The 144,179-nt window shown below is 38.5% G+C and overlaps 3 protein-coding genes across 5 annotated transcripts; all 3 read left to right on the top strand.

Moving 5' to 3' along the window:
- The first annotated feature begins 31,951 nt into the window (after nt 1–31,951).
- Nucleotides 31,952–32,518, top strand: LOC149842756 (protein RESPONSE TO LOW SULFUR 1-like). Its single transcript, XM_090001561.1, has one exon. It carries the CDS (start codon nt 32,036–32,038, stop codon nt 32,363–32,365), a length of 330 nt encoding a protein of 109 aa, XP_089857687.1. The 5' UTR covers nt 31,952–32,035; the 3' UTR covers nt 32,366–32,518.
- Nucleotides 32,519–54,160: 21,642 nt separating this feature from the next.
- Nucleotides 54,161–57,145, top strand: LOC149842757 (uncharacterized). Of its 2 annotated transcripts, XR_016430808.1 has the most exons (3): nt 54,161–54,367; nt 55,680–55,734; nt 56,877–57,145. XR_016430808.1 is itself a non-coding variant. In XM_089999406.1 (2 exons), exon 2 carries the CDS (start codon nt 55,729–55,731, stop codon nt 56,155–56,157), a length of 429 nt encoding a protein of 142 aa, XP_089855532.1. In that variant the 5' UTR covers nt 54,161–54,367; nt 55,680–55,728; the 3' UTR covers nt 56,158–57,145. The 2 variants fall into 2 exon arrangements, 1 of the variants encoding a protein (XP_089855532.1); XM_089999406.1 differs by having other exon boundaries at nt 55,680–57,145.
- Nucleotides 57,146–58,285: 1,140 nt separating this feature from the next.
- On the top strand, nt 58,286–105,069 carry LOC149842758 (putative plastid-lipid-associated protein 10, chloroplastic). Of its 2 annotated transcripts, none has more exons than XM_089999407.1 (8): nt 58,286–58,603; nt 58,670–58,780; nt 58,919–59,053; nt 60,147–60,242; nt 77,898–77,975; nt 104,277–104,363; nt 104,480–104,522; nt 104,673–105,069. In XM_089999407.1, the coding sequence occupies exons 1-7, from the start codon at nt 58,445–58,447 to the stop codon at nt 104,507–104,509; spliced, it is 696 nt and encodes a 231-aa protein (XP_089855533.1). In that variant the 5' UTR covers nt 58,286–58,444; the 3' UTR covers nt 104,510–104,522; nt 104,673–105,069. The 2 variants fall into 2 exon arrangements, with proteins under 2 accessions (XP_089855533.1, XP_089855534.1); XM_089999408.1 differs by having other exon boundaries at nt 60,165–60,242.
- The last annotated feature ends 39,110 nt before the right edge of the window (nt 105,070–144,179 follow it).

Consider the following 144,179-nt stretch of genomic DNA (forward strand, 5'->3'; position numbering starts at 1 on the left):
GTAATCTCTCCTGATAGTAATAGGACCATGGCCCTTTCACAGTAATGGATCATCTACTACGCCAGATGCTTTTTTTGCTGCAGTCTTCATAGTGTGCAGCATGTCTGCAAATCGATTGGCAGTCACCTTCTGCCACACCTTCCTTGCATCATTTTCTTCCACCGTAGTTGCGAAGCGATTCGAAGCCTACAAATATTTTTAGAAAGTTAGTAGACATTACTTAAATAAATTAAATATGAAACACATTAACTATGAGGAACAACTGTATACCATGAATGAGGACCACAATCTTTCTAACACCTCCTTTGGGTACTCTTTCCATTGAGCAACTGGTCCTGGTAGATGTTGAAGAAGTGAATTTCTAATCTCCCGTACTACTTTTTGTGGCTCAAACCTCGTGCTGCACATGAATTGTTACACAGTAAATATCAATATAAAATAATTAAAAGATATGCAATAATTGAAAACAAAATACTTACGGTCGATTATCGATATACACTATTCGAATGAGTCTTCTTGTGCCAGCTTGAGAAGACCCTGTTTCCTGTGTTGGCTCTTGACTTGTGTGATCAACTGGTGTAGGTGGGTCGTGTACAAGCGCAACATCATCTGTAAAAAAATATATTAGAAATTCTCAGAATGCGCATTTGAACTAATCAAGCATCCAATTAGTTATATGATATACCTATCACAGGAGCCCGTGAAGATGAAGGCTGAGCCTGGCTACTACTGGATGAGCGACCACTATAACCTCCACAAACCATATTCTAACAAATAACATATGTCATACAATACATTCAAATAATTCACATCAAGTATTACAATGCATTCAAGTCATTCACATCAAGCATTGCAATGCATTCAAATCATTCGCATCAAGTATTACAATGCATTCAAATAATTCAAATCATTCACATCAAGTATTACAATAATTCAAATCATTTGTTGCATAAATTATAATACATTCAAATAATTGAAATCATTCACATCAAGTATTGCAATGCATTCGAATCATTCGTATCAAGTATTACAATACATTCAAATAATTCAAATCATTCATATCAAGTATTACAATGCATTTGAATCATTCGTATCAAGTATTACAATACATTCAAATAAAATTTTTAATCATTCACACCAAGTATTGCAATACAACTCACATCAAGTACTGCAATGCAATTAAATAGAGGTTTGTAGTATAAGATTTTGCTCACTAGCTTGCGAATTCTTCCTCGTCACTAGTTTCACTTTCTTCTTCTTCTTCTTCTTCTTCTTCTTCTTCTTCTTCTTCTTCATTGTTTGCCCATCCACTTGGTACATCATTTAGATCACATTCCTCTATGAATGTTTCATCGGCCAATGTGACTCTCACAACCGTTCCAAAGTGGCTCATCAGCATCTCTAAGTAAATCATAAAATCTACTAGCTGCATCGTTTGGTGATTCTTCATCTACGGCAGTTCTTACATCACTAGAACTCATAGCAGGACCCAGTTCTGTTCCTGCGGCATCAAATATCAAATTCGTATATGGATTATCGTGCACCACATTCACCCGTGCATCAAAATCGTTTTTAAATTCTTCTCCATGAAACGTCCAGTTCTGATAATCGCTCACAAAACCCTTCCTGTATAGGTGATGTCTAACGCCATGAGGTTCTACAAATCAATTATTCTTACAAATCTTGCAGGGACACCTAATCCGACCTGTGGGATCTACTGTACTGACACTTGTCGTTGCAAATTCAATAAAATTGTCAACACCATCCATATATTCATGCAATAACTCATTGTCCACTATCCTACGGTACATCCATTCACGGTTTGCAGTCATTTTGTCGTATGATGTTACGAATACTATCCTAACCAGTTAAAAGAGAACCATCAGAATGCTATGATGAAGAAAATATCAAATTTATCATGCAATATATGATGTCATACAATCACAAGAATTATGATGCACGCATTGATAACTTAATATTTTCATGTGCAAACTATTCATGACACGATACATTCATTTGAAGCATGCTTTCAGTATACAATTTCACATGGAAGACATAATCAAATTGAAAGTAACTACATGTAAGCATGGATACAATCACATCAAACATTGCAATACATCGAAATAATTCATATCAAACAAATGTCAAACATGTACATGCAGCAAACACACTTCAATATCCCACTAACTACTACCATGCCTAGCATGGACTTCGTACTCCAAAAATAAGAACACTTCAATATTCATACATTAAAATCATGTTCAGCATGATCTCCGAACTCCAACAAAACAGTCCTAGATATCAACAACTAAGTGAGTGTGTGAACAATAAAGTATTACATTCAATAAATTAAATAACATGTGATGCGCTTGCATCACTTACTCACCACGGGTATTTACCCGATTTGCATTGTTTTGTCACTTACTTACCACGGGTGGCGGGGCACAAGCGAGTTCCGTTGAGAAATCTGCAAAAAATACTGTGTTAAAATGAATATTTTTCAAAGCTCATAATGCTCCCCCTGCGTACACTCCCAGATACCATATTCAATCTATATCTAGTTGTTTGGTACTCAGACCTCAATCAAACTGTACAAATGACAATTATGTTTCCAATATCAAAACTTGAACTTTAAAGGGATGATTATGATCACTGCTACTTTCTTTACACTCTTTTGAAGAAATTAAAACCACCAAGATAACTTGCCTGAAATGCCAAAGATACAAACTAGAGTGCTAGAAAAAAATGGACAAACCCTCAGTTCAAACAATAAATATGCATGCGGTGCTCAAATCTGTTACAATGTGAAGGCTGAAATGATGCCTATCAAGATGAAGAAGACAATGGGAATGGGTGCCCATTGTAAGATTGCTTATAACAGATACAAACAAATTGTTTAAATCATAGTCATGCCACAATTGCATGATATAGCAATGTGATGTTAAAGTGAAAAACACGTGAATTGTAGCAGAAGCAGACTTATCTTAAATATAGCACAAATACAATTAGAAGGCACCTAACAATGAGCAGATACAGTCAACAAATCTCAAAATTTCAATATCCTGCATGATGAATCTTTTTTTCCTGGCCATATTGAAAGGCATTGAAAATACGAAAAGCAACATAAAGTTCATGCAACACTGCCAAATCAGGAATGAATCAGGAGTTTATGATGTCTCAGTTATAAGCATCATAAAGTTCATACAGCACTCCCAAGTCCGCAATGAATCAGGGTTAAAATGTCTCAATTAGACAACAGGCAAGGAAATGTCAATGTGTTGCAAAGGAATTGCAATCTCATCCATTAATTGGAACTGAGGTTAAATCTACACATAACATCAAAGAAATAAGTTGATGTGCTATTGCAAAACATTGCTACAATACAGGAGAATACAAGAATTTCCACAACAGTTAAAATTTCGGTTTGTTTCAATCTTCTGTCCAATAGTTACACGGCAAACAGATAACACACGAGAACAAGCTGGTGCAACACACTGAGAACTCATAGAGGTTTTTTATTATAATGGCTACTATTTTATATGGTACCCAACAAACACTTGGAAAAGTAAAAATTTCCAATACCATCTCAACAATTAATTAACAGGGCATCTGATCATGATGCATGTTATGTTCACAACAAGATGAAGTTTCCAACAAATAGGAAAGGGGCAACCAAGTAGTCATCTTCCAGAAAATGGTTATCAGCAAACAGGTAAATAGAAACCTACCAGAATGCCTGAACTGGAACATGATTCCGTGTGAGGTTTAAATACAAAACTTCTCAGGCTGCCATCATCACATGATAGCTTCTCAGGAATATTCCTTGATGGAGAAAATGCATCAAATATGACACCATAATTGACATCATTAATGTATGGCCGAAATGAAAAGGTTGAGTAGTTGGAGAGGGCTCTGCAAGCTACATCACAAAAAAGGATATGGTGTTCTCAGCATGTTTCTCCCAATTAACATCGTAAAGAATAAGCTTTATCCAAAATAAGTGGAAATTTGCAGCAGAAACAAAACAATGGTGTACTAATCCTACATCAATCCATCAGCATCAACCCACTTAGATGTGACAGATAATGAAATATCTCATGATATGCAATAGTGTAAGAATACTGGATCGTCACTATAAAAATGAGCATGGGAAGTGTCACAGATTCTACAAATAAACAAATAAACATGACAGCTGCTCCTGGCACCAGATGCTAATTTAGGACAAAGGATGGAATCAGCAAAAAAATAATAACAAATATTTATAAGCACCACATAATTTTTTATCAGCAACATGCCCATAGCCATAAAGGTCCATCAAGAGATGGACGGGATGAATGAAACGTATTTCCTTGGCAGGATGCCAAGAGTACGAAGAGAGAGAGAGAGAGAGAGAGGATGATATCCCTTTAAAAGAAACCCTAAAACATCTCCCACCTCCAGTAGTGTTTGAGGGATTGAAAGAGCACAACGACTAGGTTAAAAAAGAGAAGGCGATAGAGATTGGGAAAGAGGAAGCTACAAAAGGAAGGGAGATGACAGAATTCTTTATCTCGCTAAGGCAACACTGGATGCTCATTGTAGTACCCAGACGAAACCTATCGATCAAACCCCATCGCTCAGACCCCTGTCGATCAAGAACTATAGAAACCTGACGATCTAACTCCGTCGCTCAAACCCCTATCGAGCAAAACTTGAACCCCGACGATCTTGCATCATGTACGGGATCGTCCTTTTGGGTATTCGAGGGTTTCAAGGAAGATGGTGGTGAAGGGATCAGGTGGATAGGAGAAGGTGAGAGGGTTTTGAGGAAGATGGTTCGCAGGTAGCAGGGTTTGCGAAGGATGACGGTGGTCTGGCGATGGAGGAGCAACAGTGGGGAGAGGGCGCAGCCAGGAAAGGGGAGCGGCGGCTGGCGAGCGGTGGACGGGGAGCGGCGGCTGGCGAGCGGCGGCGGCCGGGCGGTGGCGAGAGCCGATGGGCGGCGGGAGGGAGAGGGCGGCGGGCGGGAACAAGACAGCGAAACAGGAAAAAGAGAAAGAGGGATGGGATTAGGGATTTACGCGACATTTAGCGACGGAATTATTCCGTCGCTAAGCCGTAGTAAATCAAAATACCAAAACAGCGACGGAATATAGTATGTTGCTACGCCGTCGCTAATTAGCGACGGATTAGCGACGACAGAGTTCCCTCTCTAAATCCATCGCTAAAATGGTGTTCTTGTAATAAGAATTAGCGACAAAAAATTTTAGTCGCTAATCCGTCGTTAAGTAGCGATGAATTAGCGATAAAAGTTGTTTCATCGCTAATCCGTCGCGAATTAGCGACAGATTGTTTCTCTAGCTAATCTGTCGCTAATTCACGACGGAAAAAATCCGTCGCAAATTTCTGTCGCTAATTAACAATTTTCTTGTAGTGAATCTCTGATCCGATCCGAATCAACTTTATGGATCGGATTCGGGTGGGCGGGTCCAGTTCAGAAAATGAACCCGACCCGAAACAAAAAAAATTTGAAAAAGGGCAGAAAACCCGATCTTTTAGAAAAGAGGGGTTTTCCCCTTTTTCTCATTGCCGGTGACCAATGTCGTCGGTCGGCGACCAACGTCACCTGCCGGCGACCCACGCCGCCTGCCGGCGAAGACTCTTGCTGACGACCAACGTCGTCGCTCCAATGGCGCTTCTCCTCCAGCGAAAGCAACCGCCGGCGAAAACTGAAGCCGCAGAAACTTTTCCAGAAATTCGGCGACTCAATAGTCGTCGGCGACGGTCCCAGCAGCGCTTTAATGCCGGATGAAGGAGTGAAACGCCGGTGATGTCCTCGCCGACAGAAAACCCCCAAAATTACAGAGGTAAGTTTTTTTTTTTTGTTGTCTGTCGCCCAACGGTGACAGTCACCGGCGCAGTCGTCGGCTGCTGTCGACATCATGTCGCCCCACGGCGACCATCTGTCGATAGCCTGCAACATCGCCCCACAACGATCTTTTACCGTCGAAATAAGCTCTGTCGCCTCATGGCGACAGTTGCCGGAAAACACTGTCGCCCAATGGCGACAGTTGCCGGAACCCTCGCGCAGCGGAACACGCGATGTGGGCCCATAACCCAATGTTGGGGTTTTTCCGGCTGGAGGTTTTCCGGCTGTGGCAACTGGCATCTCTGTACGTTGATTGCCCTGCATAACAAACAGAAAACAGAGCGTACGCGTACCTGATGCCGCCATCGAAGGAGTTGTGCTTGCCGGAGAGGGGTTTCCTTCAACTTAGTCGGTATGCAGCCACCAAGAGCGCAGGCCTCCGAATGCTACCGGTAAGTCGACATTTTTCCCTTCTGTAATTTTTGTATTGCGCTCATTGAAAGGGTTGCTCATGAGACCCTTTTATAAACACAAAATGGGAACGGTTGAGTAATCGTTCCCTCTGATTGCAGGTTTAACGGAAGGAACACTTCATGTGGGGAAGCGTTACCCACATCGTGTGGGTAACCACCACCAACGTGGTGGTTTAACCCAACACCTTCTGCCTTCAAGGCCAGTTTTCAAGAGCCCAACATCTCACAATCAGACCTTTCCGACGTACTGAACCTGTCTACAGGTCACCTCTCCCCTCCCCTGATCGACCATTTTCTCGATTTCGACGTTATCGATGAGTGGATCCTGGAACCAGACTTCTGTGGCATGTCCGTCGAAAACCTGAATGCAGTGAACCCCATTTCAGGTTTTGGAGCTAACTGCACTGCGGCGGGCGAATACCGTCACAAATTCGTCCGAAACCCGTTTTTGAAGGACCCAATTTCGGGTTTTGGTGTTGCCGACGAGCTGGCAGGCGAAAGCCCTGATCTTGTGGCTGAAAGCCTAGTTTCAGAGAAGCTGGTTTCGGGTTCTGGAGTTGGGGAGGGAGGTGGTGGGGACAACTTTGGGGTGGTGTTGAGAGCTGATGAGGTTGATGGGTTTTTTGAAGAGGATGAAGATCGAAGGCAACGCTGAATCGGGTAGAGATGGTGAGGTTTTGGTTCGCATGATGGGAGAGGTGGTTGAAGAGGGTGGTGGTGGTGGTGATGGTAATGGGGTCGCCGATGGTGAACAAAGAGAGGGTTGAGGGCTGACGAACGTGGTGCTGCTGCTGCACACGATTTAGGGTTAGCATTAGGGTTAATTAGTAAGTTAGTAATTTTATTAACGGGGATGAGGCTGGGCGGGGATGGGGCGGGGGAAAGTGTAAGTCCATCCCCGCCTCCATCCCCGGATGGGGATGGATTTTAACCTTCGTCCCCGCCTATCCATCCCTGTTTCATATCCTTCATCTCCGGTCCAAACGGGGCGGGGCCCACTTTTTCCCGTTCCACTGCCATCCCTAGTGAAGATGTATATTGAACAAGTTTTTATCCCGTGTTCCGCTCTTTATTGTTTTTAATTATTTTTTGTTATTGTCCCAGGTGTTTCGAATACCGCTGCTTCATGGGGAGGGCTTGAATGCCTTAGGACACCTAAAAGGTATCCTGCTAGATGCGCGGAACGTCAAGTTCCAAGCATCACCTGCCAGAAGTGGCCGTACTAATACCGCTCACGTCAGGCAGTACCAGTCCAGCTATTTTTCGGCCCAACACTGGCTGGATGTCAACATTTTTTTTGCTTTTTGATGAATGTCGGCCATTTCCCGGCCGGAAAATGGATGGCCATCATTTTCTTCTTTTTGCTATGTCCTGTCATTTTCTGGCCACCCATTGGCCAGAATATGGCAGTATGTTTTTTTTTCAGGTTTTTTTTTTGTTTCTGGTAATATTCCAACTATTTTTCAGCCAGTGGTTGGCCGGAAATGGCCATGCTCTATTTTTTTTAATTTAGTTTTTGGTGACCAAACAACCTGGAATCAGGTTTTTGGTAATCCAAACAGCCTATCCCAGGTAGGTTTTTGGCAAACCAAGTTTGCCAAGAACCTGATTTTAAGCAAAACTTGGATTGATAGTTGGGATCCATTCATTCTCAATATCACCACAATTGGTGATATTGAATATGAATCACAGACATGTCCACTTTTGATGATCCCCACCTGCGGGTGAGGGCAAGGTGTGCTCCTTCGGTCCTTCCTCGCTATGTGGGGGCTACAATAGAAGAAACCTTCCACCTTTGATTTGAATCCGACCAAATCTCCAAAGCTCCTCACGTGTTGTAGATGGCTCTGTTGCGTAGTCCCCAACTGTGTTAAGTAACATCTGGTGGGGGTAGGTTGGCCCACCGTCAATTAAGTACTCCAATTAGAGGATACTATTCTTTCAGGTTCCAAAGAGTCTTCGATTAAGGTGGGGCATAGCACCTTTTTTTTCTACAGGGGGTTAGGCAGACTCTACCAGTTATACAACTATACCATAGGGATTTGAACTTGTAACGTCACACAAGGTGACGTGCACTAACTGCTCCTTTCACACAAGCGGAGCTCAACAGAGATAATTTTGAAAAAACATAAGTGGCATTAGCTCAACTGAGTCTAAAATAGGAACTTCATCCGACTTTGGTCTCACACTACAGTGGTGCAGGGCTCACTATAAAGCTAACAAGGCACCATAAAACTTTATGCTTATGTCAGTTTTGAGTAGTTAATCTGGTCACACACGCGCCCACACGCACAGAGAGAGAGAGAGAGAGCAGAAAATGATACACTAAAAAGCTCTATAAAGAAGGATAGATAAAAAGCTCTATAAAAAAAGGATAGAGTACATGAAACAAAGATGGTGATACAAAGGAGAGACATTTCACACAGATATCACCCATTTCTACAAAGTGACCCGTCTTCATGGAAAATACTAGCTAGGCTTCCTCGTCGCTACGAACACTATGTGGATCAACAAGGGTGGGGGGCAGCTACACACCATAAACACTAGCAACCAAAGCAGAGACTCAAGAGTACTGCAAAACCCTGCTTGCATGCTTATTAATACAAAAAGTGCTTTGGAAAGGATCACTACTAGCATCATGACAGCACCTCATGATGGGGTGGTGGAGGAACCGTGTGCTTATACTGAGTTGGTGGTGGCACGTAGCCATGGTGGTAAGGTGGTGGGTGGTAGTGAGTTGGTGGTGGCACGTAGCCATGGTGGTAAGGTGGTGTAAGTACAGGATGCGTAGGTGGGGGGTGAGTGTAAACACTTTTTGGTGGTGGGGGGTGAGTGTAGATGGTTTTTGGTGGAGAAGGGTGAGTATAGATGGTTTTAGGGGGTGGTGGGTGGGTGTAGTAGGGTTTGGGAGGGGCAGGGTGTGGTTCCTTGATCACTGGATGTGGGACATGGTGATAAACTGGTTGTGGAGAATGGTGGTGCTTGTGGTGGTGGTGGTGGTGCTGAGGGGATGATTGGACAGGCTCAGGTGCATAGACATGATGGGGAGGTGGGGGTTTGTGATAACCAGGCACCTGATGGGGAGGTGGTTGTTTCTGGTAAGAAGGCAGTGGTGGTGGAGGGTAAGCTCCAAGGGTGCTAGAAACAACAAGGAGAGTTGAAGCAAGGAAGAAGGTCAGCCCTAAAGAGAAAGCCATGCTGGTTCTTTGCGAGAGGGTTGTGTATGTTCGCCCCTGATGATTCACTGAATCCCACGTCTGTGTTCGGGGCTTTGAATGAGCACCACGTATACAAGCACATGGGGCTCGTATTCCCGTGTATGTTGACATAACTTTGCATCGGACTTTGGTGTTGTTGCAAAGACTTAAGTACCCTTTATTGCTATTCTTCTCATAAAGTGATGGTTTGAGAAAATGACAAAAATGCCTTTCATTCAAAAAAGAAAAAACAAATAGTTCAAAAAAAGGACAAACATGTCCTCCATCCAGAAAGTCGAGGATGATGTTGACTCTTCAAAGTCTTCTTCTTTTTCTGTTCAAAAAAAGGACAAACATGTTTTCTTCTTCTTTCTCCGTAAAACACTGTAAAACCCTTTCTCTCTCTAGAGAAGAAATCAAGGGAAACAAAGAGTTCTTCCTGGAGAAGGCCATGAACATCAACCCTCTCACTCTCTCTCCTTTCTCTCTCTACTTCTGTGCACATCCAACAGACGATCCTACATTGCTGCATCATCATCTTCTTCTTCTTCCTTCTTCGTAAAACACTGTAAAACCCTCTCTCTCTGTAGAGAAGAAATCAAGAGAGGTAAAGGGTTCCTCCTGGAGAAGGCCATGAACACCAACCCTCTCACTCTCTCTCCCTTCTCTCTCTACTTGTGTGCCTGATTTAGAGTTTTTGCCCTTACAGGAGGGGGGTCCGGGGGCTCCCCCCGGCGCGGATCCCGCTGCGCGGTCAGCGGGCGGGGGTCCAGGGGGGGCCGCCCCTGGCGGGGGGCTCGAGGGCAGCGCCCTCCGGACCAAATTTTTTTTGGGCCTTCCAACAATGATTTGTAGTATTATCGGGCTTTCCTACAACAATTTATAGCATTTGTAGTGTCTTCCGTAAATCGCGAAACGCTATAGCGATTTGTAGTGTCTTCCGCAAATCGCTATAGCGATTTGTAGTGTCTTCCGCAAATTAGGACCAACTTGTCAGAGTCATATCTCCCTAACCGGAGGTCATATTCCAAATCCGCGATTTGTAGTGTCTTCCGCAAATCGCTATAGCGATTTGTAGTGTCTTCCGCAAATCGCTATAGCGATTTGTAGTGTCTTCCGCAAATTAGGAAAGCCCGATAATACTACAAATGCTACAAATTGTTGTAGGAAAGCCCGATAATACTACAAATCATTGTTGGAAGGCCCAAAAAAATTTTGGTCCGGAGGGCGCTGCCCTCGAGCCCCCCGCCAGGGGCGGCCCCCCCTGGACCCCCGCCCGCTGACCGCGCAGCGGGATCCGCGCCGGGGGGAGCCCCCGGACCCCCCTCCTGTAAGGGCAAAAACTCTAAATCAGGCACACAAGTAGAGAGAGAAGGGAGAGAGAGTGAGAGGGTTGGTGTTCATGGCCTTCTCCAGGAGGAACCCTTTACCTCTCTTGATTTCTTCTCTACAGAGAGAGAGGGTTTTACAGTGTTTTACGAAGAAGGAAGAAGAAGAAGATGATGATGCAGCAATGTAGGATCGTCTGTTGGATGTGCACAGAAGTAGAGAGAGAAAGGAGAGAGAGTGAGAGGGTTGATGTTCATGGCCTTCTCCAGGAAGAACTCTTTGTTTCCCTTGATTTCTTCTCTAGAGAGAGAAAGGGTTTTACAGTGTTTTACGGAGAAAGAAGAAGAAAACATGTTTGTCCTTTTTTTGAACAGAAAAAGAAGAAGACTTTGAAGAGTCAACATCATCCTCGACTTTCTGGATGGAGGACATGTTTGTCCTTTTTTTGAACTATTTGTTTTTTCTTTTTTGAATGAAAGGCATTTTTGTCATTTTCTCAAACCATCACTTTATGAGAAGAATAGCAATAAAGGGTACTTAAGTCTTTGCAACAACACCAAAGTCCGATGCAAAGTTATGTCAACATACACGGGAATACGAGCCCCATGTGCTTGTATACGTGGTGCTCATTCAAAGCCCCGAACACAGACGTGGGATTCAGTGAATCATCGGGGGAACATATAACCTGCTTTGGATCTTTGCTTGGTATGCTCGCTTTACACAAGGGTGCTGTCTATTTATAAAAGAGTATTGGCCCAGTACATACTGTCCCAGGGTAGGGTCTCCCATCAGAAAAGACCCACCCTCGATTTGTGGGGTTTGGCATATGATGGGGGCAAACATTATTTTTAAAAAAATGGGGTCTCCAATAACCCTACAGAAGCTCAATTTATCTTGATTGATACCTGAAAATGTGCATCTGGCTAGTGAAGTGGACGTGATTCAGAGTTCAGACATCAAGAAGGGAGTAGGTGGTCAATGTTGACCACATGGGAGTCTTAATGATCATATCACAAGAAAATTAAAAAGAAAAGCAAATATTTCCAAGCATACCTTTAAACTTTTGGATTTCAACTGGTTTGTTCATGTAAGTGATCTCTTCCCAACTACTTATTGCAGGCAAATCTTCCAAATCATCAATTGGCATGTTAACCTTCCTTAATGTAACTAGGTAAGAATATGATGTGGCTTACAAATGCATAGATACCAATCACTTTCAATTGGAGTTTTAGATACCCCTCATAAGAACCTAACCATGAGAGTGCTCTACAACATACTCACCACTATCAACCTTGGCAATATATTGGCAAGCCATGTTTTTTCTGACAAATCTCAAAAAAATCTCACAGAAAAAGAGCATTTTAGAAAAAATATCATGTAGCCAAATTACAGTGTCAATTTATCAAAATGCATATAAAATCCATCTTGTACATTTTAATATGCACATACCTCCAGATAAAGTTTTGTCATTTCATTAGTACTAAGAAGTCACCTCCTCTCACAGTCAGCCACAAATGAGCATTTGCAGTTCTGTTTGGGGTAATGCTTTTCGAGATTAAGCTCAGGTTCCTAGAATGATCATCATTAGAACTCTTAGAGGGTGGAGGCTTGTTATCATCCGGAACAATTGAAACTCTGTAACAGATGGAAGCTCCCCATCTTTCCTAGCATTCTCAACTTCATCCTTCAGAAGTTCTGGGCCTGCATCTACACCAAGATCCAAGTGTTTTGAAGCTTCAACTTGACTATCAGCAGAAATAGAAGAAACCTGATCAATAATGGCTCCTACAGGTGACCAACTTTCCAAATGGCATACAGGATTATGCAACGCCCATGGGATGTTTTTGTATTTCAATTCTGGCCATCTAAGTTTCTGCAATGAGTCAAGATGCTCTGTGTATGCCATCCAAACTTTCAACTTAAGCTACCAGCAGTAAAAGTTTGACAGATAAGCATGGACGCCAAACAAATATAAAATGGTTGCCCTAGCAAAGGAGAGGAATGATAAAGCACCTTAATGTTGAAAACAGAAACATCATGGAGGACTTGAAATGATCATGCAACAAGAGAGATCCGAAAAAAAAAACAAAAAAAAGGCTTGTGTCTTTGACCAATCAAGAACAGGAAATGGTAAGATGTACATGAACATATTAAGAATCATCCCATGAGATCAAGCAGGCATATCTTCATATAAGAAGTACATAGCTCAACGCACCCTAGAGACCTTAACTTCTAGCAACAATCTCAGAAATCACAAAGCAGTCACTCACGCAAGAGCCAATTGAGAATACATGCGAGAGCGGATCCTCTCTAAAATAGTTTGCACTCGCTGCTGCTGACAATACTGAGAAAGACCGGACATAATGGCTGCATTTTTTGAATGATCACTTGAAGTTATATAATTAATAAGCAAATGTGACACCTCAGGCAAAAAATTCCCATAACACACCTGTGCAGATACACACCAACAACCAAAAATTTTGAGCACTAAAGCCCACCAACAGCCCAAAATTTGGTTCCAATACACAGGAAAACAACGAATCCAACCCCAATTAAAAGAAACAGAAGACAAAACCATGAAAACAACAACTTCAAATGAATCCAAAACTGAAAGAACCCTCACCTTAATATAAACAATGCCACCACCCAATCTGTTGCCGTCGTCGGCACTGGTGAGCTCAAACTGAGTCCACTCTAGGGCATTGTCTTGGCGGAAATAGGGAAAAAGGTAAAGAAGAAGAAAGGAAAAAAAAGCAAATCGGGGCCGGTAGGAGAAAGAGGAGGGGAGGACCTGTGCTCGGTGGTGATGTTGGCGATCAGGGCGGACTTCACAGAGTCCCTGAGCTGCGGGGAGAGCTTGGCCCAATGGCCAGTGATCTTCCTGCAGAGAAGGATGGCGGAGAGCTGGCAGACGTTGGACATTTTGGTGGTGCGGAGGTGCTTGGTGAGGGCAACGACCACCTGCGGGTCGGTGGTGGTTACAGCGAGGCATCACAGCACCAGCCGACTGCGGATGGGGGAGGGGAGGAAGCGTCACAGCGAAAGTCGTGAAGCTGGTTTGGGGGTAGTTAGAGAGACAAAAGAGAGAGGAAGGGAGAATTTTGCGCCCCAGTTGGGTCATTTTTATCAAAAAATAGTGATGGACTTAGCGACAAAAAACTTTCATCGTGAATCTGTCGCTAAGTTGCGACAGAAAAAATTCTATCGTGAATCCATCGCTAAGTTGCGACGGAGTTTGAGACATAATTTTTCTGTCTCAATTCCGTCGCTAATTAACGATGGATTCACGACAGAATTTTTTCTATCGCTAATTCTACAAATATTTCGTATTTTAGTGACGGATAGTCTTCTCTCGCTAATCCGTCACAAATTTGTGACGAAAAAAATCTGTCGCAATATTTTGTCGCTAATTAACGTTTTTCTTGTAGTGTTATAACAAGGGACCAGCTCGGTCCGGGTGTGACCCAGACCGAACCAGGTCGGTCTGGGTCGCGCCTAGACCGAGCTAGTATTTTAAAAAAAAGGTTGGTCAAACCGGTTCAGGTTGGGTTGGTTTAGATCGAACCAGTTTGAACTAAACCGATTTGGATCAAATCGGGTCAGACCGAATCGGTTCGGTCTAACAAGGTCTTAGATTCATTTTGATTTGATCTGGACCAGACCGAATCTGGATCTAGTCTGATCCTGGTAGTTTGTATCAATCCAAATAAAGCTAGATCTAGAGAGATATGGGTCTAGATTCGGATTAACTATTCTGGATGCATAACATAACTGGATCTAGTTCGGATCAGTTCTAGATCTAAATCAGAATTGGATCTGGTTCGGATCAATTATGGATCTGATTGCATCAGTTCTAGATCCAGATCAGAAAAGGGTCTGGATCCAGTTAGACAGTTTTGGATCCATATCAGAAATTGATCTGGATCAGGTTGTGAGTTATTTTTTAATTATGAAAATAATTTTGAAATGACCAAAATGCCCTTATGAGTATCCAAAATCTATTTTTGTAAAATAGGCATAACTTTGCACTCCGAACTAAGAATTGAGTGAGGTTTGATGCATTGAACTCGTATTGCAAAGGAGAATTTGCTTGTCAAATAGTTTTAGTCAAATTAGGGACACAAAAATTGAGGTCTCATGAGTCAATTTAGGAGGGGTGTTTTCGTAATTTTATGAGAATATAAGAGGTTTTGTGCATTAATACGAATATGCTTATGTAATGACCAAATTCTACTGTTAGAGCATCTTGAAATTCGATTATGAATAAAGCACAGTATTCGCACTCGAGCTAAGGGATATTATAAATAATTTTAGATATGAGTAAACATTTTTACGTTGCATGTTATTGTTGTGAATTAACATTATTAGCATAATAGTTTTAAGTATAAAAATGATATTCATAAATTGACCATGCATGATATTATGAGATGATTGCATACACATATTGATTATGGAATACATATTTGTTGTTGTATGTCATGCATGTTAGAAAGATTATTTTGTGATAGCATATTTATGTGATAACTGATTATGACATGCATTGCGATGAGATTGTGTTTAGACTTGAGTCTCATTTTATTCTATTCATGTTGTATGAATAAATATATTGAGATTAGCTTATATAACCTCTCAAATCTCAGAAGTAGCGACCTATGATAAGGGCTACCTGGTTTGCGACCAGAGTGCAGCCACCATAAAGAGTAGGCTAACGGTGATTTAATGATATGGAGACTCTACATCATTGCATGTTTATTATGAGATAAGTGTGAGTCATAATGTCATCCTGAGATTAACGAATGAGATCTATCGTGATTATTTCATGATATCACTCATGAGAGAACGAGTGAAATACGAGTTTTGAGAATGTGAGTTTATGTGTTAAACTTAGCCTATGACTTAGGGTTACACTCACATAGTATTTTAGAACTCTAGACGACCATAGATGATTGAGAACCATCATGGTTAGGATGTAGCATGAACCATACCGAGATTAAGATTGAGCCTGACCTCCTGGCTAGCTACCTGTGAGGTCTCCTTTTGTTTCACTGCAGTGCCTGGTGGTCTGGGAACTATTGGATGTGTATAATTCATTGTCTTTTCAACATTTAGAATTTGAGTGTTCTACGCGGGTTGCTACGCTCATAGATGGTTATGACCAATATAACCGATCTAAGAGTAGTATGGTGTGATAGAGTGTTTAAGAGTGTATTGGGAAGTAATTAAATGATACAAACTTGTGTAGTGTGTCGAAAACTAAAATGAGACTAGAAGCTTGGAGCCCACTACAATTGCAAGTTTAAGTGTTATTTGCTTATAATTATTTCTTACTGAGTTGTAGACTCACCTCTTATTTAATTACAATTGTAGGTTTCAGGCACACTAGCACAAACAGAACTTGATCGAATACTTCTTCGCTAGAGCACTTGATAGTTTTACTTTAATGTCATTAAACATTGATGTATTTGTTATCTTTTTTGTTATGAATGATGAACAAATGTAAGAAAGTGAGTTATTGGAAGATAATAAAAAAAAAAATTAGCCATGTTTTCTCTATATGAACTCTGTACACTTTCCCTCTGAGAAGTAATACCAACCGAACTCAGACTCCCGATGTCTCAAATCGAGGTGTTACAAAACCTCATCAAGGCCCCTCTACTGTGCCAAACTCCTTTGGGTTGGGGAATTCATGCGCTAAGTTTAGACATATTTGGTGTCTGTAAGTAGTAGGATATTTGAAATTTCAGGAAAACATTTTGTGAAGTATGGAATGATGATCAGGGGTGAGAACCATAGTAGATATATACGTCGGCAAGTAAAATTACAGGGTTATGGTATACAATATTGAACATGTCTTGACTAGTTTGATAAATAACACAAGAAATTACCTGAAAGTTTTAAACGGTAATTTCCTGTGATATTTTTAAAATATCACTATTTTGTATAAAAGCATAAATATCACATTTTATACATGATATTTTTGCTTTAACGGCTATTAATCATGAAAAATCATGTCTTTTTTATTTTTTAAATATTTTTATGTGTATTTTTCATAAAAAATATTTAATTTTTTTTCATTTGTTTAATATTGAGGATATTTGGCCAAAAAATGTGTTTTTTTTAGAAAATTTTCTATTTCTCACGAGTTTTTAGCTGCTGATATTTTGCCATTCTAAACTTTTGTCACTATGGTCTTGACTAGTTGTATCATCGCAACTATGTCCCTCTTGTTGCAGAACTAGAACTAGACCAAGTGTGGTAAGATATTGCTTTTTTTAATAGAGGTAGGCATTTGTTTGGCAATTTTCAGGAACTCACAAATACCCATACGAGGAAGATCAGAAATGTGGGTCCAAAATTTCAAATTAATGGCTAAAGATTGACCCTTAAATGAAAATATCTCTTTAGCTTTTGTACATTCACAGGGAAGATTAGAGATGGCAGTGGACGGGGAAAAACGGTGCCCAGCCCAGCCCCGCCTCGCCCCATTTAGACCAGGAATGAAGGACATGAAATGGTGATGGAGGTTAAAATCAAAATCCGTGCGGGGATGGAGGCAGGAAACGACTTCTTTCTCCCGCCCCAACCCCATGCATCAATCCTTCTTTTGGGATGGCAGTGAACCGAGGGAAAACAGAGTCCCGCCCTACAAGTGCTACACACCATATGACGTTTGATGATGAAGGCATGATGAATAAAGCTGCAAGTCCAGACCAAGATGGAGTAATGGTTGATAATGGAGCAAATTTCTCAGTCATGAATACAAGTAATATCTTACTCATTTCAAATGATAAATTGTTTGCTTTTTGCTTTGAAGAATGTTTTGCATATTCCATTAATCAAAAAGAAATTGGTATCCATGTGTTATCGAGCGAGGGATATTGGTTGATGATTATTGTCATTTTTTCTGATTGTTTGCCTTAGTCAAGAAGTCGGGCACTTTGAAGTATTTTGAAAAAATTTGAAAATATTTAAAAAAATGGCTTGGATGCTCTATAAAAAGTTTCATAGCGATGGTAGTGGTGAAAATCATGAGTTATATTTTCAAATTTTTGTTTAAATAAACATGAAGTCAAGCCTTGGAGTGGAAAGAAAGAACAAGCATGTTGTGAAAACGGGCTTGAGTTTTTTATTGTTTGTTTTCTATGAAAACAATGACATGGGTAGACGCTTTTAGGACAACAATATAACTTATAAATAAATTGCGGAATACTAATTTGAAGTTTAAATCCTCATATGAGTGCAGGTTGTTGGGCGAAACCCTGTGAAAACAAATAGATAGGGAGCGTACCTGGATTCGCCATTGATCGTGTAGGTGATTCGGCGTTCTCCTCAGCCGGTCGACGCCCACAATGAGCCCAGGCCTTATGTCGACGGTGAGCAGGACCCTGTTCTGCTTAAGCTTGAATGCAGAAGTGAATTTGGGCAGGATATGGCTATGAACTCTCATCAACTTCGTAGCCCCTAACCCCATATATATAATGGAGAATTGGGCAGTTACGTGAATGTGGTCTCTCCACATTCACGTAACTCCCACCCACTACCTCCATTATTCAGTCACTTACGTGACCCACTAACATGGTGTCAAACCGGGTCAGACTGCGGGTTGGACCCGTAACCCATAATGTCCAACATTCTCCCACTTGACCCATTGACACCAAAAGTGTAATAAATCGAGGTGTATATCGTTATCTCGATTTAATTCTTCATGTGGGTTCACATGCCACCCTTTATCACAAGGATGAATCGTATGAGTCAAGGATATGAACATCCCTTTGTGAAATGTCATATTTTCTTGTACTACACTGAAATTCACCTTCAGTGCTTAGGCATGTAAATAAATTACCTTTATGAATAGGTTGGTCTCTCACCTATTCTATTGGTCCTTTAATATTGTTATTCTGCTATTCTCTCTAACCCATATGAGAGATCATTTATGCAAAATCAACAATAACTCAAAACCTTAGAGAATCAAAACATAAACACAAATGTGATTACATAATGTATTGTCATACATCAGAAGGAATCAAAAAGACCCATCCCCTTTACATGTTGGGAATACAATCCCGGTGCTAGCCCTTTAGTAAGGGGATCCGCAGTCATTTCCTTCGTCCCAATTGTATCAATACATACCAGATGATTCTCAGTCCTTTCTTTAACAACAAAGTATTTTAACTCCATGTGTCGACACGATGTTGAGCTCTTGTTGTTATTTGAAAAGGACACGGCTGCTTCATTATCACAAAAGATCTTTAGTGGTCTCTCAATAGAGTCCACTATACCAAGACCCATAATGAAGTTCCTTATCCAAATGGCCTGTGACGAAGTCTCGTATAGAGCAATAAATTCCGCCTCCATGGTATGAGCAGCAGTGGTAGACTGCTTTCCGCTTCTCCATGAGACAACACCACCCGCTAGAAGGAAAATGTATCCAGTAGTGGATTTTCTACTGTCACTACATCCCCCTAAGTCCGCATCAGAGTATCCAACGACCTCTAGGTGGTCAGCTTTTCTGTAGGTCAACATATAGTCTTTCGTTCCTTGTAAATAGCGCATGACCTTCTTTGCTGCCTTCCAGTGCGCAATGCCTGGATTTGACTGATATCTACCAAGCATTCCCACAACAAATGTTATATCAGGTCGAGTGCAGGTCTGCACGTACTGTAAACTCCCAACTGCTGAAGCATATGGGACAACATCCATCTGAGCCTTCGCAATATCATCCTGAGGACAGTCCTTCAAGCTCAATTTATCCCCTTTCACTATAGGTGTCGAACTAGGAGAACAATTCTCCATCCCATATCTTTTAAGAACCTTAAGGATATAGGATTTCTGAGATAGGCCAAGGACACCCTTAGTTCTGTTACGACGGATCTCAATTCCAAGGACATAAGTGGCATCACCCTTGTCTTTCATATCTAAATGAGAGAAAAGAAAGTCTTTTGTTTCATGTAAAAGACTCAAATCATCAGTTGCAAGAAGAATATCGTCAACATATAAAACCAAAATTATGAACTTACTCCCACTAGTCTTAATGTAAATATACTTATCAACAATGTTTTCAGTGAATCCAAAGTTCATTATTACCTGATTGAACTTCTTATACCATTGGCGAGAGGCCTGTTTAAGTCCATAAATTGACTTATTCAATTTGCAAACTAAGTTATTTGAGTCATCTATACTGAAACCAGGAGGTTGTTGCATGTATACCTCCTCATCCAGATCCCCATTCAAGAAGGCAGTTTTCAGATCCATCTGATGTAGCTCTAAATCAAAATGAGCTACGAGGGCCATGATTATCCTTAATGAATCTTTAGTTGAGACAGGAGAAAAAGTCTCATTATAATCAATGCCCTCTATCTGTGTGAAACCTTTTGCAACAAGCCTAGCCTTGTACCTCTCCACATGACCTTTAGAGTCCGCTTTGGTTTTGTAAACCCATTTACAACCAACAGGTCTAACTCCATCAGGTCGAGGTACAAGATCCCACACTTGGTTCTTTGCCATAGAGTCAAGCTCTTTTTTCATGGCATTAATCCAATGTGTTAATCTTTCACTTTCAATGGCTTCTGCAAATGTGAAGGGATCTTCATCAATGTCTATGAAATCATTTGACTCTTGTAAATACACCACATAGTCCGGATGGATAGCAGATTTCCTAATTCTGGTGGACCTCCATACAGGTGCTACAGGTGGTTCAAAATGAGCCTATGCATCCTGTTGTTGTTGTATATCCTCATCAACAACCGGATCTAGTTGGGATTGATGTTCATTGACTAGACTTTCTCTTACATTACTCGAAGGAACAATGATAGAGAAAATCGGGTCATTATCCTCAGCAGGTGTAGAACCTGAATCCTGTATTTCTTCAAAATCAATATTTTGAGATGCATCTATCCCAACAGAACCATTCTCAAGAAATCTTGCTTTATCTGTTTCCACTATCTGTGGTGTATGAGATGGACAATAAAACCTAAAGCCTTTCGATCTTTCTGGATAACCAATGAAGAAACCACTAGTTGTCCTAGGATCAAAAGCTTTTATATGTGGGTTATACAATTTAGCTTCTGTTGGACATCCTCATATGTGCATATATGATAAAGAAGGTTTTCTACCTGTCCATAACTCGTAAGGAGTCTTTTGGACAGCCTTCGTAGGAACCTTATTCAAAATATGCACTGCAGTCCTAAGAGCTTCACCTCACAAGGTTAAAGGAAGGTTTGAGTGATTCAACATCGCTCGAACCATTTCTTTAAGCGTACGGTTTCTCCTCTCAGCTACACCATTCTGATAAGCACTACCAGACATGGTATACTGAGGTACAATGCCTTCCTCTTTTAGAAACCGCGCTAATGGACCTTCCTTTTATCCCATCTCAGTGAAACGACCATAATATTCGTCACCTCTATCTGACCTGACAACCTTAATAACTTCACCGATTTGTTTCTCTACTTCTTTCTTGAAGTTCTTAAAAACCTGAAAGACTTCTGATTTTTCAGATAATAAGTAGAGATACATATACCGTGAGTAATCGTCTATAAAGGTGACAAAATACTTTTCACCCGTATAACACGGTGAAAAAGGGCCGCAGACATCCGTATGCACTATTTTTAACTTTCCATTGTTGCGTTTGGCGTCTTTCTTGTATGTGTTAGACTGCTTAGCCTTTATGCAATCAACACATGGCCCTATATTCGTAAAATCAAGGGATCCAAGGATTCCCTCTTTCACGAGTCTTTGGACTCTCTCTTTCGAGATATGTCCTAACCTCCGATGCCAAAGCAAATAGGATTGATCATCCTTTAGACCACGTTTATTGCCAATCATTGTGTTCTCAATGGAGTGAGATTCCTGAATTTGGAGTTTGGTTCTTAATCGATACAAACCATCACACATATATGCAGAACCTATATTCATTGAATTTTTCATAATAATAAGTTCAGATTTTTCAAATTTAAATACAAAATCAAACTTATCAAGTTTTGAAATTGAAATTAGGCTCCGACTATAAGATGGAACATAAAATGTATCGACCAAATCCAACATGAATCCCGACTCCAACACAATTCTGCAGGTCCCAACGCTCTTGACATGTGAACACATCTTATTTCCTGAGAAGATGCTTCTTTCATGCTCCGTTGGTTCCCTTTTGTTCAGAAATGCCTGCAAAGAGTTGACAATGTGCACCGTGGCACCAGAATCAATCCACCAACTATGCAATGGAACATGAATTAGATTGCACTCATGAGAAACAAATGACTTATTACCTTTATTTTCGAGTCATTTCTTGAACTTCAAACAGTCCACTTTCTTATGCCCTTTCTTTTTTTTTTTGCAGAAGAAACACTTTATAGAAGGGGCACCAAACTGGGATTTGGCTTTCGCCTGAGAGTTTGAACTCTCCCCACTGGCTCTCTTCTGATTCTTCTTTTTGAAGGAGCTTTTCTTTGGCCTCGTCCTCTATTTATCCTTATGAGAGACCATATGTGCACTTGGCACCCTCTCACACTTCAATCTCTCCTCTTTCTCAACACACTTACTCAAGAGGTCATTAAAAGACCACTCATCATTATGTGTGTTGTAGGAGATTTTAAAGGGTCCATACTCAATAGGTAACGAGGTTAAGATCAGATGGACTAAAAAGGAGTCAGATATGACGAACTTCATGTCATTCAGTTGAGTCGCAATATTTCTCATTTCCAAAATGTGCTGTCGGATGTGACTGTCACCAGCATATTTCATAGACACTAATTTGGACATGAGGGTACTGGCCCTTGCCTTATTAGAAGTGACGAATTGAGCCTTAATGGCTCCCAGAAATTCCTTCACAGTCCTACAGTGAGGAATTGCGCCTCGAATGTTCTTAGCCACCCGAGATTGCAAAAGCAACAAGCTAAGTCTGTTCGAGCGCTCCCACTTCTCAGAGGCAGCCTTCTGATCGGCTGTACTCTGCTTATTAAGAGCGGGAGGTTCGTCAATTCTAAGGGCCAGATCTAAATCCATATAGCCCAAAGTGAATAACACAATTTCTTTCCAATCAGAAAAATTCGATCCGTCTAAGATAGGGATACTACTAAAACCGTCGATATGGAAGGAACCTGATAAATCAAAGGAACGAAAAATGGAAAGATGTTACTATTATTGCTCAAACGAGACTCGTATTGAAAAGGTAAAAGTGAGACACTTTATTTTCACCTTTTCTGAGACAAGCATAGTTGAGCCATTATCGTTTCACTTTGGTGAAAACGACAATACTCATAATTGCTCCGTCTCTTCAATTCCCAAGGAATTGACTTCAGTTGGTGAAACTAGTAGATCATGAATCCAGAGGCAATTCAGCACTGTACCTTTGGGTACGAACATGCTTCATGGGCTGGAATACACATCTACTATTACACCCTGTGTAAATTTGGAACACAACGACCTACCTTTGGGTAGAATCGATGTTTCATAAATTCACACACAATCATAATTACGAATCTTAATACGGTCCAAAGAATCCTCAATTAACACGATTCAGATCACTTTGGTGATTCATGAATCGGTTAATCAAAATCTTTTACCGAAAATCCTATTCGTATTATGGAGCACGCCCATGCACACATTTTAATGCATGTATATTCATGACTTAATATCAGTTCATACTTCAACAAAAATGCATAAACTAATTGTCATAAATTTAGTCATAATTCATGCTTAAAATCAGTATGCATAACTTAACCAACGCTAAATACATGAATTAACATGCAGAAGTCATGCATTATTCAAAATAAATACTTTATAAAGCATGAAAAATAACAAAAGCATGCTCATATGGGTAAAACCCAGAGTCCACATGTAGGAACCGGTCTAAAAACACTCTGAACCAGTCTGAAACCGCCCTGAACCGGTCATCTAAGGGTCCGAACCGGTTTTGAACCTTATAAACCGATACTTAATATGAACAAAAGTTCATAAAACCCTATAACCGTATGCCAAAATCCCTGTATTTCTTTATATATATGAAAACAGGGTCTCATCATCCCGGAACCGGTGAAAAACTGGAAAGAACCGGTCAAAAACGGCTCTGAACCGGTTCCGGAAGGGGTCGGATCAGGTTCCTGATCCGATTCAGTCTCAATAGTGTTTGGATCATGTTTTTATGGATCCAACCCAGTTTCAAATGGGATCCGGGTCTGACCCGACCCATACTTAATATGGGTCAGACCCGGCCCGAACCAAAACCCGGGTTAGACCTGGTCCGAAACAGGCCCGGGTCGGACCCGGTCCAAAACAGATACCGGGTTCGACCCGGTCCAAAATAGATACCGGGTTCGACCCGGTCCAACATGGACCCGGGTACGACCCAGTTCAAACCGAATACCGGGTTCGACCCGGTCCAACATGGACCCGGGTATGACCCGGTCCAAACCGGATACCGGGTTCGACCCGGTCCAACATGGACCCGGGTATGACCCGGTCCTATATGGACCAGGTATGACCCGGTCCTAACCGGACCCAGGTCCGACCCGGTCCTTAATGGTCCCGGATCGGACCCGATCCAAAATGGGTCCGGATCGGACCCGATCCTTTCCGGATCAGACCTAGACTCAGTACCTTTATGGGTCCGGGTCAGATCCAAAAGGTAAAGGAGCAGACCCGATCCACCCAAAAGGGTTTGGATCGGATCTGTCCACGGGTCGCCTCACCGGACCCGATCCGGTCCAATTTTTAAAACCTAAAACAGAAACCCGATGGTTTCTGTTTCGGTTTTAGGGAAAACCGAAAGGGGGGTTTTCCCCTTATTTCGGTTCCTCGGCGACCCACGTCGCCGTCACGACGACCGGAGCCGGTTGCCGGCGACCTGTGTCACCCCACGGTGACGCCGGTCCGGCAACAACCCCCCCTCCTCGTCAGACGACGTCGCCCCACAGCGACTAGGGAGGAGGAGCCGATGGCTGAAGGGCATGGCAGTGCCTGCCAGTCCGACGGCAGCCCCAGCGACATCAGCAAGGATGTCGTCGGCCAGTGGCTGCCCCTCCACGGCGAAAACCCACGGCGACAACCCACCCCCTTCCCGGCGACAGGTAAGGGTTTTAATTTTTTTTTTATTTTCATCGTCGGTTTTGCAGGTTCCTCCGGCGATGGGGTGGGTGATCCGTGGCACCGGCAAGACCGCCGCTGTCACCTGCAGCTTTCCGGCAAAATGTCCAGACGCCGGCCAACCCTACAGCTCCGGCTATGAACCCGGCGACGGCGAAACCTCCCTGCAGCCCAACGGCCACAGGTATAAAACAAATATTTTTTTTTAAGGTTTGCCAGAACAGGGAAAAAAGATGTCGCCTTTTTCCGGTGACATTTGCCGGTGATGACTGTCGCCTCATAGCGACAGTCTTCGGCTAATCGGTGGTTGTCGCCCCACGGCGACTCCACCGACGCCAAAACGCCGTAACTGCCTACACGACCACGCGCAGCGGGAATGCGTGGTGTCCGTGGGCCCATAACCCAATGTTGGGCGAAACCCTGTGAAAACAAATAGACAGGGAGCGTACCTGGATTCGCCATTGATCGTGTAGGTGATTCGGCGTTCTCCTCAGCCGGTCGACGCCCACAATGAGCCTAGGCCTTATGTCGACGGTGAGCAGGACCCTGTTCTGCTTAAGCTTGAATGCAGAAGTGAATTTGGGCAGGATATGGCTATGAACTCTCATCAACTTCGTAGCCCCTAACCCCACATATATAATGGAGAATTGGGCAGTTACGTGAATGTGGTCTCTCCACATTCACGTAACTCCCACCCACTACCTCCATTATTCAGTCACTTACGTGACCCACTAACATGGTGTCAAACCGGGTCAGACTGCAGGTTGGACCCGTAACCCATAATGTCCAACACAGGTTGCTTAGCAAAGTTTCTTGTTATGATCACTTGTGAGTTTTTTGCTGCACTCGTTATCCTTATCTTGTTCCCTACGATTCGACAAAGTTGTTTATAAAATCTACGTAATAGTTTTTCTTATGATAGATTTGAATGGGCCTGGATCTCAAATCAGAACTGGGTCTGGTTTCACTTGAGTCCGAACCAAATCTGACCTGTTGACACCCTTAATTCAAGTTGAAGAATATCACTAGTGTGTGTGTGTGTCACTTGCCTTAAGGCCAAAGCAGCAGGCAGCTTCCTGTTGGGCAGAAGAGAGTCTAAAAGTTTTCAACTGCTTGAAGGTGGGCCGTATATATGGCAGTGTTTAAATCTCTCTTAATCTCTACTCACATTGACAAATATCAAAAGAGAAAAAGGGTGCGTTTGTGAGGAGGCTTTGCATCGCAATCTGTGCGAAGCCTTGAATCAAATAGGATTGCCATGGTGAAACTTGCAGAAACCCATTGTGTCTTGTGCGTTTCTGTGGAAAGCCTTAGCTTTTAGTTGCATGCAAACGCACCCCTTAGGAAACATTTGTTTCATGTCCCTCTTCCTATCTTAGCATATTCCACGGAGATTGGGAGCAGAGCCCCATGTTACATATGAGTTTCCTTCAGGGGTTAAGCAGACCCCTACCTACTAGTTATACACCATACCATTGGGATTTGATGCCTATCGCATATTGCGGTATAAACTTGCCTTAGCCTTGCGTGTCATACCAGCTACCACTTCTAAAAGGGGCACAAACTTGCCTTAGCCTTGCGTGTCATGAAGCATATTGTGGCTCTATGCACACGACATAGCAAAACCTCACCACCAAATGAACAAGACCTTGTGGCCCCCAGTCTGAAAACTAATTGATGATTAAACATCACAACGAAGAGCATCACTCAGACTCATTCGTTGACGCCTAGGCATTCACTCGCTTAGTTCTGAGTCACCATATCCGGTTGAAACTACTTAAGGTCATTCCTGGGAGAATTAACCCTAACCCACATGTGCCCCCGTGCATCTAACCACTACGCGTGGGACACTTGGAAGCCGAGGGGTCCTTAACAAAATCTCAAAAGGCAACATCTTCTGATCTGTTGGCACTGCTTAACCAAACAACGCTCTACGTCTGTGCCGCCATACAGTGATTCACTAACGATGATATTGATGCCTATCGCATACCATGCTACCACTGCACGTCACCGATCAAGCGAACATATACCACGCGTTTTTACACTCGATGCATTTTTCACTTAATAGAGTTTTGCACTGCACATGTTCAATTTCGAAAGATCGGCCCCAGACATTCTCTTCCACTCAAAACCATTGTCGTCCTTGACAATGCTGGTGTAGATGGGAACACAAACTTTACTGATATGTCAGTTTTCTTTTGTACTTATATTTGGTTTACTCTTTTTCTTCAGCCTACTCAACTTATTCTGGTTTACATCCACCATCGTTGTACATTTTACACGCCAAATTTCATACCTTTAATCTATCTTTGATCACTTAGACAACGATCTTTTGCTTTAGCAACATCGAGCATTCTCTGCTCGTGAGACCTCAGTGCATTCTTATACATAAGCAGGTCATCATCGTTCGCATGATAAACTTGCCATCTTTATGCTGATGGCTTGGGTGTCTTCCAATTTCAGCAAGGGTAATTCTAAACCCTTCGTGATCCTCGCAGAGAAAGACAACCACTAATGTGTGCCACAGGGATATCAACTCCCTTAAGCACCAACCTACGATTTTCCAATTATTCAAACTAGTTCTCAAGTGGAGGATGTCATCTTACGTATCACCCCAAAGTGGTCCTTCAAAGCATCTTCCAGGACACTCATTCTCACATGAGCACCTTTGACCCAACACTACAACTCTCCTCCCGAAACCAGCATGTTGTAACTCTCTCTCTCTCTCAAAGTCAGCAAAACGTTCCCGGAGAAACCAACGCGCCACAAACAATAAATTTTTTTGCACACACAATCCATTGAGGATCTGCCAACTCAAGTGACCAAAACAATCAGCATTCTACTCAACATGGGTACTTCGCTAACTTACAATCTTGGGAGATAATCTAGAAGTTTAGTTGAGTATCTCATACCCAAAGGTACAAATTCATTCAACCGAATCCAACGTGCATTCTCTACATGGACAAGGCAAACGTCACTCTCCTCCTACGAGCCTAACACACAACTGGCAGGAATATTTGGCCTATCTATGTTTCCTTAGTCAATTTAACAACAACCTTATATTTCTGCTTACCATGGACAAGATGTCTCATACCATTCTGCCAATATCTTGCTTCTGTGCTCGGTCAACCACACTTCAGTTGCAAAAAACTTTGTAACAAAGATAAACCATCATTGTCCATTTCAATGTCGCACACAATGAACAACAAGGTCTCCTTGAATCTTTCTATTTTGATGTCAATTTGGCAAGAGCTTACTTTTTTCAATAAGCTAGTGTAGCGCGATGGTCCTTCCTTACTGCCGCAAGCCTTTCTAGTGCTTTATCACGGGCATAGAATGCTTTGCAAACCTGCGATGCGCTAAGTTGTCCAATCTGGCCAGCCTAACGGCCAAAGGTGGCATACCAATACCTTTTCATGTGTTGAATCATTTTCATTGGCCTTGCGTATCACCCCGTGTACAACTGATCAAGTGCATTTTCAAATGCGCATTCCATGTAGTACATACCGCTTAGTGCATAGCCATCTCATACTAGCTATCACTTCTGAAAGGGGCACAAACTTGTCTTAGTATTGCGTGTCATGAAGCATATTGTGGCTCCGTACGCACGACATAACAAAATCTTGCCATCGAAGGAACAAGACTTTGCAGCCCCCAGTCCGAAGACTAGTTGATGATTGAACACTATAGTGAAGAGCATCATTCAGACTCATTCGTCAGTGCCTAGGCATTCACTCACCTAGCTCCGAGTCACCATACTCGGTTGGAACTACTTAAGATGATTCTTGAGAGAATTAGCCCTAACTCACATGCACCTTTGTGCGTCCAACTACTACACATGAGACACTTGCAAGTCGAGAGGTCCTTAACCAAATCTTCAAAGACAATATCCTCTGATCCGCTGAAACTGCTTAACCAAATAACGCTTTACGTTTGTGCCGCTATATAACGATGCACTAAGGACGATACCAATGTCTATCGCATGTCATGCTACCACTACACGTTACCGATCAAACGAACGCCTACCATGCATTCCTACACTCGATGCATTTTTCACTCAATAGAACTTGCCACTGTGTCTGTCCTATTCTGAAAGATCAACCCCAAATAGAAGTAATTACATGAGTAATTTCTTAGAAAAAACAAGCATACGTCTAAAACATTTGAATGGATCGATTTTCAGTATATAATGAGTCATATTGTTTTTTTGACTAGAATAGGCTCTAATCTGAGTTGACTTAGACGAGCCCTGAGTCAACTCGGCGAGAAATCCAACCATGCATCAGTCAGAACAGGGTAAACAAATCTGAATGGATCCTAGTCAGAATTGTCATTAATTACTGACGACTTGGTCTCCAGAGGACCACAAATTACTGGTTCTAAAATCAAACGTAGCATACCGGATAATATCACAGAAATGAAGATGATAAGCAAGGCCCACTTTTTTTTTACCTGCAGGCTTCTGTTGATGTGGATCCAAAAGGCATCATATTTGGTAGTATATATGCAAAAAAAAAAATTGTGATATCCCTGTCCTTTAGAGGGCTATATGATTTATGGTATAGTAGAGGATTTACCAGCCCATATGACCACCTCTGCCACAAGCCACAAGGGCTCTCCACATGATTAAGTGGGCCCCCTGAAGTCATTCAAAGTTTCTGATAAATAAGCCGAATGTACCAACGAACCGAACAAAGGGTGTTCTTGGTTCCTTGTTTGTGGAAAGCCGAGCCGAGCTTGAGTTTATGGCAAGCCCAAGTTAAAAAAACTATAATTCAAAGGTCATCTACCAAAAAAATGAGAGTACATTTTTTTTCAAAATTTAAAATAATAAAATTTAGCCTGCTTATGCTCAAACTGACTCATTCGCAAAACCAGGTTTTTCAAATGCCTTAAACTTGGGTTTTCGCAAACTTGGTTTACAAAAACTCAGGTTTTCGTTGTGTTTGGATGGCCTCGAAACCTTAAATACCAAGTTTTAGATTTTTATAATTCAAAAATTAACCAAAAAAAAAAATCAATAGATGGCCATTTTGGGATCCGCCACCAGCTGCAAAATGGTTAGCTATTACTGTCTATATCAGGCAGCACCAGCCCAATCATTTTCTGGTGGCTGGCCGGAAAATGGCCAGCTATTTTTTCGCCAGCCACGTGTGGGTACTAGTCTGGCCATTTTCTTGTCGGTTGCTGACTAAAAATGGTCAAAAAGTAAAAAAAAAAATAGGTTGGCCATTTTTTCGGTCAGTTCCAGCCATACTTGTTGTACCACCCAGCAAGGTGGTTATCAGTCCAGCCATTTTTTGGGCCGGTGGCTTGCCGAAAAACAATAAACCCACAGGTCCACCAATATCGATTTCGGATATCTGATTGGGTGTACCCTACCCAGTTGCACCCCTATTTACTTAATGCCATTGCATTATATCCAGCATCGCTGCATGGTGATCATGAGCATGGGTGCAGCGTCAATCTACAGAATTTAATGTGATGGATGGTTAGTAGTGTGGAGCCTCTACATAAAACAAAGGTCCACTTGTCCTGATGTTTATCTATGGTGGCAGCTTGTGCACCAATAAAGATCTTTATACTGGATATGTATAAAGATCTTCATTTGCATATTGGATCTCCCCTCACAGCAATGAAAGTTTCTGGGTCCGTCCCAGGTAGTAAGAGTATTGCAAATCTGACAAAATCCGATCACCAATGAAGATTTGAATTAAAGGTTTCAATTAAATGGCCGAACACATGAACCAGAAGACCTTACAAAATGACTGCCCAAATACGGAGCACTTACTGCTCCAATTTGATAAACGGGTCAGGTTACATATCCAAATCTTAAAAGAAGCTGGCTATGATTGCCATACCAAAACCAAAGTACGGATTTGGAATTCATTATTAGATTTGTTTGCATCGGATCCGGTAATGACAACATCGGGAACACATCCAACCCGCTTGGTTAGATTAGGAACCAGGTGCAATGTATTTGCAGAGAAAGTGCATGAAAAAGCCCCATCACACTGTCCTCCTATTGGTAAAACCCTTACGGTCCTCCCTACCCAATGGAAAGTACAACCTGCTTCGACCGGGTCTGACACGTCTAAATCAAATTTAAGTACTGTTGGGTCCACGACTGAAATGGACACAGTGTGACGACAAGAGGCAGCAAACGATCGCCATTATTTTCACCATAGCTCATATCATTTAGTTCTGGTCAGTCTGGTCATATCCCACTAGAGATATAAGCTGTTAAGATCCGGATCAGATGTGGCAAATACCAGATCCGACTAATCTGATGTTGGCTAAACAAATAGTCGGATTCAGATGTGAATGGTAAAAAGCTCATACCAAATTCACTTCTGTTTATGTAATCAGATTCAGATATCCATCAAATTTGGACATCATTCAAAATCATATCTGCAGCCGATTATGATCCAACATGGTCATGACTTACAAAATTGAATTAAACTGAATCATATATCAGACAAAATCCGATCCATTGACATCCCTATATCCCACCGTTGATCAATACCAGTACCACAGTAGATTGGGTATAATCGCATTGCACACTTTAGTATGCCGCTGTACCCCAAGGATGGAAGGCAGTCAGGTGCAGCGGCACCCCCGCAAAGTGTGCAATGTGATTGCACCTTATCCTTCCTCTACCTGTGCTCCCAATTTCAATTAACCTTCTTCTCAAGTTATCCATTTCTTCTATGTGCTGCTGTATACAGCTAAGCCTCCGATCAACCGTCCATCTGGAGATGACACGGCCCCCCACCACTTCCGTCGATCTCACGAGATGAACGGTTCACCGCATCCTCAATCGCAGCCAGACGATGACAGGTAAACGAATACGTCGACGGCCCCACAGCATGCCACGTGGAACCACAAAATTGTAGACTTCACGTTACCCAATAGCCTCGCCCTCAAGCAAACGACATATCTCCTTCGATACATTGAACCTAGACGCATTTTTCAGCCCGGAACCCCGTCTATAAAACCGACCCAAACCGCTCTCCTAAAACTCGCACAAACCAGTTCACAGAGCTCTTAAAAGCTCCCGATCTCACCCCCGTAAAAAAAGAAGGGCGAGGTTTTCCGTTGCCGGAAAAATGGCGCCGGGCATCGCCTTCGCTGCCACGAAGGGGCGGTGCACGGTGGCGGTGGAGGAGAAGGAGCTGAAGAGGCGGAACGAGGAGCTGGAGGCGGAGCTGAGGCGGAGCCTGGAGAGGGAGGAGCGGATGAAGGCCGAGCTGGAGAGGACGAGGGAGAGGCTGAGGTGCGCGGAGGAGGCGGAGGAACGGATTTGCTCGCAGCTGGGCGACCTCGAGGCGGAGGCCGTCGACCAGGCCAGGTCCTACCACTACAAGATCCAGTCCCTCACCGAGCAGCTCTCCCGCGCCCACCTCCTCCTCCAGACCGCCCTCAAGTCCCAGGGTTGACCACGCCCACATGAGAAAACACAATCCCCTTTTTGTAACTTTTTTTCTCTCCTTGGTCTTTCTCTTCTGGGGTTGGTTTTCATTTGAGTGTGTGTGTGTAAATTGATCCGTGTAATAGATGTTATACAGAATTTAATTAGTTTTGTTAATGGACATGATGATTCTCAAAACTTGTGCCTTTGTTTTTTAATCGAAAGGATGGAGAGATCTAGTCACGCTTTCGCTAAGCCTGCCCTACTTGCACTGTCTAAACCTTTTGCGTACCTATTCTCTTCAGAAAGTTGTAAAAGACGAGCAAAACACGGCCCCTTCCACTGCACTACATCCCTTGAAGTATGCCTTTGCTTGTTAGCAAATATGGTTTTTAAATTGATTCGATCTTCCGTTTGGTTTTCCGGCGATGGAATCCGGCGGGTTTTGTGTTTGATTGTGGTGATGGGGATCAATAATTCAAATGTTGATCCCCACTTTTTGGTGATAAGAAGGGAAGACCGTGGGAGGGTGGTTTGGAAGTATTTCCTTTATTTTTACCCCGTTTGAAAGAGATGCATGACTTTTCAATTAAGCTAGCTCGTCGTCGTGTGACTTTTCAATTAAGCTAGCTCGTCGTCGTGGTTGATGACGTTTGCTGTTTTTTGAGATTTGCTGACGGTTAAAACAAGGGAAAACGATGGCATTAATTGAGAAAGAGCCAAATGGAGTTGACGCAACGGAAGGTGTAAAAGGATCCTTACCTAATAGCATTAGCGACGTTAAAATCGGTTCGGCAGAAGATTTAACATTCTTTTTTTAGAATAGTTTGGTTTTGGTTTTTAGCTTATGACTGAATGTAATAAATTAATGAATAGTTTGTTTAGAATTCTAATTTCAATCATGTTATGTTTGTGTGTTGTAATTTGATTGTAATACGCTCAAATTTATTAGGGTTTTCATATGGCTTGTATAGCCTTTTTGTTGGTTTAAAAAAAATAATTGTCTTAAATTTCTCGATATAAATTTGAAGCATTACATAAACGTTGATCTGGGATCTTAGATCTATGTTAAGGTGGTTGGGTACCACCATAGCATGTCGTTTATAATAATAATAGCAAATTTTTTGCATTACTAATTGGTTTAAGATTGGCTATTCTTGATGGTGTTGTACTGTCTAGCCAAAATTAGGTTTATTTGATTAGTCTGACCAACATATGTACTCAACATAGTTTGTTTATTTGTACTCACACATGTGGGATTGAGTTGCTTTAATATAAAATCATAATTTTTATAAAATAAAAAATTTTGATGCAATGGAGACCAGTGATTAAAATATGTGCTTACGCATCACAATCGGACAATTCAAAGTATTTTTTATAAATCATATTTACAAAGCTTGATCCATTAAATTAAACAAATCAAGAATTGGATCAAAACTGGGGATGCAAATTGGTAGGATTCAGGATGGGGGTTTTTCAAATTTTAGCTGTTCATGATCCAATTCAGATCCGAATCCCTATGTATTTAACTGTTCCGGATCTGAACAGGTTGGGTGGAACAGATAGATTTTTTTTTCGGATAATTATCTAAATCCCTATGTGATTTTTACTTGGAGAGTACTGCAGCAAATATTGCCCCTGCATCTTCTTCTCAAATAGCTGGAGATAATTAATGGAATCTTGTAGGCTGTTCCCAAACGTGGTAAAATGCACGTTTACAAACGAACACTTGGGAAAGGCGTTTCCTGTGAAACACACTCAGCTGTGGAAAAATGCTTCCCCATATTGAGGGAGTGGGTTGCGACCATAGTGACAAACGTTAAAGACCGCAAAATATTGTTTTCCAAAAACTTGCGAGAATTTGAAACATTTTCATAAATCTCTCATTTTTTTTGGCAAAATCTCGGTAATAAAAAACTAAATTTAAAAATATAAAAATTATTTCTATAAGAAAATATTAATAAAATTTATTTAAAAATTAAAATGCATGGATTTTTTACCATAAATAGCCGTTTAAAATGTAAGTATTGCATTCAAACCATGGTATTTATGTTTTTTCATAAATCTTGCGATATTTTGAAAATCTCACAAAAAATTGTAGTTTTAAACTTTCAAGCAATTTCTCGCAATATTTGTCACTATGGTTACAACTTGTGACCCTGTTTTCGTATGACAAACATTCCCCATCACCTCTCCACCGCTGGCACGTTTGTTTCTTTGGCTGTGAGAAAAAAGTCCCATTTCACAAGAAAATAAACCATTTTACAAGAAAAAAAATTTAAAAAATATAAAAAAATACTTTTATAAGAAAATATTAATAAAAAATATTTAAAAATAAAAATACATGTTTTTTTATTATAAATAGCTGTTTAAAACGTAAATATCATCATTAAATTAAGGCATTTATGTTTTTTCATAAATCTCACGAAATTTTTGAAAATCTCGTGAGAAATTGTCGTTTTAAACTTTCAGGCAAACAACAATTTCTTGCAATATCATCACGAGATTTTTATAAATCTCGCAATATTTGTCACTATGGTTGCAACTTGCAACCCCGTTTTCGTATGACAAACATCCCCCATACCTATCCACCGTTTGTTTCTTAGGCTGTGAGAAAAAAAAGTCCTGTTTCACAAGAAAATAAGCCATTTCTCATGATTTAGTGTGAAACATTTATAGGCAATTTCCGATTATTTGTAGCGAAACAAACATACCGTTATAACCTAGTTTTCGTGAGTCAAATTACAGCCCTAACCACAACCACCACCGCCAAATCCAAGAAATCGTATTGGCATCCAAAACAACTCATATGCTGCCAAGAAACCAGTTTTTTTTTGGATTTTCCCTTGCCATTCAATTAAGACTTTGTTGCTGCATGCACTTTGGATCCTTTCACTAGTGGGGCCAACTGTTTGTCTCAAGAGTCCATAATGAGATTCTACTTGCAGTCGCATACTCTTTAAGTAATCTAAGAATATACCAAGCACGACTCAAGTTTACTAGGATGCCCATTTACTCTGATCAGCTAGGGAGGATCAGGTACAATATGATTTCACACTTAGTGTGCTGCTGCACCTTATCGTGCACCAACAGCTATTGGGCCCCACATCTTACTGGTTGTATTTCAAAGACGGTGGGTGTAAAATTTCTATCTTGAAAATCATGATTTTTTTTAAATGGTTTTATAAATTACAGCAAAAATTAGAATGAGAAAAGATTTACATATTACAGGTCGATCATATCTTTTTTAAACTCAAATTTAAAATTGAACATTCATAAATAAATGTTCATTACAAACTTTGAATTAAATAATATCAAAGTTCTTTAAAAAGAGATTTATGATTTTTGAAATAAAAAATTTGGAGTGTTAAAAGGTGCAGCAGCAAAATAAAAGTGTGCAATCGCATTGCACGCGATCTCAATTCAAGAATAGATCATGTTTAGCAAAAAAAAAAAATTTGCTAGTCATTTATACATGCAATCCAAGCAGAAAACACTGTTTTTTTATTCACTTCTTTTAAATCTAACCTTATATAGATGTGATCTTTATAAATTTTTAGTAGAAAACAGAATTTTGAGTTATGTTTTTGCAACATATAAGTTGGTTTTATATGGGCTTTAAGAATCAACAGCCCATAATACCAAACATAATGGTTTTAGGACCAAACATAAATTGTAAAAACAGGCAGCTAAGTGTAATACCAAAACGTAGGCCCCGCGGGCAGTTGTCGACAACCGTACGTATGGCAAGCTGAGCCAACACGACCAAGTCTTAGTGTTGGATGCGGTTTCTTCGGGTTAATTATAAATCCAAAAAAAAAAGTGTAATACCAAAAAAGTTACTCTTTGCCAGGGTAAAACAGCCAAAACTTGCAAATCTGATTTGTTTTTTCTTTAAGATATTAAATGCTTTCTCGGTGAATTTGGTTCCTTGGATTTTGCAGGTACCATGGATTTAACCTATTGGTGTTTGGTTACTGTTGTTTAAATTAATTGGTATTTGTTGTTGCAATTCATTATTGGATAAGGGTTTGGTTTTGTTTTGTTGCATTAGAAATGTGCAGGCTCTTTCCCTGTAGCTCTGATCTCCATGCGCGTGTTTATGCTCACCATCAATAGGTTCATCATAATATTTGTCTCTACGTTTTTTTTGAAAGAAAGCAATAATCATCGGTATTAAAAAGATCATAAAACATTACATGAGCCCTGATGCCAAAAAAGAAAGAGAAAAGGAAAAATAGTGTTATAGGTCATTTATGACACCGAAGAGGTATATACATCATAAACAACAAACATAGCAGTCTGAAACAAATAGTGTCCAAACAAGAAAATTATTGATCTCCTAACTGTGCAAGGTCGATCTAAGATATGTCTGAATCTGACCATTTGAATCTGCATCTATGAGGAAGCTCCCATAAAATCAGGGAGGGTGCTGTGTGTTCTCCCCGGAACACAAATTCACGTGTTCCGGTGTGTACGAAGGAATATCTTGGGACCCGTGATAATTCATATGCCAATGTTGCCCATGATGACTTTATAATAAAATAACATATAAAAAAAGTAGATATGCTTTTGACTAAAATATCCTCCCGTAAGATAGATATGCGTTGGACGAAAATGTCCTCCCGCTCCCCGTATATAGATTTGCACGTTCTGTCTTTGTTTTTAGCTTATGTTACAACACATGGCCGCCTTCTCGTTCATGCCTTGTGTTAGATAGAAAACTTTTTCGAGTTCGTTCTTACCTCATGGAGATAACTATAAATCGAACAACTGGTTCAATCATTAGTGGGTGTCATAGGGGGATTTGTCGGCCATCTTTTTTTATAGTCTTCTCTTTTTTTGCTTTTTCGTTAGGTAGTATGAAAAAAAGTAATGACGCACAAACATTCCAACAAGTGCCATTAAAGCATGGTGAGTACATTTCCATGTCATCATGCTATTGTTGAAGAACGTGTGTTGTTGTGAGTGTCATTAAGGCATTGTTTAATTTGTTATTGCAGGTAAATTTTATCGTTTTGATGGTTGAAAACTTGAAGATATTTGTAAGGCGGTAGGATCTGTTGACAAGAATGCTTGGTTACAGATGCAAGCAAAGACCTCTACCCCATCCGGTATCATCCATTTACTCAGTATATGCAATGTAACACAAATCGTTGTTGTAGTAACATGTATATTGATTTATGAGATATTGTTTTGTTTGTTAATATCGATTTATAATATATTATGTTGAATTGTTGTATATCGATTTGTAAGATATTATGTATTTTCTAGTATCGATTTGTGAGATATTATTTTGTTTGCTAATATCGATTTATAATATATTATGCTGAAATATCGTATATCAATTTATAAGATATTATGTGTTTTCTAGTGTCGATTTGTGAGATATTGTTTTGTTTGTTAATATCAATTTGTAATATATTATGTTAAATTGTCGCATATCGATTTGTAAGATATTATGTATTTTCTAGTGTCGATTTGTGAGATATTATTTTGTTTGTTAATATCGATTTGTAATATATTATGTTGAATTATCGTATATCGATAATGTAAGATATTATGTGTTTTCTAGTGTCAGTTTGTGAGATATTGTTTTGGTTGTTAATATCGATTTGTAATATATTATGTTGAATTGTCGTATATTGATTTCTAAGATATTATGTGTTTTCTAGTGTCGATTTGTGAGATATTGTTTTGATTGTTAATATCGATTTGTAATATATTATGTTGAATTGTCGTATATCAATTTCTAAGATATTATGTGTTTTCTAGTGTCGATTTGTAAGATATTGTTTTGATTGTTAATATCGATTTGTAATATATTATGTTGAATTGTCGTATATCAATTTGTAGGATATTATACTGAATTACCTTATACCGATTTGTAATATATTATGTTGATTTATCATATATCAATTTGTAAGATATTATGTATTTTCTAGTGTCGACTTGTGAGATATGGTTTTGTTTGTTATTATCGATTTGTAAGCTATTATGTTGTTGCTTTGATATTGTGATTCATTCAATCGTTTCTTTGACTTGCTTAACTAATCGGTAGTTGTTGTTATATGCATTCTGCATAATGCAAATTGATATTTTGCTCATGACAGTGTTGAGCATATCAACTAGTTGCAGTGAAGATGGTGTATCTCAATCATTGAAAAGTCATGGAGCAATGGACATATGTACTATCGACGCACCTAAAGAAGTAAATATTGCACTAATGATGCACATGATAAGAAGAGTGCAAGCATTGGATTCACTCTTGACTTGAATATTCCAGCAGACGAAATGCAATTCGATAATAAGGTAGACGATCATGTCAGTGCACTTGACAAAGGTGCAGGCACCTCAAGTCTACATGATAGTACACTTGACTTTGTTCCTATAGAGAGAATGCAGTTTAATAATGAGGAAGCTGCATACAAATTTTATAATGATTATGCCTTAAAACTTAGCTTCAGTGTTAGAAGGTATTCTTGGGCAAAAAATGCACAAGCTGTCGTGGTGAGAAAGGCATATGTTTGTTCTAAGCAAAGTTGGAAGAAGTCAAGTGAAAATCCAACAAGAAGCAAGCCAGATTCAAGATGTGGTTGTCCAACGAGAATGGTGTTAAGAAGACTTTTAAATGAGAAATATGTAGTTCATACTTTAATCAATGATCATAACCATGAATTAGCCGTTTCATTTGTGACTCCTATGTTAAGGTCACATCATAAAGTAACTGAAGTGTATGCTGTAATTGCTGAAATAGCTGATAGCGCCGGCATTGCACCAAAGAAGACATATAATTTGTGCGCGCACATAGATGGTAGTCGCGAGAATGTACCATTCACACCTATGGATCTAAGAAACCACTTGAGAAGGAAAAGGTTAGACAACATGAAGAATGAAGAAATATGTTCTTTGGTTGATTATCTTTAGAAGAATTCAAGTAATGACCTTGGTTTTTTTAGTGCAATGCAACTGGATGAAGATGGGTATGCTGTGAATATGTTTTGGGCAGATTCAAAGTCAAGAGTAGATTATGAATACTTCAATGATGTGGTTATTTTTTATACGACAGTGAAGATTAATACGGGACAGTGGCTATTTGCGTAGTTTGTCAGAGTGAACCATCACTCATGAAGTTGCATATTAGGTGACACTTTTTTATATCACCAGACCAAGGAAACCTTTGAGTGGTTGTTCAGAGAATTTACACAGACAATGAATGATAAGCACCCTAGAGCTGTACTTACAGATGGTGATCATGCAATTGCGGTTGTAGTGTCTCATGTATGGCCATATGCACATCATCGTCTATGTTTGTGGCATATCTTTCAAAATGCAGCAAACAACATAGGATAAATTTTTTAATCAAAAGACAGAATTTGATAAAAAGTTTAAAAAGTGTGTACTTGAGAGCATAGACGAGGTCACCTTTATGTCTGATTGGTAGCAAATGATTCAGATGTACGACCTTGAAGATTGTGTGTGGTTACAACATTTATATGTAGACAAAGAGAAGTGGGCATTGGCATATGAAACACAATAATTTTGTGCATGTATGATAAGCACACAAAGTGTTGAATCTATGCATGTCACACTAAAAAAAACCTTGTATTCATGTTTAACAATGTTTCGCTTCATAGAATAATATGAATTATTTATAGACAATCTTAGATAGAATAAGCTTGAACAAGATGTAAAATGCTTCAACAACCGCCCTGTAACTTTGGGCATAAAAATATTGACGTGACCTGCAGATATGTATACACTAATCGTATTTGAATGGACTAAGAAGGAGGTTATGCAGGTCATGAATTACAACATAGAAGGATGTATGCAATATGAAAATATGCAAAAATACCATGTTGTATAGGAGGGCGAAGAACATCCAAAAAGAAAAGAAGCACATGTTACGTACAATGTTGACAACGAAATAGTTGAATGTACGTGCAAAATATTTGAATTCAAAGGTATTTTATGTTGTCATGCATTAAAAGCACTTAATCAAGAGAAAATACAAGAAATATCTGAGTCATATATAATGCAAAGATGGATGAGACAAGCAAAGACTGAACAACTAGATACAAATAATGTCAGTCCATCTGGTGTTGATGAGAAGTGCCACATAGCCTCCTGTTACCAACAACTATGTAGGTCACTTATCCATGTTGCAGATTTGGCATCGGAAAACGAATAAGCCTATGCATGTATGAGAAAAGTGTCAAGGGAATTACTTGAAAAAGTGTGGTTAATTCACCATGAGACTGTTGCAACTCATGAAGACCAATCTAAGAAAATGAAATCGAACAGTGTAGGTGAAAATCACGCTTTCCATGACCCTTATGAGAAGTTGTGTCGAAGAGTAAACATCATCTTCGACAAGTTAAGTGTAAACGTTGTAGATTATGATAGAAATATTCACCTAGCGAAGAGTATCAAAAGGAAACCTTCCATTAATCGCAGTCGTCGGAGGACAAAGGGTGCACTAGAATTGGTTGGCAAGAAAATGTCTAAGAAACAACCAACCCCTAAGCAATCAAACCCTTCGCATGAACAGGTATATAATACAGTATATTGTTTCTCATGTAAATTATATTACGTGCAACTTATCAATATCTAACTTATGTAATTTCTAACATGCGGCAATACCCTACAGACGTGCACTACAACATTAAAACCTGCAATCCTCCTGACCTATTTAAGTGAAACGATGACATGAGTTTGACAAGTCTTTTGGTATGCAACAATTTTGGGAGGATGTTTGCATTTCTTGTTGAACTTAATGTAGTGTCTGATATTGTTTTGTTTCACGACAGACTCATTTCAATTCAAAAGTGAGCAACGCAACACAAAAATCGCATGTGGATTCTTCAACTACAAAATAGTTATAGCATTTAACTTTCATTAGTATAAATCATTGTAATGTTTAACATTCTATAATTCTTTGTTGTAATTCTATAATTCTTGGTTGTAAATCGATAATTCTTTATTGTAATTCTATAATTCTTTGTTATAAATTGATAATTCTTTGTTGTAATTCTATAATTCTTTGTTGTAATTCTATAATAGAAATCATACTACAAATATCATAAAAATCGACACTAGAAAACACATAATATCTTAAAAATCGATATACAACAATTGAGCATAATATATTACAAATCGATACGATAATTCAACATAATAGCTTACAAATCGATATTAACAAACAAAATAATATTTCACAAAAATCAATAGAAACAATTTCTTTTATCGCGATTTACACAATGACTAATAAAAGGTGAAAAAGAGAAAGAAACAACAAATCAACACAATGTTTATTGATAGCAATATCTTAAATCGATTTGTAAGCTATTATGCTGAATTTCCATATCGATTTATAATATTTTATGTGATATGTATATCGATTTGTAAGATATAATGTGTTTGCTAGTATCAATTTGTAAGATATTTATATTATGATATTGAAATGTGTGCATGCAACATTTACATTATTGCATAATTGCGGTAGCGATTTGAGCATTCAAATCGATGTTCATTAAATCATTGTCATGTGAATCGCTATCGTCAACACACATATACAATAAGTCATTTCTTTTATTGACACGGTAAATAACAACTCGATGCATAGTATAGTGCGATGCAACTAACGATCATGACAGATAACATGAAGAATGATTTTCATGTAGATTTAATTTTGCATGGTCGGCAAGAAGACATCATTTTGCCTCATAAGTGCATGTATTTTCATTCTCCTCCTCATTCTTCCTTTGCTTTTCCTTCTCTTCGTCATCCTTCTCGCCTGCGATATAGCCGTTACAGACAAAAAATAAAATATTGTGGCTTTTTCTCCCTTGCCAGTTCAAAATTTTAAATCGATGTCCTATTTTCAACGGGCAATTGAAAAAAGATGTCATTTGTCGTCTTAGTGGAAAATTTTTAAATCGATAACTTATCTTACAAATTGATATGGAAATTCCTATTGATTGCTTAGAAATCGATATTAAGAATCAGCATACAAATCAATATTAAGAATCAAAGCAATTTCTTAAATCGATATAATATCCTATAAATTTATAGCAGGCATCGTGTTAGGAAGCAATATCTGCAAATCGATGATAAAATATCATAAAAATTGAGAGAGAAATTCTTATTAATAGCTTAAAAATTGATATTAAGAATAAGCATACAAATCGATATTAAGAATCGATTTGTAATATATTATGCAATATTATATCAATTTGTAAGATGTTATGTGTTTACTAGTGTCAATTTGTATGATATTTGTACTATTATTTTGAAATGTGTGCCTACAGAATTTATATTATTGCGATTTGCGTGCTTGAGGTGGCGATTTGCATATTCAACACACATGTGCCAGGTGCGTACTTTTGGTTTTTAGATCAATGTGAATTTTGTACACAGTCTTACAAAATTTGTATACACAGTCTACAGAATCTATTACAAATGTCTATACACAAAAAATTTATCATGTTCGGGAAATTGAATGTTGAACCAAAAATTACTATCTCTCTCTCTTAACAGTAGAACATAATCCTCTTCATGTTCTCCTTGAGAACATGTAGACGTTTAAAACGACTTCCTCTTACTACTGGGAGCCTTGCATCCTTCATTACTTTCTAGGTAGTCTTGCAGTCTGGGGTTTTGTATCTTTCGTAATTAGAAAATCCATCAATTTTTTGTATAGTTCTGTGCAGAATCCAGGTATATCATCATGAAAAAAAACCTGAAAGTTAGACCAATATAGAAACCCTTACACCAATAATATAGGATAATAAAACATGTTTAAGTGTACAACATACAACGATGATATCGGGTTCACGTCCATAATATATTGCTTCAATATATTTCATTACAATGACGCCACAATCGACGCCATTATTTTGTAAAGAAGCATCCTCTGCGACGTGAAGCCTCCATGGGCCAATGTCGACACCCAACATGTCTCTGAATAATCCAACATGTGGTTTATGCAAAAGCAAGTAAATTCTAGGCCATGGTACAAGATACGATAATCTTATAGATAGAAACTTACCAAATGCACAATGTCACGGTCTACACAAATGTTATAGTCCAAGGAGTTGTATAACCATATTTTTTGTTTTCATACATCCAACACGTATAAGACCCAATGCTTTTCCGATTGCCATAATGTAGGAATCAATATCTGCAAATTGATTATAAAATATCTTACAAAATCGATATGGAAATGTGTATTGATAGCATAAAAATTGATGTTAAAAATCAACATATAAATCGATATTAAGAATCAAAACAATATCTCAAATCGATATTAGGAATCAACATAGAAATCAATATTAAGAATCAAAACAATATCTTAAATCGATATTAAAAATTAGCATAGAAATCGATATTAAGATTCAAAATAATATCTTAAATCGATTTGGAAATTCATATTGATATCTTAAAAATCGATATTTAGAATCAAAACAATATCTTAAATCGATATTAAGAATCAACATAGAAATTGATATTAAGATTCAGAACAATATCTTAAATTGATTTGAAAATTTGTATTAATATCTTTAAAATCAATATTTAGAATCAAAACAATATCTTAAATCAATATTAATAATCAAAACAATATCTTAAATCGATATGGCAATTCCTATTGATATCTTAAAAATCGTTGTAATGTTTAGTCGATTTGTCTTTGTTATGAAAATATTGTCATAGTATAACGCAAATTGATGATCAAATATCATACAAATCGATATAAAAATTCTTGTTGATAGCTTATAAATCGATATACAGAACCAACATATAAATCCAGGGTTTTGGTTTAGGGTTTATAGTTGAGGTTTAGGGTTTAGGGTTTATGGTTTAGGGTTAGGGTTTTAGGGTTTGGGGTTTGGGGTTTAGGGTTAGGGTTAGGGTTTAGGTTTAGGTTTAGGTTAGGGTTTAGATTTAGGGTTAAAGGTTTATGGTTAGGGTTTAGGTTTAGAGTTCAGGGTTTAGGGTTTAGGTTTTAGGGTTAGGGTTTAGGGTTTAAGGTTTAGGGTTTAGTAATATATTAAGGGTTTAGGGTTTAGCGTTACGGTTTAGTAAGATATTAAGGGTTTAGGGTTAAGAGTTTAGGTTTAGGGATAGGGTTAGGATTTAGGGTTAGCGTTTAGGATTTAGGATTTAGGTTTAGGGTTTAGGTTTTAGGGTTAGGGTTTAGGGTTTAATAATATATTAAGGGTTTAAAGTTTAGGGTTTAGTAAGATATTAAGGGTTTAAGGTTTAGTAATATATTATGGGTTTAGGGTTTGGGTTTAGTAAGATATTAAGGGTTTAGGGTATAAAGTTAGGTATAATAATATATTATGGGATATATGTACCGATTTATAAAATATTAAGTGCTTTCTAGTGTCGATTTATTAGATATTGTAGTATGTAATTGAAAACTGTGTGTGAGGAATTTATATTGTAGTGACATGAGGTGGTCATTTGCGTGTTTAAATTGTTGTTCATTTAGCGATTTCTATGAAAATCACTTCAAATCTTTGTACCTATAATTAAATAGCTGCCACGTGAATCACTATCGTCAACAAGTATAAATCGTTATTTCATCAAACGTATAAATTGTTCCTACTTTAAATGTATAAAGCGCTGCTTCAAACATATAAATCGATGTAGAAATCACACTCTTCATAAGTACATATCATTGTAATGTTTGGGCTTCAACAGTAAACGACATTCCATATCCCGCTCATTGTCAAAAATCGATATGCCTTATGAGACCTAGATTTTGGTTGACGATTTATGTGATTTATGCGATTTACGCAATTACGTATATGTCAGCCACAACAATTTGCCTTTGTATAAAAAATATTGGAATAGTATAATGCAAATCACGATTGTAGTAACATAGTATCGATTTGCGAGATATTGTTTTGTTTATTAATATCGATTTGTAAGCTATTATGCTAAATTTTTTTATCAATTTATAATATATTATGCGATATGTATATCGATTTATAACATATTATGTGTTTGCTAGTGTCAATTTATAAGATATTTGCATTATGATATTGAAATGTGTGTTTTCGGCATTTACATTGTTGCGCGATTGTGCTGGCAATTTGCGTATTCAAATCGTTGTTCATTTAACGATTAAAATTGAAATCACTTCACAGCATCGTAGCTGTCATTAAATCGCTATCACGTGAATCGCTATCATCAACACACATATACAATAAGTCATTTCTTTTATTGGCATGGTAAATAACAACTCAATGCATAGTATAGTGTGATGCAATTGATGATCATGACAGATAACATGAATAATGATGTGCAAGTAGATTTAATTTTGCATGGTCGGCAGGAAGAAATCATTTTGCTTCTTAAGTGCACGTAGTTTTCATTCTCCTCCTTCTTTCTTTGCTTTTCCTTCTTTTCGTCATCCTTCTTTTTCTTCATCCTTAGTTCTTCCTCATCTTTCTTCGTTTGCTTTTCATCTTCAATATCTGATGGATCAAGCTCCGCATAATAAATATCCAATAATTTATTCATATCTTTTTCATTTCAATGTTCATTATATTTTGGTACTTTACATAACCCTCGTATATATCGGATTGGCGGATGATTTCTCCAAGAGTCATCCCCTCCAACGACAAAGACTTTCTTGTCTTACGAATTATAGTCATTGCTAACCTGCACAACACATAAATTTAATCACATTATTATATGTTACAACCGCCTCCCCAAGTATATATTATTACAAATTATCACATTCGTTACACAATCACCATCATTAAAAGTCATCACAATATTTGGCTTAATAAGTAAACATCATAGTATGATTTAGCAAAATTAAGTACAAATTGAGGTAACTTCATAATTACACATCGCTACTGCATGAAACGTATAAATTGTTGCTGCTTCAAACATATAAATTGTTGTTGAAATCGCACCCTTCATAAGTACATATCGTTGTAACATTTTTGCTTCGTAAGTAAACATCATAGTACGATTTAACAAACTTAAGTACAAATCATGGTAACTTCATAAATCATAAATACACATGTCTACTGCTTCAAACATATGAATTGTTGCTGCATCAAATGTACAAATCGCTGCTTCAAACATACAAATCGTTGTAGAAATCGAACCCTTCATAAGTACATATCGTTGTAAATCATAAATCGCTACTGTATTAAATATATAAATCATGGTTGCTTTAAATGTATAAATCATGAATCGTAAATCGTAAATCGCTACTACTACTGCTTGAAACATATAAATCGTTGCTGCATCGGACAAATCATTACTACATTAAATGTATAAATTATTGTTAAATTCAAACTTACAAAATCCTTGTAGAAATTTAGCCCTCATATCGTTGTAATGTTTGGCCTTCATAAGAATAAATTGTGCTAACTGTTTTTCGACGCCCAAAAGGTGGATATGTACAAATCGATTTGTTTCATTATGGAAATAGGTGTTATTTAACATGAATAGTATAACCAGTTGTAAGATTTAACATTCATATTTACAAATCGATTTGTTTACATAACGAAATCTTACACAAAACACACTGAAAGAATACAAGTTTTGCTAATCCGATAGTGGAGAAGAAATACTTAGAAGGTAGATACAACCGATGGTGGCAACGGTGCTTCGACTATGCTCCGACGACAGTAGACGATGAAAAAAGGTGCTCCGGCGGCAGCAGACGATGACAAAGGGTAATCTCGCGGCAGCATACGACGTCAAAGACTGCATCGTCAATGGGAGCTCATGTTATAACAAATAGTGCATCGTCAAAAGGTGAGTCAGAACATTTAAGGCGACGGATTGTGAGGAGCTCCTCTTAAAGCAGAATCATTTACTCCTTAATTAGGGCAAAAATGATGATGATTTTTAACTCTTTCTTTCTTTTGGTGGGAATTACTCGAAACGTCGTTTCATGGCGCTAATGATAGGAAAGGGTACTTAAGTCTTTGCAAATAAACCGGCCTCCGATGCTGAATGATGCTAATACACACAGAGAAACGAACCCCACGTGCTTACATACATGACACTCATCCCGAGATTAAGCACCTGCGTGTTCTTGGGGGAACATATAACCTGCTTCCAGAGAATCAGGTAGAGAATGATGCCCATGCTTTTGCATTTATTACTAAAAGTTCTGGCATTCCACTCCATTCAAATAGATTTCCGGGCTAAAAGTAGCCAACAGAGCCTTTACGTTCAGGGATATACTTTTGGCATCTGAGATGCAAAGGAAGAATGAAGAATCGTGTCATGATGAGAAAAAAAGACTGACCTTAACAACTGTTAGGCTGAACCATGATATGAGACTATATTTGTTGAGATATCCAGCCATTTCAATAAGTGCAGAAAACCATGTGAATGTGTCCCAACTACAGTCTCAAGCACTCCTTCCATGTCACCACTCCGGTTGTGAGAAGCATAGAGAGTCTAAGAATGGCTGCTATAACACATCCACATTCAACATTCCTCCAAGTACCTGCAAACCTACCTGTACAAGGAAAATTTTGAAAATTTTTCCATACTTGTTGGCAATAATATAAAAGGCTATTAAATTGTTTTTCTCTTTTTTTCCTTCAAATTAACATCGATAACCATGCATGCAATCTTGTTTAACAAGTGGAAAATTGTTAACACTCTTTTCCATCCTATTCTGCTTGCATCAACAAAATAAATTACTTTTGGATAGTCCATTGACTTGTCCTATTTTGTTCATCTTCCTTTTGTTCTTTCTTTGCTTGCGTTAAGGTGTTACAGGATTACTTTGTAGCTGATTTTGTCGTGAAAATATATTGACTGACCCCAATGATGAAGTTCTTAAGGCAATGATTATATATCAAAATTTTTAGAAAGTCAAGGCCAAAGGGATATCGCCTTTGTGGCTAATGTTGCTGTATTTTAAAGGAGGACTTATAGCTCCTTAAAAGTTGAATGTTTGAGCGAGAGACTTGGTGGGACAAAAATTTATGTATGATGATGTAATTTAGTTCTTTTTTATTTTTTTGATAGAGAAAGCTGGGGTTAGGCAGACCCCTACCAGTTTTACAACTGTACCATTGGGATTGGAACTTACAACATCCCAACACATGGTGACGTGCATTAACTGCTCATACCAGACAAGCGGAGCCCCCTTTGGTAATTTAGTTCTTTGAAGAACTGAATTTGTTTGTATAAATCTATTTATATTATAAAAGTTTGATTTTGAATCATTGAAATTATTCAGGTTTAGATGGAATGTCATAATCAATATAAAATGCATATTTTATTACTTGTTCAGGGATTATAATCCTATCCAAAATGTACAGAAAAATAATTTAATAAAAAAACTTTGTAAAGCTATAGTGGCGTTTTATATTGCCACTAATAAACTATAGTGTAATTATTAACTGCCACTGATAGTCTTAACAATTGTTTTTTATTGTGAAACGGTATTTCATATTTAGCGGAATTTAGATATGTCACTAAATATGTAGTGGCAATTTCCTAGTGCCACTCTTGATCTGGACGGACCACCCATACTTATTGGTTTAGTGGCATTATTAAATTGCCACTAAATGTGGCCATGAAAAGCGCATTTTTGAATTGCCGTTATATCCCGCTGAATTGCCGCTACATGCCAAACCCCACCCCCCACCAATTTTTTTTTTTTTGAAACTCACAGGGAGATTGTTTTGGCCAAATCTGACTTAAAATAGTAGGAATTGTCCCTTGGATCATAGTTTTTAGACATAAAATTTGTTTCTTTGATGCTTGAAAATTGGATACACGGTAGGCCATTGGTTTTTCAACTTTGTTTAAATCTAATATATACCACAGAAAAACAGGATCTAAAAGTCAGTTTATGCTAAACTTAATATGTAGATCACATTTGTTTCTCCCTCTAAAAAAATGCAGATCACATGTGAAGGATCAGATGCCAAGGTGGCAAACATTACCCCTTTTATTGCTATTACAAACTTACTAATTGGTTTTGACTTTTGAAAAAGGCCAAGTAGGGGTGTCTATGGTTAGGGTTTGACCTGGACCTGACCTATACCAAACCCTATAGGGTTAGGGTTTGGTTATAAATAAAAGGGCCCGATTACAATCTGGGTCAGACCCTTCAGGTCCAATTATTATATAGAGTCGGGATTGGTTTGTGAAATTTCATACCAGACCCAGGCCTCACCCGAGTTCTGATTAAGATTCATAATTTTTCAATGTAAAAATGATAAACAAAATATTATTTTACTGGGTAAGGTGTAGGTCTGGTTCATGCAATTCTTATAAGATCCAAGTATAGTTTCTCTAATGTTGATCCGGATTAGAAATGGATCCAAACCTGGTACCATCATCTTAAATAAGGCTTGGGTTTGTTTTCACCTGGGTCCGAACCAAACCTGACACGTTGATACCCTGAGCCTAAACACCACTCAACTTAGAGAACGCTAAGCCTTAAATAACTATGTTCTCAAATGTTTGGTATTGTTCCCATACTAAATTAAATGGTGATGGAGGTGCCCCTTTATCTTTTTACATGTAATGTAAGTGGGGCCCAAAAGTACTCATTTTTGTGTGGTTTAAGTATAGCTACGTAGCCCTTGGTTTTGACCACAATTAGGTTGTATGACATAAAATAATGTTAGTGATTTAACAATAAAAATGAACAAATTCAACTAAAATTGACTTCATGATAAATTATTGTATTACTCTTTGCATAAGAAAATACAACCAATATTGGTATATATTCGGGCTGTTAACATAGTCACATATTATGGGAAAATGATCATGGAGGAAAAATCTCGTGAAAATTTTACAATTTTAGTTTCCCTCAAGAAAATCTTGGATATAGTGTGATATGACATATAAATAAAGAAATTAAAAATAAAGGATATAAAGCTCTGCAAAAAGCATCTTTCTTGTGATAATATCCTTATGATATTTTCAAAATATCTTAAAGATAAATATTTTTTTTGAAAATATAAGTGTAGCACTCAATGTCGCCTTCGGGCGTTCAAATTGGCCTGACATTCACTTGACTTGATCGGATGCAATTATGGAGAAAATTGATGAGGGGACTACCAAATGTACGATAGGATAAGGTCATCCATGTGAACGATAATCCAAAGACCATGGTTGGATAGTTTACCTCTCAGATGGGTTTCACAAAAAAAATTTAGAGCCGTTCATCTTCTAGATGAATAACATCTAAATTTTACAAAAAGATTAACTAATTAATTGGCTATTTATTTGTACAATATTTGTGTTTCTTTTTCACATCTGAATGCATTTTAAGATCAAAACTCGAGAAATATCTAGTTTTTATACAAAATAAAACTAAAATTTTGAAATATACAAGTTTCTTATTATGGTACTATGAAGTTTTTCACTAATTTTCTTTATTATTAAAATTGAAAATATATTGTTAGTTTAAACCAAGGTTTCTAATTGTGAATATCTCACCGGTAATTCTTTAAATTTTTTTTTTTTTATGAATATCTCACCTGTAATTTTTTATTTTTTTTTGCAGGTGTCAGTACAGTTTATTCTGTTTAAATTTCGTTCCTAGCTCCTTCGCTGGTACAGTCTTCTGTTCATTTTTTTAAATTTAAAATTTTAAATGGAGAATTTTGCTTGAGCCTCGACAGACTCCGGCAATGTCACAGAGACGCTCCAAGTTACTCCAGTGTCTTGTCCATTTGCGTACCATTTTTCAATTCTAATTACACAAGAATATCATGACTTGTCCTGTTTGTCGTATCTACGTGTGACAGGGACACCGGGGACTCATTTATATACAAATAAAAAAATGTAAAATATATTGCATCACAATAAATTTTTATACAGATAGAAAAATGTAAAAAGACCACATCAAAACATTTTTTAGTATTTTACTGAATAGCGATACATTGAAAATATCACAATAATTTGGCTTAATATTTTAAATTTTTTAGTATTTTACTGAATAGCGATACATTGAAAATATCACAATGATTTGACTTAATATTTTAAATTTAAATATGTCTACAATATCATGATTCTGTTTTTTAAAGCCACGCTTTCCAGATGGGGACACAAGCGGGTCCGAGACTCTCTGAGTCAGGGCCAGGGTCAAAACTGGATTCATCTCATGGTATTGGATCTTTATATCTGAATCCAGGATGGGTTTGGAGCAGGTTGGTCAGGCCCGGTTGGATATGGGTTGGGATTGTTAAAAACATTCAGTTGGCTCCATGTCAGACTCAGCTCGTTTTACCTTTTCTCAAAATAAATTGGTTTACCATTTTCAGCATATCTAGTACCGGAGAGACTAAGATTAGATCCGATCCAATATTACATTATGAGATCCGATTTGGATCTCGTTTGACATGAGTCAGAGAGAGAAAGTATCGGGTTAATCAAGACCCAATCTATACCCGGCTCCTTAAGCAGATCCCGGTCCAGATCTGGATTTAAAAATATGGACCAGATTAGCAGAATCTTTGACTTTTCGCAAGGGGGAACTAAAGATATTGGATCTGGCATACCTCTTCACATATACTTGACCCACATATGTTCGGATTCACCAAGGCCGATCCAATCCGCAAATTCAAATGGACGGCACTACGGTTCCAATTCCAATAAAATGGACCCCATGTCTGGACCCGAGTTCGCTTTCAGTGCTGGTGAGCATTGAGGAACACTTGTGCCCTTTTCATTGGACCTCATCTTTTCACTGCAAGTGGCTTTTCCGTGGGTCCCACACGGACCTTTTTATATTTCGAACAACAGGGCAAAGTCCAACCGATACGAAAACGAATCGTATAGTTTCAAACCGATCCTCAAAAGAAACCACGTTTCCTCTCCTTGAGAGTTGAGATCGTCAGTGACAAAAGTTAAAAACGGCAAAATCTCTGCTGGCAAAAAACTCGGGAGAATTTGAATTTTTGTATAAATCTCACATTTTTTGGGTAAAATATTGGGAATAAAAAAATAATAAGTTTTTATAAGAAAACATAAACAAAATACATTTAAAAATCAAAATCTCAGGTTTTTTCATGATAAATATCTTTTAAAAATATAAATATCATGATATTTGTCACGGTTTGAAAATCTTGTGATAAATTGTCGTTTTAAACTTTCAGGCAATTTCTCATTATCTATCGGTGATATTTTTATAAATATCGCAATATAACATATTTAAAAGTACAATCAAGATGGATGAAGAGGCAGATTGACAGCAACTCGAACTTGTGAAGTGCAAACTAGGCTTGATCGGGCTTGAGTTTGAATGTGTTGAGCCGAAACGAGCCAAACTTGATCGAAGCAAACTAGATTGGTTTAACCGGTTTCCACGGTTTTAGTCATTAGTGAAGGATTATAACATCGTAACTCATCAATTTGGTTTTGTATTAGAGCTTACCATGGTCGTTAGAATACATGCTCTTAGCCTTGATCCAGTCTTTCTCTTGGGTTCGTATCGTGTTGCAGTGCTGTCCCATGTGCAAGAGATGACGAGTTCTAAACTAATGCGTTCACGGATTTGAAAACTATATTTTTTTTAAAGGCAAGCTGGGGTTGGGCAGACCTCAATCAGTTACACAACTATACCATTCTGTTTTGAACCTGCAACGTCCCAACACAAAGGTAACATGCATTAGCTGTTCCTACCAAACAAGCGGAGTCCCGGTTGGTGGATTTGAAAACTAATCCTGGACGCTCAATATCCAATTGGAAGAAACTCAATGTTCATTGAGGACTTGAAGACTATGCTTAGAATTTAATAAGAGTGAGTAAAGGGTCCATTTCTCAACCTAACACATACACATTGAGGTACGGTTTGGATGACACCCAAAACCCAGTTTTGGGTGTAAACCAGGTTTGAGAAAAAGAAAACTAAATTTTAGTGTGTTTGAGAAAACCTGGTTGACTTAATTAGTTTTTTTGCCAAAACCCAGCTAAGTCAAAGAAATCCTCTCCCAACCAATTGGGGGGGGGGGGGGGGGTCTCCCTTTGTTTTGGTAGTAATTGTTAGTGCATGTCACCTTGTGTTGGGACATTGCAAGTTCAAATCTCAATGGTATGATGTATAACTGGTCAGGGTCTGCCTAACTCGAGCTTGACTATAAAAAAAAAACTTCCTTCACAAGTTGCAAACTAGGTTTTATGGGAGAGGGCTTTTCGGCCCTTAAAGCCCTGTCACCACCACACCTCCCTCGTGGGTGGTTGGAAAATGACCTACCATTTTTCTTTTTTCTTTTTTCTTTGTTTTTGTTAGATAAATGGCTACTCGGCCATTTTCAGACCTGTTACCAGCCAAGAGAAGGCCGGGCTGGGGTCGCCCATGTCAGAGACCCTTTTGAGGTCGGTGGCTGGCTGGCCATCCAATTTAAATATATTTTCATAAAAATGAGGGCTAGCCATTTTTCGGCCACTCACCGGTCAGGCTGGAAAATGGCCAGTCATGTCTATTTTCAATTTTTGGGAGACCAAAAACCTGAAAATCAAGTTTTTGTTACCCAAACAGTTTTTTTAGCAAATCAGGTTTGCCAAAAACCTGATTTTAAGCAAAACCTGGGTTTTTCAAACCCAGGTTTTGCACCCCCCCTGCACTTCACAATCCGATCCGAGACTTTATCGTCTAGGACGAACTCTGGGATTTGACCAACAGTCACTTTTTTTTTTCTTTTTAAAGAAACGCTGGCGGATAAACCCCGTGGGCGCTACGACACGGAAATTTGGTTGTCATTTGGAGTGAATTTGGAACGAGTTTCATTTCAACCGCTCCTCCGCCTCCGGGGTGTTCTTAGGCCTATAAATGTTCGATCGCCTCCCGCTTCGCCCCTTAGTCCGGATCGTCGAAGAGGAACGAGACCGCAAAGGAGGCGTAGGCTTGGTGTCGTGGCAGATTCTCCTTCCTTCCTCCTTTCTTCTTCTTCTCCTCTTGTATCCCCCTTTTTATAGGGTTTCCTTTATTCCGTTTCGGAAGACAGGAGTTCTTTGTTCTCACTCCTCAGCCGTTCACAGAGACGGATCCGATCGATCACCGGGACAACGTGTAAGTTTCTTCTCCTTTTCTCGCTGATCTCTTGTTGGAGATCAATCTTCGGTCTTTTTTGCTAGGGTTTTTCTTTTTTTCCCTTTTTTGAGTATTTTTTTCTTTCTCTGCTGTTGTTTCTTTGATCTGTGCTCGGATTGTGTGCTCTTAGCCGTTCAGCGGTTCAGGTGGTGATTTTTAGGTTTCTTTTTTGTTCTCGTCTATGATTTGGATTTTCTAGGTGTAGGGATTTTTAGTTTTTTAGGTGTGGATTTCACACGTACCCGTTTCTTCCGGCTGTTTAAGGCGATCTTCGTTCCTTTTATAGGGGCTTCGCTCTTTTTTTTTCCCTCTTGGATTGGGGTTTTATAATGTGATTGTTTAGTTTGGTTTATGTTCGTAGGGGTGGGGTTTTCTTCTTGCTTAGGGTTTGCATTTTCTGGATCTGGTGAATTTTCTTTTCCTTGTGCTGATTTTATTTGTTTATTTATTTGGGGAAATTGGATTTCATTGCTCGCTTTCTTCCTTGATTCTTTCTTAGTGTCCTCGTGGTTGTGGCCGTCTCTCTCTCTCTCTCTCTCTCCTGGGGGTAGGAGGTACATTTCCTTGTTTCCTTTGAAGCTTCTTATGAAAGCTATTGTTATTTGAGTGTTGGGTATCTCATGGTCGTCCTTGTTGTTACCTAGAGAGTCCTACTATCGTTGTTGCTGTTGGTATCTGGGGAGGATAATCGTTTAGTATGGATAGGTCAGCTCGGTGGTGAAACTGGTTTGGGCCTTAAATTATCTAATTTCGCAACGTGAATATTTGGAACGTGGTGGCGGCGTTCGAGCTTGTCACCGAATGCTTCTATTCCCCAACTTATTTCACCTTTCTTATTTCTGTTGATCTGCTGGCTGCAAACGATGACCTTGTTAAAATAAGATTTTTGGTGTATGTTCTTTTTGAAACTGCTGCTCCTCTATTATTGTAATATGATGCTGACATCTGACCGCTCACCGATTTGCGTGTTTGAATGCACATAATGGAAGTAAGGTGGACAATAAAGGGGATGAGAGACTTGGCACATACGCTGGATTAATGTGAATGCTAGTATTCACCTTCCATTATGAGAAGGATTATATTGTACCATGGGAAATCGTTGATGCCTAGACAGATTGTTCCTGCCATTTATAACTTTTGATCTTCCTTTTCTTTTGTCCTATCTTTATAACTTGAATGCTTGTGTAGCGTTCTCAAGCAGAATCGGTATCCACTAGAGTGAGTTCCGTCTCTTTCAGTATCAGAGAACCTTGCTTGCGTTTGACTTTGTTCTCTCTATTTTGACATGCAGAACAGAGGTCTGTGAACTTAAGGTGTATACGAGAACGAAGGCTGCTGAGATGGAGGTATTTGGCAAAATGGTTGCCGAGCCAACCAATGTTATTTTTCTGTCGAGTATTCTCAACCGTGAAGATGGTCAACAGAGTCACAAGTGTGATTGGCACTGTCAAAACGAACATGTTTGTGCAAACATTTATCGGTGCAAACTAACAGGGATTACCCATATCTGTGATAAAAATTGTAACCAGAGAATTGTGTATGACAACCACAGTTCTCTTTGCAGAGTGAGTGGACAGCTTTTCCCTCTTACACCGTCTGAACAGCAGGCTGTGAGAGGAGTCCGAAGGAAGCTTGAAGCAGAGAACTCTGATGGCTGTGCTTTTAAGCGCAGGCGTGATGTGCGTCTGCATCCGTCACCATTTGAGAGGTCATTCTCTGCGGTTGCTCCAATTTGCAGCCAAACTGGAGATGTCATGGATATGAGTTAGTAGTGTCATAACATCTTCCCTGTTTTGGGGTTTCAAGTTTTTTGGATATTATGAACAAGAACTTAAGGCGCCTCTTGGACTTGATAAGGTGGCGAAGTTGGTGTTATTATATATTCCTAGGAGAGACGATCTTTTTCTATCTTTAGCCTTTTAACTTGTTCTGAACCACTAGCTATGTAACTATTGACAATCGTATAATCTTGGGAATAAGCTGATTTTATTCTATGCTTGTGCTTATTGGGGGAGGTTTATGTTATGCTATGTGGATGTTTAGAATTCTTCCTTTCGACATATGGCTCATCATTAGACCTGGAGTTTGATGTCAGTTTTATATCTCTTTGCTTAGTTGATTAATTGATGTATGGATTAAAACAAGTAATTGTGCTGTCTGTTTGATCTGTGTTATGTATTTGTTATCATACATGTTGCCTTCCATTGAACTGAAGGGTTGCAGGTTTTATAACAACACAGGTGAAGCCTGATAAATGTGATAAGACGGTAGTGTTTTTGCTTCCCTTTCTCTGAGAAATAGAGAATTTTGGGTTGATATCTTGTTTTCTGCACCATTTGTTTTCTGAAATTGCATATTATTTTGCAGGAGTTTCAGACATGTGCAAGACAGGAGAGTTGAAAATGATATTATGTGTTTCATTTGATTATTATTTCTTCCAGCATTGTTTTACTGTGAGCCTGAAGGGTTTTGTTTTGTTGTCTTGCAGGAGGAGAGTGCTGATACTTTATGCCCTTTAATTGGTCAAGCTTGGTCGTACCGTTGGGAGGCACACGCATTCACCGACCTCGCCCACCTTCCCTCCGCATAATTGACTTTGTGGTAGATGTTGTTTCAAGTCTTTGTTTTAATAACAAATTTTATTGTACGTTCTACAAGTGGGGGTTAACTCGTTCTCTTTCTTCTCCCTCTTTCACCAAACCACCTTTGCCTATCAAGGGGTGTAAAAAATTTGATGTAATTGGAAACTGTTGTATGTTGAAAATTTTAAGACTTTTGTTAGTTGGGGGGGGGGGGGGGGGGTTGTACTAGTCCATGATGTAACATGTAACCTTGTTGGTACATGAGCAAGCTTATCAACTGTATGAATGCCATACTTTTCTTTTGCCCATCTTCTTTGTTGTATATTGTGTAAGCCTAAGCTCGGCGACTCCATGGGGTCAAGGGGTAATCTCTGGGAGTTTTACGCCGACATGGACAGAGATGGTAGTATAGCAGGCTGAGCCTCGGAGTTATATGCCGACATGGACAGAGACCTTAGTATAGCAGGCTGAGCAAGCACGGCTAGGTCTTTGAGCCTCGGCGGTTTTTCTGAGTAAATCTCAAAAAGAAAACTGATTGTATATATTCCTAGATGTTTACATGGCCAACGCTGTGCTGTCCTCAAAAAAATAAAACTGAATGTATTTTATCACAATTCTCCAAATCTTAATGTTTGTTGTGATTGGGAAAGTGGTTCCCTTAATAATGTCCGACTCTCACCAATTAAAGAAGGGTAAATAAGGCTGATAGAAAAGGACGTAACGTGAATGGCTGTCTAGGTTCTACCATTGTCTATGATAAGCTGAGTTTTTTTTAAGGTGTGTTCCCCCGTCCTGTTCTCACCGTAACAGAGGGAGAGGGGGAGAGGGTGGGTGGGTCCGCTTTGTCCCGCACGATGCACAGAAGGTGCGATCAAAGATACCCTTAAGAAGTGCACTCTTGAGGTCCTCATTGCCCCACCTGGGTGTACACCCCAAAGTCGACCTTTCTGCAAGGACGTTTTCTGTGGCTTTCGAATTCATGACGGTCTGTCTTCTTGGTGACATTTATATCGAGCTTGGGCTAAAATAAAGAGTGAAATCTAGAAGAGGGTCGTTGTTGCTGTCGCTCTGGATACCTTGATCATGTTTAATGTGTTTTTGTAGTTAATTGATCAGGCCAGAGAGCTATGAAATCCGGCTGAGTTGTTGACCCATACTCGTCCAACACGGAGCTGCATCAGGCGTTAAATTTGCCACGCAGAGAGAGAGAGAGAGAGAGAGAGAGGCATATTCATCGCCGTCCATCTAAAAGATGGATGGTGCTCAATGTGGGTATGGTCGTATACTTTGTATGGCTGTCTGTCGTAGTTGTGAGAGAGAACTGCCGTCCATCTGAAAGCTACTGCAATGAGCCAAGGGTGGCGTCTTTGTCCTCCTTGAAAAGGAGAGACCAAGAAGAGCACCCACTAATGTTTGATCTCATTGCAAAAGCCCCAGCTGCTCCGTTCTGCAGCCTAGCTTGGGAGAGAGAGGCATGGAGTTGGCGTTTGGTAAGTGCTTGTCCTGTCGTCTCTTTGATTCCCACAAGGGTGGTGCAATCTCGGTTGCACCAAGGAAGAACACCAAAATCCAAGTACCAAGCAGTAAGCGCTTTCAATGCCTCGCCTCTGTTGGTACCAATATCAATTTTGAGGTAATTTCCTCTCTCTCTCTCTCATTCTCTCTCTCTTATGGTGCATATGTTTCATTTGTTTTTAAGGTGAATCAAGATTTGGAGAGGACCAAAATGGACTTGTTGAGAGCTGTACATGACACCCAACGAGGATTTGTAGCTACTCCTGAGCAACGTGCATCCATTGAAGAGATTCTGGTTCGTGTGGTCGTTTTTTGTTCCCAATGATTGGTTTTTATTTAATTTTTCTATTTATGGTTCTAATAATGGTTTGGAGACAAGCCACACTGGAGTTGTTAGATCTAATGAAGTCATGGGATAAGATAAAAATGACAGGTGAAGTTGGAGTGCTGTGACGGTGGCTCCACCATTGATCTCCAGAAGCTAGACGGAACGTGGCGTTTGCAATACACCTCGGCCTCTGATGTCCTTATTCTTCTTGACTCTTCGAACAGGTTTTCATTCTTTCAGGTCTCCAATACCACCTTCCTTTCTCTTCTGTTTTTGTACAGTAACTCTAACTCTGTTACTATCAAAGCTTGTGATTTTTTTTATGTCAACAGAAAAGAAAAACAAAGAGAAAAAGGAAAAGAAAAAATAATCTCCTCAATTTTAATTGTTTTACAAGGATTCTGTTTTGGAATATGGTGCATGGTTTTATGCGCCGAGTCTTGCTATCGGTTTAGCCAGCTGGTAGACGTCAGTTGCAGTCTAAAATCTTTCATTGTTGCAACAAGCTGTACTTTAGGCTAATATAGAGGTTAAGGATTATGTGGTTCAGGAAATTCTTTGGTTGAAGTTGTGCTTGTTTCTTCCTCCTGACATTGTGAAAAGAATAGTGACAGCTTGAATGCATATACAATATGAAAATCAAGCCGACATTGTTTTGCTGCTGAATGGACAAAGATGCGGGAATTAACAAAAGACATTCTGTTGAAAGAGCCGTCTCATATTGACATTGCAGTAAACTATTGTTGGGGATGTTTTTCCAAAAGCAATTTTGTAGGCAGATGATCAGTTTTCTGGTTGGTAAAAACCCTTGCACTAGCTTTTCATGCTCTTCTTCTTAATTTGCTGTTTGAAGCTATTCTTTGCATATATTGTATATGGATCACCAAGACTGATGACTGTTCATGAAATGGCCCTTTGTTGGTTTATCAAGTTTCACCCTCCTTTCCATGGACGTACAAAATTTTATAATTCTCAAACACAAACTTAGTGTGCATTCACAAGATTAGTTCAAACTTTTTAAATTGATACCTACAGTGATAAACTATTCTTGATACGTTAGTATTCTTCCTTTCTTTCCCTTCATCTAAGCTGATACCTAGCAACGGTTATATGTCACTGTTGCATACAAAAGGATTATACTGCTATTTACAAAAATATTTAGTTCAATTCAATGTATGGTGATCCTGGAAATCTTTTACAGTTGAGTCAGACATGATTTCTCATGGTATTATTATCTTAAAGCAACTAAATAGTGATTAAATTAGAAATTTCTTAAAAGTGAAATCTTCCTTATTACTGCCACTGTCCAACTTGTTGCACTGAGTGTTGCCAGGTGGGACAAATTTTTCAGAAATTTGAATGCTGGGATCGGATTGATGGAGGCATTGTTCGAAATGTTGTTCGTTGGAGTATCCCATCTATACTGGAGGTAATCACACTTTCTTCCTGCTTGTATTCTTCTAAGGGGGTGTTTGTTACTGTAATAAAATGAAGGTGCTCTCACAACTTGCACAAACACAAACCAGTAGGGTTCATGCATAAGAGCCACTAAGGTAAAAAAGAGTCACTCACACAACCCAAATATGGGTTCAAGCACAAAAGCCACCAAGGGCCAAATGAACACACTTAAAAAATAATCAATTTATTGATGAGAGAATGCACAAAAAATACACTGCTCATAAGCCGACTAGAGGTACCTATTTATACAACACAAGGGGGGAATATGGTCCCAAAAGAGCCGTTGGGAATACCCCTAACGACTCTATGCCATATTGCCCACACTAAAAAAGAAAAGAAAATATTACAAAAAGAAAAAGAAAAAATTGTACTGCCCCTAATGGACAGTCCTGATTATAAGAGCATAATTACCAAAAATACCCCTAGAGGGTATTTCTTATTATAATCTTAGAAAAAATACATATAATATATACACAAATATATATACCTATTACATATATATATACGCAAATACACAATCAACCTATGTCACATGGGTGCGGGGGTGCAGCACTTTCAAAAACCTTGGGTGTGGGGGTGCGGCAGGGGCAAAAATGTATATATATATAAAAGGGGGGTCCAAGGGGGGCAGCCCCCCCCCCCCCCCAAGTTTTTTTTTAAAAATTCCGCAGCCCATTTCATAGGGCGATTTAAAAAAAATTCAAAAAATGGACCGAAATGACCATGGGTGCGGTCAACACAACCAAGGTCGGGTTGACCGCACCCGATGCCGCATCCACACCTGCGTCGACGCGGGTGCGACACCCTGCTATCCGAATCCCTGTTACATAGCAATCAACATATATTTTAACACCCCCTTCAAACTCACAGTGTCACAACAACGAGTTTGCTAAGAAGGAAGTGAAATATGGGAGATAACAATGCCTTGGTGAATAAGTCTGCTAGTTGATACTTGAATGATACATATGACAATGTAATGACCTTCTTCCAGAATTCTTTTCTAACATAGTGACAATCCATTTCTATGTGATTAGTTCTCTCATAAAACGTGTGATTGCTTGTGATGTAGACTGCACTTTTGTTGTCACAACATAATCTTGAAGGTTCTGCTGTGTGAAATCTAAAGTCTTCAAGCAATTGTCTCAACTACACCAACTCAGAAGTAGTGGTGGCCATGCTTTTGTAGAGGATAAAAATACCTTTTGTTTCTTACACTTTCACGATATCAAGGAGTCACCTACAAAAACACAAAATCTTGTGGTTAAGTGCCGATCATTCACATCTCCTCCCCAATCAGAGCCTGAATATGCAATAACTTCCAATAGGGAAGAAGTTCAAAAAAATAAACTATGTTTAATAGTTTTTTCAATATATCTAATAATACTCATTACAATACTCATATGTACTGTAGTGACATAATCAATAACATGTGCAATGTCAGGATGAGTAATAGAAAATATGTTAGAACTCCAATTGTTTGTTTGTATGGAGTTAGATTTTTCAGAGGTTCTCCATCATTAAGTCTTAATATTTTTATTATCTCACTTGCATATTTAGTATGTTATAAAAAATAACCACAAGGTGAATAAGCAACTCTAATTTCAAGAAAATAATGAAGGAAACCAAGATGTGTCATATCAAAGTTAGCCTTGAGGACATCTTTGATATAACTAACTCCCTACTTATCACCTCCTTTAATAATCATGTCATCCACGTAGAAAAGTAGAATTACTATACCTGTATTAGAAGACTTAACAAACAATGCAATATCAGTATAACAAGATTTAAAACCTAATTGAATCATCATACTACTCAAATAGTCATACCAAGTCTTTGAAAAATATGCCACTTTCTAATAAATGCTATAGCAATAAGTATTCTAACTGTAGTCATTCTAGCAACCAAAGCAAATATTTTCTCATAGTCTATTCCACATCCTTAACTGTACCTCTTGGCCACTAGTCTAGCTTTATATATTTTTAAAGTCCTATCACTTTTAGTTTTAATTTTGTAGACCCATCTACACCCTGTTTTTTTTTTTTTATAAGGAATGATTGGATTTCTCAAGTTTTTGCCTTTTCTAGAGTTTCTAATTCATTGTTCATAGCTTTAATCCATTTTTAGTGATTCTTAGCCTTATTATAGGAAGATGATTTTACATATGAATGGATGGCCATAAGACATGCTCTATACCTAGGTTTAAAGGATTCATAGGACACAAATCTACTAGGTGCTTTAGGTGCTTTAGAGATCCTTATGGATCTTCTAATACTAGATTGATCTATGTCTTGGTTTTGAGAATATTTTTCTAAGGTACATTGAGGATGATCTTCGGTACGATGAGTATACACTTGAATTTCATTGTGTGGTTCAACTATATCATCATGACTTTCATTATCATTCTTATGTGCATCACGAGTATCCTCATTGTCACTATCATGCACATCATGAATGTCAACATCATGACTTTCATTATCATTCTTATGTGTATCACGAGTATCCTCATTGTCACTATCATGCACATCATGAATGTCAATATCACTATTCTCATGCATATTATTATCAAAATCATCATCAACTTTATCATGCATATTAGCAAGATAAAAAAGGAAAGAGTATTAATAATATTTCTTAGATTCAATCTTATCAAATTTATTTTTGTTTCAAGAAAAGTAACATTTCATGAAATTTTAGTTTGTCATTTTCAATCTCATGACACCTATATCATTTTTGATTTTCAGTATATCCCCAAAATATACAAGGAATAGCTTTTGCAAAAAGTTTATCATTTTTGTTAGTAAGGACAAAACATTTACAACAAAAACTCTCAATCTTTTATAATCTAGAGGGGTTTTAAACTATTTTTCTATAGGAGAAATGTTTCCAAGAGTGTTTGAAGACATTCTATTAATCAAATAAATCGCCGTAAGAGCGACTTCGGCCCAAAAATCTTTAGGAACATTTTTTGATATAAGAAGAGTCCTTGATTTCAATAATATGTCGATGTTTTCTTTCAGCTAAGCCATTTTGTTATAGAGTATATAACTATGATCTCTGATGAACAATTCATTAATGATCAAGGTAATTATTTAAAACATTTGATAAGAATTCTCTTTCAGAATCAGATCTAAAAATCTTAATGTTTGCTTTAAATTGATTTTTAACATAGTCGTAAAATTTTTGAAAGTAATCAAGCACTTCAAATTTGAGTCTAAGAAAATATATTAAAGTATGTCTATTATAATTATCAACAAATATAACATAGTATGATACTCCTCCCTTAGACATAACCGGTGCTGATCCCCATACATCAGAATGTATTAACTCGCACCGTTCTTTAGAGACAAAATGACTAGACCCAAAAGGCAAGGATTTCATTTTTCCAATAATGCAATATTTACCAACTAAATCATTTTAATTACAAATTTTGAGAAATGAAAACAAGTGCAATTTTGACATACTAGGATGATCTAATCTCCTATGCCAATTTTCCGTCTTTCTTTTCAACAAAATTTACAAAAAACTTGCTTTGATAACTCTAGATCGATCTCCACTTCTAGGGTCTTGCCTAATTGGCCTCTCGGACTGGAGATCCTGCACCAATCCCACCACTAGATGAAAAAAAGATTCTACTGTTAAATTATGTATCGATATTTGTAATCTCATATATATTTATATTCATATATATATATATATATTCTTATCCACCCAAAAGGGTATTTCTGTAAATTTCTGTTTTATGCATATTCCATTTTGGAATATGCTTGTAACTTTGCTTTTTCTTTTTCCTTTTCTTTTTTTACTTTTTCCTTTTTTCTTTTTTGCTCTTTTGTTTTTTGTGCCACATAGGGAGGCTCCCCAAAGAGTTGTTGGGGAGCCTCCAACGGTCACATATGTGACCGTTGGGGGCTCCCAACGACTCTCTTGGGAGCCCCCTATGTTGCTCCTTTGCTTCCTTATAAATAGGGGCTTCCCTCTCTTGTATTCTTTATGGCTTTAAGTCAAAGCTCAAGTGCTCAATAAAGTGATTCCAATATTTTTTATGCCTTTGTGCATTTGTGAGTTTTTGTGAGTTGTGCTTTTGTGCACAAGTGTTCTAAAGTGTTCTTATTGTGCATGTGTGCCGGGTTTATTATCAAGAATATTAAGGTCTTGATCTTAGTATCTTGTTTGGAGATACTTTTACATGGTATCAGAGCCTCGTTGAAGAAGGAGGATCGTGCATCTCTTCATTTTTGAAGTGCTTCGAAAAACGTGCCTTCAAGTTATTGAAGTTTTGAAGTGGATCATCTCCTTCGGGCAATATTTTAGAAGCATCTTTTGTCAAGAAAGATTTGAAAATCATTTGAGGTACGTGTTATTTTCTATCTTCTTCCCTCTCTAATGGGTGAAAAAGACTCCCACTTCTCCCTTGGTTTTAAACTTAGTGGTTCGAACTATCATGTTTGGGCCGGCAATATGGAAGCCCATATCAAAGGGAAAGATCTTTGGGGGTACGTTCAAGGTTCAATATCGGAACCCGAACCCAAACTTATAATCATAGAAAAAGGGGATATTAAGATTCTTGAAGGTGAAGATAGACAAAAAGCCCTAGAAGATTATTCAAAAAGGCATGATGAGTGGGAGATGAAGAACTTCAAAATCTTGTCTTGGATTTTTTCATCCGTAGAAAAGATCAACGCCAACATCATTAAGTTCAAAAAGGCCTCTGAAGCTTGGTTGTACCTTGAAAAAATGTATACTTCAAGGGGCTTATCTCACAAATATTACCTCCAAAAGAAGGCATTGATCCTTCAACAAAACGATTTGTCTATTCGGGAATATTTTGTCGAACTATCATCTATTTGGGACGAGCTTGTTATGCTCGAACCAAAATAGAGCGGAGAAGCAATCGAGTTATGACACAAACAACTAGAGGAAGATCGATTCTTTAATTTTCTAAATGGTCTTAGACCCGAATTTGAGCAAATTCGGTCCTCTCTTCTATCCGTCTTCACATCTCTTTCTATTGAAGATGTTATCACTAAGCTAAGTGGTGAGGAAACCCGTACGGGAATTAGTAAAAATAATCCTAGCATCTTTGCTGCACCTTCTCAAAATGATTATGAAGCAGTTAATGCTGTGTCAAGACCCGAGAATAATATGAAGGCCTACAAACCTCCTCATTTCAAAAATCAAGGACAAGGAGGAAATGATCGATATGGCAAAAGAGACTATAGCAAATTAACTTGCCATTTTTGTAAAGAACCCGGGCATATCAAACCCATTTGCCCCAAATGGAAGAAAATTCTTGCCGCGGCTATGGCATCCCAACCAGAGGAACGACCTTCTTCATCAAATGAGCCTCTTTCCCTTCAACAAATTGTGGATGCTCTTCAACCTCTTCTCAAAGGAGGCATTTCCGGAGCCGCTATGTCATCCTCCTCTTCTCTCGGTAAGACATCTTGGCTCTTAGATTCCGGTGCATCATTTCACATGACTCCAAGTTCTTGTTTTCTTTCTGATTTTTCTAAAAATTCTCTTCCATCTTTTGTCTCAACGGTGGATGGAACACCTCTTGAAATTAAAGGAATGGGCAGTTTTGAAAAGCAAGACTTCTTTATTCCAAAAATTCGTCTTATACCAAAACTAAACTTAAATTTACTCTCGGTTTCTCAACTCTCGGACTATGGTTGCGATATAAAATTCTCTTCGAATAAATGTTAGATACAGGATCGCCAGTCTGGGAAGTTGATTGGGGAAGGCTCTAGGAGAGAAGACCTCTACTATGTTGATTTTCTCAAAATTCCAAAAAACCAATTTTGTAATGTTGCTCAAAACAAAGATATTCATGTATGGCATAAGAGATTGGGTCATCCCAACATTGTTAAAATCTCTTATTTGCCTTTTATTAAGCATCTTTGTAATGAAAATTTTGTATGTAATGAATGTATTCTTGGGAAAATGAAAAGTCTTCATTTTTCTCAAAGATCCATGTTTACAACAAAATCTTTTGAAATTATTCACTCCGATGTATGGGGTCCGGCTCCGGTGATATCTAAATGAGGTTTCTCATACTATGTTATCTTTGTCGACGATTACACTAGATTTAGTTGGATATATTTTCTTAAACATAAACATGAAGTTTTCTCAATTTTTAAAACATTTCATATGATGATTTTAAATCAATTTAATGGAAGTTTAAAATTTCTTAGAACCGATTCGGGTGGCGAATATCTTTCCAATGAATTCAAAAGTTATCTTGAAAATCATGGTATTCTCTATAAAAAATCTTGTCCTAAAACCCCACAACAAAATGGGTTGGCTGAACGAAAAGATAGGCATATTATTGAAACAACACGAACTTTGCTCATTTCACAAAATATTCCGAAAAGACTCTGGGCTGAGGCAACCCTTACATCAGTCTATCTCATAAATAGACTCCCATAAAAAATCTTGAACAAGGTTTCCCCATTTGAAAAATTATACGAAAAAGAACCTGATTATACTGATAAAAATGACAAACTCTCCCCCAAAGTCATTCCTTGTGCCTTTCTTGGTTATTCCGAAACTCAAAAAGGTTTTCGTTGTTATGATATTAAAAATGATAAACTATATGTTTCTAAAAATGTAAGTTTTTTGGAAAATATCAGTGGTTTCGAAAAATTTGAATCTAATGACGAGAATATAGACTATTCTTTTCTTTTTGATCTGTTGACTGAAGATGATGATACTAGTGATGATGAGTCGAATCAAAATGACTCAAGTAATAATGAAACCAATTCTGTGCTCCCAACGTTTCATCAACATGTCAATGAGGAACCACATAGAGATCCCATAACCTACACTCATAGAGATAAGAATACTTTCAGAAGTGCCCTCGAAAGATATGATGATGCTAGTGGGACTACTCCTAAAAGTGAGGAAATCCTTCGTAGGACCGAAAGACAGAGAAAACCCCCTTTTAGGTTCATCTCATATGAGTCTTTTTCACCTAAATATAGAGCTTGTCTAAGCGCCATTCACTCTTACATAGAACCTAGAAACTTCGAGGAAGCACAAAAATGTCCGAAATGGATAGTCGCTATGGATAATGAACTTGAAACTCTAAGGAGAGCAAAGACATGGGAATTTCAAGACCTTCCTAAAGATAAGAAAGCAATAGGGTGTAGATGGGTGTTTAAGGTTAAGACTAAGAGTGATGGGACTCTCTAGAGATACAAGGCTTGTTTAGTTGTAAAAGGATATAGTCAAGAATATGGGATTGATTATGAAGAGACCTTTGCCCCGGTAGCTCGAATGGTCACCGTCCGATGTCTTATAACCGTTGCCTCAATCAACAAATGGAACATCTATCAAATGGATGTTAAGAATGCTTTTTTAAACGGAGATCTAAACGAAGAACTGTATATGGATGCTCCTCCTGGAATGGAGTCTCCTAAAGGAAAAGTGCTTCGCCTTCGAAAAGCACTTTATGGTTTGAAACAAGCCCCCAAGGCTTGGTATGATAGGTTTAACTCCGTAATGTTAGAAAATGGTTTTTCATCCTGTTTTACTGATACTGCTTTGTTTGTTAGAAAATCTAATGCAGGGATTGTTATTTTACTTCTATATGTGGATGACATGCTTATAACCGGAAGCGATTCTAAAGGGATTAAAAGCATATAATCAATTTTAAAGGATAAGTTTGAAATGTCTGACTTGGGATTTTTAACTTATTTTTTGGGTATTGAGGTAGTATACTCTCATAGAGGGTATTTTTTGTCTCAAACTAAGCTTGCATCTGAGATTATTGACAGGTCAGGTATTACAGATGATAAAGTTTATGAAACTCCTGTTATAGTAGGAGCTAAAATGAAGATTGATGATGGTGTTCTTCTCTCCGATCCTACTCCCTACAGACAACTTGTAGGATCGTTGATGTACCTGAGTATTACCAGACCAGATATCTCACATGCAGTACATACGGCAAGTCAGTTTCAGCATGCACCAACTTCTATTCACATGAGTGCCGTCTTACGTGTCGTAAGATACCTAAAGCGTACTCTTAATAAGGGAGTTTTTCTGTCATCCTCTTCTGAGTTAAAATTAATTGCCTATACTGAGTCTGATTGGGGAGGTGTCCCAAATAACCGTCACTCCACCACTGGTTTTTGTGTATTCTTAGGTGATTTTTTAATCTCATGGAGATGTAAGAAGCAACAAAAAGTTTTTCTATCTTCGACTGAAGCTGAATATCGTGCCATGACAACTACTACCATGAAAATTGTATGGATTCATCAGCTGCTTAAAGACATGGGGATCACTATTGAAGGGCCCACTAAGCTATGTTGTGATAACAAGAGTGCAATATACATTGCCAAAAATCATACTTTCCATGAGCGGACTAAACACATTGAAATAGACTGTCACTATGTTCGTGAAGCCTACTTAAAAGGAGTCATTGATCTACCTTATGTTACTTCATAATATCAGTTGGCAAATTTTTTCACCAAAGCCTTATGTGCCCCAAGATTCAACTTTCTCCTTGGCAAACTCTCGGTCATCTTGCCCTAAGTTTGAGGGGGGGTGTTAAATTATGTATCGATATTTGTAATCTCATATATATATATATATATATTCTTATCCACCCAAAAGGGTATTTATGTAAATTCCTGTTTTACGTATATTCCATTTTGGAATATGCTTGTAACTTTGCTTTTTCTTTTTTTACTTTTTCCTTTTTTCTTTTTTGCTCTTTTTTTTTTTGTGCCACATAGGGAGGCTCCCCAAAGAGTTGTTGGGGAGCCTCCAACGGTCACATATGTGACCGTTGGCGGCTCCCAACGACTCTCTTGGGAGCCCCCTATGTTGCTCCTTTGCTTCCTTATAAATAGGGGCTTCCCCCTCTTGTATTCTTTATGGCTTTGAGTCAAAGCCCAAGTGCTCAATAAAGTGATTCCAATATTTTTTATGCCTTTGTGCATTTGTGAGTTTTTGTGAGTTGTGCTTTTGTGCACAAGTGTTCTAAAGTGTTCTTATTGTGCATGTGTGCCGGGTTTATTATCAAGAATATTAAGGTCTTGATCTTAGTATCTTGTTTGGAGATACTTTTACATCTACATCCATGGTCGGCAATTTGCAAAATAGATAGAAGATTCAAATTTAATTTTGGTACTACTCTAATGTTTGATACATAAATTTTTTGACTATTTTTGGAAAAATCTTTTAATGTTCCAAAATTTTTAATTTTCAAGGAAGTCCCATCGGTGGTTGAAACATAAAAATCATTTGGGTTAATATGATATTTGGATAGTATGAACTCATTAGGATTCATATGGAAAGATGCACTAAAATCAAGAATCCAAGAAGTCTTACTAGGATCAACGCATATAGATGCGGCTGCATTGGAGAGGGGAGAAGCTTGGTTCTTGAATAGTAGTTGTAGTGCCTCCACTAGTTGAGCTAGTGACATCGATCCAATATTTTTGGAGCATTATCTACACCATTTTTTTTTAATGATGGCCCCATGGAGGTCACTTTGTTTTCCTATCTTCTATCTTCTTTTCTCCTCTTTGGGCAAAAAGTTTTGATGTGACTTGGCTCGTTGCAAAAATAACATATGATATTATTTTTGGATTTATAGTCATTGGAGCTTCTTCCAAAGTGGGGAGGCTTGTAGGTCCTTGTATGATTTTCGGGTCTTGACATAGCAAGAACGGAGTCTTCAGCTTTGGAGGGGGTAGATTTTTTTAACCTATTTTCTTCCATAGTTAATTCTTCTAGTGTTTTTACTATGGAAGAAATACCTCCTCTATGACTGAGAGCGGACATAGTTCCCTCAAATTCAAGTATAAATCCATTTACTAATTGATAGAAGTACTTTGTATTAACTTGTTTTTCATGGAGTTCAGTGTCCATGGGACAATGCCATTTGGGCTCCAAGGGAGCTAACTCATCCCATAGTAAAGATAAAGCATTATGGTATTCTCTTATGCCCATGTTTTCTTGGGTCATGATTCTTAATTTATTTTAGACGTTATATACATGCGCAATATCCTTTAAGTACATATTTTGAAGATATTTCCAAGCATCGCTATCATAATCAAACTTTGCTAAGCTAGCACATTTCTTTATATCCACACTATTGATGTGCCACAACATAATATTAGAGTGCCCCATCTTCCATTCATTCCATTTTTTCTTATAATTGGCAATAACTTTGTTCGTGTCATCTCCTTAGAGTGCCACTTTTTTTTCGTTGTCATTCTTTGTGAGCATAATTTTTGGCTCTTTTTCGGTCCCATCCACCTAACCCTATAGACCCTTGTTCCAAATTCGATGTTTTACGATTGACACCCACATCACATAGTTGAAATCATTTAGTCTCACGGGAATGATGGTGACCAAGATGAAGAGGATATAGAGAAAGAGAGAAAGAGAGAAAGAGAGAAAAAGGGAGACAAGAAGGACAACACTCTTTCGAACACCACGAGCTCCACGATCACACAATCCATGAACTCACATCCACACATGCAACTCGTCTTCAAGAGTCGATACTCCAAAGTTCTGATACCATGTAATGAAATGAAGGTGCTCTCACAACTTACACAAACACAATAGGGTTCATGCACAAGAGCCACTAAGGGCAAAAAAAGGCACTCACACAACCCAAATATGGGTTCAAGCACAAAAACCACTAAGGGCCAAGTGAACACACTTAAAAAATAATCAATTTATTGATGAACGAATGCACAAAAAATGCATATAAGGGGACTAGAGGTCCCTAATCCCTATTTATAAAACACAAGGGGGGAATTGTTAAATTATGTAATTGAATCTTGTAATCCAATATATATTATATATATATATATATAAGGTAATACATATACATATATATATAATATGTATACATATATATATATATAATATGTATATGTATCTACCTAATATATATATAATATATATATATTTATTATTAGCCGTAGGGGTAGTTTCGTCTTTTCACACATTTTATGCATATTCAATTCTTGAATATGCTTTTTGTAATTTCCTTTTTTTCTTTTCTTTTTCTATTTTTCTTTTTTCTTTTTCAATGTACTCAAGTACCTTGGGGGGCTCCAACGACTATGTGGGAGCCCTTCCAAGGGTCTTTCCTTGCCCTGTATAAAGGGTCTCCCTCTATTGTATTTGGTAGAGCTTTGGGTCAAAGCCCAAGTGACTAATAAAGTGTTTTTATTCTCTTATGCCTTTGAGCATTTGTGAGATTTAGTGGGTTGTGCTTTTGTGCACAACTGTTTTAAGAGTTCTTATTGTGCATGTGTGCACGTGTTTATCATAAAGAATATTAAGGTTTTGATTATAATATCTCGTTGAAGATACTTTTACATGGTATCAGAGCGAGGTTGGAGAAAGAAAGATCGTGTGGATTCTCACATTTTTTCTGTGCCTCAAAAAACGTGCCCTCAAATATTTGATGATTGGGGTGGATCCTTTTGTTCATCCAATACTTTAGAAGATTCTTTCACCAAAAAAGATCTAAAAATCTCTTAGGGTACATATCTTTTTTTCTCATTTCTCCTTTCCAATGTGTGAAAAAGACTTCCATTTCTCTTTCGACTTTAAACTTAATGGCTCCAACTATCACGTTTGGGCTAGAAATATGGAGGCGCATATTAAAGGAAAAGGGCTTTGGGGTTATGTCCAAGGCTCGATTCCTGAATCGGAGCCTAAGATCACCTTGATGGAGAGAGGAGAAATAAAATTTAAGCATTTAACTAGTATGAGAAGCTAGTTATTACTCAACAAAGAACTGCGTAAGCAGTTTAACCAACTAGAGTAACGCTTTGATAGGCGTGCATAGCTCAACGAGTAGCATACTGAACTACCGAGCAAGCAAGCAATCAACCAGTGTGAACAAACTTTATGTTTCGATATTACTATCTGTGGGTACGCGTAGCCAAAACGTAGAAACAACTAAGACTAGTTCGGGCGTCTGTTATTCTATGTATTTTCAATAACCCGAATAGCTAGTTGAGTCCGCTCCTAAGGGGACGACTTTAGCCGAGAGAGGATTCCCCAAAGGCAGGTAAGCAGTGCCACGGATGCATCCAACTTCTGCAGAAGTGTTGAGCTAACTTTTGTAGCCCCTTTCCCCTAACCTCCGATGACTGGGGAAGTCGGGTCTTTCGCCCGTGACTGTCATTAATGGCCTGTCCATCGGAGTTTTGTACTGCTCTGTCATCTCCCTTGACAGACAACAAGAAGCGAATGAGTGCGTTAGGGGTTGCTTAACTAACGACCCATTCTATGCTGTGGTCTTTAAACCACTCGAGCATCTTGCCTGTGAAGGCGAAACAGTCACCACTTTAGTGATTACAACATTGTGCATTTATCACTATTCGAATGCGCACGACCGTCTCATCCGATCATCGCAGTACTAGCGTGTAGTGCACGACTACAAATACTCTAGGATGAAAGGGGTATAGCTCCTCAATAGAAGCCTCAACAGAAGTGTTTCACAAAGATGTAATGTTTCTCAAACTTTACTTTTGACATTCTTTATCTTTTGAAACAGCCAGCAGCTTGTGCCAACATTTGGCATGCAACTTTCTAGAATCTCATCCGCTATCGGGGTATCTACATGCCTCGCATGGCCCGATACCGTCCTCGATAGACAGGATACATGTTTCTCAACAAAACCCCCGCTAAGAAGTTCGCTCGAACTCTGAATCGTCTGCATGACTACGTACTCGAAGAACCAGGATCCTTGCGAGATATCCCTCTCCTTAGATGAGGATGAATCGCTAAGCTCCCGACTCAACTTTTGTCGCAAGAGGGAGAGCGATAAGTGCCTCTTGCATCCTCCACGAGGATGCCTCTAAAGCGCATGCAATGAGCGAGAACTTGAGCATCATCTGCAGTGGCAAGGCAATAACAACATATATGCAAAAGCAAGAGCCTGGGCGCAAAGCATGACAGTAAAGTAAAGATTGTAAGCAGGAGTGCAACGCAAAGCCTGGGCGCAATGCGCGACGACAAAGTAAAGACTGATAGAAAGTAAAAGACAAGATCTTAAAACCGCATCCTTGAGTTAAATGTGCTCGTATAAATATATATTTGTATATATATTTACTTAATTGTCCTTTTTAGTTAATTGAACTTAATTCAATTGTCAAGTCCTTCGTGCAATCTTCCCCTACCTTGGGGAGTTGCGAGCTTGCTGACGTCTGCGGGTGTAAGCGATGGACGGCTCTGGTCGCGGAGCACGAGCGGGATCTGTCGTACGAGCTGCAAAAGCGACAATCTTAGCAAGCTAACACCAAAAAAAGGTCGGGGGCACTGCCATCGTCCTGACGTGAAGGAAGCAGAAGCAGGGGTAGCGTGCCCCCGACGAACCTGCTTTACGAGCAAGAAACAGGGGCAGGGGCTGCGAGCCCCTACTGACTTGCTGTTAGCGAACTACGAGGAGGCAGGGGCCTCACTCTTGCTGACAAAAAGCCACAGAGGCAGGGAGCTCATGCTCTCTGCCTGCCAGGACAGAAAAGGCAGGGAGGGAGTAGAGGCTCCCTGCCGGACCTGCCTTAACAGGAAACAGGACAGGGGGCGCAACCCCCTGCTGAAAATGAGAAAGGTAGGGGCTCTGCCCTTGCCGGCAACAAGATCGAGGCAGGAGGGCGAAGCCCCCTGCCAGAAAACAAATAAGATGCAGGGGGGCTTCGCCCCCTGCCCGGAATTAGGAAGAAGGCAGGGGAGGCTTCGCCCCCTGCGAAGAAACCAATGGAGGCAGGGGGAGCCTCGCCCCCTGCCGGCAAAACACAGGAGAGCAGGGGGAGCCTCACCCCCTGCCGGGAAACACAAGGAGGCAAGGGCCTCGCCCCCTGCCGAAAAACACAAGGCAGAGGGGCGAAGCCCCTTGCCAGGAAACACAAGAAGGCAGGGGCCTCGCCCCCTGCCGGAAAACACAAGGTAGAGGGGCGAAACCCCCCGCCGAAAAACACAAGGTAGAGTGGGGGCAGGGGGGTAGAGGCCCCTGCCAGAAAACCACAGGAGGCAGGGGGCAAAACCCCCTGCCGAAAAAACAGCAAAAGGCAGGGGCTTTGTCCCCTGTCGGGAAAACAAGAAAGAGGCAGGGGCTTTGTCCCCTGTCGGGAAAACAAGAAAGAGGCAGGGGCTCCGCCCTTGCCAGGAAAATCCACAGGAGGTAGGGGGCGGAGCCCCCTTCCGGAAAAGCGAGCCGACACAAGGAGCGGCTCCCTGCCAGCAAAATGAAAGAAAGGGGGGGGGGGGGGGGAGAAGAAAAGAAAAAAGGGGGAGAAGAAGCGGCAGAGGGGTACGCACCTAGGCTGCCAGCGGTAGGTGGCCCGACGCAGGGTGAGAACGGGGGGTGCCGGAGCGAAAGGCGGTGCGTCGCCGATGCCTTCGCTGCAGAGAGAAGGAAGAAGGTGGTGGCTGGCAGCTTTGGTCGCCGATGCCTTCGCAGCAGAGAGAAGGAAGAAGGTGATGGCTGGCGGCTTCGGTCGCCGGTGACTGTGGCCGTTGGTGGCTGCGGGGGGATGAGAGGAGGCAGCCGGGGGAGAGAGCAGTGATCGCCAGGTGGAGGGAAGGCCGCCGACGTGTGGGGGAGGGGATCGATGGTTGTCCCTCCCATGCGTGCTTTATTGTTTTAAAGCATGCAGTCAGTGGCAGCAAGGTGGTGCCCGACCCGACTGCATGTTTGGATCCGGGTCGGTCCGAATTCGGATCCGACCTGGATCCAACAATTTTTTTTACGAGTTTTACAAACAGTCCCTATTACAAGAACATAATTATGAAAATACCCGTAGAGGGTGTTTCCTATTACAATCTTAGAAAAATAAATATATATAATATGTAAACACATATATATATATATAATATTTACACAAATATATATATATATATATACCTATATATGTATATACACAAATACATATTCAATATATATTTTAACCTATGTCACATGGGTGCATGTACGGGTACGGGTGCGACACGTGTGCGGAGCAATTTCAAAAATTTTGGACACGGGGACACGACTATATATATATATTTAAAAAAATATAAATATATAACAATAATAAGATTGTAAATTTTAAAGCAATAAGTTGACCGGTCAAAGTTGACAATATATATATATATATATATATATAATCATAAATAGACAAAAATAGACTCGGTCAAAGTTGACTGAGTCCAAAATTAATTTTAATAAATAGACAAAAATAGACTCAGTCAAAGTTGACCGAGTCCAAAATGTGGATGGACTCGGCTCCGGTGCATTGACCGAGTTTGACACTTCGTTGACCGTGTCCACCCCGTGTCCAAAGCCGCACCCGTGTCGGGTACGGGCGACGTGGGTGCATCGGCCTTTTAGCTGAGTCCATGTGACTTAGATTTTAACAGTTACTCTCGCACTCAAGGGAAGCCTCTTTTCTTTGAAAGAGCCATTTTGGAAGGAAAGTGCTTCCCCAGGGAGGGAGGGAGGTATGAAACCATTTTGATAGGAAAAATGATTTTTAGCATTTATTACGTGGGTTCCACCATATATTTCTCATAGACATGTTTGTTTCACTCTTTGTAGAAAAGAGACCCTACTTCCTCTGAGAGATCTTCTTTCATAGGAAAGGGCATGAAACAACACCCCAATCCCCCACCCACCCAGCCACCCCCGAAGTGTATTTATTTGGGAAAATAAAATCATGATGACTTTCTCCTTTCTTATCTGTTGGTGGTTTGTTTGGGGAAGAGGAAGTGGGAGGGTTGGTGAAGAAAGATACTGTGGTTACGTGAAATACTCAGAATCCATTGAATCATTTACACATAGAATGGGAGGAATAGGGAGGGGTAGTGAAGCAAGACACTATAGGTTCTATGAAATCCTTAAGATCCTCTTGAATCATTTATGTAGGGAAACTCCTTTATCATGTTGTTCATTTCCCTACTGTAATGCCCGTCCAATGCAATTCCACTTGTGGAGTAAAATATTAAAAGTCTAGACTGGCAGTGTGTTGGTTACTTGGTTGTTTCGTAAAGGAGAGATTGACATGCTGGGAAATCACTTGATGTCTCTCAATTAGATGGTTGTTTCATTTTCTCCATTTTTGTTGCATATATTCATATGCTTATTTTGAATAGTGGTGGATTATCATGCTCTGATGTTGGAAATTTTTGTTGAAGGAAAAGGGGGTCAAAAGTGGCCTCATTGTAAAATTCTATCCACTTCTATTGTTAATGTGGCTTGGTTGCAAAGGTTTACTATCATTTCATGCATGTAGCATGCTTCTGTGGCCTAGTAACTTAACCTGGTCAGTCTGCATCAAAAGTTGGCTGTTGTTAGGTTCACAATTCAAATGAATGGTCTGCTTAGTTCATCAAATTAAGTAAACAAGATACTAAGATACGTTCTCTGGGTGGGAGGACTTAAAAGGTTTTCCATTCTCATCCTACTACAGCACAAGATTAAAAGTTTCATGGATCACAGTTTTGATTTTATGGATTGAAGGTGCACATATTGGGTTCAGTATGCTTTTTATGGTGACATCAATCCCAAATGGCCATGATTTCTGCTCTATGCTCTTGAAGCTAGTGGAGGTCAATAGCAAAAAGAAATGATAATACTGAGGTAAATATATCGGGTATATCCTAAATATTATAAAAGCATAAGCAGGGGTTGTACCGTTGTAGGTACCAAAAATTAGATGCTTCATTACATTTTTTAAAATGATGTTCTTGTCGAACATATTTGCTACAGTCGACTGCATGTGTGGACAACCTGGAAACTCATGTGCATGTTCTTTTGACTCAATATGACACTGTATATGTGTTCAGCATGGTCAGTTGGCTAATGATCAAACCTTGGATCTGTGAAATCATGGTGTTGTCGACCGTTGATTTATGAAGCCCCCAAAACACCTGCTTATACATCGGAATCAGATGATCTACTAAGAGGACCATGCAGATCACATCTGTAGGGTTCAGTTTTCCTAAGAAAAAAAATAAAAAAAAGAAAGCCAGACTCCAGAGACCACAGGCAGCAAATATACACCCAAATTTCTCTTTGAACAAGTGAACTTTTTTGTGGATGTTTTTCTATTTTGACTTTTAATTACTTAATCCTGATACAAAGGAGGCTTTCTCAATGCTTTATGAACCTCATGTTTGTTAGGTTGATCTGTAAATGATCCATCGGTATCTAGAACACTATATATATATATATATATATATATATATATATATATATATATATATATATATATATATATATAGTGAGAGAGAGAGTGGTGACTGCACAACCCTTAGGTGCTCAACTACCAGCAGGATGACGCTGAGCATCCATCGCGTGGCACGATGGACACTCGATATCAATTTGCACCAAAGACCTCTACTGGCACACTAAAAGTGTGTGCCAGGAAAGGTCCCAGCCCAGATCTTTACTGGCGCACATTTAGTGCACCAGTAAAGCTATTTTTGCGAAAATTGATGCTGAGCATCCATTGCGCCATTTGATGGATTTTCAACGTCATCCCGCTGACATTACTCTCCTAGTGATTGCACAGCTACACATCACTCATATATATATATATATATATATATATATATAAGTGCTTAGCTTTTAGTTTTCTCTTAACATTTGATTCATTTTATACTGCAGGAAAATGGAGCAACTTTACTAGTTTCTGCTAAGTTCAATGTTGTTTCTAAGCGTAATATATACTTGCAATTTGAAGAGGTTTGCCTTCTAAAACCATAGTGATCTTCATATTCATGATTATGCAAGATAGTTTCATCATGGGCACTTATGGGTTTGGATGTGATGCAGCAGTTGGCAAAAATGGGATACATTTGCTTGGCTTCTTCTTAGAGGTCTTTTCCTTTGATTCATATACACATACCTGTGAACAACGGGTTCTTACCTTTCTCAAGGTGCATCTTGCCGAAATATGTGCAACTTTGGCAGTCTAATTATTTAAACGGAAGGACTGGGTATTTACTAATGGAATTTATATGTTGTTATAGTCATTGCACGAAATATGTACCAACTTCCAAGTCATGACCAGATTGTGTTGTTATGCACAGAGACTAGATTAGTGTGCCCTATTTTGTTGCTTAATTTGTGTATTTCTAGTAGTGGCACAAACTCTTAAGTTGTACATGTATATATATATATATATATATCAACCACAAACAACAACAACTACGCCTTCATCCCAAAACAATTGGGGTCGGCGATATGAACCAAAAAAAGAAAATCATTCTGGGTCTTCCACATGAATCCTTCTCCTCCAATCATTTCTATCCAATGCCATGTCCTCGGTGAGGTTCAAAGCATTCATATCCTTTCCTATCACCTCCATCCATGTCTTCATAGGCCTACCCCGACCTCTTTTAACTAATATATTTTTCCATTTCTCCATCCTTCTAACTGGAGCATCATTAGGCCTTCGCCGAATATGTCCAAACCACCGTAAACGATTCTCCCTCATCTTATTTTCAATGGGTGCAACGCCTACCTCCTTACGTATCTCCTCGTTCCGAATCTTATCTTTTATTGTATTTCCACACATCCATCTCAGCATACGCATCTCAGCTACACTCATTTTTTGAATATGATGTCTCTTGGCAACCCAACATTCTGTACCATATAGTAAAGCGGGCCTAATCGTCGTCCTATAAAACTTTCCCTTCAACCGCAATGGCATTCTACGATCGCACAACACTCCAGTTGCACTCTTCCATTTCATCCACCCAACCTTTATCCTATGATTTACATCTCCATCAATTTCTCCATACTTTTGAATGATAGATCCCAAATATTTGAAACAATCATCCACCTGTATTTCTTGCTCACCAAGCTTCACTACACTCCCATCATTACTTCGTTGCTTACTAAATCGACATTCCATGTATTCTGTCTTACTCTTACTCAACTTAAAATCTCTTGCTTCCAATGTCTGTCTCCATAATTCTAACTTAGCATTAACCTCAGCTCTAGACTCATCAATCAAAACAATATCATCAACAAACCAAATACACCACGACACATTTTCTTGAATTGATCTCATAAGCTCATCCATCACTATAGCAAATAGGAAAGGGCTTAAAGCAGATCCTTGATATAACCCAACCGTTATAAGGAAAATTGGTTGTCACCCCTCCACAAGTGCGGACATTGGTTACTACTACTTCATACATATCTTTAATTATACTAATGTACTTGAGATAAACACCTTTCTTCATCATTGTCCACCAGAGAACGTCCCTAGGTACTCTATCGTATGCCTTCTCCAAATCAATAAAAACCATATGCAAATCTTTGTTCCTCTCTCTATTTCGCTCAATAAGTTGTCTAAGAAGATGTATAGCTTCCATAGTTGATCTTTCAGGCATAAAACCAAATTGATTCTCCGATATCATGACAACCTTCCTCAACCTAGACTCAATCACCCTCTCCCAAAGTTTCATAGTATGACTCATGAGTTTTATACCACGATAGTTTGTGCAATCTTGTATATCACCCTTATTCTTATATAGAGGCACTAAAGTACTCTTCCTCCACTCATTAGGCATCTTATTTGTCCGCCAAATCTTGTTAAAAAGATTTGTCAACAATTCTAAACCTTTCTCTCCCAAGCATTTCCAAGCCTCGATAGGTATACCATCTGGGCCAACTGCCCTTCTTGATTTCATTTTCTTCAAAGCCTCTGCAATTTCTTTCTTTTGAATCTTGCGCATGAAGTCACGATTCATCTCATGAAAAGGAATGGAGAAGTCTCAAAGATCCTGAGCATGACTTTCTTTAAATAGCTTATCAAAATATTTTTTTCATCTCTCCTTAATCTTCTCATCTTTGACTAAAACCCTTTGCGTTTCATCTTTGATACATCTAACCATACCCAGATCCCTCGATTTCCTATCTCTCATCTTTGCAAGCCTATAAATATCCTTCTCGCCCTCTTTGGTATCCAACTTGTCATAAACCTCCTTATATACCTTATCCCTCGCGTCCAAACTACTTTTTTAGCTTCCTTCTTTGCTATCATATACTTCTCCAAATTCTCATTATCACGACTCTTACTTAGATTTCTATAACACTCTCTTTTAACCTTAATAGCTAATTTGACATTCTCGTTCCACCACAATGTATCCTTACCTAGTGGTGCATCGCCTTTAGACTCACCCAATACCTCCTTAGCCACCTTTCTCATTCCACCCGCTATCTTATTCCACATTGATTCTTGTAGAGAGATGCACCAAACCCTAGGTAGAGAGAGAGAGACGGCTGCACAGGAAGAAAAACTCGTTCATTCATATTAGGGTTGCTCTCTATGTTAAATAGAGAGAGGCCAAAACAATAAATTACATCTAAGTCCATTATTAAGTAAAAATATCAAATAACCTCCAAACTAAGAAGATTTAAACTTAAACCACCTATTCTCAACACTCCCCCTCAAGCTGGAGCATAGATATCAATCATGCTCAGCTTGTCACAACATTTTGAGAAATTTGGTCTAGCAAGGGGTTTTATAAACATATCTGCAACTTGATCTTCCGACTTTAGATATTTGGTAGTGATATGTCCAGCTTGAATCATATCCCTTACGTAGTGGCAATCAACTTCAATGTGCTTTGTTCTCTCATGAAAGACAGGATTGTTCGCTATATATGTTGCAACCTTGTTATCGCACATCATGGTCATAAGAGATGAAACCTTCACCTAAAGATCATGAAGAACAGTACGAACCCACATAAATTCAGCAGTTGTTTGGGTCATAGCCCGATATTCTGATTCTGCACTCGACATGGAAACCACATTTTGTTTCTTACTTCTCCAAGAAATCAAGTTGTCTCCCAAAAACACACAGAATCCTGTGGTAGATTTTCTATCTACTACAGATCCAGCATAGTCAGCATCAGAATAGGCCACTATCTCTAGAGTTCCACCTTTCTTGAACAATAACCCCTTTCCAAGAGAAGATTTTAGTTATCTGAGAATCATTATGTCTGCATTCCAGTGTACCTCAGTTGGTTTGTCCATAAACTGGCTAACTTTGCTTACTGCTAAAGCAATATCCGGCTTGATCACAGATACATATAATAGCTTCCCTACTAGGGAGCGATAGCTTTTGCTATCAACTGGTTTTGACCCTTCTTCAAACAACTGAACTTTATGGTCCATGGGAATATTTGCTGGTTTTGCTCCCAACATTCTCGTTTCCTTTAATAAGTCAAGAACATACTTCCGTTGAGACAAAACCATCCCTTCACGGCTCCTAGCAACTTCTATACCCAGGAAATATCTAAGTGAACCAAGGTCTTTTGTAACAAAGTGCTTTTGAAGATGAGCCTTTGTGTTTTCAATATCTTTCACATTGTCTCTTGTAAGAATGATGTCATCCACATATACCACCATAACAACTATGCCTGAGTTAGTTTTCTTGATAAATAGAGTATGATCTGCCGCTGACCTATTAAAGCTAAAGCATGACATCACTTCAAACAACTTTTGAAACCATGCGTGAGGACTCTGTTTCAAGCCATAAATCGTCTTTCTCAATCTACACACCTTCTGACACTCCCTCTCAACCTCGAAACCTGGAGGTTGTTGCATGTAAACGGTCTCAGATAGATCCCCATATAGAAATGCATTTTTCACATCTAATTGGCACAAGCTTCAACCATGCTGAACAACTACTGAGAGAAGAAGACGAATGATACCCATCCGTGTAACAGGAGAAAAGGTTTCAAAGAAATCAATACCATATGTCTGAGTATACCCTTTCGCTACTAATCTGGCCTTGTACCTTTCAATAGAACCATCAGATTTGTACTTTATTGTATATACCCATTTACATCTAACAATGTCAGCATCTGCTGGGGAATCAACTAGATCCCATGTATGCTGAGAGACTAAAGCATCCATTTCTTCTTGCATAGCCAGCTTCCAGCGATTATCAAGCTCTGCCTGTTGATAGTTCAGAGGAATAGTTTCAGCAGATAAGGCTGAAATAAAAGACTTCATCTGATTTCCAATTCTGGCATCGGAGACAAAATGAGATATGGGATATAAGGTACATTGTCATGTCCCTTTTCGTAGAGCAATAGGCCTGTTATCATCATCATGAAGATCACTATTGTCAGTAGAACTTACCTCAGGAGAAGAAGAAGATGAAGGCACTTGCAAAGGTGGAGCTCTACGCACATATACCAATGGAGGATTATGAAATCTGGAAGAGGATGAAGTTTGGTTCGGTAATGAGGGCACGAATTCTAAAGGAAAAGGAGGTATAGGTAATGAAAAAGACTCAGCTGGATCAACCTGCATCGGGGAACCGGTACTAGAGTAATATGGAGTGGATTCCAAGAAAGATACATCCGCACTGACATACTCTCGGCGAGAAATAGGATCATAGCATCGATATCCCTTTTGATTTTTGGGATAACCTATAAATATGCATTTTGTAGCTTGAGCAGCTAATTTATCACGGTCAGGACCAAGTTTGTGGACAAAACAAACACATCCAAATATTTTGGGCGAGAAAGAGAAGAGTGGGGCATTAGGTTTTAGGATATGTAATGGAATTTGATCACCCACGAAAGATGAAGGCGTGCGGTTGATCAGATAACAAGCAGTGGTAATCGCATCACCCCAGTATAACGCAGGAACATTAGATTGAATCATAATGGTCCAGGCAACATCAAGCAGGTGCCTATGTTTTCGCTCAGCCACCCCATTTTGTTGAGATGAATAGGCACAGGAAGTTTGAGGTTGGATGCTATGATCTTGGTAAAATTGTAACAGAACTTTTGATTTAAACTCAAGAGCATTATCAGTGCGAACAATCTTGACAATAGATTCAAACTAAGTTTTTATTTCAAGAATTAAGGATTTGATAATACTTGGAACTTCAGATCGTTCTTTTATTAAAAACACCCATGACAACTTAGAGAAGTCATCAACAATAACTAGATAGTATTGACACTGAGTCCTAGTAGGAATCTTACTAGGACCCCATACATCTGCACGAAGAAGTTCAAAAACTTTATTACTAGACTGACTCTGACTCGAAGGGAACGAACTTTGATGATGCTTGCCCGGCTGACATGCTTCACACTGAAATGATGTGGTGAAAGGAATTTGAGGAAAGACTGAGCGAAGCTTTGACAATGAAGGATGACCAAGACGACGATGCCACTGAACAAGACTGAATGAGTGTTCCACTGCAGCATGAACATTACCCATTGGATGATGTAGGTAGTAAACTCCATTTTCTTCATAGCCTTCACCAATCTTCTTCCCCATCAGCAAATCCTGAAAATGACAACCCATCGGATCAAATATTACTCTACAGTTTTGTTCTCTTATAAGGCAACTAACAGAGAGTAAACTTTGAGGAAAATTTGGAGCATGAAGAACATTTTTCAACTGTAATGAGGAGGATATAAAAATATTTCCCTGACCAACAACCGGGGAGGAACTCCCATCGGCTAATGAGACTCCTCGATGAGCATTAATATCCTTTAGATCTGAAAAAACAAGTGAATTTCCACACAAATGTCTGGATGCACCAGAGTCAATAATCCACTTACTGTCAGTCGGATGAAGATGATTTCCGGTTGAATAGGCAACACCAGCTACAGGAAGGGTGGAACTCAAAAGACAAAAAGCTATCAACTCATCATATTTAGCACGACTGAGTAGTGATACTACTGTCACTTGTAGAGATATTTTCCTGTACCTTTGTTGCCTCGAGAGTAGTAACATTTGCTTTAGGAGCATATGACTTTGATGAAGCAGAGGTTGGTCGGCCATGCTTATCCCAACAACGATCTTCTAAATGTCCATATTTTCCACAGAATGTACATTGAAGCTTTCCTTTGCCTCCCATGCCTCGTCCATGACCTCGTCCTCTGATATTCTGAAGATTTTCACGCCCATAACCAGATGAGACAACTAGAGCAGATGACTGAGTTGCAGGCTGAGATTGTGGAAGAGCGATCGCAAGTCTACTCAGACGATTATATGCCTCAGCAAGAGTAGGTACATCTGAACCAATCAACATTTGGACTTTTGCAACAGAGAATTCTGAAGATAAACCTGTAAGAAACCGAGCAACCATAGTTTGTTATTGATGATCCTTTTGTTTCGAACAACAGAGGGGTTTGTGAGCATTAAGTCTTTCAAAGGCAGCTTTGACGGAGGCATAGTACTGGGCCAAGGTCTGATCTCCCTGCTGTAAATTATATATCTCCTGTTCAACTTGCAGGATACGACTCACATTAGTCTCTTGTGAGTACGTATCTCGAAGATTGTCCCACATCTGTTTGGCTGTATTATAGCAAATTAAACCATCTGCAATAGGGGGTTCAATACTATTCATAATCCACGACATAACTATGTTATTATCTTCATCCTAGGTAACATATTTTCCCACTTTTTCAGTGGGTTCGTCTTCCAACAAGATATGTTTTCTACGATGTTCAGATACCGACATCATAAACATTCTGGACCACCTGGCATAGTTAGTTTCATTCAACCTTACAGAAGAGCCGTACGAAAAGGGATTGGCAAATGCCTTATACTCTCCAATATGTTCCAATTTGGAATCACATTTCGAAGTTTCAGCCATACTGAAGATATACTTCTGTTTCAGTAGAGATAAAAATCTGGACAGACTTCAATCAACACAAGGAATAGCGTGTGTTACACTCACACATCAACCGATACGACAACCAGCAGCTGTTCACACACACAAAAAGACCACGACAATAAGGAACAACAGCCCACAACAAGAATATTTTCCGAGCACAGCAGAGAATCAAGCCTGCAATTTCCACGACAATAGTGAACAACAACCCACAAACATGAATAATAGTTTTAATTTTTTTTCAGCACAGCAGGGAATCACAACCAACATAACTATGCATACGCAGAAACTGAATCATAACAGAGGCTGCTCCCAGACATATATAACTCAACAGTTAGTCATATCTCAATCATGAGCAACAACACAACAAGTGCGATTGCTGTTTTTCCCAAATAACAGGAAGTCACGACAAGAAATCACAAAAACAGAAAAAACCACGACAAGGAGATTGCTGTTGTGCCCAAACATCAGGATATCACGACAATAAAACTCGGCAACAAAACATCACGACAGGAAATCCAGGAAATCACGGCAGAGATAAAACTCGGCAACAGGGAATCACGGCAAAAAAAAAAACCAAAAACGAGGAGCTACCAGACCAACAGCACGCATCCTGCTCCCTTAGATCTGATGACAGATCTGGGCCATGACCTTGGTCAAATCCCAGATCTGTTATCAGATCTTACACAGAAAAATAAACAGCTGACCTGATTGAAAAAAAAAAAATCGTTGGTGTAGATTAATCGTAGTTTGATCACGCTCGATCACGCTCCCACGATCGATGACTCTGATACCATGTAGAGAGATGCACCGAACCCTAGGTAGAGAGAGAGAGAGAGAGAGAGACGGTTGCATAGGAAGAAAAACTCGTTCATTCATATTAGGGCTGCTCTCTATGTTAAATAGAGAGAGGCCAAAAGAATAAATTACATCTAAGTCCATTATTAAGTAAAAATATCAAATAACCTTCAAACTAAGAAGATTTAAACTTAAACCACCTATTCTCAACAATTCTGAATCCTCCTCGAGACACCAATCAACTTTCTTAACTACCCGCTCTACAAACATTCCTTGTTTAGCTCCTTTCAGTGCCCACCACTTAATTCTAGGATCTATCCTATGTCTATCCCTTTTGCGGCATTGTCTAATTCTAAGATCTAAAATTAAGACTCTATGTTGTGTAGTTACACTTTCTCCCGGTATAACCTTACAATCGATGCAACAACCCTATCTCTCTTTCTAAGTAGGAAAAAATCTATCTGACTCGTATTAACCCCACTTTTAAATGTTACTAGGTGAGACTCCCTCTTCCTAAACCAAGTGTTTGCTAAGATCATATCATAGGACAAACCAAAATCTAAAATCCTTTCTCCACTTTTGTTTCTTTCTCCTATACCATAGCCTCCATGGATACTCTCAAATCCATCCCTACTAATGCCTACATGCCCATTAAGGTCACCGCCGATGAAAAGCCTTTCTCCATAAGATATCCCTTGTACTACTCCATCTAAATCTTCCCAAAATTGATGCTTAATGGAATCATCTAAGCCTACTTGAGGTGCATAAACACTAATAATATTAATAATATCCGTACCTAATACTAATTTAATAAGTAAAATCCTATCACCCTTCTTACGGACCTCAACTATATTATCTATAAACTCACGAGTCATAACAATCCCTACTCCATTCTTATTCCTATTTATTCATGTATACCAAATCTTATATCCCCAAGGTTCTATCACTTTTGCTTTCTCACCTACCCATTTGGTCTCTTGTAGACATAAAATATCAATCTTTCTCCTACACATAACATCTACTAACTCTACCAACTTACCAGTTAAAGACCCTATGTTTCAAGTGGCTAACCTAATTTTATGGTCTTGGACTAACTTCTTTACCCCCACCCGTCCAACAAAGTGAAGGAACCCTTGCCTATTTGACACCACACCCGGGTGCCGGTGCGACGCGTCGCTTCCGGGCGACGACCTAGCAACCCTTGCCCATTTATCACTGCCTCCGGGCCTATAGAGTACAACACGTCGCTCAGTAGGAAACGCCCCAACGAAATTCTCATATTGGTTCATATTCATAGGGTATGACTAAGTTTTTATGCTGGCTGTCACAGGCCTACCTAAACCCTCCTCCTTTATCCGGGCTTGGGACTGGCAGTGTATAACTAAACAGGTATACACATAAGGAGTTATATATATATATATTTTATTTATAATAATATAATAAGTAAATACCCATTAGGAGTATTTTGGTCATTTCAGTCCTTGTAATAGGTTGTGCCCATTAGGGGAACATTAGTACTTTTACTTTATTCTTTTTTTGTCCTTTTCTGTTTTTATAGGGACTATTTGATCAAATACCAAATAGAGCTGTTGGAACAGTCCAACAACTCTATTGAGGTCTCCCTCTCTCTTGTATGTATATAAATAAGGGATTTTATTCCCTTTCATTTACTAATGCTTCTCTTAAGCATTCATGCTCAATAAAATATATATTTTTTATATTTTTGTGTTTTTTTTTAAAATTCTTTTATGTCTTGTATGCACTTAATGCTTGTGTAGTGCCTTAGTGCTATTGGATTGTCCCTTAGTTGGACTTGTGTATGTGCATGTGTACTTTGTGTTTATGATCAAGTAAGCCCTTAGATGCCTTTGTATTGTGTTTTTGCATATTTCATTACATGGTATCAGAGCCAAAAAATCTTTCTTGGTATTTTGCTTTATTTTTAGGTTTGGTTCTTTGGTTCGAGTTCATGCTTTGTGATCATTTTGTGGCTTGGATTCAAGGGAAATCTTGGCCCGGTATGTATATTAAACCTTTAGTGTTATTTGAGTTATCTTTCGCATTCATTATGCATGAGAAAACCTCAGTTTTTCTTTTCTTTGAAAAGTTGTTTGTTATTTTTGTTAAAATCTAAAATCTCTAAATGCTTTTCAAATTATTGTTGGTTTTATTTTTATTAATTTTTTTATAAGGTTTATAATATTTGTTTGATCTTGTGAAATAATACGTGTATGCTTCCATGAGATCTAGTTGAATCTTAGATTTTTTTGAACTCACCTTATTTAAAATGTATGTATATGATCTAGTAATTTTTGAGCATGTGTTGTTGGCATTTAGATGCTTTATTCGAATATTTCATGGGAACAAATGTCAAATCATGTTCGTATTTATTGTTGTATTGAACTTTGGTTTGGTTTGTTTTGAAAAATTGTCAAATATTTTTAAAAAAATTTGAAATATTTATTTTAAAATGGTTTTGTGTGTCATTCACAAGTAGGGATGCACACCAAACTGAGCTGGCTCGGGCTCGAGCTCATCCGCTTTCGTAAATGAGCTGAGCTTGAATCGGTGTATGAAGCTCGAACGAGCTATCGCGCAGAGCTTGAATGGCCTGTCGAGCTCGATAAGGCTCGACATGATTGATAAGGCTATGTTCATTGCAAACCCCATATATATAATATCTTTGCAAAAAAAAATCAGAATTGCACCATTACTGTAATGGCTAGGGCGTTAGTCTTTATTAATAACGTATTGGGTTCGAATCCCACCTTTTGTGCCTTTTTTCGTTGAGAATTTTTAGTATGTATATATTTTTTTCAGTAATAATAATAAAAAACCATGTTTTGGCTTAATGGTAGGTCCCTTGGTTAACGTTAATGAAGTCAGGGGGATCAAATCCCTCCTCCACAAATTTTTTTTAATAAATCTTGTTTAAGCTCGGAACCGAGCCGAGTTCAGACATTGCCTTACAAGCTCGACTCCGAGCTCGAGCCGAGCTTGGACAAAGGGATTTTGAACCTAGCCAAGTTTGATCAGCCCAGGCTCAAACTCGGCTCGTGTCCATCCCTATTCACAAGTATGATTTTATGAGATTTTGCTTAACTTGTGTTTGAAATTTTCTTTTTTCTTTTCTCTTTGATATATTTTTATATGAAACATAAAATATTTTATGAAGTATTAAAAATTGTATGTGGTTAGGATCTTAGTGAACATGGATACCTTGCTATTTTTGAATTTTGAATAAATAATTTTTATATTGATATATGGTCCTTGTGCACTTGTGATTGTCTTACATGATAAATGAGATTATCTCTTCGTGCACAAGGTATTGAGCATGATTTCTTATGGAAACCATTCACTTTTATAAATGCCTTTTAAATATGTTTTTTTTTTAATTATTAAAAATATTTATGTTATTAGGTGTTTCTCTTGTTGGCCCTTTTGTGGTCCTTGTGATTGTGTTATTTTCGTAGTCTCATGGCTCTTTAATGAACATTATCTTACATGTTTTGCATGAGATTTAAATATTATGCTTTTTTGTATACTTAGTTTTTATAAAATATTAATTTGAGAATTATGAGAACCTTCTTTGTGTTTTCCCTTTGTGGGTATTAGAAGTGTTTCTATTGTGGTTCACTTTAGTAATTGTCCATTATTCATTGACATGATTGTTCGTAATTGAAGACTCTCATTGGTGGACATATTATCTTGTCGTATCATTGCATGTTTTTACTAAAAATTATTTGCATCATGATACCTCACATGAATTTTAAGTGTTATGTTTCTATTGCATACTTATGATATTCAATAAAATATCATTTTTTATATTGTGAGACTTCTTGTGTAGCTCTTTGTGGGTTTTGTGGAAATGTTCCTTAGAAAACAAATTTTTTTTATCCACTTAATATTGGTGGACATTTCGGTTGGTGATTGAAGGCTCTGTAAATGCATTACTTGAGGATTTTCTTGTCTTGAAAATTTTTGTCTTATCAATTCTTGTTCCTTGGGATTGACCTCTGAACTCATTGTTGTTGGAAATCCGAGTTAGTCATTAGAGTGAGTTGTGTGCACACCTTATGTCATCTTGTCAGTTTAGGTATATATTTAACTGGTAGGTGATTGACCTCAGTTTTTATGAGTGTTTTACTACTAATTTGTTTGTGTAACTTGTTACAATATTGGACGCTTGATATCTTGATTTTTCTGTGATGATAGTTATGTTTTTAGAACCATAGAGTTTCAAAAGATTTTTAAAATCGTTATTCTTATTCTTCTTGTTGACATTAGTTTGTTTTCATTACAAGCTCTCTTACCTCTTGTGTTTCCTCATCTTATGCCTTTTATTTAAGTGTCATTTTATTTAGACAAGTGATGTTTTTCAAATGTGGTGAGTTATGTGCACCGGTTGGTTATTTACACTTTTTTTGTGTTTGTTTTGTCCATACGTGGCATTGTGATTATGCCCTTGTTCTAATAGCTGCTACACTTGTTTAAGTGTAATTTTATGTAGACAAGAGATGTTGGTTATCCATACTTTTTGTGTTTTTAGCCCATTAGTGGCATTGTGATTTTACTTTTGTTCTAGTAATTGATACACTTGTTTAAGTGTCATTTTATGTAGACAAGAGATGTTGGTTATTCACATATTTTGTGTTTTTTAGCCCATTAGTGGCATTGCGATTATGCTCTTGTTCTAGTATCTCATATGCATAATTGTTTATCTTTTCTTTATGATTTATATGTCCTTTAGTGATAAAATTCTCTTATGATATATATTTATTTTTTTCTTAAAAAAATGTTGATTTTGGGTTTATGATTTGATTTCATAAAAATTTATCCTTGAAGTATGCTCCTCTTATCTTTCTTTATGATTATCTGATGTTTCTCTTGTTCAAAAATATATTTATTTTAAAAACTTTATAACTATTGGGTTATGATATTTTTCTTTGTATAGTTGGAACATTTGTTTTGTTCTATCTACAGCTTCTTAAAGATGTGATGGATTAAGAAAGTAATATCTTTGATGGATCATATCATGAAAATCAAGATAACCGATAAAAGCGTTTGGGGACGATCACCAATGAAGACATTCAGAGACTTGTATTTGCAAAATTCTTTGATGTGACATAAAAATGAAGACTTCTAATGAAAACACTTGAAGACTTTAATTCTTCTCATTAATTCTTTTTGTATTTTCAAACTTTTGGTATATCACACCTCAAGTTTGAGGGGAGTGTTAAGTTGTATATATATATGTATATATATTTTATTTATAATGATGTAATACGTAAATACTCATTACAGGTATTTTGGTCATTTCAGTCTTTATAATAAGTTGTGCCCATTACGAGCGCATTAGTACTTTTACTTTATTTTTCTTTGTCCTTTTTTTAGGGATTATTTGGTCAAATATCAAATAAAGTTGTTGAGTTCTTTTTTGACTAGTCAACATAGAGTTGACTAGTCAATAAAATTAATACCTCAAAGAGCTCTATTGAGCTCTCCCTCTCTCTTCTATGTGTATGAATAGGGTTTTTTATCCCTTTTCATTTACTAATGCTGATTTTAAGCATTCGTTCTTGATAAAATATATATATTTTTATATTTTTTAGTTTTTTCTTTTAATTTTTTTGTCTTGTATGTACTTAGTACTTGTATATGTCACGAAATATGCAGAAAAACAAAACCAAAAACCACAAAGGGCATATGATAACACAAACACAACGTGCACGTGCACAAGTCCACCATGGGATAATACAAGGTGCCAACATGGGCAATACAAACAACCACTAAAGGCAATACCATGTATTAAAACACATAAGCAAGAATAAAATAAATAACATTTTATTCATAATATACTCACAAAGTGAGTTAGAATGCATTAGAAGAGCATTGGAGAATAAACAGGGTTCACCAAACTCTATGTTGACTAGTCCAAAAAGAACCTAATAGCTCTATTTGGTCTTTGACCAAATAGTCCTTATAAAAACAAAAAAGGATAAAAAGAACAAAATAAAGTAAAAGAACTAAAGTACCCCTAATGAGAACAACCTATTACAATGTTGTGAAATGATGAAAATACCCCTAGAGAGTATTACTTATTACATCATTATAAATAATATATATATATATATATATATATATACAACTTAATACTCCCCCTCAAACTTACGATGTAATATATCGAAAGTTTAAAAATACAAAAAAGAATCAATGGAGAGGATCCAAGTCTTTATGTGTCTCATTGAGAGTCTCCATCTATGTCACATGGGTGCGGGTGCGACACTAGTGTGGCGCAATTTCAAAATTTTTGGATACGGGGACTCGAATATATATATATATATATATATATATATATATATATATATATATAAAGACTCTGTCAAAGTTGTGCCAATTAGGAGACATGTGATGAGTTGTGAAACCTGATTAAGGGTTTTTTTTCCTTACAGGAGGGGGGGGGGGTGGACCGCACCTAGGGTCGGGTTGACCGAGTCCGAGCCACACCCGTGTCGATGCGGGTGCGTCGACCTTGGAGCCGAGTCCGTGTGACATAGGTTTCCATCTTTATGACACGTTAGAGAATTTTGCAAATATAAGTATTTGAATGTCTTAATTGGTGATCATCTCCAAACGCCTTCATCGACTATCTCTATCTTCATAATATGATGTATCAAAGATATTCTTTTCTCAATCCATTACATCTTTAAGAACCTGTAGAGAACAAAACACAGGCTCCAACTACATAAAAAGAAGATATCCTAATCAAATAGTTCCATAGTTAAAAAAAAAACTAGTATATATATTTTAAATAAGAATAACACTCAAGTACAACAAAGTAATAAATTTAAGAGAAGCATACCTCGATTATAAAATTTATAAAAACAATTTCAGACAAGCATAAGCCCATAATCAACATATTTTTCAAGAAAACATAAATATTGACTATAAGAGAATTTAATCACTTAAAGAACATTTAAATTATCAAGAAGAGATAAATAATCATGTATTAATAATATCCCAAATTTTCAGAAAAACCCTTCAAATAGAACAAATAATCAATTTATACTAAAAACAATATGCACATAGAGTATAACACTTAAAAAAAACCCTCAAGAAAAGCGGAGTTACTTAAATTTATGCATACAACAATGTGAACAAGATTATAAATTAGAAACATTTATATATATATATATATATGCAATGTATTTAATGCATATAATAATGAATGAGAGCAATCCCATAAATCACAACTTATTAAAATTCACTCACACATCCTAGAATGCATTTAAGTACAGAGGACCAAATAACAATTTTAAAACATATATATATATATATATATATATATATATATATATATATATATATATATATATGTTATCAATTAAATGCATACTATTTTATTGATAAGCATTTTTTCATACAAGGAAAACAAGTAATCACCTCACTAGACTTCCAAACCTCAAAAATCAAGTGTATCAGCTACTAGAACAAGTGCATATACATAATGCCACTAAAGGGCCAAAGAGACACACAAAGGTGTGTATAAATATCTCTTGTCTACATATAATGACACTCAAAACAAGTGTATCAGCGACTAGAACAAGAGCCTAATCATAATGCCAACGATGAACTAAAATCACATATAAAGGTGTAAATAAATATCTCTTGTCTACATATAATGACACTAAAAAATCATGTGTATCAGTGACTAGATCAAGTGTATAATCACAATGCCAATAATGGGCTAAAAACATATGACAGTGTGAACAAACATCTCTTGTCTACATATAATAACACTGAGATGAGAGATACAATAGGAAGAACACACGAGGTAAGAGAGCTTATTAATGAAAACAAACTAATATCATCAAGAAGTATAAGATTATCAATTTTAACAATCTTTCGAAACACCATGGTTTCAAAACAGATAACCATCACAAATAAATATAATTATAAGCATCCATAATAATAATGGCCAAATAAACAAATGAGTGATACAACACACACACAAAACCAGAGATAAAACTATTGAGATGTGAGTTTCTGGGTCTAGATACAGATTGATTAATGTGTTTTGAGTATCATGTTTTTGCTTGTAACTGTATTTTAATATTTCTTTTGTTGCCCCTATTATGTATCTTTTCTATGTATTATAGCTAGGGACATTATTGGAATGTAACCTAATGGTTAATATAAAAAACCCACGACCCATGAGGAACGATGTGGAGAATCAGTTGTTGCATCCTTTTCTTCTTTCTCTCTTATTTCCTATAAACTGTGTTTGTGGTGCAGATCTGCACATCTTATAAGGTATTAGAGCTCCTTCGTGGTGAGTTTCGAAAGATCTTGGTGTTTCCCTTCCTTTTTTTCTCCAATCTGAAACCTTAGACCACGATTTTGGTTTTGGGTTTTCTTTTTCTCAAGTCTTTTTCTGATCTGAATCTGGACCAAGATTCAGATCAGATTCCCTTTCTTAAGGACGTGAATCTGTTTTTCATGTTAGTTTCGATACCCTAGACCGCGACTTGGTTTTGGGTTCTCCTCCTTTTCTAAAGTCTTTTCCTGATCTGAATTTGGACCAAGTTTCAGATCTAATCCCTTTTCTTAAGGATATGAATTTGTCTTTCATGTTAATTTTAAAACCCTCTGTCCTATTTTGTTTCAGATCTAAATTTGAGTTCATATCTGATTTCAAACCCTAATCTCCCAATCTGAGAATCTGAGAATCTGTTGTGTTTTATTTTATTTCAGATCTGAATCTTAATCCAGATCTAAACCTATTTCTCCCTTCAAAAGTAAATCATGTTTTCTCCTCAGATCTGGAACTCGTGAACCCATACCTATTCATTTTTTTAAAAAAAGGGGGCAATATATATTATTCCTGCTTAGAAATTAATATAGCATTTTTTACTGCTGATCAGATATTTATTTTTTGTGACTGTCTGTGCTGCAAAAAAAAAATGCAACAAGCTTCCTCAATCAGTTAGTTTTCGAAAAATTATGTGATGCCCCAAAATTTAAAACCCAAAATTTTTAACAAAAATGTTGAAATTTGTACAAAAAATGTGGATTTTTTTTCCTTTTTTAATATTGACATCATAAACAATTTTAACATTGAGTCTGATTTTGATAATTTCAAGCGAGCCATAAGGGTGAAGTAACACAAGGCTTTTATCAGAATACAACCAAAATATTATTTACATCATTCTTGACAAAATGTACAGAAGGTTCAAAACGTAGGAGCACAAAATATTATGAACAAAAAGTCCCAAGCTTGGCTCTGGATCCTTTGGAGAGTGCTAGTCCTCGACGTCGCTCCTGCACCGCTGCATTCACTGTCTTGTACCTGAACAAAACCCATTAAAGAGGCAGACTTCTGACAGTATGGTAAGTTTATACCAATTCTGGTAATTCAGAAAATTAGACATATTCAGACATTTCAGATAGAACATTTTCACTGAAAAAGTAAGACATAATATAGAACAAAACTGTTTGCATAATTAAGGCATTTTTTCATTTCAAACTGTGATTCAAAAGGTCTTTGTTTCGATAATCAACCATCCACCCTAGTACGTGGGGGAAGACCATTGCTGTCAGCAGAAGCATTTCGGGGGTATATTATTCTCAGATGTTTTAAACCCGGGTACTTGACGATAACAGACTCAAAGCGGGCGGTCCGTGATTGGAAAAGTCACCATTAAGGCAGAACAAAAAGTAGGATGCATCCTGGACTACTGCAATAGTTGGGGTTAGCCTCGGCCTCCATAGACCTACGAGTGAGTGGAGACCATTAAGACACGTCGCTCCCAAAACTCAGAACAGAATCACTCGAGGTTGTATCATCTACCTTCTCCAAGGTAGAGATCAAAATAGAATAAGTTAGAAGGGTTATCTTTATTATAAAGATTATTTTAAGTGCCTTACACTTTGTAGGCCAGAATGAGGTTCAGTAACCCAAGTACCCATTTTTTAGGGTAATAACTAGAGTCCTGTATGTGTACCCCACCCAATCAGTACTTGATATGTATATACGAGTACTTTGCCAATGTGGCAGATCAATATCTTAAGTTTTGTGTGTAGGCATATTTTATTTATCAGATAGTGATTTGTTTCGTATTTTAAGAGTTAATTTAGTTTGAGCTCGCACACAAGCCAAATTCAGAACGGAAGTATGCCCTACACACTACTGTGTACTTGTGACACCAGAAAGGTCTCTCAGAACCTTAGACTCTTTTGGTCTACAATCGTGTTTTTTTTATTCGATGCTAAATATTCTATTGTCAATAGGGTTCTCTGAACTCAGAGCTCTATTCTTGAGCTAAGCAAAGATGCACATTGTTCTATTTATGCTTCAAATATTTTATCTTTGAAGAGGCGAGTATGCGAAAAGTATTATTTAATATGTGCATCTTCAAAATATTTTATTCGGAGTATGATGTGTACCAAACTTTATTTTATTCGAAATCTGATCCACATATTTTATTTGGAAATGATGTATGCAAAACTATTTTATTCGGAAAGGGTGTATGAAAAAATGATTATTTTATTCAGAAAGGGTGTATGCAAAAACTATTATTTTATTATTATCTTATTTCAAATACGAGATGTACCAAATTCAAAATCCAATATATATATATATTTTATTTGGAGTACCATATATATATATATTGTAATCATTCAAACATAAGAGAGCATATACGTCTCAAAGATATATTTAATTATTCAGAATTTACACGCATTTGGCGATAGAACTTACTTTGGAAGTGCGTTGGTAAGAGACAAAAAAATTCCCAAAAGTCCTGGAGGAATTTTCTCTTTGACACGTGAAGATGAATCGGACTGCGTTGCGGGTTGCAATTGTTTCGAACAGAGTTGAGGTGGCGAAGAAAGCAACCAGGCCGAGTTGCTCGAAGAGAACAGTTGGAGAGAGCCGGGTCAACGAGTGAGAGAGAGAGAACCTGGTTGGTCAATAGGTGAACCGGGTCAGGTTTAGGGAGGTGCTGGGGCTGAACTGGGTTTGGTGAAACTGAGTTCAATTCAGTTTAGCTGAGCAAGTATTGGTCAGATGGAAGGTCTTACCAGGCGGGTTTGGTAAGGGTCACCACCACCTGTGGTGAGCAAGAGAGGAAGCTGAGTGTTGGTTGATGGTGAAGCCCACCACCAAAGGATGTAAAAGGAGAGAGTGAGGAGAAGAGGGAGAGAGTAAAGGAGGGAAGGGAGTAGAGAGAGGTGAGGAATAAGTACTACAAGGGTGGGGGCTTGAGCCCTTTAAATAGACGGAGGTAGCAACACAAGGTCAAACAAGTGTTAACACTTGTGAAAACACATGCAAACCATGGGGCTGAACAGTGGGCACCCCTAGGCTTTAAATGGGCCTTGGGTTGGATCTATTATGATCCAACCCAAAGTCCAAGGCCCAGCCAATTCAGTTGGCTTAACTGGACTGGTGCCAGCTAGTTACATTAACTAAGCCCAATTACATTATATATATATATATATATATATATATATGTATGTATTTGTTTTTCTTTGTATATTAAATCAGGGTTGATTGGACTCGGTCAACAGGTGGCTGGACAGGTATGACACTAATGGTCAAAATGTCTTGCGATATTTACAAAAATGATTATTTTACCCTCGAACTTATCGGGTGAGTTTCGAGAGCATACAAACTTCATTTTCGAAGAAACCAAAATCGACTTTCTTAGAATTTCGATATGAATGCAACAATGTGTTCGAAACTTATAAAATAGATCTTAAAAATTATGATTTTGCCCTTGGGGTTATTGGGCATGTTTTGCGAGTGTACGAGCTTCGTTTTTTGACGAAATCACTTATGCTCTTTTCAAAATTTTGATGCGGTCACAACCGTGTAATCTAAAATTACAAAATAAGTCATCAAAAACATCTATTTTATTCGATATCTATGTTTTGAGCAAAATGCCCAAAAAAATTCCGAGTATTACAAATTAAATACCTCAAATTTTCTTACTTGGAAAAGACAGATCTTTCCTTTTATTTGAAGCTAAGATCTTTCTGGTCATTTAGATTGATCGATTTAGACTCCACCAGAATTCATACTAAGGGAAGAAAAGGATGAAAAAGGGGCTGCTATTAAATTCTCACAGGTTCAGAACCCAAAATACATTTCTTGGATAAAATGCGATTTGGCGTATATCACCTCTACACTGTCAGAGGAGGTTTTGGTAAGCATTCTAGATGATTGCACAAGTATGGAATTGTAGACCCAACTTGTGTAAACATTTTCACAGGTTTCTGAGGCCAGTTATGTTTCTCAAAAGGGAGTTCCTAAATCTTAAAAAGAGATCCATGTCTATCATGGAGTACCTTAATAAGATGAAGGAAATTACAGATCAACTTGCTCTGATTGGTCACATCATTTCAGATAAAGATAAGGTACAACAGGTTCTTAATGGATTAGGACCCAAATACAACGTTATCTATACTACCTTATCTTATTTTGATGAGCTGCCTACTTTTGAAGCTTTACATTCTAAGTTGTTGCAATTTGAGATGAATTTAAGAGGAGGATCTGTTGAGAATCCTATAGGGGCATCAAACAATCATTAGGTATTTATTTCAAGCGCACAATTTGGGAAAGAAAGAGGCATGAGAGGACGAGGCAGAGGGTGAGGTAATCAAGGAGGACGTGGGCTGTTTCCACTTCCTAATACACCTCATATTTTTTATCAGGACAAGAAAATACCCACATGCTACATTTGCAAGAAAACTGGATATGTTAAAGCAAACTGCTAGTATAAAGATGATCACAAGTATGTTAGAGAGTAGAGCTCACAGATAACAACAACAAATGATGCAAACAATGATAAATTAGAAGGTGCACATGTGGGGTCAGACCAACCAAATGTTCAGGTACAACAAGTTGATCATTCTGATAGCATAGAAGAAAGGTTCAAAGGAATTACATACAACCGCAGAATTCAAAATTCAATATGAAATTACATACGAGAGCAGTTCAGAACATGAAAATGTTGAATATGAAAATAATCCCAATGAACAAGGACAAATAATCAGAAGATTTGGAAGAGTGCAACACCTCGTTGATAGATGGGTAAGTTATGAAAATTTAATCATGGACCATCAAATATTTTCAGCTGCAGTATCTCACCGTGAAGAACCTCAATCATACAATCAGGCCTCAAAATCTAACAAATGGATTGAGGCTATGAATGAAGAAATGCAAGCTTTATATGAATGTAAAACATGAGATGTTATAAAAAGACCTTCAGGAAAGAATGTAGTTGGATCAAAATGGGTCTTTAAAATAAAATATAAACCAGATGGCAGTATAGAGAGATACAAAGCAAGGCTGGTTGCAAAGGGTTTTACTCCAGAACATGGGTTGGACTATGATGAAACATTCAGTCCAGTTGTGAAGATGAGAACTATCAGAGTTGTTCTTTCTCTAGTGGTGGATCATGGTTGGCACTTAAGTCAATTAGATGTTAAAAATGCATTCTTGCACAGAGACCTCAAGGAGGAGGTGTATAGGGAGCATCCACAAGGGTATAATGAGAAAGATCCAGCTAACTATGTGTGTAGATTGAATAAAGCTCTATATGGGCTAAAACAATCTTCTCGATCATGGTTTGAGAGTTTTTCACTTGAAATCTAGTAGCATGGTTTTTGCGGATTTCATTTGGATCATTCTTTATTCATCTACAAAGGTGACAAATGTTTTACAATATTACTTATTTATGTTGATGATATCATAGTTGCAAGAAATTCCAAAGACCATATTGATGATGTCAAGAGTGTGCTAAATAGTAGATTCAAAATGAAAGACTTGTGAGACCTTAAATATTTTTTGGGCGTTGAGGTTGATCGAGGAAAAGACTCATTAGTATTGACACAACATAAGTACACTTTACTCAACTGGGCTGAAATGAAAGATTGCAAGCCGATATTCACTCTAAGTGTTTTGCAACAAAAACTTTGACGTGATGGAGACATTTTTGATGATCCTACAAGGTATAAGAGTATTGTGGGTATGCTTCAATATCTTACTTTTACTCGTCTTGATATTGTTTATGCAGTCAATCAAGTTTCTCAGTTTATGCACTGTCCTCGTATTACTCATGTTGAGGTTGTCAAAAGAATCCTTAGATATCTAAAAGTGACTCTTGGTGATGGGCTTTGTTATCGGAGAAACAATACTGATAAAGTTGCTTCATCAGTTATAGCCTTTTCAGATGCTAATTGAGCAGGGGATTCAGATGAAAGAAGGTTTGTCTTCGAGTATTGTGTTTTTATTGGGAAGAACCTGGTCTCATGGAACAGTAAAAAGCAGAAGGCAGTAGCTCGATCGAGTACTGAAGTTGAATACAAGTCGATGGCGACAACATCATCTGAAATCATTTGGATTAGATATCTATTATTTGACTTATATCAACAGATGTCAAGTTCTATCTTATTTTGTGATAATCAAAGTGTGATTAAGATATCTCTCATTCCTATTCGACATGGAAAAATGAAGCATATAGAGATAGATTTAACACTTTATCAGAAGCAAAGTTGAAAGTGGGGAGATTTTTAGTCAATTCATTGTGACTCATGATCAAGTTGCAGATTTGTTTATAAAATGATTAAGGAAAGATTTTGGTACCTGAAGAGCAAGTTGTTTATGGTTCTTACCATGCACAACTTGAGGGAGGGTATTGAGACGTGAGCTTTTGGGTCTGGATCCAGATCAAGATTGATCGACATGTTTTGTGTATCACGATTCTGCTTGTAACTGTATTTTAATGTTTCTTTTGTTGCCCATATTATGTTTCTTTTCTATGTATTATAACTAGGAGCATTATTAGAATGTAACTTAATGGTTAATATAAAGAAACCCACGACTCATGAGGAAGGGTGTGGGGAATCAGTTGTTGCAGCCTTTTCTTTTTCCTCTCTCTCCTTTCCTACAAACTGTGTTTCTGGTGCAGATCTACAGATCTTATAAAAACAACAGTTAGTTAGAGCCAAACTATAAGCTGACAATCTAAACTGACAAAAAATTGAGGTGCACACAATTCACCCCAACAAACAACTCTGGTTCAACAACACTAACAAACCCAAAAATAAATAAGTCATTGTATAAAAATCTGTGATGGACAAAACAAATGCCATAAGAAAGCAATACATACTTACGGAAATCAGTTTCCAAATAAATGAGTTCATATATAAGAACTAATTTGAAAAAACAAAGTTTCAAATCAAATCCAATAAATGTAGATGAAAACTTTAGAATGAGTATAGTGCAATCATATGCACAACAAGATATCAAATGATGCAATCATATGCAATTATATACATGGTCAATATAAGCAAGTCTACTATGAGACAACAATGACATACAACATTAAAGATGACCAAAAACATATATAGAGATTTTTAAAGAACCATATGAAAAACCAAGAGTATACACAAGTACAACTAATCATGGATACTCACAAAGAGATCAAAATTCATGTATATGCAATAATCTAATAAGTGCAAAGCTACAAAAAATTATGAAGGAACACATAAGATATGCATATGAACTCCATGATTTCACATAAGATACCAATATACCCAAAATATATTTTGAATTATCTTGCTTACGCAAGAGCCAATAAAATAATATCTCACTTAAAAAAGAGATTTTTAAGATAAAACTCTATTTTCAATTTAATTTGAGATCATAAAACAATACCCAAAATGTCTAAATTTTCAACCCCAAATACCAAAACCAATTTTGAAATGACACATAATCATTAATGGCGCATAAAACATGCATAGCCATATGTCCACAACACATAAATATGAAGATGATATGCCGATAGAGCAATCCCATGAGAGCATACAAAATATCCATGGCATGACTAATGAACTTAAAATCATGATGACTCAAGATATAAAATATATAAGAATCTAAAAATTCTTAATGAGCACATCTCAATGAATGCAACAAATAGAATTCAAAGAACATGCTTTGATACTTGCATAAAGTCACCAATAATAATAATGGTGTCCAAGAAACCCAAAATAAATATATATATATAAGTACATGAGATCATAAAATTATATATTTTTTGTATTCAAAATAATAATAACATGAAGAACTTACAATAATTGGCTCAAGAGTAGACTACTTATGGGTTAATGTCAAAAGAAACAAACACAAGTCATTAAAATAATATTTCATTAAAACCATTTCACAAAACTCTAATTCTAATTGATTCAAAAAACACATTTTACATACCCAAGAAATAACCATAATATTTAGACAAATTTTGAAAAAAAAGAAAGAAAATATATATATTATAAATATATTTTTTTAATTAAACAAGCGATAAATACCAAAATACGAGAGCCTCGAGTCCAATCCATATATATCAATCCAAAATTTTCTTTCGAAGCATGAACTCGAACAAGATACCAAGATCAAGAATCCCTTGCTTTGATACCATTTCACCAAATATGCGAAAAAACAAATGCAAGAACCATAAAGGGCTTACGTTAACACAAACACAACGTGCACATGCACAAGTCCGCCATTGGACAATACAAGGTGCTAACATAGGCAATACAAACAACCACTAAAGGCAATACCGCCATGCATTAAAACACAAAAGCAAAAATAAAATAAATAACATTTTATTCATAATATAGTCACAAAGTGAGTTAGAATGAATTAGAAGAGTATTGGAGAACAAGAGGGGGGTTCACCCCTATTTATACACAAGAGGGGGGTTCACCCCTATTTATACACAAGAGGTAGTCTCAAATAGAGCTGTTGGACTGTTTCAACAGCTCTATTGACTAGTCAACTCTATGTTGACTAGTCTAAAAAGAACCCAACAACTCCCTATAAAAACAGAAAAGGACAAAAAGAGCAAAATAAAGTAAAAGAACTAAAGTACCCCTAATGGGCACAACCTATTACAATGATGTAAAATGACAAAAATACCCCTAGAGGGTATTACCTATTACATAATTATAAATAAAATATATATACATATATATATATGTATACAACTTAACAGTGCAGTGCCTTAGTGCTCTTAGATTGTCCCTTAGTTGGGCTTGTGTATGTGCATGTGCACCTATGTCACATGGGTGCGGGTGCGACACGGGTGCGGCACAATTTTAAATTTTTTGGACACGGGGACTCGGCAAAATATATATATATATATATTTATAATTTTATTGAGCTTGTTGAAAACATTTATACGGCATTGACTTTTCCTGTTATGTGAGATTTTTGTGATTCATCTTCTCAAAATTTACTAAGTGTGTTAAATAATTTCTAGTTTAAAATATCATGGAGATGGAAGCCTTTTTATTAACTGAAACATTCTTTTCTTTAGGTATTGGATTTCTTCAATAGTCGCATGGATGCACAAAATGTATTTATTTTATTTTATTTTTAAAATGCCACAGTGTGACTGTGCACAGGCACAATCCACAGCACTGTGACTGTGCACAGTCACAGTCACAGACTGTGCGACTGTGCACAGTCACACAGTCACAGACTGTGCACAGTCTGTGACTGTGCACACTGCACCGCCTGTGATTGTGCACAGTCACAGTCTGTGACTGCAGCACAGTCACAGTCTGTGCCTCTTTTTATATATATTTTTTTAAATAAAAAATATAAAAATTTGATTTTTTAGGGACATTTTTGGACTCGGTCAAAGTTGACCGAGTCCAAAATGTAGACGGACTCGGCCTGGACTCGTTGACCGAGTCCGACTCGGCGTTGACCGAGTCTGGGCCGAGTCCGAAGCCGCACCCGAGTCCGCACCCGTGTCGGGGCGTGTCGACTCGGGTGCGGCACCTCCTTAGCCGAGTCCGTGTGACATAGATGTGCACTTTGTGTTTATGTTCATGTAAGCCCTTAGAGGTCTTTGTTTTGTATTTTCGCATATTTTATTACATAAACATCGTAGAAAACCTAGTAGATGTTGTTCAGGGCCATTGTTGCCTTGATTAGCAGTGGAGTTGATATGAGTGTAGAATCTGATACAAAGATCACCACATAAATCTAAAGAAAACACTTTCATTTAAGCATCACTGACTAGTGAGAACTCTTTATTCTTCGGTTGGTGGACATGAAGGCTGGATGGGAATAGGATCCGGCAAACCTGAGTAACCTTTAAGTTAGCTAAGAAAAAAATTTTGATCTTGGCAAACAAGGACAAGGTTTTGTTTTTTGTTTTCTACCATGTGCTTTGTTTTTACGTTGATTCAGGCAACCTCAAGTCCCTGGCTGGCTACTGGCTTTCTGTTCTTTTTCTGGAATGTAATTTTCACCATTTAGGTGTTATTCTGTATAAACATGTGGATTGTATTCAGAGTTATAGATAATGACCAGAACTTTTTTGCTTTTTAATTTTTTATGATGCAAGGGTACTTAAGGCTTATTATAATAAAATCAAAGCACAATTTCAATGGCCAAAATATACGAGATTTGGAAAGAGAAACTCTTCAAAATAGGGGACAATAAACACATGTGTGCATGTGAGTATGGTTGTGCTCTGTTGGCTATCTTCTCAAGGATGATGGTTTGACAGGTTGGTGTTGGGAATCTGAAGATCAGTGAAGAGCTTCAGGCCTTGATAGCTCCAGCAATACTTCCTCGTACATTTTTGAGCTTACAAGTATGGAAATTGAGCTGATATCCTACTTTGTTACCTATTCCTACTGGGCAACCAGTTGTGTTGTGGATGCATTTTCTTTCTTTCCCTATTGCACTGATTGATTTTGTATATTGTAGATCTTGCAATTCATTCGTACTTTCCTTTGAGAAGTCCAGTAAGGTGATCTTCATTATTTTTGGAATTATTAAATTCTGCTGCCTGCTAATATGGATGGTTTTTATGTTAGCATGTTAGTGGGACTTTGTTTGTTTATTTTTGCTATCAGATATTTTTGAAACCTTCACAAAGTATTTCATTAAAACGTTGTAGGCGGTCGGTTGGTGGTTTATACTATCTGTCATATTTAGACCGTGATATGCTGTTGGGTCGTGCGCTTGGAGGTGGAGGTGTATTTGTTTTCACAAGAGCCCAACCTCTAGCTTTATGAAGTAAATGGTTTGATCATGTTTCTGCTGCATTTCTCGGTTCAGTATACTTGCATGCTCATGTATGAAACTGAAACAGCAAGAATCACACTGCCAAGCAGTGAGTTCCTTCAAGGATACATGGGAAACAGTGTGTGCATTTATTCAACTTCTTGAGATTAGATGTCACCATATGAAGAGATTCATGTTTAATTTCTTTCATGAATAGTATTTTCTCTTTTTAATTTTTTACAATGAACAATTTGATTAATAGAAAGATAAGGATTGATTTAGTCAGTGCAGGGCGAGGTGTAACTATGTGCTGGAAAGAGTAATGCTCGTGTTGTTCTTGGGAACTCTTTTAATTTGCAAGCTTATTAATTCATTGGCTGTGTGAAAAGCTAGCTAGTTGATTCAGAGAGTGGCAACTCCAGTCTCTTATGTTCAAGGCTTTTGAAAGTTTTTGGCAACATTGCCATTATTTCATTCATGCAACTGGCAAGTCTAGGACGAGAACCTAAGTTGCATAGCTATAAGTTTAAAAGGTTATGGTTAACGGTTGTTTAAATCCTTCTGCCCTTAAACCTGCAAACCATGTTACAACCACTTGAATATAAACAATTGAATTATGTTTTGTTTTCACCAATAAACTCTACAGCAAGGACATAGGGACAGTTGCAAAATACTCTAATATTTGAATGGTACATAATTCAAGTTCACTAAACTTAAAATCCATGCTCATTCACGTCTTTACTGTGGACTGCTTTATGAAAGTTGTTCAATTAAGAGTATCAGCTTTTTTTCTTTCAAAATTTTATCATATGATTGTTGAAACAGTATGGTGAAAAAAATCCTGTTTCAGTCTCTTGCTGCCCACCTAGACAATGCACATGGTGCATTCTTCAAACTGTCTCCTGAACAAGAAGAAAAGGATAAGTTTTCTGAGCTACAAAGGTTTACACTAACTACAAATCCATACCAAGAAAATTCATCTTTCTTTTCATTGGGTTCGAGAGACAATCAAGATTGCCCATCAGGTCTAATTCCTACAATAAGCAAAAGGGGTGCTCTGGTTCCCCCTGACGTCTTGATGCTAAAGCTAGCAGTCGATCAGAAATTACAGCAGAAATCAGAATGTATTTTGCTGACAGACAAATTCTAGGCTACAAGTCAAGAGGCCATTCATAGATTTATAGGTGATTGTGTGATATATTGCAGAAGGCAATTTCCGTGTCTTCTCTCAATCTTGGTGTTGTATTTGCATCTGGATTTTTTGCTTGATGATTCACAGATTTTTTTATTTGATATTTTAATCAGGGGACCTGCTATGTGCCCCCACCCATTCCTAGCCCACTAGGGAGCCTAATGCTTCAGCCTTGCAGCAACAGAAGTGCACCCCAAGTATCAAACTCTCGTTATCCATCAGCTTCAACACCTCAAACAGACCCAGCTAGCTGGGTGTGCGGAGTTCTTGGGGCCTTGCTTAATGATTCATATGTTCCAGAGATAATAAGGTGAAGCTGGGGGTAGGCAGTGGAGAAGTCGCGATGAGTTCTGAGTCGGATCCTCGGTGTGTGGTGGAAGGTTCTCTTAAAATGTATCTCCTAAAATCGTTGATGTAAATATAAATATATATACTTATATACTTAGAGATACATATACATATAATATTTATATGTATAAGTATCTCTCTATATATAACTATATATATTTATATATTATTTTCCTTTTTGTTCACCCGATAAGGGTATTATTGTAAATTTCCTTCTTGCGCATATTCCAATAGGAATATGTTGTATCTTTTCTTTTTTATTTTTTGTATCCTTTTTATTTTTTTATTTTTATTCTTTTCACCTTTTCACAAAAGGTGCATTGGGGATCCCCCAATAGAGTCGTTGGGGGGTCCCCAACGGTCACAAAAGTGACCGTTGGGGGCTCCCCAACGACTCCTTTGGGAGCCCCTTTGCACCCTCTTCTTCTTGTATAAATAGGGGTGTTCCCCTCTTGTTTTCTTCAAGCTTGAGAGTCTCAAGCATTTGGTTCCTTCTATAAAATACATGTCATTGTGCATGTTTATTATTTTTACGCTTTTTGCGTATTTATTCAAGTGTTGTGAGAGTGCCTTCGTGCACATCTTTTTTATACTTTTTGTGCTCGTATGCGTATTGTCTTTTCATAGACAATTTTACATGGTATCAGAGCAAGGTTGACTATTGAAGATCGTGGGATTCTCCTTTTTTCGAGTGCCTCAAAAAACGTGCCTTCCGATCTTTGAAGTTTGAAGTGGTGGATCTTTCTTCTCAAATATTTTAGAAGAATCTTGTGCAAAGTTGGTGTTGGAAATATTGTGTTGGTACGCTTTTTTCTCTATCTCTTTTCTCTCTAATGGGCGAAAAAGAGTCCCATTTTGCTCTTGGTTTCAAATTAAATGGGTCCAAGTATCATGTTTGGGCCGGAAATATGGAGGCTCATATAAAAGGGAAAGGCCTATGGGGATATGTTCTTGGCCCAATTCCGGAACCGGAACCCAAGATTACCATAGTAAATGAAGGCGAAATCAAGATTCTTGAGGGAGAAGAAAGAACCAAAGCTCTTGAAGAATACTCCAAGAAACACGATGAATGGGAAATGAAGAATTTCAAGATTCTCTCATGGTTCTTCTCATCCGTAGAAACCAAGATTAATGCCAACATTATTAAATTCAAAAAGGCATCGGAAGCTTGGCATTATCTTGAAAAAATGTACACCTCAAGGGATCTCTCTTATAAGTATTACCTTCAAAAGAAGGCTATCTCTCTCTCCCAAGGTGAAATGACGATTAGGGAATACTTTGCCGATCTTTCCTCTATTTGGGACGAGCTTGCAATGCTTGAACCAAAATGGAGTGGAGAGGCAATTGAGCGCCATCACAAGCAACTTGAAGAAGATCGGTTCTTCAATTTTTTGAATGGGCTAAGGCCCGAATTTGAGCAAATAAGGTCATCTCTTCTCTCCTCTTTCTCTCCCCCTTCTCTTGAAGATGTTCTCACCAAGTTAAGTGGTGAAGAGACTCGTATGAATTTATGTAAACAAGGACCAAATGTCCTTGCAGTCCCTTGTAATATTGAAGAACATAGTAAGGTCAATGCCGTATCAAGACCCAGAAACAATGTAAGAACCTATCGTCCCCCTCATTTTAAATTTCAAAATAAAGGTGAAAATGGTGGTCAAAGAGGAAGAAGGGACTATAGCAAAATTATTTGTCATTTTTGTAAAGAATCGGGACACATCAAACCCGTATGTCCTAAATGGAAGAAACTTCTAGCTATGGCTACCACTGGTTTACCGCAGAAGGATGAGGCATCTTCGAGTGGGACCCTTTCTATAAATCAAATAGTGGAAGCTCTTCAACCTCTCCTCAAGGGATCTACCTCCGGTGCGGTCGTATCCACTTCTTCTTCTCCAGGTAAAATCTCTTGGCTTTTGGACTCTGGTGCATCTTTTCATATGTCCCCAAACTTTTTGTCACTTTCCGATTATTTGAAAAATGGTTCCCCATCTTATGTCTCCACTGTTGATGGAACCTCTCTTGAAATTAAAGGAATAGGTAATTTTGAAACTCAAGAATTTTCTATTCCAAAAATCAGATTTATACCTAAACTTAACCTAAACCTCCTCTCTGTTTCTCAACTCACGGACCATGGCTGTGATATTAAATTCTCTTGTGATAAATGCTTAATACAGGATCGCCAGTCCGGGAAATTGATTGGGGAAGGCTTTAGAAGAGGAGATCTATACTATATGGAATCTCTTCAAGTTTCAAAAGTTTTGTGTAATGTTGCCCGACATAAAGATATAAATGTATGGCACAAAAGACTTGGTCATCCTAATATCACCAAGTTATCATATTTACATTTTGCAAAAGACCTATGTAAAAGCTCTTTTTCTTGTAATGACTGCATTCTCAGAAAAATGCGAAGTTTACCTTTTGAGCAAAGAACTATGTTCTCTTCTAAAACTTTCAAAATTGTTCATTCAGATGTTTGGGGACCCGCACCTGTTGTTTCAAAAGGAGGATTTTCTTATTATGTAATATTTGTGGATGACTTTTCCCGATACTCATGGATATATTTTCTTAAGTTTAAACATGAGGTATTTTCATGTTTTAAAAATTTTCACTCAATGATTAAGAATCAATTCAATAGCAACATAAAGATTTTTAGAAGTGACTCTGGGGGAGAATATCTCTCCAATCAATTTAAGGTATATCTTGAGGATCACGGTATTATTCACCAAAGGTCTTGTCCTAAAACACCTCAACAGAATGGGTTGGCTGAAAGAAAACATAGGCACATTATTGAGACCATTAGGACTCTTCTTATATCTCAAAATATTCCTAAAAACTTTTGGGCTGAAGCAGCCCTTGCTTCTGTTTATTTGATAAATCGTCTACCATCTAGGTTATTAGGTAAAATATCTCCTTTTGAGATATTACATAAGCTTGAACCTGATTATAATAGGTTAAGAGTCTTCGGATGTAAGTGTTTCATTCTTACGGATAAGAATGACAAGCTTTCACCCAAGGCTATTCCTTGTGCTTTTCTTGGTTATTCCGAAACTCAAAAAGGGTTTCGTTGTTACGACCTTCGAGAGGATAAGCTATATGTCTCTAGAAATGTAACCTTTTTAGAAAATGAGAGTGGTTTTGAAAAAAATGTTTCTCAACAAGAAAATTTTGATTACTCCTTATTTGACTTATTATCTAGTAATGATGACATATCCAGTGATGATGATGTATCTTTAAACCATGATGAGGAAAATGATGGAGATATTGGTGAACATAATTCACTCAATGATCCAGAAAGTAGAGTTCCAAGTGAGCCTATAACCTACTCTCATAGAAACCAAGACACCTTTAGAAGTGCTATTGATCAATATAGTGAGCTTTCCACCCCTCTTGACCATAGAAGATCTGAAAGGAATAGAAGACCTCCAACTCGCTTTGTATCGTTTGATTCTTTTTCACCCCGATATAGGGCTTGTTTTAGTGCCATTCACTCTTATTTCGAACCAAGAAATTTTGAAGAAGCTAAAAAATGTATGGAATGGCAAAAAGCCATGCAAAGTGAACTTAATGCTCTTAAAAGGGCAGGGACTTGGGATTTTCAAACTCTACCTATAGGAAAGAAAACTATAGGCTGTCGATGGGTCTTTAAAGTTAAAACTAAGAGTGATGGTTCTCTAGAAAGGTATAAAGCTCGCTTAGTTGCAAAAGGGTATGAGCAAGAGTATGAAATTGATTACGAAGAAACCTTTGCCCCTGTAGCTCGGATGGTTACCGTTAGGTGTCTTATTACTATTGCATCTATTAAAAATTGGAACATTTTTCAAATGGATGTTAAAAATGCATTTTTAAATGGTGATCTTAACGAAGAAGTATATATGGATGCCCCACCAGGCATGATAATTCCTAAGGATAAAGTTCTTTGTCTTCGTAAGGCTCTCTATGGTTTAAAGCAGGCCCCCAAAGCCTGGTATGATAGATTTACCAGTGTAATGTTGGAAAATGGATTTTCATCATGTTATACTGACATTGCTTTGTTTACTAGAAAATCTAATGCAGGGATTGTAATTTTATTACTTTACATTGATGACATGTTAATAACAGGTGATGATATTCAAGGAGTCAAGGGTATTAAGTCTGTCTTGACTTCAAAATTTGAGATGTCAGACTTAGGTTTTCTGACATATTTTCTTGGAATTGAGGTTTCCTATTCGCAACGTGGTTATTTTCTATCTCAGTCTAAACTTGCCTGCGAGATTATTGACAGGTCAGGTATTTCTGATGACAAAGTATGCGAAACTCCTGAAGTTGTGGGAGCCAAAATGAAGATTGACGACGGTGTTCCTCTAACCGATCCTACTCCTTACAGGCAGTTGGTAGGGTCTTTAATGTATCTTAGCATTACTCGACCCGATTTGTCACATGCTATACACATCGCCTGTCAGTTTCAGCATGCTTCTACAACCACTCATATGAGTGTTGTGCTCCGCATCGTCAGATATTTGAAGGGAACGGTAAATAAGGGAGTATTTCTATCCTCATCCGCTGAATTGAAATTGCTTGCTTATACTGACTCAGATTGGGGAGGTGACCCTAGTAACCGTCACTCCACCACTGGTTTCTGTATTTTCTTAGGTGAGTCCTTGATCTCATGGCGATGCAAAAAGCAACAAAAAGTCTCCCTGTCATCCACCGAAGCCGAATATAGAGCCATGGCATCTACCACCATGGAAATTGTATGGATTCGAAGTCTTTTGGAAGATATGGGAGTGTTTATCAGAGAACCAACAAAGTTGTGTTGTGATAATAAAAGTGCAATTTATATTGCCAAGAATCACACCTTTTACGAGCGAACAAAGCATATAGAGATGGACTGTCATTATGTCAGAGAAGAATACTTGAAGAAGGTCATTGATCTACCATACGTAACGTCTGAGTATCAGCTTGCTGACTTCTTCACCAAAGCTCTATGTTCGCCCAGATTTCATTTCCTCCTTGGCAAACTTGTGGTTATCACACCGTAAGTTTGAGGGGGGGTGTTAAAATGTATCTCCTAAAATCGTTGATGTAAATATAAATATATATACTTATATACTTAGAGATACATATACATATAATATTTATATGTATAAGTATCTCTATATATATAACTATATATATTTATATATTATTTTCCTTTTTGTTCACCCGATAAGGGTATTATTGTAAATTTCCTTCTTGCGCATATTCCAATAGGAATATGTTGTATCTTTTCTTTTTTATTTTTTGTATCATTTTTATTTTTTTATTTTTATTCTTTTCACCTTTTCACAAAAGGTGCATTGGGGATCCCCCAATAGAGTCGTTGGGGGGTCCCCAACGGTCACAAAAGTGACCGTTGGGGGCTCCCCAACGACTCCTTTGGGAGCCCCTTTGCACCCTCTTCTTGTATAAATAGGGGTGTTCCCCTCTTGTTTTCTTCAAGCTTGAGAGTCTCAAGCATTCGGTTCCTTCTATAAAATACATGCCATTGTGCATGTTTATTATTTTTACGCTTTTTGCGTATTTATTCAAGTGTTGTGAGAGTGCCTTCGTGCACATCTTTTCTATACTTTTTGTGCTCGTATGCGTATTGTCTTTTCATAGACAATTTTACAGGTTCCTCTTCCCTTCCTGCGTTTCATAGCCCTGGTCTGTCGATCGGTGATGATGTTGAGAGGAAGTCTTGGGTGGGCGTGGTTTAAGGTAACCCCCAGCCTTCGATGGAGTCCCTTCCTGATTGCAGCATCTCTTTTCTGGGTGAGAAAATTAGGTTGAATATCCCTGGGTTTCACTATAGGAGTAGGGTCTCCCCCTTCCTTTTTGCGGCGGTGGTTGGATTTTCTGGTGGGTATAATAACAAGAGTATGGAGCAGAGTTACCGGAAGCTTCTTAGATAGGTGGGAAGCTCGCTTCCTGGAAACTCGCTTCAGAAGCGCGATACTCCTCACTTCCGAAACTTGATGAGAATCTCGATTCCCCCACGCTTCTCCTATGCTTTCCACACGCTTCATTTATTCTTATTATATGTTCTCTTAACTTTTCATGCTTTTTATGTGTTTCTCTTACGCTTCTCACTTACTTCCATGTGCTTTCGCTAAATTGGTAGTTATCATTTTTAGATTTTGTTAGAAATTTAATTCTTACACTAAAAAATCATGAAATTTAGTATTAGTCACTTTTATTTTAGTTTTTATTTGTGTTTTATTTTGATTCTCATTCAATTCTTATATATATTATTCCTCGCTTCCCACTTTCTATATATTTTAAAAAGCATCGCTTCTCGCTTTCGCTTCCCATATCGTTTCTCGCTTCCACTTCCTAGTCTGGCAACCTTGGTATGGAGTACACCTTCATATTTGATAATCTCTCCAAGATGTGGCCCTTTTCCCCCAAGTTTTTGGTAATTTCTAAGGGTTTGTTCTTAACCAGGTGATTATGCCTAGAGGAGCTTGGAAATTAGGAGGGAGGACTCTTGTTACTTGCATATGGAAACCAGGAATGGAATTCAAGTTGGATTCTTCTAGGTTAATTCCTGTTTGGATTCATTTGTTGGGGCTTCTGGCGGAGCTTTGAAACCTGACTGGTTTTTCTTGGGTTGCTCATTGTTTGGGAGGTTCTTGGGTAGGGGCTGCTGCTGCTACTAATGGGCTTGGTAGGTTATCGTTTGCTCGAATTAAAATTGATGTTCCATTGGGGTTTAACAGAGTGGCTTCTTTGGAAGTGGTGATTAAGAATGGGATGGTCTTTGATCAAGAATTTGTTTATGAAAGTCAAGTTTTGCCCTCGGTGCGGTGTGACTTTTCACTCTGGTGTTGCTTGCAGAGCAGCGGGATTGAGTGCTAATCCCTCTTCGGTTGAAGAGGATGGTTGGAAGAAGGTGAAGATTTCTTGGAGGCAGCACAATTGGCCTCAACAAGGACAAAGTCTTGGTAATTCTAATTGGTTTCATGCTTTGAGCCAAGATGTCGATTAAGATAGGGGTGGAGGGGATTCCTGTTTTCAGCCTGAAGGGGGTTCTTTGATGCAAAATTGTTTGAATCAAGGGGATCTTGACAGTGTATCTAAAGTGTTTGTAAAATCTCCTAAAGGAGATCTGAAAGGAAAAAGGGTTCTTAAAGATCCTAGATCCTCTGAGGATATGTTAGAGGATGAGCAGGGTCTTAGCTTACCTGTGAGTTCCCCCATGAAAAGTGATAAATTCTATGGAAGTATGCACTCCTGTGCACATGAGTAAACTACAACTATTTCTGCAAATCATAATTCTTTGCGTCATTCTGTTGATGAAAATGTAATTCATGGAGGGCAGACTGTTGCTGGTCTCAATGAGCAAAATTCTGTAGAAAAGGGGGTTATTACTTATTAATAATATTTTGGTGATTTGGAAGGGAGTGAAAGGATATTCTCCTTTAGGTTCTGATAAGATGGGCATTCATTTGCAGAAGCATGAGATAGTTTTAGAGGTTGATCCTGCGTTTTCTTCTCAACTGTGTACCAAACCCATATTATCTAACCCCTTTGGGTCTGAGAGAATTAACAAGCTGCCTATCGAGATAGTGGCTGAATTGGAAGCCACCCATGGGTTTTCTTTTGGTGCTGAGGATATGGCTAGCTATAAAGGGTGCAAGGATTTGGTACTTGTTGACAACCCTGTTAAGGAAGGTATTCTAAAAAATGCTAGTAGCAACAGAGGAAGGACGAGAGGTAATCTGGGGACGCTCCGTAGTGGGTCCAATCGTGTGGTTTTGGGAGTTAAATGTGAATCCCACTTCTGCATTATTGACTCCAGTGGGACAAAAAGAACAAGGTCTTCTGACCAGGTTAGTTTTGGAGTCGGAGACTCTGGGCATACTGCTTTGCAGGAGTGTTGTAGAGAGGATCAGTACCAGCATGATGAGAACCAGGTGATGGTTCTTGAATCTTTACCCTCTGATCATTCCCAATGAAAATCGTCTGCAGGAATATCAGAGGGCTAGTGAGAGGTGCTGCTAAGCAGGACCTTGCTTATATGTTGTAGGTGCATAGACCTGCTATTGTCTATGTGTTAGATTTGACGCTCTCCTTGGAAAGAATTAGACTGTTACCTCATAGATTTTTTGCTTATTTTGTCATGGCTAACATGGAAGTTGGGGATGAAGCTGGACGAATTATTTGCTTATGGGATGAGAGGAGAGTTGAGCTTTTGCAGCTAGATGGGCATCCTTTTTGGTTTTCAGGTCTTTTTTCAGGAGGAAGATAGGGGGCATATATTCCATGCAATCCATGTTTATCTTTCGCCTCATTTTCTAGTGTACTCTCAGTCTCTGGTGGAGCTCCATTATTATGTGAATTTTCTAGATTCTCCTGCTGTGATAATGGGAGATCCTCCTGTTCTTCGTTCATGTTTATCTTTTAATAGCTTTATTAATCATAATAATCTTCATGAGATTAGTGATTCTGGTTGTAAGTTTTCGTGAACGAATTTTAGAGAAGGAATGGAAAATGTTCGAAGAAAGCTTGATTCAGTGTTAATAGAGTGTGGTTGGAGTCCTTTGGATCGGACTGTGCTCTTAAAGTCCTTCCAAGGTCGACTTCAGACCATAGTTGCCTTCTTTTTTCTGCTTCTCTTTCTCAGTTTATTCCCACCAGTTTCAAGTCTTAGATATTTTTCTATGTGGGCTAATCATATCGACTGCAAGAAAATTGTTGCTGATAGTTGGAAGTTGAAGGTGCATGACTGTCCTATGGTGTTGTGGTGCAGAGGCTGAAAGAAACGAGTTTTAATTTGAAACTTTGGAATAAGTGCACATTTGAAAATGTTTTGATCGTGTCTTTGGCTTTCAAAAAATTCTCGAGTAAGTTCAGCATCAAGATGATATAGGTATTTTTGAAGCATTTGAAGAGGAAAAACAGTTGAAACAGTTGCTTAATCAGGACTTAGAGAATGAAGAGCTATTTTGGTTGCAAAAATCATATTCAATGGTTGAAGCAAGGATATGATAGCGCTCAGTTTTTTCATGCTATGGTTAAGGGGCGTCGCAGTCGGAATAACATCAGAGGCATTCATTTTCAAGGGTCTTGACAGATTTGAGGATATCTAAGAAGCATGCTGTCAGTCTTTTAAGAGGCTATTATCGAAAGAAGGTGGAGCTGGGAATATGTTCCAACATATGGGAGAAGGGCTGTTGGTGTCTGATGAGGATGGTGAGTGGATTCCAAGGCCTGTATTGGAGGAAGAGGTTAAGATTATTGTCTTTTAGGCTGCAGGTAATAAGGCTCTTTGGTGAGTGGATTCCAAGTCCTCTTTATTGAATGAACACCAAAAGGCTTACTAAAAGCATTAAGAAACTAAAGGGGGATAACCCCTATTTATACAATGTGGGAGTCCTCCCACGGTTATAAATATAATTGTTGCAGGTAGCCCCAACGTATATGGTGTGGGGCTCTCATGGCTAAACAAAGAAATTAAAAGAAAAAAAAAATAAAAATGTACAAAAAAATAAAAAGAACAAAATTACAAACATATTCTCAAAAATGAATGTGTAAAAAGACAGTTTTACCTTTATCGGGTATATATATATATATATAAAAGGGACAAATCCTTATTACAATTTAATACCCCTCCTCAAACTTAGAGTGAAATAACCAAAAGTTTGCCAAGAAGGAAGTTGAATCTTAGAGAACAGAGCGCCTTGGTGAAGAAGTCTGCTACTTGATATTCGTATGTTACATAAGGAAGATCTATAACTTTTCTTAGATATTCTTCACGAACATAGTAGAAATTCATCTCAATATGCTTTGTGCGCTCATGAAATGTGTGATTTTCGGCAACGTAGATTGCACTTTTATTATCACAACATGGTTTTGTGGGCCCTTGAACTTGTATATTCATATCTTTTAACAATCGTCGAATCCAAACAATTTTCATGGTAGTGGTTGACATGACTCTATACTCAGCCTTGGTGGATGAGAGAGACACTTTCTGTTGTTTCTTGCATCTCCAAGAAACTAAGGATTCTCCTAAAAAGATGCAAAAACCAATGGTAGAGTGACAGTTATTTGGGTTACCTCTCCAATCAAAGTCAGTATAAGCAATTAAGTTTAATTCAGAGAAAGAAGATAGAAATACCCCATTGTTTATAGTTTTCTTGATGTATCTGATAATTCGGAGAATGTCGCTCATATCAACTATAGTAGGGGCATGTTGAAACTAACTAGCAACATGCACTGCATGATAGATATCAGGTCTGGTAATGTTGAGATATGATAATGATCCAACCAGTTGCATGTAAGGGGTGAGATCTTTTAGAAGAATCTCATCGTTAATCTTCATCTTTGAACACACTATTTCAGTAGTTTCGCAGACCTTGTCATCTGTGATTCGCAGACCTTGTCATCTGTGATTCCTGATCTGTCAATAACCTCACAAGAAAGTTTAGTTTGAGATAAAAAATAGCTTCTATGAGAATAAACAACCTCAATTCTCAAAAAATATATCAAAAATCCTAAATTTGACATTTCAAATTTTGTTGTCAATGTGGCTTTAATGCTCTTGAGTCTTTTGGTATCATCATCTGTTATTAATATGTCATCAACATATAATAGTAATATTATGATTCTGCATTAGATTTCTTGACAAACAATGTTGTGTCAGTATAACATAAAGAAAAAACATTTTCTATCATTACATTATTAAATCTATTATACCAAGCCTTTGGAGCTTGCTTTAAACCATAAAGTGTTTTTCGTAGAGATATTTACCTTTAAGAATCTTCATACCTGGTGGAGCATCCATATCGACTTCTTCATTAAGATCTTCATTTTAAAAAGCATTTTTGATATCCATTTGAAAAATATTTTATTTTTCAATTGAGGAGATGGTGATAAGACATCTGACAATGACCATACGTGCTACCAGAGCAAATGTCTCATAATAGTCAATTCCATATTTTTGACTATATTATTTTGCTGCTAAGCGAACTTTATATCTTTCAAGAGATCTATCACTTTTGGTTTTGACTTTAAATACCCATATGCATCCTATAGTTTTCTTTTCATCGAGAAGGTTTTGAAATTCTCATCTGTTAGTTTTTCTAAGAGTTTTGAAGTTCATTCTCTATAGTTTCTTTCCATTCAACACATTTTTTGGCTTCCTCAAAATTTTTAGGTTCAAAATATGAGTGAATGACACTTAGACAAGCTTTATATTTAGTTGAGAATGAATCAAAGGATACGAATCTAGATGCAGTTTTTTTAATTCTTTCAGTTCTTCTAGGATTTATATCATATTCAGAGGTAGACTCACTAGGTTCACTATATTGTTCAATCACACTTCTAAATGTACATCTATCTCTACATGTGTGAGTGATAGGATCACTAGATGTCCTTCCTTCTTGATGATGATTGGCAGATGAGTTGGAATCATTGTTGCTTTCATCTAGTTCATTATCACTGATATCATCATCACTAGAAATATCATTTCTAGATAATAAGTCAAACATGAAGGAATAATCGTCAATTTCTATATGAGGTTCGTTTTTTTCAAAACCACTATCATTTTCTAAAAAAGTCACATTCCTTGAGATATATAGTTTATCATTTTTAGTATCATAACATTGAAACCTTTTTTTGTGTTTCAAAATAACTAAGAAAAGCACAAGGAATGACTTTCGGTAAAAGTTTATCATTTTTATCCGTACAAAACATTTATATTAAATTTTTTTTAACCTGTTATAGCCAGGTTCTTTTTGATATACTATTTCAAAATGAGAAATTTTGTTTAAAGTTTTGGATGGAAGACGATTAATAAGATAAACAGATGCAAGAGTCGCTTCGGCCCAAAAACTCTTTAGAATATTTTGAGATATGAGTAAGGTTCTAGTGGTTTCAATGATATGCCTATGCTTTCTTTCAGCCAATCCATTTTGTTAAGGGGTTTTAAGAGATGGTTTTTTGGTGAACAATATTGTAGTCTTCAAGATACCTCTTAAATTCATTAGAGAGATACTCACCTCTGGAGTCGGTCCTAAAAATCTTTAGGTTGTCATTAAATTGATTCTTAATCATCATATGATATGATATGATTTAAAACACGAAAAAACTTCATGTTTGTGACATCTAGAGTAATCATCAACAAAAATTACATAATATGAAAAGCCACCTTTTGATATAACGGGTGTCGGACCCCAAACATCCAAATGAATAAGATCTATTTCATATGGACAGGGGTGTAGCAAAAAAAAAAAAAACTTGGCGAGATAATCGGGGGTACGGGGCAGCGCCCCCGATTTTTTTTTTTTTTTGAGATAAAATAAAAAATGGCTACAATTATTAATAAAAATCTATTTCATATGGACAAATCAAACTATTTGCTGTAGTCAGGGCTGGGCTAGGATCTTGGACTGGGCTAAAAAAATGGATAAAAATCTATTTCATATGGAATCAGGGCTGGGCTAGGACTAGGCTTTTAAAAAAAAATTATTTTAACTGTTTCGGGAGGCAAGACTGGGCTACAGCCCAGTCCTGCCACCCCCCAGCTCCGCCTCTGGAGGTAGGTGACTTGTGTTAGCCTTGGTAACCTATCACAAGTGAGACTCGTGTATACAACATGACAGAGACTGCAGTACTTAGGCTGAGCCAGCACAACTAGGTTTTCCTAGTACAAAAAAAAGAAAGAAAGTAAGACTTATGTTTAGGGATGCACACCAGCAAAGCCTCGGCCGCCTTTGTTCAAGATCACTTTGTTCAAGCTAGGCTCAAGTTCGGAGCTGAGCATGTAAGGTGTTGTCCGAACTCGGCTCGGTTCTGAGCCAAACTGAGCTTAAACAAGATTCATTTTAAAAAACTTCTATAAAGGAGGGATTTAATCCCCCAACCTTCTTAAGGTTAACCGAGGACCTACCATTAAGCCAAAACATGTATTTTGATTATTTTTACTAAAAAAAATCTATATTTATTAAAAATTCTCAGCAAAAAAGGCACAAAAGGAGTTTTAAATAAAGACTAACGCCCTACCCATTACAGTAACAATGCAGTTTTAAATTTTTTTGCAAAGATATTATATATATGGGGTTTGCAATGAATTGAACCTTATCGGGTTCCACAGGTCGTTCAAGCTCGGCTCGATAGCTCGTTAGAGCTTCATATACTGGTTCAAGCTTGGCTCATTTACGAAGCGGACGAGCCTGAGCCAAGCTTTAACTGAGCCGAGCTCAAGCTGTGCATGAGTTAGCTCGGTTCGGTATGCATCCTTATGTTACAATTATGAAACTTGCTCTCAACATCCATAATGCTATTGGACACCTCCAACATGTCCTTGATATCTTTCATATTAGAGACCTTGTCAACCTTGGACTCTTGCTTGATCTCAATCCCATCTAACGTCTCATTTGGTCTGGATGAATCCTCCAAATCTGATCCTCTAACACTCACCAACTTAGGTCAATGGCAAACCCTGACCATAACCTATAACTTGTTTGCACCTTCATGGGTAAGGAACTCCTGATTAGAACTTATTGGGAGAGGTTCTTTGATCAAATCTGCTCTCATGGATGCGTTCAACATGGTCAAAATAGCAGGAATTGATCTTTGAAACATACTTTTCTTTATGTAAAAATATATTTTTTTGAGGTTTGAAAATTTGGTACATTATAAAACATTGACTTTTTAACCCTTACTAAATATGACATATATGTCAGAAAAACATGATCCAAAGATCATATATCATGTGCAAAAAAACTGAAAAAATAAGAACATTATATTTTTCACTAAAAGATTTTTTACCCACCTGATAGCAAACATTACGCTATATGTTATATTAATCGTGCATAGTCGTTGCAGTTAAAGATCGTGTCCTAGGTATTATGTAGATTTTGAATCATATGATTTCATTTGGATAGTTTAACAAATGATAAAGTCATGCCACCACGGATTGAGGTCAGCTCATAGCCAGCAGGGTGGGTGTGAAGGTGTTGAAATGAAAGCACCTTGGTGTCACACAGTGTTCGTTACTTTTCGAAGGTGGGTCATGTAAAGCAAGGTGGTCATGGGGCACCACCTAGGGTTTTTTCTTGTTTCGATGAGGGTTGATCATCATAAAAAATGCAAATGATAAAATAATGGTAGGTTCAAAATTTCACCCATTTTTACACATCGTAATTTTGCAATTAGTGTAATGATTTTATATTTGATATTTTATGATAAATTTAGAAAAGAAACATTTATAAATGTAACGCCTCAAAATTTTTAACTTGAAAAACTTTAGAAAAATTTAAAACTTTTGTAATTGATTATTTTTTAGACTTAAAATGAAAATACAATGAAAAAATTGTTCGAAAGGATCTAAGTTAGTGAACCATGAGCGGGTTACAGAGAAGTACATGATAACGAAGATTGGATCCCAGTCTTATTAGACTTGAGTCTGTTTTCACACTCATAAATTAAAAAATAGAGAAAACAAAATTTTCAAGATATTTCATTCTAAAAAAGACTGAATTAAATATTTTTTAACAAGTACTATTTCAAAATGTCAAACACATCTAGGAAACAAAACTAAGCAGAATTATGATTCCTTGATTGGTCAGAGTCATCTCGCCATTGCTTGTAACTACAATCTACTCATCGCTTGAAAAGATAAGGGGTCAGGCTACATCAAGTCTCATAAGTATAACAATATCATATATTTGTAAAGAACTAATACATATATGACAAGCAATTATACATTCAATAAAATCATGGTATATATCAATAATTGTCATAAAACTTATCAATCCCAAACATGTTGTGTATGCTTCACCAGAAATAAATATCATTATTAAAAAATAGTTCACATTAACAAGGCACATGTTTCATTTATGTAACTGTATGCATTTAAGATATTTGTTTCAATAATTACTCTCTACGGGTACTCACAGGAGAAAAATTAATGAATCAAACTGAGACTACATGAGGGGTTTATTATTCTATGTATTTTAATACCCCGTATGACTATCTAAAATGATACACAAAGAGAACTATTTAATAACTGAAAGAGAATTTTTCAAAAGTGTACATAATAGTAAAGATGCATCCTATGCCTTATGTAGAAGTTGTGAAAAACTATCAACCTAGGACAAACTTGTGGTAGTTCGGCTATCTAACTCTGACAATAGAGAATGTTGAGTCATTGCCACATGAGAAACATGATAATTAATAATAGTGTCCATCAGAGTTTGTATCACTTACCCCATTCAAGGTAAGTATAAAGATATAAATGAGTTATTGGGTTATCTTTAATTATTAAGAGGATTTAACATAGTTGCATATACCTCATACCATTGGACATCATCTACTCATTCTAGGTAGATCCCATGTTTATATATTATCGTAACTCATTTAATATGCTATGGTCTTTTAAATTGATTGATCATTTTGCTTGTGAAGGTGATTCCTGAATTAGGTGTGAATATATTTTTTCATAGTACAGTGCATTGTTGCACTTTGGGGTTTACCATAAACCTCAACTCATTAATAAGTATACGGGCATGTTTCACATGTCTTATAGTACAACAATAATATTAATTAATCAAGCTTTTAAAATAATTAACTCTTTCATATTTGAAAAACCGACAAGGATATTTTGAGAAATTACTATAGCCAAATCTGATGTACAACGTAAATAGTACCCGAATCTCAAGTCAAGATAATCTAGATTTTCTCAAATGCATATTAGAGAACTTGATATACGTGCGACCAAAGTCCACATAATCAAAATCCCGCATTTGCACAGTCAAAACATTTCTGAATCGCATATGCATTAAAACTCATTTTTGAACAACTTAAATTTATAAGAATGTGAATGTTGTCTCATGCAAAATATCCAAATGCATTGCAAGAGGAATCAATATATTGCCGAATACATTACCTCATTCAAAAGCATCTATGATGAATTGGCTGCCATGTGTAAGCCAATTTCAGATAGCAACAAGGTATTTTACTTTCTCAATGGGCTCAGTCAAGAATATGAATCATTTGTTACTTCTATGCTTAAGCCACCAATTCTGACATTCAAGAAGATTGTCCCACTACTCCAAAGTCAGGAGACGATGAGAACCATTAGAAGTTCGGAAGGTAATGTTTCAATAAGCCAAAATGTGGCTTTTGTGAGTCAACGACAAGAAAAAAAAATTTAATTGACAGGAGGAACTTAAAAACAAGTTCACATCAAAAGGACGTGGGTTCTCCCAAATCAGTCAACAATCGTCCAAGCAGATGCAATCTGCTCAAAATAAAAACCAAACAAGATCCAACAATTTTCAAGGTAAACAACCTCAATCCCCACAAAACAAACAAAACTCAAATCAAAAGGACAAGGGTTCAATTTACCAAATTTGTTTTAAGCCAAACCATACAATGTTATAATGTTATCATCAATTTAATCAAATGTATGGCTATGTCCGTTTCCGACAACCAAGATCATGAATGGTTTCCAAACACTAGTGCTAGCTCTCATGTCACTACGGACCCAAGTAAGCTTTAAAATATTTTTTAATATCATGGTCCAGAGAAAATCATGGTCGGCGATGGCAACAAGTTATCCATAACCCATTTTGGATCTACTTCCATCGATGTTGAAAAAGGAAAAATAAATCTTTAAAATGTCTTAGTTATTCTGAAAATAAAATGAAATCTTATTTCCGTTAGTCAACTAACTGCTGATCTATCTCTTATTTTTTAATTTTCTGTTGATAAATTTTTTATTGAGGACAAGAGGACCAAGGAAGTGATGGCTTATTTGCTTGAACCAAAGATTAGCAAAAAGAATAAAGAGGTGTTCTTTTTGGTGCATCAAAAAGTGATTCTTCTTGATATCTGACATCAACGATTGGGACACCCAAGTATAGACATATCATTGATTATTTGAGAAGAAAGAACTTTATTATTAGTTAAAAAACAATAAATAAAAATATTTGCTCTAGTTGTATGGCAAAAAAAGGCACATCAGCTACCTTTTTCTTTATCTGAATCTAGTTGTAATGAACCTTTCGAAAAGATTCCCTATGATTTATGGGGCCTTGCACCTGTTGAATCGGTTCAGGGGTTTAAATATTATGCAATATTAGTTGATGATTGCACTCATTTTATTTATTTATTTTTTTAAACGTAAGTCTGATTTTCATGCATGTTTTGTTTCATTTCATAAGAAGGTTTCAAACCGTTTCCAAAAGAATATCAAAATCTTTCAATCTGATGGAGGAAGTGAATTTATTGGAAAAGAGTTTCAAAGCTATCTTCAAGATAATGGGATTCATCACAATATGTCATGCCCTTACACTCCCGAACAAAATGGTGAGGCTGAGAGGCAACATAAAAGCATCGATGAATTCGGTCTCTACATGATTTTTCAAGCTAACATGCCTAAAAAATATTGGGTTGAAGCTTTTTATGTTGCTTATTGGCTTCTTAATCGGCTGCCAAGTATTGTTTTAAACATGATTTAACCTTATTTCCTTTTAATAAAAGACCTGACTATTCATATCTGCATGTTACCTGTATCTCAAAAATTATGCAAAAAATAAGTTTGAACCACGCTCTTTGTCTTGTATTTTTATGGGATACAACGATGCTTATAAGGGATATCGTTGCTTCATGTTCCCACAGGTAGAGTTTGAATGAGTAGGCATGTCATTTTTGATGAGGGCATCTATCCTTTTAATGACCTGCAAAACAAATCTAACGATACCCGTGAGACTGCTACTTTTTTGTGAATGGTTTACAGATAAGTTTACTAGTGTCACAAGTGATCTACAATCTGAAAACAGACCTGCAGTTGTGACAGTTGATCAGCGACATCAAATGTCTATTAATGTTGACAATCCAGACGTTGATCCAGCTTCCAAGATCCTCTTCACGATCAGGATCAATGCCATGTCTCTCATGTTGGACCAGACGCCGACCAGCATAGCTCAGGACATCCAGCTCCTTCCTGCCATGATCCGTCTCCTGTTAAGCATGATGGATCAGACGACGAACAACATAGATCTCGGATATATTCATAATTTCCTTGGAGTTCAAGTCCAAAAGTTTGATGGAGGGCGCTTTCTAAATCAAAACTCATTATGCCAATAGTATTCTAGACAAAGCTCAAATGAAGGATTGTCTTCCTATATCAATGCCTATGATCGGAAAGCCTCACCCCCCCCCCCCACGATAAATTCACCAGTCTTGTAGGCAGCCTTCAATACCTTACCTTCACCCGACCTGAGTTGTCCTACAACTTGAACTACGTGTGTCAATTCATGCATGCCCCCAAAAAATCCTACTTTCAGCTTGTGAAACACATTCTACGGTACATTAAAGGAACTGTTTGATATGGATTCGTCTTATTGCTCGAAATCCTATGGTCTTATACAAGTTTTCAGATGTTGATTGGGATGGATGCCCTCTTATTCGGAGGTTTACAAACGGTTATTACATCTACCTTGGTGACAATAATATCTCTTAGAGCATCAAGAAGCAACCCACGTCGCTCGCTCATGCTCAGAATCACCTACCATCTTCGAGATCTGACATATTTATTGCTCAAGCACCTATGATCTTCTGCGATAATCTTTCGGCTCTACACATGACAGTTAATCCCATTCTTCACAATCGATCTGAGCATATCGAGATTGATTATCATTTTGTCCATGAGAAAGTCACTCAACGATAGCTTGTTACTAGATTTGTTCCATCATAATCACAAGTTGCTGACATTTTTGCTAAACCACTTACTTAAGCCACATTTCATAAGTTAATTACCAAACTCGACCTTTGTCTTCCTTCGCCACAGCCGAGTTTGAGGGAGTACTTTGAGCAAGCCTTCAAACTCAAACGGACTAGGCTCAACTGATTCTAGCTCAATCGAATCTAGCAACATCATTTTGAGAAAGTTTTCTCTGTAATCAATCTAGCAAGATCAGCTCTTGTGAGACGTTGAAAACTAAAATGAGAAAGGCCAGCAATTACATAGTGAAAAATCAAATGAAGGAGGCAAGACTGTCAATTACTGTGAGAAGCCAAGGAAAACGTTGGAAAGATTTTCAAACCAATTCAATCTTAATTAAAAATCAGAAAATGAAGAAGGCAAGTCAGCTAGTCATTACGTGAAGTCAATGAAGGTTTCCAATGAAGAAAGAAGATTTTTAAACTCGTAAGAAGCTGTCCAGATTTTGTGAAGAACTAGGAAAGAATTCAGTAAAGGAAATCTGGCCTAATGTAAAGGGAAGGATTTCAAACGCTGTGTAGAAGATCCAACCTATGCATGGAAATAAACACTAGTAAAAGCAACGTGAAGGACTTGACAAATTTACAGTCTCTCTCAAAAGAAAAAGGCGTAATTGAAAGAGAACTATTTATGCTGTATTGTTGAAAAAAGTGAAATAATAAAAAAAAGATAAGACCTTTCCCATCGTGGACATAGGCTCAATTGGCCGAACCACGTTAATCCCTTGCCTCTGCTATTTCTCTCATTTTCACGTTTTTGTTCGCGTGTTACAATGGATCCAACTTCAGTTAAAATTCCAACAATCTCATGCCTAAAATATAGAACAAAGCCAGGTCCTTGTTTTAACACTTCTGAAAAGAAAAAACAAAAGCTTAGAAATTTGAAACTAATAAACAAGTTCTAACCCAGGAACTAAAGGGTAGATTGACTCCCCCAAATTGGTTTCTTGTCCAGGCAACATCAGCAAAACAAACACCACAATGGGTTATTCTGAGGGAATCATCATAACTTATCTGCACATGTTTCCTCAAATAAGTCGATAGTCGCTAAGAGCTATTGAAGACAACTTCTCACCAAGGCGAAGCAATCTATGTCACATAGGTGCTAGTAGCAATTTCAGAAAACTTGGGTGTGGGATGCGGAATATGTCTGTGTACGTGTGCTACAAAATGTATTTACAATTGTATAATTTTAAGTTTTTTTTTTTACTAAAGCAATTTTGGACCTGATCAACTCCAAGTCTAAAATTAGACCAAAATGGTTGGGGTGCAGGTTGATTGCACCACACTTGTTGACCCACACCCAGCTCTGCCGAGTGCTGCACCAGTATGTTCCCCCCGGATGATTCACTGAATCCCATGTCTGTGTTCGGGGCTTTGAATGAGAACCACGTATACAAGCACATGGGGCTCGTATTCTCGTGTATGTTGACATAACTTTGCATCGGACTCTGGTGTTGTTGCAAAGACTTAAGTACCCTTTCTTGCTATTCTTCTCATAAAGTGATGGTTTGAGAAAATGACAAAAATGCCCTTCATTCAAAAAAGAAAAAACAAACAGTTCAAAAAAAGGACAAACATGTCCTCCATCCAGAAAGTCGAGGATGATTTTGACTCTTCAAAGTCTTCTTCTTTTTTCTTCGTTCAAAAAAAGGACAAACATGTCCTCCATCCAGAAAGTCGAGGATGATGTTGACTCTTCAAAGTCTTCTTCTTCTTTCTCCGTTCAAAAAAAGGATGTCCTCCATCCAGAAAGTCGAGGATGATGTTGACTCTTCAAAGTCTTCTTCTTCTTTCTCTGTTCAAAAAAAGGACAAACATGTCCATCCAGAAAGTCGAGGATGACGTTGACTCTTCAAAGTCTTCTTATTCTTTCTCCGTAAAACATTGTAAAACCCTCTCTCTCTCTCTCTCTAGAGAAGAAATCAAGGGAGGCAAAGAGTTCTCCCTGGAGAAGGCCATGAACATCAACCCTCTCACTCTCTCTCCCTTCTCTCTCTACTTCTGTGCACATCCAACAGACGATCATACATTGCTCCATCAAACATCGACTGACCTGCACACTGACTGTAGCATCGTTCAACTTGAAGAGTTGTGGAGTCTGATTCAGAGTTTTTGCCCTTACAGGAGAAGGGTTTGGGGGCTCCTCCCAGCGTGGGTAGCATCGTTCAACTTAATTCGTTGTGGAGCCTGATTTAGAGTTTTTGCCCTTACAGGAGGGGGGTCCAGGGGCTCTCCCCCGGCGCGGATCCCGCTGCGCGGTCAGCGAGCCGGGGTCCAGGGGGGCCGCCCCTGGCGGGGGGCTCGGAGGGCAGCGTCTTCGGGACCAAAATTTTTTTGGGGGCTTCCAACAGCGATTTATAGTGTTATCGGGCTTTTCTACAATGATTTGTAGTATTTTCGGGTCTCCAACGAGCCCCACAATGATTTATAGTGTTATCCGGCTTTCCTACAACGATTTGTAGTATTTTCGGGTCTCCAACGAGCCCCACAACGATTTATAGTGTTATCCAGCTTTTCAACAGTGATTTGTAGTGTCTTTCGCAAATCGCTATAGCGATTTATAGTGTTTTTGGATCTCACTATAGCGATTTGTAGTGTCTTCCGCAAATCGCTATAACGATTTATAGTGTTTTTGAATCTCACTATAGTGATTTGTACTGTCTTCCGCAAATTGCTATAGCGATTTATAGTGTTTTTGAATCTCACTATAGCGATTTGTAGTGTCTTCCGCAAATCGTTATAGCGATTTATAGTGTTATTCAGTATGCAAATCGTTGTAAATCGCTACCCGAATTAGGACCAACTTGTGAGGGCCATATCTCCTTAACCGAAGGTCATATTCTAAATCCGTAAAAAATGGTGTCTTCGTTATTAAGTCTATTTTATTCTTGTAAATTTTAAGCAATTTCTATTGTCATTTCATTCCCCATTTTAACTAAAAACTAGACCCTTATTATTTTGTGTTATTTGCGTTGCACAACACCATTCTCGCTTGACATCCATATCTTGATTCTGGCATGCTCCCTGTTGGATTTTCCATTGATTTCTTCCAACCTTCCTTGAAACAAACATATGTCTTTCTCACCACGACACCCTGTGCATTTTTTGACCACGACACCCGGGACCCGTGCCAGGGGGGAGCCCCCGGACCCCCCTCTTGTAAGGGCAAAAACTCTAAATCAGGCTCCACAACGAATCAAGTTGAACAATGCTACCCACGCTGGGAGGAGCCCCCAAACCCTTCTCCTGTAAGGGCAAAAACTCTGAATCAGGCTCCACATCGAATCAAGTTGAACGATGTTATCCACGTTGGGAGGAGCCCCCAAACCCTCCTCCTATAAGGGTAAAAACTCTGAAGCAGACTCCACAACTCATTAAGTTGAATGATGCTACACACGCTGGGAGGAGCTCTCAGACCCCCCTTCTGTAAGGGTAAAAACTCTGAATCAGACTCCACAACTCTTCAAGTTGAATGATGCTACCCACGCTGGGAGGAGACCTCAGACCCCCCTTTTCTGTAAGGATAAAAACTTTGAATCAGACTCCACAACTCTTCAAGTTGAATGATGCTACCCACGTTGGGAGGAGCCCCCAGACTCCTCTCCTGTAAGGGTAAAAACTCTGAATCAGGATCTACATCTCATTTAGTTGTATGATGCTACCCACGCTGGGATGAGCCTCCAAACCCTTCTCCTGTAAGGGTAAAAACTCTGAATCAGGCTCCACAATAGTCAATGTGCAGGTCAGCCGGTGCTTGATGGAGCAATGTAAGATCTTCTGTTGGATGTGCATAAAAGCAGAAATAGAAGGGAGAGAGAGTGTGAGAGAGTTGATGTTCATGGCCTCCTCCAGGGGAGATTTCTTTATCAGATAATCCTGCAGTGCAGAGACTGGGTCTTAAATAATCATCTTCGGGGCACTTAAGTCTTTACAACCACTCATTTTCAAGAATCGCCATTTTTTTTTGCACCAATGGAGGAGAGGGTACTTAAGTCTTTGCAATCGCATCAAACTCCAACGCTAATTAATGCTGACAAACATGGGGATACGAGACGCACATGCTTACATACGTGGTGCTCTTTGGGACCCCGAACATGAGATGTAGCTAACTGCCCTGTTCGGGGGGGGGGGAACATATAACCTGCTTCGCTCCTGTTGGTGCAAACCATGAGCATTCATGACGCAGGTTCAACATGCAAGTTCAAAATTTTCTTGAAAATAGAACACGCCATGAATTTTTAAAATTTTTATTAATAAAAAACTAATTTTTTGATATTTTTAATGCTAAAAATATATTTCTATTAAAATAAACCTCTAAAACAATAAAAATAAATAATTATTAAAATATTGTGATTATGTGTCATTGTCCGTGTCCACTCATGTAACCAGGGACCTTGCACAAAAATGGTGATTCCCTGTGACATAGATAGAAACATGTCTACATCCACTGCCGTGGCAAATGGATCAAGTAACGTTGGCCGGATATTAGATCTGATTTTCAGTAAGGAGTTGGCCCGTTTTGACTCCAGATTTGGCTCGCCACACATGATGCAATTTCTTATCCAGATTTGGCTTCCCACTCTAATGTTATCCGCAGACGTGTCAAGTATATAGGATTTCGTGTGAAATAGAAAAAACGGATCGATTGGGTGAAAACCAATCTCGAGCCAGCTCGGGACCAATTTCTTTATTCATTCTTGACCCGGATTTGGTGAAACCCGATATTGTTTGTTCCGAGTTTGACTCGTTTATAACAAAAAAAAAAGACAACTTTTTTATGAAACTGGCCCACCTGTATCCGTGTGAGGTAGCTTCTAAACCTTTCATGGGCGTTTGCTCGTTACAGAAAATTTGGGTTTTTAGCAGAAACACATCAATGGGAGTGCGGGGGGGGGGCGTTTGCTAGTTTCAGAAAATTTGGGTTTTCTGCATAAACACATCGATGGACGTGCGTTTCCGCGAAGCTGACAATGCAAAAACAAACATGACATCGTGAAAACGCCTCGACCAGTATGCCATTTTACACGTTGGATCCGTCTTTTTCGTAGAAACGGTTCCGGTGGGAAAGTTTCTGCGGCAGAGGAATTCACGGAAGGGGTAACGCCGCACCCATTTCCGTGCCCCGTAAGGCCCAGCTTTTGGCGAGGAATTGGCTCAACAGCGTCTTCTCTTCTGCCAACTAAAGCCTCCCAGTCAGCCGTCAATTGTCTATAAAAAAAAATCAGCCCCCATGCGTCACTGCATTGTTGGCCCTTCGGTGGTTACTGGTTACAAAGCGGCCTTCATATTTAAAAAGTAAGTTCCAAACAAGCAATATATTTGTACAATAATCCTACACGTCAAAGCACACGTTGCTTTGTCTCATCCTATTTTAGTTTTTTCATACCATCTCTATAATAATAATAAAAATCTCAGTAGAGACTATTGGGTTGATAAGCTTCAGTGGATTATGAGTTTTTGGCTTTAGCCAAGCTGCTCCAACTCAGAGAGGCAGTACCCTTCTCAAAAATGGAGGGGTTGAAGCTTGGTGGATCTCTGCAGCTTGTGTTTCTTTTGGGTTTTCAAGGTTTTATTTGCTTGGCTTTGGTTGGTGGGGGAGCCCAAGCTCAAACTGCCACCGACTCATCTGATGGTAATCTCCTTCCTGTTGTGTAAATGAAGAAAAACGGTTCTTTATTTACTGATGAAATTTCCTGTTTTTGGTTGCTTGGAGAGGAAAAAAACAATTACCCATTTTAGAAATCATGGGACTCTGCAGTTTGTGTTTTGATTTGTTTGAAATTGATAAATAAAATCCTGATTTGCCAAGTTTAAAGATGATGGTTCTTTTAGAAAAAAAATCTGAGTTTTTTTTTTATTATTACTATCATGATAGAACCAGAAATTTTATGCTGTTTCTCTTGGATGGCAGTCGAAGATTTGTTTTGTTCTTCAATTCTTGAGAAAAAATAACATTGTTCAATCTGAATTTATACTGTCTATTTATGATGAACAGCGAGTGCTTTCAGAAGCATATCTCAGCAATGGAAGATTCCATCCTGTGTGTCGTGGAATTTAACCGAACCATGCAGTAGGACTGCCATTGATTCCTCCACCACAGAGGACACTCGCTACCACCCTGCCATCAAATGTGATTGCTCTTTCAATAACGGCACCACTTGCCGTATCACTAAAATGTAATGCCGCCCTCCCCACCTCTCTCTCTCCCACTCTAATTTCCATGTGATTAACGTGATTGAATAAATTTTAAGTGGCAATTGAAATGTTATATATAAGGTTTCGACTTTTAAATTGCAATGATTTACTGACAAGAACAAACTGTTAAAATTTGTGGGCGATTCATGTTATTGTGAGTCATTCTATTGAAGACGCTCTTGTGTTCTATGGTCATTCATTTCATGTTTATTTTACAGGAAAGTGTATGCTATCAGTGTAACTGGGAGTATACCATATGCTCTTTGGAACCTTACTGCCCTCAATGATCTGTATAAAACCCCCTTCATTTCTTCTGATTTATCATCATGTATAAACTGGCCCACCTGCAATACATTGATGTGCATGCATAGTATTAGTGTCGTTGCATTCTGCATGTGCAGCGTTGACTTGTCAATCGTCCTTCACGAGGCGCTTTGGGCACTGCCTGACGATATGTCTATCTTCAGAGAACCAACATATCACAATCGCACCCCTGTTGTTGTTGTTATACTTTGAGTAGTTCTGTTTTTTGTCGGATTGATGGTGTGTCGATGCCTCACCTTTGTTGTCACGTCGCTCATCATTATTGCTTCGGTGGTCAGGTCTCTTCCCGACTTTGGTTGATGGGAGTAAAAGGCTTTTGTTGGGTGTTAATTAAACGCTCAGCCACCACATATACATCTTCCAAAATACAAAGGTTGCTCCTTTCCACTTCAGACTGTACCCATGACTAAAGTTCCACAATGAACCAGTTGAGTTTGTCGTATTCTGACATATTAGGCACCTCCAACATAAGCTTATGAAACGTTCTAACATAGTATTGCAACAAACCAGTATGTTTAAGCTCGCCAACCATTCGGTATGCATGTCCTTGCGCATTCTTCAGCATGAAGTAGTTGTGCAACTCTATTTTGAGGTCGTCAATGGTGTCTATTACACATTGGCACATCTGCATGTCACTGCGCTTCCGCCTCCACCAAGCGATAGCATCTTCATCGAGTAGAGTTGTTGCAGCCTTAATCTTCAGATCTTCAACGATCACATTCTGAATATCCAAGTAGTTTTCTACTTAGAATAAGAAGTTCTCAATGGCCTTGCTGTCACGAAAATCATTGAATTTTGTGGATCTTGACACATCAATCTTTGATGGCCTCTCACCATTTTCGTCATTTAGGGTCACTGTCCGCTGCAACGAGTGGTTCTTCAACTGAAGCTCCCCTACTTCAGTCTGCAAGTCGGTTACTGTTGTCGTCAACGAAGTGACTTGTTCCACCAACAAGATTACTTGCTCTTGCAGGCTCACCGCCACATCATTCAGTCCACCGAATGATTCAACTATGCATGAAATCACTTCTTCATGCAAAGTCACATCTTCCACCAACCTGTTGACAATTACAGCCAACTCCTCTTGGCCCCAAGGTGAACTCATTTCCTCAGCTTCGGCAACTGCCTTGCCTTAGGTGTTGCACAAGTTTTGATAAGGCGCCACTATATCTTGCTCATAAATCGTAGTCTGTTGGCGTGTATGTCGACACTGACTTCGGAGTCTCTTCTCCAGCACGAAAATGGGCTCTGGTATTACTTGTTACGAGCCTATTTCCTTCAATAGGCCAGCGTGGTGCGATGGTCCTTCCTTACAATTATATGTTGTTTGTCATCTTGATACACACAATCATATGTTGTTTGTCATCTTTTTTTTTCCTTAGTCCTAACAAAGATGGAAAAGATCTTCTTATCAAAGGAAGAAGAAAGGTGGTTAGATGAATACCTAGAAGTTTATTTGGTCCACAACTGTAGAGGTCTACCGTTGGAATGATGTCCTTAGATGCATAGACTGAAGCAGAGGATTGCATCCGCTCAGTAAGGAAGTACCCCACGAGCTCTTCATAGGTCGGGGCAAACACAAAGCCTGCTTTCATCTTCAAGTTTTGCGTCTCCATATGAGACAAGTGACCAAATTAGTTGTGAGAAAGAAAGAGAAAAGAACATAAGGAATAAGAAAAAGATCAAAAGAGAAGGCATGGGAATAGGGAGATCAAGAAGAAGAGACTTGTATACTAACCTATTTATTGAAACACCTGAGAAGATATACAGAGAAGCAAATGAATAGAAGAATGCTCAACAGTAGAGACAATCAAGGCTTGTGGTGGTCATGATCTGATATATATAGATAGATATGAGATGTTATGAGTTATAGTTGAACGGGTCGGGTTTGGTTCCGACTAAGGTGAAAACAAACCCAAAACTGATTTGAGATGTTAGTTCTAAGTCCGTACTGCATCTAATCGGAGTCACCATAATGATAACCATACTCGATGTATTTTGAAACATATTTTCAAATGCTTGGACGGCGATAGAGAAGTTTCTTGGAGTAGGGTAGTCCTAGAGTTAGGCAACGGATGGGGTTGCCCGTAGGCCCGCCTGACCCGTATGACCCAACCCGATTATATATGTAAAGGCCGTAAAAAAAAACCTGTATCGAACACGTGTCAGACACGTGCCCTGCACGCGTCGGACACGCGTCAAGGTTGGTCCGTTGTGTCGGACGTGGATCCGAGCCAGACCCGAGCCCAAACACGAACCCAGATTCTCGAACGATCGAGAAGCCTATGACTTTAAAAAGTCACAGGCGTCTCGGGCGAGGGGCAGAAACCCTCGCCCCTTCTCTCTTCTCGCCCGTCTCCATCCCTCCCTGCAGCCACCGACACCGGTGACTCGCCGCCGGCCACCGCCTTTGTCCTAGGTGTTGCAGCCACCGACGATCGTGCCGCCGAGCACCCCTCGTCCCTTCTCTCTCCTCTCCCATCTTCGGCAACCCACTACCGACCTCCCCGTCGCCGGCGATCGCAGCTGTCCGCCATTCCCCCCTTCGATTCGACGACAACCTTCGAGTTCGACTACCGTCGTCGTCGATGACCTCGTCGTCGACCTTCGAGCTCCGACGACCAGAGATCCCCCCCTCTTTGTCCCCTGTGTCGCAGGACGCCGAGGATCGACGCCGATGGCGGCCTCTGAGCTCCAACAACCCCCATTGCTTCCTCCCCTTCCTCTGCAACCACCGACGGTCGTGTCGACGATCGCCTGACACCAGTAGCCATTGATCGCCGGTGACCTCTTGTCAGCGACCTCCCGTCCATCTATCGACTGCGCCAGAGCCCTCGACGCCAGAATCTCCTTGTCGCTTTTCCTGACTCGCCATCGCCGACGAGCACTATCGCCAAACGACAACGCCACCACCTCTTCGCCTCCTCTCCTTCGTCAGCAACCATCGCAGTCTGACAGCCCCATGCGAGCATCCCAACGATCGTCGCCACCTGCGACCTCATTTCCCCAACGACCACCAGCAACATCGCCATCTCCTGGGTGGTCTGTGGACTCCCCCCCCCCCTGTGGTCTCCTGAGGTAAGACCCCCTTCTCTTCTTCTTTTCCTTTGTGAGGGGTTGGTCGACAGGGGGCTGAGCCCCCTGTCGTCACCTCTCATCGACAGGGGGCTCTACCCCCTGTCGCTTTGTGGTTTTTCGGTAGAGGATTTTGCCCTTGTGCCTTCTATGGTCCTCTGGTAGGGGGCTCTGCCCCCTACCCCTCCATTCTGTGTTCGGCAAGGGGCTTCGCCCCCTACCTCATGTTTCTCGGTAGGGGGCTTCGTACCCCTGCCTTCTCTTGTTTCCCGGCAGGGGGCAAAGCCTCCCCTGCCTTTGTTTTGCTTCTCGGCAGGGGGCTTCGCCCCTTGCCTTTTTTTGTTTGCCGACAGAGGGCAAGGCCCCCCTGCCTTCAGTCATTTTCCCTGCAGGGGGCGGAGCCCCCCTGCACTCTTGTTGCTTCTCGACAGAGGGTTTTGCCCCTTGCCTCCTGCGTTTTGTCAGCAGGGAGGTTCTGTCCCCCCTGCCTCCTTTGGTTTCCCAGCAGGGGGGAAACCCCCCTGCTTTCCTGTTTTCGAGCAGGGGGCTTACCCCCTGCACCTCAGTTGTTCTCCGGCAAGGGGCTTTGCCCCCTTGCCCTGTTCTTGCTGCCGGCAGGGGCAAAGCCCCTGCCTGTCTCGTGTTCTGACAAGGGGTGTTTCCCCCTGTCTTGTTGTGGCAGGGAGCCTCTGCTCCCTCCCCTGCCTTTCTCTGTTCTGGCAGACAGGGAGTTCCTGCTCCCTGCCTCTGCAGTTGTTGCCAAGCAGGGCTGAGGCCCTTGCCTCTGGCACCCTTGTTTACAGGATGCAGAGTTCCTGCATCTACCTCCTGCAGGCAGGAGGCCTTGCTGCCTCTGTTGCTTCTTTGCAGGGAGATGAGCTCCCTACCTACTCTCGTGTTTGGGGTCTGGTACCGCTGCAGGTCTTACCTGACCCGCTTCTCGTTTATATTACGACATATACTAACATTCCAAGCATTGCAGGTTGAATGGTGGATCCAGCTCACCCTCTGTGGCTCAAGCTCTTGTTTGCTTACGCCGCAGGCGTACGAGGACCCGCAACCCCTCAAGGTAGGGGATTCTTGCGTGAAAGGACAATGAACAGATAAATGCTAAAATAAGAAAAGATAACTTAAAGAGAATGATATATGTATACGTATAATATATATACGTATGTTTTTACCTTCAATGACGCGGTTTCGCGATCCTTGTACTCTTTACTTTCTCGCACTTTCCTTTCTGTTCCCGCCGCGCTATATGTGCCCAAGCTTTTCATTCATGTCTTTACATTTCATGTCTTTTAACTCAAGGATGCGGTTTCACGATCCTTGTCCTCTCTACTTTTTCGTACTTTACTTTTTTGTTGCCCCACTCTTTGCGCCATGGCATTTACTTTTATATGTCTGCCTTTTTACTCTAGGACATCCTGGTCCTCCTTTATGTTCTCGCACTTTACTTTCTGCATTTACCTTTATTGCCCCGCGCTTTATGCGCCATAGCCTTACTAGCTTTTTCTCTTCGTACCTTACTTTCCTGTTGCTGTCATGCTTGCTCTCGCACTTACTTTTTGGATGTGTTGTTCGCACTTCGTGCATATGCCTTGCTCATGCATGTATTCTTATCTCTGTTGTATGCTCTTTTACTTGCTTACGCTTATCGATCTATCGAGGTGCAACCCCATGACTTGTGAGTCATCCTTTTGCACTTGCTTAGTCAGTATAGGATCTCATACCTCGTGTGTAGCTCTAGCATTATACCCTCGTGATGCAGCTTCGCACATCGAGTCTTGCCCTTTGATTTATCATTGTATTAGTATGTGCACGAGTTTGCCCTTTGTCAGCTTGCACTCCTTGAGTGCAACTTCGAGTGTATAGTGTATACGTTTTACTTGTCTTAAGAGTCACGACACACACTTATGCACTTTGGTTCTCCAAAGATGATGATCTTAGGTGCAAACCTATTTTCAAGGATATATAGCTTTGTAAAGCAGAGATAACGGCTGGATCTCCCAAATCGATGTATTTGAGAAAGGTGTGTTACAACCTCAGTTCGCCTATTCGATACGACTCAGATAACCTTGTTTAGGATCCTATGCACGAGTAGGGCAAGAATCCTATTAAGGTACTTGCGCCATCGCTAGATCGTTGTTACATCACTTCTGATGCGAGACCTAGTTCTAGGCTTTCTGGTCAAACCCAGATAGTAGCGCCTTCATTCCTTCATGAAGGTATTGTTGGATTTCTTACGATAAATCCATGTTCCTCCTCTTGTAGTTGTATCCTTAGTCACGTACGATATGTTTGGACTACGAAGAGCAGGACGAGAGGTCTATAGTAACCTCTAAGCGTGTATTGACACATTAAGCTAAATCCTGCTATATGGATATTCGCCTAATAGGCAAATTGCTTGCGATTGTCTAAAGGACCCGAGCACGATAAGTTGGAACTTGAATGAGTTCACTATGGACTTCTATAAAGCATATGTGTTGGGATTTTCTGCGAGAGATCTTTACCCCTCTTATTGTGGTTATACTTTTGAATAGGTACGTTGCATAGTACGATGAGTAGGATGAGAGGTCTATGTCTACCTCGAATGTGCAATGGCACATGTTTGAGATCACAAGAGATGCTTCTACACTCGCTATGAGTTGACCCCTCTCATCGTGGTTGCACTTTTGAACATGTATGTTGAGTACTGCGGTGAGTAGGATGAGAGATGTGTGGTTGCCTCGAACGTGCAATGACGCGTATAATTCACCTAAATAATAATCATGCGCCTTCACAGGCAGGATGCTCGAGTGGGTCGAAAGACCAGAGCATGTAGAATGGGACGGCGGTTAAAAAAACCCTCTATCGTGCTTATTCGGGACGGTTCATTAAGAGAGAGGATGGATGGTACAAAACTCGTGGACAGTCATTAATGGCAATCTCGGGCAAAGATCTGACTTCCCCAGTCATCGGAGGTTAGGAAAAATCCTTCAGGCCACTTCTGCAGAAGTTCGGATGCGCATCCATTGGGCCTTTGTTTGCCTTTGGGGATTTACTCTCTTGGTCATTGGTCGCCCCCTTAAGAGCGGACTCAGTCAGTCATTCGGGGTATAATAAAATACATAGCATAATGGACCCCCGAATCGATTTCGATTGTTTCTATATTTTGCCTTGTGCGTACCCACAACGACGAACTCATAATAAGACAAGATATAACTTATACACATGATCATGAGATATGCGTGTTGTGACGTGAATTGATTGCTTGCTTGTTAGCTCGGTAGTTTGGTACGCTACGCGTTGAGCTATGCACGTTTATTGAGGCGTTACTCTAGTTGGTTAAATTGCTTACGCAGTTCTCTGCTAAGTAATAACTAGCTTATCATACTAGTCAATTACTTATAATATTAGCATTATGCTAGTTGTTACATCTTTGTTATAACCGCTACCGTATGATTGCTTATCATATGTAGCTTATGAATTGTTTGTGATGCAATAGCTTGTGCCTTATGATTTATGTAGTTATTTGCTGATAGACTAAGTCATCCAATGGTACTTGTATGTATTGCGAGCATTGTTATGAATGCTTGTCTTATTTAGTTACTTTGTTTGATTGGTGGATAGAGTTAGTTACTCTTCACCTATAGTATCAGTTGGATTGTTGCTTGTTTAGCACTGTGGTCTTTACTGCTCTTGTATTTAGCTGGTTTCTTTACTAGAATCTTGCTCATTCCACGGTATGTTTGGTTAGTTCTGCTAGTCTTGTTTTTTTCTACTTGATTTAGCAGATATCTTGCTTATTGCAGCATTTGTACTTTCTTGTCTTTTGCACCCCTACTAGTTTGTTGTGAGACTGACTCATTCCATGGGCAGGTGGTAATCAGGTTATACTGCTTGTGATGTCAAGATGACGTGATGCGTTCAAGGCAAGACCCCTCTCCTGACGTTGCACTCCTGGAGACACTTTTGATAGATGTGGTATAAAGTTTCTTTGAAAGCATCTATTATGATTAAAACTCTGGATTTCTAAAACTGTATTACCAAAACGTGGTTCTTCTTTTCATTTCAATAAAATATATATATTTGAGTTGCAAATCGATTTATAAGGAGGAAGATTGCATTTGTGTTGTAATACGCCCAGAGTCTAGGGATTTGCTATCTTAAACTTGATCTTTCGTTGAACTTTTGTTTCAAACTCTCATAAATAATTGATTTCAAAACTTTCAACCTTTCTCGTAAAAAGATTTCAAGTCCATGATTTTGGGGCGTTACAATATATCTATTCACAAGCTAGCCCAGCCCAATAAATACATGGGTTGGGCATTGGTAATTGGCTGACCTGAACCGGGCCTACTCCTGACCCATCAATGGATGGACTGGACTTAACTCGGCCCAGCACCACTCTAGGCGGGCCCATTTAGGGACCCAAATCTGGGTGAGGGTTCCTTCGTCATAAAAAGAAAAATCAGAGTGCAAGTGGGCCAGATACAGAAAATGATGCTTGTGTTATAAACGGGTCACATTCATAACAAACATTGACAGGTTTCACCAGATCTGGATTTGGATCATATAAAAGAAATTGATCCAGAGATGGCTGAATATCAGTTTTGAATCAACCCGTTTTATCTATTTCACATGAAAATCAATATATTTGACATGTTTGCGGATAGTATCAGAGTGGAACAAATCATATTTGGATAAAAAATTGCATCATGTGTGAATAGCCAGATCTGGATTCAACCCGATTCAGGTCTAACGGATTTAGGTTTCAATTTTCAATTCCTTCAGGAAAAAAAATTTGAATGAGAATGTTGGAGCATTGCTCCGATTAATTAAAATAAAATCAAGAGTTTTACATCGATCCTCCTATGGGAGGTAGCCAATCCGGCAGCTTATCCTTCCAAAATAAAGAATTGTGCTTTCGCATAAGTAGAAATATATGACCTATATCAGCACAAGGGCCCATAAAAGAAAAGGAAATGAAATCAAAAGCCGCAGCCAACACCAAGATAGTTGCACTCCCACTATGGCCTCTGCTGGCTGAGTGCATAAAGGTACACCAACTACGATTGTTGGAGATGAGGGATACGCGAGATCCATGATCCAGCTTCAGAAAAGCATTGTTACACGCCACCTGAACCTGGGGACAATCTAGCACACATCTTTGTCGCTCCGAAACATATCATCCGATCCTCACACTCCCTCCAAACAACACATTGAATTCTTTCTTTCGAAAAAAATTCATCATTATGGAGAATAGCATTTCTTATCTTCCAAACCTAACATAAAACTGTATGGAATACTGTGATCCAGCACTTCTGTAACCAAGCATGCTTAAACTTGACGGAAAACATCCAAGATAACTCACGAACAACAACTGACGTATGCGGCACTCTCCTCTTCCCAAATTTGCTGCATATCACATCATAAAGATTATCATAGGGCAAGAGAAAAAGAGATGGTTGTGGTCTTTCTTCTGCCTTGCAACACAACACACATCTGTTTGGGAAAGACATCTTAAATATCTTCAATCAATCATATGTCAGAAGTTTAGAAAAGCGAGCAAGATATACCACCCAACAAGCTCTTGGAAGAACTCCTTTGGCCCACACAAATTTTAGCCCAGAATATGGTTGCCCTTCTTTACTGACAGAATTCCAAATTTCCTCACGAGAAACATCATTGGCATTTATGGAACCATTCTAAAGTAACAAATATGCCTCATTCGATAAAGAGAACGAGTAAATATGATGTCAAACCTGATCTAGAACCGGAAATGAAGGGTAGTAGCAAGAGCCAAACAAAAACATCCCTTCCGCAATCGCCCTGCCCTTTTACCAGGTTCAAACTAACTCTCTTGAGCGAATATAGGAAAGAAGTGGAGCCCCTCTCCAAGGATCTGTCCAAAACTTCGTGGAGACCAAATCTCTTATCAAACAAGAGACAAACACTTCAATCACCTCCCAACCCCTTAACAAGTAGGGGTGTCAACCGGTCCGGTTTGGTTCAGACCCAGGTGATACCAAACTTGGACCCAGTTTTTGGGTATAGTCGGGTCCGGTCTCAGGTCTAATCAGGTCCACTATAAGAAAAATCATACCCAGACCTGATAAAAACTACATGAACCAGACCCGGACCATACTCGGTAAAGCCATATTTTTTATCATTTTTACATTGAAAATTTGTGGGTCTTAATTGGAACTCAGATCGGTCTGGGTCTGGAATAAAATTTCAAAAACTATACTCAGGTCCATGTATTAATCGGACTTTCGGGGTCCGGCTCTTAATCGGGTCTTATTATTTATTACCGTGCCTCAAGATTCTATTTTCACTCTCTCAAGACTCAATATCCTCTAGAATCTCAATCCATCGATTCCATTCTTTGCTTCTCAAATTTCTTGGTTTCACCATCCATCCCAACTTGATAATATATTGACCTAAATGCTCTCTAATAACCAATTCTCGGATGTCCGTCCATTGAGAGGAGGGCACCATCTATTGGCATAAATCTAGTTAAGCTTTATTAAATAATCAGTACTTTGCAGAAACGCCTTCATGCACCATTCAGGACCTTTGACACTAAGAACTCTCCTTTGTTTTTTTTAAATGATCAAATTCCTGACCTCCCAAACTTTCCTTATGACCAACTAAAAAGCAACAATCCTTCCTTGCTTAATAGCTTTAATAGGCAGCTTCATGTAGCTCCAATGTCTAAGAGCATCCTGAATATTTGCTCCCATGTTCCCCAAGCAACAAAGCACCTTCAACGCATTCAAACTATATGTGATGTGTGGGTACAATTCTGCAACGCATTCAACAGAATAGAAAATGGAAGAGGAGATGGAGGGGGAGGGGGGTTCAATCAGACTTCAAGCAAGATGAATTCATGGCCAATGGAAGCCTTAACAATGCCTCTTTACAAAGAAGAGAGATCATTGTTGAATTAGTCACAGAGATACAATATAACAGTTGGCACAAATTGTTGATTGGGAAATTTCAATCCAAGATTGGGCGATTTCGGGATGGCAAATGAATCACATGATAAGAGCCCTGACTCCACTCTTACAGCAGGAACCATGGGTTACCTTGCTCCTGAATATCTTCAGTATGGAAAGGCAACAGAGAAAACAGATGTTTTCAGCTATGTGATGGTGGTACTTGAGGTTTCTTGTGGAAGGAGGCCTATCGAAATGAAACCTGAAAGTGGGTCAGTGATCTGCTTGATTGGGTGTGGGAATTGTATTGTGAAGGCAGGCTCCTGGAAGCCATAGATCCGAGGCTGAAGGGTGAATTCAATCAGGAGCAGATGAGGAGAATGTTGATGTTGGGCCTGAGTTGCACTCATCAGAATCATAAGAGAAGTCCTGCAGATTCTCAATGGAGAAGGGCTGGTTACTGCTTTGCTGGTTGTCAATGAGAGAGAGAGAGAGAGAGAGACTTAAAAATGGTGGTGGGGGAGGAACATGAAGATGGAGGAAGCTCTTGTTGCGGCAGCCCTTGAAATGAGATGTGTTGTGGGTGATTGGTTACCCTAATGGAAAAAAACTTTTAATAGGAAAAATTCCTCCACCACCTGAGGTGGAGGAATTTCTTCTATAAAAAATATACTTTTTAGAAAAACTCTGGATTGGAACGGTTGAAAAAAAATGTACCTTTTTACAAAAGAAAAAATAACTTTTTCAATTATTCCAAATGAGAGAAAATTTTTGAAATGAAAGTTTTGCTAAAAGGTATGGATTTTTATAGAAAAATGTTTCTCAACTTGAAGGGGCGGATAAATGTTTCCTATAAAAAAGAATTGGATTAGGACAACCATTCACCCACAATACACTTCATTCCATGAGCTGCCACAACAAAAGTGTGTCCCCCACCTTCATCTTCCTCCCACTACCACCTCTCTCTCTCATTTTTATCAAATTTTCAAATCCGTTTTCGCGTTCTACACAAACAAGTGAGAAATTTTCATTTAAAAAAGTTATCATATCAAATTTCTCATAGGCAAAGTGTTAGAATCAAAACCAGAATCATGATATAAATCAGATTTTCATATAACATGATATGCAAATAAAACATTTGATTCACATCGTAACAGGGTTCAAGCATGTTATATTCGGTTTTAAACCAAAATCCAGACAAGATCAAAAGAACAAACATATGTACGAAACATAATAAAAACAACAAATAACACATTATTTTGCGAAAGGCTAAGGCGTATAAGAATACTCTCCTTAGAGAAGATTCGCCCCCACATACGGTGCAAAAAGGGTCTGGTGTCCTTCCCCCAGGATACAATATCCTCGACAATTTGAATTGGTGCACTCCGATAGCAGATCGTCCTTCGAAGACAACCTCAACGAACGGATGTTGCAGAAGGGCGTCTTCGTATCTTTGTAACCCCAGACCTAACCACGTTTTATAACCCTCGAACGGTTACAAAACGTGGAAGAGACACGTTACAAAATACGAAGAGACGTGACCCGATAATGGAACGATCTGTTATCCATTTCTCTTAACCCATTATTTAATCCAAATAAAAACAGTAACGCGGGACAAAAAGAACATTGGACTTAGAATGGATATGGCCCTAAAGGGCCAATTACCCGGACCCGGACCCGACCCGACTCGGCTCGGCACGGCGCGGCGGGTGTACACGCGCGTGTGTGTGTTAGACATTCTATTCTCTTGTTCTTTGGAACAAGTGTAACAATCTCTATGTAGGTTATAAAGCCCACAACATTTTTTGAGACTCTTCAACATGGGACTATTCTAGATCATCAAAGTCAAAACACACTCCCCCTCATGTTTTCTTTATTTGAATTACTTTATTTTCTCTTCCTACATCCAACATTCTTCCACAAATTCAAAGAATGAAAATAGGAGAAAACAAAGATGCAAGATTGAGTAATCTGCAGCAAAACATACCATGCTTTCAGTAATGGTACCTTCCGGTTTGAACCACTACCTTAGTTTACTAACTTTACCCCCACAAGAACGAAGTGAACTAAAGTCTTGAACTTGAACATTTGGTGGAGTGTCCATTAGCAACAACAAGATAAAGGTTCTGATTGTAATCTTTAGGGGGCGGCGCATTCATGGTCATGTGCCTGAATCCTATTTCATGAGTGACTTCAGGAATAACTTAATTCCTTAAATTACGACCACACAGTCACACTCACATAGGTGGGCTTCTCCAGAGATGCATTGCTAACATCTCGCCTAGAAGGCTTTGAACTCATTCAGAGTTTTAACTTTTCCTTAACTTGTAAGTACAACTTTTTAGAATAATTAGGGAAAAAGACACAAATGCATAGTATCACATTAAGAAGGTGCTATCTAATTCACCCTACAACTTATTATTACCACATTGAACCTACTTTGTGGAATCTCCACTCAGATAGGTTGGGTTGTCACTATAGATTAACTACTGGTGGGTTTTAGTCTCATCCCCTCTCAGGATTTTAGGAATAATGACTTATCTAGTCCTTTCGTTAATGGATCAGTTGTATTCTCTTTGAATCCAGCATAGTCTACAGCAACTACTAACTGAGA

This window comes from Nuphar pumila, chromosome 3 (genome assembly GCF_984573655.1).
Source record: "Nuphar pumila chromosome 3, dmNupPumi1.hap1.1, whole genome shotgun sequence".
In the NCBI taxonomy this organism is placed as follows: domain Eukaryota; kingdom Viridiplantae; phylum Streptophyta; class Magnoliopsida; order Nymphaeales; family Nymphaeaceae; genus Nuphar; species Nuphar pumila.

Coding starts and splice junctions, on each gene's coding strand:
- LOC149842756 (XM_090001561.1), top strand. CDS start 32,036: ATGGCGCCGGGCATCGCCTTCGCTGCCACGAAGGGGCGGTGCACGGTG.
- LOC149842757 (XM_089999406.1), top strand. CDS start 55,729: ATGGAGGTATTTGGCAAAATGGTTGCCGAGCCAACCAATGTTATTTTT.
- LOC149842758 (XM_089999407.1), top strand. CDS start 58,445: ATGGAGTTGGCGTTTGGTAAGTGCTTGTCCTGTCGTCTCTTTGATTCC. Junction 59,054..60,146: donor ACAGGTTTTCATTCTTTCAG/GTCTCCAATACC, acceptor GAGTGTTGCCAG/GTGGGACAAATTTTTCAGAA. Junction 77,976..104,276: donor TATACTTGCAATTTGAAGAG/GTTTGCCTTCTA, acceptor ATGGTTTGACAG/GTTGGTGTTGGGAATCTGAA.